The sequence below is a fragment of the Myotis myotis genome, unplaced genomic scaffold, assembly GCF_014108235.1.
Source record: "Myotis myotis isolate mMyoMyo1 unplaced genomic scaffold, mMyoMyo1.p scaffold_m19_p_4, whole genome shotgun sequence".
Lineage (NCBI taxonomy): Eukaryota > Metazoa > Chordata > Mammalia > Chiroptera > Vespertilionidae > Myotis > Myotis myotis.
In genome coordinates, this window is record NW_023416346.1 from 11,669,675 (window position 1) to 11,779,300 (window position 109,626).

General features: G+C 53.0%; 7 protein-coding genes across 28 annotated transcripts; 5 read left to right on the plus strand and 2 right to left on the minus strand.

The window, feature by feature from the left end:
• Positions 1–15,518: 15,518 nt before the first annotated feature.
• On the minus strand, positions 15,519–29,071 carry IKBKG (inhibitor of nuclear factor kappa B kinase regulatory subunit gamma). 4 transcript variants are annotated; one of them, XM_036304367.1, is made up of 10 exons: positions 28,934–29,071; positions 26,773–27,024; positions 25,126–25,337; positions 23,264–23,382; positions 20,554–20,706; positions 19,396–19,492; positions 17,045–17,188; positions 16,624–16,766; positions 16,379–16,431; positions 15,519–16,124 (listed from the first exon to the last, which is right to left on the minus strand). In XM_036304367.1, exons 2-10 carry the CDS (start codon positions 26,957–26,959, stop codon positions 15,988–15,990), a joined length of 1,245 nt encoding a protein of 414 aa, XP_036160260.1. In that variant the 5' UTR covers positions 26,960–27,024; positions 28,934–29,071; the 3' UTR covers positions 15,519–15,987. The 4 variants fall into 4 exon arrangements, with proteins under 4 accessions (XP_036160260.1, XP_036160263.1, XP_036160261.1 ...); XM_036304370.1 differs by having other exon boundaries at positions 26,773–26,951; positions 28,631–29,063; XM_036304368.1 differs by having other exon boundaries at positions 15,988–16,124; positions 23,264–23,379.
• Positions 29,072–29,074: 3 nt separating this feature from the next.
• On the plus strand, positions 29,075–50,427 carry G6PD (glucose-6-phosphate dehydrogenase). 7 transcript variants are annotated; one of them, XR_004966864.1, is made up of 15 exons: positions 29,745–29,918; positions 30,468–30,598; positions 38,470–38,507; positions 38,602–38,710; positions 40,120–40,337; positions 41,375–41,533; positions 41,674–41,799; positions 43,038–43,131; positions 43,617–43,803; positions 44,064–44,299; positions 44,401–44,477; positions 44,592–44,684; positions 44,773–44,838; positions 45,729–45,872; positions 49,804–50,427. XR_004966864.1 is itself a non-coding variant. In XM_036304363.1 (14 exons), the coding sequence occupies exons 1-14, from the start codon at positions 29,825–29,827 to the stop codon at positions 45,739–45,741; spliced, it is 1,641 nt and encodes a 546-aa protein (XP_036160256.1). In that variant the 5' UTR covers positions 29,745–29,824; the 3' UTR covers positions 45,742–47,169. The 7 variants fall into 7 exon arrangements, 6 of the variants coding, with proteins under 6 accessions (XP_036160258.1, XP_036160256.1, XP_036160253.1 ...); XM_036304363.1 differs by lacking the exon at positions 49,804–50,427 and having other exon boundaries at positions 45,729–47,169; XM_036304365.1 differs by lacking the exons at positions 29,745–29,918; positions 45,729–45,872; positions 49,804–50,427 and adding an exon at positions 29,075–29,576 and having other exon boundaries at positions 30,471–30,598; positions 44,773–45,478.
• A 1,573-nt stretch (positions 50,428–52,000) lies between these two features.
• FAM3A (FAM3 metabolism regulating signaling molecule A) lies at positions 52,001–61,028 on the plus strand. 6 transcript variants are annotated; one of them, XM_036305579.1, is made up of 10 exons: positions 52,001–52,391; positions 52,489–52,561; positions 54,760–54,873; positions 55,416–55,459; positions 57,034–57,195; positions 57,318–57,376; positions 58,314–58,364; positions 58,906–58,990; positions 59,067–59,193; positions 60,325–61,028. In XM_036305579.1, exons 5-10 carry the CDS (start codon positions 57,044–57,046, stop codon positions 60,418–60,420), a joined length of 570 nt encoding a protein of 189 aa, XP_036161472.1. In that variant the 5' UTR covers positions 52,001–52,391; positions 52,489–52,561; positions 54,760–54,873; positions 55,416–55,459; positions 57,034–57,043; the 3' UTR covers positions 60,421–61,028. The 6 variants fall into 6 exon arrangements, with proteins under 6 accessions (XP_036161472.1, XP_036161473.1, XP_036161469.1 ...); XM_036305580.1 differs by having other exon boundaries at positions 55,436–55,459; XM_036305574.1 differs by having other exon boundaries at positions 52,002–52,391; positions 55,436–55,459; positions 57,072–57,195.
• Positions 61,029–67,319: 6,291 nt separating this feature from the next.
• SLC10A3 (solute carrier family 10 member 3) lies at positions 67,320–71,650 on the plus strand. 7 transcript variants are annotated; one of them, XM_036305295.1, is made up of 4 exons: positions 67,320–67,422; positions 68,071–68,104; positions 68,673–68,735; positions 69,866–71,650. In XM_036305295.1, the coding sequence occupies exon 4, from the start codon at positions 69,989–69,991 to the stop codon at positions 71,414–71,416; it is 1,428 nt and encodes a 475-aa protein (XP_036161188.1). In that variant the 5' UTR covers positions 67,320–67,422; positions 68,071–68,104; positions 68,673–68,735; positions 69,866–69,988; the 3' UTR covers positions 71,417–71,650. The 7 variants fall into 7 exon arrangements, with proteins under 7 accessions (XP_036161188.1, XP_036161190.1, XP_036161189.1 ...); XM_036305297.1 differs by lacking the exon at positions 68,673–68,735 and having other exon boundaries at positions 67,324–67,422; XM_036305296.1 differs by lacking the exon at positions 68,071–68,104 and having other exon boundaries at positions 67,329–67,422.
• Positions 71,651–72,761: 1,111 nt separating this feature from the next.
• UBL4A (ubiquitin like 4A) lies at positions 72,762–75,420 on the plus strand. Its single transcript, XM_036305506.1, has 4 exons — positions 72,762–72,916; positions 73,073–73,178; positions 73,360–73,574; positions 73,686–75,420. The coding sequence occupies exons 1-4, from the start codon at positions 72,869–72,871 to the stop codon at positions 73,794–73,796; spliced, it is 480 nt and encodes a 159-aa protein (XP_036161399.1). The 5' UTR covers positions 72,762–72,868; the 3' UTR covers positions 73,797–75,420.
• A 4,148-nt stretch (positions 75,421–79,568) lies between these two features.
• Positions 79,569–80,985, plus strand: LAGE3 (L antigen family member 3). Its single transcript, XM_036304997.1, has 3 exons — positions 79,569–79,787; positions 80,089–80,217; positions 80,672–80,985. The coding sequence occupies exons 1-3, from the start codon at positions 79,618–79,620 to the stop codon at positions 80,784–80,786; spliced, it is 414 nt and encodes a 137-aa protein (XP_036160890.1). The 5' UTR covers positions 79,569–79,617; the 3' UTR covers positions 80,787–80,985.
• Positions 80,986–87,182: 6,197 nt separating this feature from the next.
• PLXNA3 (plexin A3) lies at positions 87,183–104,839 on the minus strand. Of its 2 annotated transcripts, none has more exons than XM_036305643.1 (33): positions 104,527–104,839; positions 102,006–102,630; positions 101,124–101,663; positions 99,658–99,840; positions 98,461–98,589; positions 98,290–98,390; positions 97,830–97,953; positions 97,579–97,735; positions 97,403–97,502; positions 97,108–97,222; positions 96,735–96,935; positions 96,451–96,547; positions 95,894–96,084; positions 95,671–95,816; positions 95,482–95,602; positions 95,242–95,378; positions 94,979–95,149; positions 94,437–94,530; positions 94,114–94,353; positions 93,899–94,042; positions 93,585–93,819; positions 93,335–93,477; positions 92,997–93,253; positions 92,835–92,901; positions 92,600–92,746; positions 92,354–92,513; positions 92,142–92,245; positions 91,827–91,923; positions 91,363–91,553; positions 91,067–91,236; positions 89,883–90,095; positions 89,511–89,661; positions 87,183–88,198 (listed from the first exon to the last, which is right to left on the minus strand). In XM_036305643.1, exons 2-33 carry the CDS (start codon positions 102,600–102,602, stop codon positions 88,103–88,105), a joined length of 5,619 nt encoding a protein of 1,872 aa, XP_036161536.1. In that variant the 5' UTR covers positions 102,603–102,630; positions 104,527–104,839; the 3' UTR covers positions 87,183–88,102. The 2 variants fall into 2 exon arrangements, with proteins under 2 accessions (XP_036161536.1, XP_036161537.1); XM_036305644.1 differs by lacking the exon at positions 104,527–104,839 and adding an exon at positions 103,253–104,455.
• Between the last annotated feature and the right edge of the window lie 4,787 nt (positions 104,840–109,626).

The window sequence follows — 109,626 nt, forward strand, 5'->3', positions numbered from 1 at the left end:
GGGAGATCACAGCAGGCACTAAACTGCTGCAGAAAACTCCACTTTATTTTTCTTTATTCTTTTCTTTTTTTATACTTTTCTATTTTTTTCTTTTAATCTGTTTTCCTTTATATTTTTTACTAGAGGCCTAGTGCACAAATTCGTGCATGGGTGGGGTCCCTCAGAGTGGCCTGTGGGGATCAGGCCCCAGCTTGCACCCCCCAGCCTCACAGCTCTGCAGCCCCACCTGGCACCCCGCCTTGGCCTGGCACCGCCCCCTCACCTGCTCCACCATCCCGCTTGTGGGGCGATCAATCGGGGGCTAGGCCCACCCCCCCACCCGGCTCCCTCATTGCCTGGGAGCTGGGAGGGTGGCCCCACCCCCCGCCACCGCCACTGCCACTGGTCACTGTCTGTCGGATGATCAGTGGGGCAATCAGGCCTCTGCTCAAACCCGACTTGGCCTGGCACTGCCGCTCACCTGCTCCACCATCCCACCAGGGTCCCACTCTTGTCGGGGCCCATTGGGGCCGGCAGCACCTCCACTGCCACCCACTGCCAGCGCTGTGTTGCCAACGCCCGCCATATTCCACGCCACCCCCTGGTGATCAGTGCACATCATAGCGAGCAATCGAACTCCTGAGGGAACAATTTGGATATTAGGCTTTTATTATATAGGATTTTTCTCTTTCCTTTTTTATTCTATTATTTCTTTTCTCATCCTTTCTTTTCTTTTCTTTTCTTTTTAATATATTTTATTGATTTTTTACAGAGAGGAAGGGAGAGAGATAGAGAGTTAGAAACATCGATGAGAGAGAAACATCAATCAGCTGCCTCCCGCACATCTCCTACGGGAGATGTGCCCGCAACCCAGGTACATGCCCTTGACCGGAATCGAACCTGGGACCTTTCAGTCCGCAAGCCGACGCTCTATCCACTGAGCCAAACCGGTTTCGGCCTCATCCTTTCTTTTCCATTTTTCTTTTCTATTCTTTATTTTTTTTCCTTTCATATTCTTTTCTTCTTGTATTATTTTTTTCATTTTCCTTTTATTATTTTTTTCTTTTATTTTTCTTTTTGGTTGTTGTTTTTTGTTGTTAGTGGTGGGGTCTTTTGTTTGTTTGTATTTGTTTGTTGTTTTGTCAGCACCTGTACAACAGCTTGCATGATGTGGTCAGTGTTAAGCCACACAGTCAGTCAGCCTGAGGGTCAATCTCACCCATGAACAGGTCAACAGCAATAAAGACCCAATTACAACAGGAGGGCCCACATAACCCACACAAGGGACATTCCTTGAGCATCCAGCTCAGGAGATCAATGAGACTGCACCACTGGGTCCCACAAGACACCTACTACATAAGGCTACACCACAAAGACTGGGAGTCCTAGCAGGTCCATCTAATACATAGAAACAAACAAAGAAACAGCTAAAATGGAGAGACAAAGAAACAAGCTCCATAAGAAAGAACAGGAGAAATCTCCAGAAAAGGAGCTAAATGTAATGGAGGCAAGCAATTTATCGGTTATAGAGTTCAAAGTAATGCTTATAAGGATACTCAAGAACTTAGTAAGAATTACAAGGAACTTAGTGGGAACTACAAAAACATGAAAAGATGCATAGAAGCTATGAATAAGATTCAATTAGAAAAAAAAGAGAATCAATTGGAAATAAAGAATACCACATCTGACATCCAGAATACACTGGAAGGGCACTGCTGGGTGGCTCAGTTGGTTGAAGCTTTGTCTCATAAACCAAAAATTTGTGGGTTCAATTCTTGGTCAGGGGCACATACCTAGGTTGTGGGTTCAGTCCCTAGTCAAAGCGGGTATGGGAGGCAACAGATCAATATTTCTTTCTCATATCAGATTAGTGTTTCTCTCTTTCTCTTTATTCCTCTCTCTCCAAAAATCAATAGAGTCATGTACTCAGGTGAGAATTTTTTTTAAAAAGAATATAATGGAAAAAATTAAAAGTAAGTTGAATGAAGCAGAGGATTGAATCAGCTATTTGAAAGACAAGGTAGAAAAAAAAAAACACCTAATCAGAACAGCTAAAAGAAAAAAAGGACTAAAAAAAATAAGGATAGTTTAAGGGAACTTTGGGGCAACATGAAACATAATAACATCTGCATCATAATGGTACCAGAGGAAGAAAAATGTGAGCAAGGAATAGAGAACCTATTTGAAGAAATAATGACAGAAAACTTCCCTAACTTGGTGAAGGAAAAAGTCACACAAATTCAGGAAGCACAGAGAGTCCCAATCAAAATGAATCCAAACAGACACGCAACAAGACACATCATAATTAAAATGGCAAAGGCTAAAGACAAAGAGAATCTTAAAGGCAGCAAGAGAGAAATAGTTACCTACAAGGGAGTTCCCATAGGGCTATCAGCTGATTTCTCAACAGAAACACTTCAGGCCAGAAGGGATTGCATGAAATATTCAAAGTAATGAAAAGCAAGGACCTGAAACTAAGACTACTCTATCCAGTAGTAGATAGAGACTAAAAACTAAAAATAAAGAATAGAAAAGAAAAATGGAAAAGAAAATCAATGATATAGAGACATAGAGACTAAAACAATACAAAAGATGAATGGAAAAGCAAGGCTAGAATTTAAAATAGAAGGTAAAATAATGAGATTCCCAGACAAAAAAGGGCTAAAAGAGTTCTATTACCACCAAACCAGCATTGCAAGAAATGTTAAAGGACTGCTTTAAGAAGATGAAAGAGAGAGAGAGAAGAACATAGGTATAAAGGAAAAAATGGCAATAAATAAGTACCTATCAATAATAACTTTAAATGTAAAAGGATTAAATGCTCCAATCAAAGGAAATAGGGTAGCTGAATGGATAGGAAAACATGACCCATATGCCCACCTCAGAACAAAAGATTCACGGAGGCTGAAAGTTGAGGGATAGAAAAATATATTCCATGCAAATGGAAACAAACAAACAAAAAAGCTAGGGTACCAATACTCATATCTGACAAAATATACTTCAAAACAAAGGCCATGAACAACAGCCAAAAAGGTCACTAGGGGATAACTCTAACAAGAAAATATAACCCTTGTAAACATATACACACCCAATGTATGAGCATCTAAATATATTTTTAAAACTCTTGGTAGACTGCAAGGGAAAGATCAATAGCAATACAGTCATAGTAGAGGACTTTAACACCCCATTGTCATCACTGAATAGATCTCCCAGACAAAAAATCAACAAGGCAATAGTGACTTTAAATGACAAACTAGATCAGATGGATTTAATTGATATTACAGAACATTTCATTCCAAAGCTCAGGATATACATTCTTCTCAAGTGCATATAGGGCATTCTGAAAGATAGACCACATGTTAGGACACAAAATAAGTCTTAACAAATTCAAGAAGATTGAAATCATATCTTCTTGGATCACAATAGCATGAAACTAGAAATCAACTATGATAAAAATAACTCAAAAACACTTAAACACGTGTAGGCTAAATCACATGTTATTAAACAATGAATGGGTTACCAGTGAGATCAAGGAAGAAATTTTAAAATGACCTGAAAACAAATGAAAATGAATACACAACAACCCAAAATCTATGGAGCACAGCGAAAGCAGTCTTGATAAGGAAGTTCATAGCATTACAGGCCTACCTCAAGAAGAAGCAAGAAAAATCTCAAATAAATAATCTAACCTTACAACAAAAAGAACTAAAAAGAGGACAAGAAAAGCCCAGAGAAAGCATAAGGAAGGAAATAATAAAGATCAAAAAGAAAATCAATGACATAGAGACATAGAGACTAAAAACAATACAAAAGATCAATGAAACCAAGAGCTGGCTCTTTGAAAAAATAAACAAGTTTGATGAACCTTTAGCCAGGCGCATCAAAAAAACAAAGAGAGCCCTGTCCAGGTAGCTCAGTTGATTAGAGCATTGTCCCCGAAATGCCAAGGTTGTGGGTTCAATCCTCAGTCAGGGTACATACAAGAAACAACCAATGAATGCATTAATAAATAGAACAACAAATTGATGTTTCTCTCTCTCCCTTCCACTCTCTTTAAAATCAATCTTTTTTTTTTTAAGAAAAAGGTACAGAGAGAGGAGCCAAATAAATAAAATCAGAAACGAAAGAAGTAAAATAACAACTGACACCATATAAATACAAATGATTGTAAGAAAATACTATGAACAACTATATGCCAACAAGCTGGACAACCTGGAAGAAATGGACAAATTCCTAGAAAAATATAATCTTCCAAAACTGAATCAGGAAGAATGAGAAAGCCTGAATAGGCCAATAACAACTGATGAAATTGAAGCAGTAATAAAAAAAACTCGCAGCAAACAAAAGCCCTGGCCCAGACAGCTTCACAGGGGAGTTTTAACAAATATTCAAAGAACTAACCCTTATCCTCCTCAAACTATTCCAATAAACTCAAGAAAAAGGAAGACTTCCAAGCTCTTTTTACAAGGCCAGCATTTTCCTAATTACAAAACCAGATGAAGACACTACAAAGAAAGAGAATTACAGGACAATATCCCTGATGAACATAGATGTTAAAATCCTCAACAAAATATTAGTAAATTGGATCCAGCAATATATTAAAAAGATCATACACCATGATCAAGTGGGATTTATTCCATGGATGCAAGGTTGGCACAATATTTGCAAATCAATAAATGTGATACATCATATAAACAAAATGAAAGATAAAAATCACATTATCATATCAATAGATGCAGAAAAAGTATTCAATAAAATTCAACACCCACTTATGATTAAAAAAAAAAACTCTCAGCAAAGTGGGATGGAGTGATCATACCTCAACATAACAAAGGCCATATATGAAAAACCTACAGCCAACATTATACTCAATGGACAAATACTAAAAACATTTCCCTTCAGCCCAGTTGGTGTGGCTCAGTGGTTGAGCATTGACCTATAAACCAAGAGGTCACGGTTCAATTCTCAGTCAGGCACAAGCGTGGGTTGCAGGCTCAATTCCCAGTGTGGGGGCATGCAGGAGGCAACCAAACAATGATTCTCTCTCAACATTTATGTTTTTATCCCTCTTCCTTCCCCCCCTGAAATCAATAATAAAAAAAAAATTTTTTTAAGCATTTCCTTCCAGATCAAGAATAAGATAGGGATATTCACTTTCTCCACTCTTATTCAATGTGGTACTGGAAGTCCTAGCCACAGCAATCAGACAAGAAGAAAAAATAAAAGGCATCTAAATTGGAAGGGGGAAGTAAAACTGTCATTATTCGTAGATGACATGATATTGTACATAGAAAACCCGAAAGACTCCGTTAAAAAACTACTAGCTCTAACAAATGAATTTGGCAAACTAGCAAGACACAAAATTAATATCCAGAAATTGGTGACATTTTTATATACCAACTAGAGGCCCAGTGCATGAAATTCATGCACTCAGCAGGGGGGGTCTCTCAGCCCGGCCTGTGCCTTCTTGCAGTCCAAGAGCTCTTGGGGGATGTCCAACTGATGGCTTAGGCCTAAGTCATCAGTCAGACATCCTTAGCGCTGCTGCAGAGGCAGGAGCCACCACTGCGCTCGCCAGTGTGAGCCCGGCTTCTGACTGAGCAGTGCTCCCCCTGTGGAAGTGCACTGACTACTAGGGGGAAGCTCCTACATTGAGCATTTGCCCCCTGGTGGTCAGTGCACATCATAGTGACCAGTCATTCTGCCATTCGGTTGATTTGCATATTAGCTTTTTATTATACAGGATAATAAGCTATCAGAAAGAGAAACTAAGAAAACAACCCTATTTACTATTGCAACAACAAAAAATAAGCTACCTAGGAATAAATTTAAACAAAGAAGAAAACTATAGGACATTGAAGAAAGAAATAGAGGAAGACACAAACAAGTGGTAGTATATACCCTGTTCATGGATTGGAAGAAGTGACATCATTATAATGTTCATGCTACCCAAAGCAATATATAGATTCAATGCAATTCCTATTAAAATACCAATGGCATATTTCACAGATCTAGAACAAATATTCCAAAAGTTTATATGGAACCAAAAAAAGACCCTGAATAGCCTCAGCAATCTTGAGAAAGAAAAACAAAGTTGGAGGTATCACAATACCACATATCAAACTATACTACAAAACCATTATAATCAAAATAGTCTGGTACTGGCACAAGAACAGGCACATAGATCAATAGAACAGAACAGAGAGCCAAGAAATTGACCCACATCTTTATGGTCAATTAATATTTGACAAAGGAGACAAGAGCATACAATGGAGTAAAAGCAGTTTCTTACATAAATGGTGTTGGGAAAATTGGACAGATACATGCAAAAAAATGAAACTATACCACCAACTTATACCATATACAAGAATAAATTCAAAATGGGTAAAAGACTTAAATATAAGTTGTGAAACCATAAAAATCCTAGAAGAAAACATAGGCAGCAAAATCTCAGATATCTGTCATAGGAATATGTTTACAGATATATATCCTAGGGCAAAGGAAACTAAGGAGAAAATAAATAAATGAGACTACTTCAAAATTAAAAGCTTCTGCACAGCAAAAGAAACCATTAACAAAATGAAAAGGGGACCCACTGTATGGGAGAACATATTTGCCAATGATACAGCTGATAAGAACTTATACAACTCAATACCAGGAAGACAAACAATCCAATTTTTAAAAATTGACAAAGGACCAGAATAGACACTTCTTCAGAGGACATATAGATGGATAATAGACATATAAAACAACGCTCAATGTCACTAATCATTGGAGAGATGCAAATTAAAACTACAATGATTAAAACTACAAATCACCTCACATCTGTGTGAATGGCTATCATCAATAAATCAACAAATGGAAAGTGCTGATGAGGATGTACAGAATAGGGAACCCTCTTGCACTGTTGGTGGGAATGCAAAATAGTGCAGCCACTGTGGAAAACAGTATGGAATATATCCCAAGAATTCTGAAGCATCAATTAGAAAGAACATATGGCCCAGCCAGTGTGGCACAGTGGTTGAGCATTGACCTATCAACTAGGAGGTCAGGGTTTGATTCCCGGTCAGGGCACATGCTGGGTTGTGGGCTCGATCCCCAGTCAGGGACGTGCATGAGGCAGCCAATCAATGATTCCCTCTCATCATTGATGTTTCTATCTCATTCTCTCTCCTTCTCCCTTCCTCTCTGAAATCAATAAAAATATTTTTTTTTAAAAAAGAAAGAAGCGCAGAGAACACCAAACAAAAGGAATCTAAAGAGGACCACACCAAGACACATCATAATTAAAATGCCAAGAGCAAAAGACAAAGAGAGAATCTTAAAAGCAGCAAGAGAAAAAAGTCAGTTACCTACAAGGGAGTACCCATACGACTGTCAGCTGATTTCTCAACAGAAACTTTGCAGGCCAGAAGGGAGTGGCAAGAAATATTCAAAGTGATGAATAGCAAGAACCTACAACCTAGATTACTTTACCCAGCAAAGCTATCATTCAGAATTGAAGGTCAGATAAAGAGCTTCACAGATAAGAAAAAGGCTAAAGGAGTTCATCACCACCAAACCAGTATTATATGAAATGCTGAAAGGTATCCTTTAAGAAGAGGAAGAAGAAGAAAAAGGTAAAGATACAAATTATGAACAACAAATACACATCTATCAACAAGTGAATCTAAAAATCAAGTGAATAAATAATCTGATGAACAGAATAAACCAGTGAATATAATAGAATCAGGGGCATAGAAAGGGAGTGGACCGACTATTCTCGGGGGGGAAAGGGGTGTGGAGGTGTGGGAAGAGACTGGACAAAAATTGTACACCTATGGATGAGGACAGAGGGTGGCGGGGGTAAGGGCAGAGGGTGGGGTGGGAACCGGGTGGAGGGGAGCTATGGGGGAAAAAAGAGGAACAACTGTAATAATCTGAACAATAAAGATTTAATTTAAAAAAAATAAAATAAAAAAGAAAGAATATATGCACCCCTGTGTTCATAGTAGTGTTATTTATAATAACCAAGATCTGGAAACAGCCCAAGTGACCTGTAAAAAAGGAAAGGAACTCTTACCCTTCATGAGAGCATGGATGGAACTGGAGATTATTATGCTAAGCAAAATAAACCAAAGAAAGACAAATATCTCATGATCTCATTTATATGTGGAATTTAATGAGCAAAAAAACCTGACAAATGAAATACAACCAGAGGCATGGATGCATGGAATGGTCTGACAAAAGTCAGAGGGGAGCCGGTTGGGAGATTGGATAAAAGAAGATGAAGGGATTAACCAAGAACATATATCCATAGCTCATGGATATAGACAAGAGAGTGGTGAAGGCCAGAGAAGGGGGGGGGTGCAAGGAAGGGTGAAGATGGGCAAAGAGGGGGAAAATGGAGGACATCTGCAACAGTGTCCACAATAAAGAAAATAGCCACCTGTTGTGCACACAGATCAGAGCCTGTGGGTCAGGACATGGGCTAGAGGGGAGTGGCGATGTGTTTGTTGTCTCTGATCCACTGTGTCTGGAGCCTCTGCTGGGAAGACTCAGGCAGCTGTGAGCTGAATCCTCTGAGGGCTCCCTCCCTCCCCTGTCCTGTGGCCCTGGGACAACTGGGAGGCTGGGGCTCTGTGGATAACAGCGCCTCCCCACGGCCTCTCCATGCAGCTTGGCTTCTTCACGGCATGGCAGCCTCAGGTGGCCCATCTTCTCTCAGGCAACTCAGGGTTCCCAGAGCACGTAGTCCAGGGAACAGTCCAGAAGCGGTACCACCTTCCACGACTCAGGTAAGCCTGTGGCCTGGGCAGTGTGTGGAGATGCCACGGTCCAGGCAGGAGTTTGAAGGGGCACCATCTCTTCCTCCACTTGGCTCACAAGCCTGAGGAGTGTGCCATGAAGTCATAACCCATGCATGTACAGCCACCTAGTGACAAGGGCCTCCAACTGCAGATTTGTTTCCTCTTTGAAGTCACAGGAGCCTCTTTAGTTCCACCCAACAAGTCATTCTTACACCAGCAGAAGGTGGGAATGCCATCCCTTCTTGATGACACGCTCCACCAAGCAACACACTCAGGAAATGCGCGGTGGTGTGTGTGATTAGCAGTTCCTTACTGGGTCCAGGTGGGGAAAGCCGAGAGACTCCATTCACATGGCAGCAGAGGGAAGCAGACAACCCAGCTGTCACCGTCACCAGTGGGCAACTGGGACCAAGTGCTCTGAAGGCCAGCTCTGTGTTTTGGGTAGAGGCTGCGAGAAAGCATTTTTAAAGGTGACGCCTGGGTAGACCGACACTCTGATGGTCTCCAGACCCGGAAGGAAACTTCTGGCCTCCCCCCCAACCTTGCTGATGGGGTCCCTTAGTGCATGTAGCTAAAGGGTTGAGATGCCAAGGAAACCCAACTGAAAACGTATTCTGAAAGTTATGAAAGTACAGTGGTAGTTGCATTCCCAACTCACCCTGTCTCTGTCGTGAATACAAGAGCACCAATTCCCTCCCAGTTCTCAAGGGGGGACCTGAGATTGTTTGCGAAGACTTGGAGGACCACAGATCCTCCAAAATGCCACCCAGCTGAGAGTTCTGTAAGCCTTGCTACCAGCATTCTCAAGAAACCAGTTTTTTCTGCTTGGATCTCTTCTCTTTTCCTCTCTCTCTCCTCACCCCATTCCCCACATCACCTACTGTATCCTTCCCATCACTCCCTCAGAGGTCATCCTGGAATCACCCAACCTAAATTAGCTGGAAGAACAAATATGCAAGAATTTGGTGCTGGGGATTTATAATTTGGTGAAGATGACATTTCAACTCAGTGGGGAAATATGGGTTATTCAATAAATGGTGTTGGGACCCCTGACTCAAACTTTGAAGAGAAAACGAAGTTAGATCCCGATGTCCTTTATCACTGACATTAGTTTCCCACAGATTAAAATGTTAAAGTACTAAAGGATCTTGTGAGTGGAGAGTTTTATAATTTTATCATCACTTTTTTGTAAGAGAAAACATCCAGGGAACATCATGAAAAAATTGATCTCGTTGAATACATTTACATTTTTTATTTATGCATGGAAAAGGACGGTGAACAAAGTTAAAATGCAGCAATGAGTAGGGAAAGTATTTTCCAATTAGGATAAAGATCTGATATTCTGAACATGTACAGAGCATTTCCCAATCAATATGAAAACCATGACTGTCCCAAATAGACAGTTCTCAGACGACGAGATGCCACTGGCCAAATGTCACACACATTATCATTCAATTACATTAAAATCAACAGGAAAGTGGAACAACACTGAGATGTGATTTGGGTTACTATATGTATTTAGTTTTACAAAAATGTAAAAGATTGAACATATTCTGTGTGAGGTGGGCGGTAGGAAAATGGCATCTTTCATACACAATTGGTTAGAGTTCTAATTGGTACAAACTTTGGGAGGCAATTTGATGATATGTATCAAATACCTTTTCATTTTGTTTTGTTTTGAATATTGTTGGAAGTATTACATATGTCCCCTCTTTTCCCCCATTGACCCCATCCAGCCTGCCCCACCACAGGTCTTCACCACCCTATAGTCTGTGTCCATGGGCTATGCATATATGCACACGTTTGTTTGTTTTTTTTTGAAGGGTATCCATTTTTTTTTTCTGTACAAACTATAAGAACATAGCTTTATTCACATTTTTAAAAATCATCTTTAATTTGATTTGACCTACACACCCCCATCTCATTTCACCAGTTTCTTAAATCTCTCGTCACATCACCCACACCTTCACCAGACTATGGAATCTACAAGTAATTAGACCTAACACCTAAACAGAGCTTAGATCAGTGATGGCGAACCTTTTGAGCTCAGCGTGTCAGCATTTTGAAAAACCCTAACTTAACTCTGGTGCCGTGTCACATATAGAAATTTTTTGATATTTGCAACCATAGGAAAACAAAGATTTATATTTTTGATATTTATTTTATATATTTAAATGCCATTTAACAAAGAAAAATCAACCAAAAAAATGAGTTCGCCTGTCACCTCTGACACGCATGTCATAGGTTCACCATCACTGGCTTAGATAGTTCTCTCTCTCAAAGGTTTTCTCACTTCCCTGATAATTCCTCAAAAAAGAAAATAAATGCTCTTCACTCGTTCCTTCCATGTCACTTTCACATTTCATCAGCACATCAGCACAACAGACTTTTCGTTTCAATTCAAACAAGGCTAGAAAGAAAGAGTTCCTCGCTGAGCATCTTGATGCTACAACCATGAGTATGGGGACCCTGGGTACTGTTCTGCTCTATAAGAAGGTCATTTAGTGGAATAAAAGTCTACATAATTTGTGGTCAATTTCAGTCCATACTGTGTTGTATAATCAATAGAAGCTGGAAAGTGAACTCGATCATCAAAATAAGGATCTTCATAGCTATGAGGAGACTGCAAATACAATCTGTATGCATCAAAGTTCTTTCTGTGGGAGTCATCTTGACTATAATACAGCTGTTGATGCTGTAGCCATCTATTTTTTTTAAGGGGAGAATGATTTTTATTTTTTTAATATATTTTATTGATTTTTTATAGAGAGGAAGGGAGAGGGATCGAGAAACATCGATCAGCTGCCTCTTGCACACCCCCTACTGGGGATGTGCCCGCAACCAAGGTACATGCCCTTGACCGGAATCGAACCTGGGACCCTTCAGTCCGCAGGCCGACGCTCTACCCACTGAGCCAAACCGGTTAGGGCTGTAGCCATCTATTTTGTTCTCTTGCTGGTGAGGAATAGGAACTGATGTACATTGGTGAGGTTTGCTGGAGCCTGACTGAATGATGGGTGACATCTGTTGGTTGGTGGTAGACAAGGAAGGGTGAATCGGTCTCGCTCTGACATCGACACAGGTGTAATAAAATGGTTCTGATTCCACCCATCCTTTTTATAAATGCCCGGAGGTCCTGATTTTGCCATAATGTATTCAAGACCTGGGCTGATGCCTTCACCACTTTCAGAGATGATCTGTCTCCTCTGCCCTTGGTTATGTTCAACAGCTTTTTGATGCCTCAGAGTCGGTCAGGGTACACAAGTTCTTTAGTTGATCACTTCCCACCCTCCCCCACCTTCCCTCTGAAATTCTGCAGTCTGTTCCATGCTTCCATGACTCTGGATCCACTCTGTTCATCAGTTTATTTTGTTAATTAGAGTCCACATATGAGTGAGATCATGTGATACTTGTCTTTCTCTGACTGGCTTATTTCACTTAGCATAATACTCTCCAGGTCCCTCCATGCTGTCTCAAAGGGTAAGAGATTCTTCCTTTTTACAGCTGCATAGTATTTTATGTACCAAATACTTTTAAAAGGGTTTATACTTCAACCCAACAATTCTCCTTCTAAATATCTATTGCACAAAAACAAATGTACCCGGATATTTATTTCAGCACTGTTTATAATACTAAAAAATGAGAACAGCATAAAGACCTATACATCAGGGACTGGCTAAAATAGCTATGGAATATACATTTGTGATTATATAGCCTACTGCCCAAACCCTGCCTCTTGTTTTGGGATAGAGAAACTTTAAAAGCACAAAAAGGTGCCCAGCCAGTGTGGCTCAGTGGGTGAGCGTTGACTTATGAATCAGGTCACGGTTCAATTCCTGGTCAGGGCACATGCCCGGATTTCGGGGTCAATCCCCAATGTGGGGTGAGCAGGAGGCAGCCAATCAATGATTCTCTCTCATCATTGATGTTTCTGTCTCTCTCGTCCTCTCCCTTCCTCTCTGAAAGCAATAAAAATATGTATTCTTTAAAAAGCACAAAAGGTGTGGGAGGAAGGGAGAGAGAAAGAGAAAAAAAAACATTCATGCAAGAGAGGAAACATTGATCAGTTGTCTCCCCTACACACCCTGACTGGGGATTGAACCTGAAACCCAGGTGTGTGCCCTGACCAGGAACTGACCTTTCTATGCACAGGACAATGCTCCAACCCACCGAGCAACACTGGCCAGGGCTGGAAACATTTTTTAAAGGATTCCCCAGACACCTTTGAAAGAGGAAAAAAAACTAGGCAAACATCTGGAAAGATTGATTTTTTTAAAGTTAGACATTATGAATAGAAATGTTAGGAGTAAAAAGTATATAATACAGTATAGCAGAGATTTTTAAATGATAGGATAAATTTATTGCAGTAAATCTGAAAAGTGATTAACTGAACATTGTGCTAAGAAAATATAACTTACTCAAGAAACAAAACACCTGAGTACAACTAAATTCAGTTTCGAGGACATTGAATCAGTGGTTTAAAAATCTACCCTCACCCACATGAAATCCATTAGATCTAAGCCGTTTTGCCAAGCATTCAAAGAGCAGCTATTCCTAATGTTATGCAAACATTTATATAGAAAAATTGTAATGTTCTCACAGCTCACTTAACAAAGCATCATATAGTTTCATGCATAAATACTGCAGTTTGTAGCCTTAAGAGAAAGGGTCTCATTCTTGTTCAAAAGACAATGACGCCAAAACCGGTTTGGCTCAGTGGATAGAGCGTCGGCCTGCGGACTGAAGGGTCCCGGGTTCGATTCCGGTCAAGGGCATGTACCTGGGTTGCGGGCACGTCCCCAGTGGGGGATGTGCAGGAGGCAGCTGGTCGATGTTTCTCTCTCATTGATGTTTCTAACTCTCTATCTCTCTCCCTTCCTCTCTGTGGAAAAATCAATAAAAAAAAAATATAAAAAAAAAAAAAAGAAAAGAAAAAAAGGAAATAAAAAAAACAAACAAAAAAAAACAAAACAAAAGACAATGACAATACCATTTTCCCACCCAAATGGTTGCAGGGTGTGCATCTGCAGCTTTTACTGTTTTATTGGGGTCACACCTTATACATAATTTTGTCTACTGGCCTTTTCACACCAACCTGCTGCAGAGCGGGTTCCACACTGCAAGATGGTCACAACCCCGGCTGTGTGGGCCCATGTGGTCCAGAGTGTAGCCTCCTCTTTCACCAAAACTTTTGGCAGCTACAAATGATGACGCAGCCCGGCCAGCGTGGCTCAGTGGTTGAGCGTCAACCTATGAACCAGGAGGTCAAGGTTTGATTCCCATTCAGGTTGCGGGCTCAACCCTCAGTGTGGGGCATGCAGGAGGCAGCCAATCAATGATTATCTCTCATCATTGAGGTTTCTATCTCTCTCCCTCTCCCTTCCTCTCTGAAACCAATATTTTTTTTAAATTTTCAATGATGGTGCAGTGAGCATGTCTACAATGTCAGAGTCACAGTACCTGACTATCTCTTAGAGTTAAACAGGCTGAGAATGTCCATTCTGCCAAACCGGTCCACCCAAGAGTGGCACCACAGGCCTGTCCCCTGTGCCTTGCCAGCAGGGCAGCAGACATCATTTGTTGCACTTTTGAAATTACTTTCTGTTCAGTTGGAGTCTGTGTTGTTTTAGTTACTGGTGAAAGAGAAACGCTTTCCTATTGTGCTAACTGGCCATCTGGATTTTTCTTAAAGCATCGAGCAGCAGGTGTGTGAGCAACAGGGAACATAGGTTCCGGCAGGATGTGCTTCTAGCTGTCTATCTACTTCCCAAAGCCAGGCTCATGAGAACCAAGGGGCCACAGCTAAGAAGGCAGGCAAGCTACTTCCCACACCGGAAGAATCCCACCACTTGTTCCGGAAGCTCAACCAGAGCAAAACCAGAAAGAAAGAAAGAAGAATCCCTCTTCTGTGCAAACAGCCTGGTTCAAAATCTCTGGTGTAGAAGGCAGAGTTGGCCCCTATAGAAGGAAGCAGGCAAAAGGGAAGGTTCAAAAGAGCAGTGGTTGCCTGGCCAATGTGGCTCAGTGGTTGAGCGTCAACCTATGAACCAAGAGGTCACAGTTCGATTCCAGATCAGGGCACATGCCCGGGTTGCAGGCTTAATCTCCAGTGTGGGGCATGCAGGAGGCAGCTGGTCGATGATTCTCTCTCATCATTGATGTTTCTCTCTCTCCCTCTCCCTTCCTCCGTAAAATCAATAAAAAAATATATATTTTTTAAAAAGTGTACTCGGGAGAAGCATCCCCCCCCCCGCACCCCATCAGACCATGAGGTGGCCACAACTCCAAACCCAAAGCAGTGGAGAAAGGACGGGTAAATGTCACTACACAAAGATAACAAACTTCAAGTCCAAACCACGCTAGTACCAAGTCACGGTGGGAAAAGATCACTGCAACTTCCACCACACGGAAGAGCTGACCCCACTAATGACCAAAGCGCTCCTACAAAGCGAGGAACAAAAGACTAACAACCCAAGAGCAAACTGGTCAACAGATACAAACAAGCCATTCACACCAGAATTGAAAAGGACCCCGAAGCTCTGAAAGACGCTCACGCTCACTCTTAATGAGAACTACATGATGGCAAAAGCCCACCGGTTGACACCCCTCACCAGGGCAAGGCTATGGGGAACGAGGGGAGAGCAGGAAACCACACTGGGGGGCACCGGCACCACCTACCCTGTTTGCAGATGCTCAGTGTGGCCGCTTCTAAGAATCTGACCCAAAGACACACAAGGTTGACCCAATGCATTTTCACTGTGGCATTATTTATGACAATAAAAAGACTGGCAACAAGGCAAATGCCGTGGTGCAGCCTCCCAGCGGAAGAGCACACAGCCCAGGACTGTGCCCGCAGTGCATGCGCAGGAGCTGGGCCAGAAGGAAGAGCTCCCTCCCATCTCAGGCTGGGAAGCAGTCCTCTCTGAGAGCCTTGACCTTGATTCCTGACTTCCCCAATGGAGGTGGAATAGGGAGCCCAAGAGGCAAGTGGTTCAAGCAGACAGAACGGACAAAAAGAGCAGAGCATCAGGACTGGCTGGGATACCGTGGGCCCTAAAAGAGGCAAACCAGCAGCCGGGGAAGCTGAAGCGGAAGTCCCTGCAGCTAGCTCGTGGCGCTCAAAGCAGCAGCCTGCTCTTTGTCACCTCGCCTGGAACGAGGCAGGCGGGAGAGGGAAGCGGAGATTGCACTGTCCTGGGCTGGTCGCCGGCAGGCGGCTCTACTGAATGCACTCCATGACGTGGATCTGCAGGGTGTCCATGTCAGGAGCCTGATACTGGCACTTGGGGCAACAGAAGTCAGGTGGCTCCTCGGGGGGGCTTCTCTGGATGAACGCGGGGTGAAAGGACTGGTGAGCTGCAGAAGGAGAAGAGGCGCTGGTTACAGCACAAACTGCAGGGGGGGAGGGGACAGAAAGTAATGAGACCTGATGGGACCATCAGATCCAATTACCAGGGTCACTGCCACTAGCACCTTCCCTTTAGCAACTCTCTGGGGGAGCGGGGGGGGAAGTGTACCAATGAGAAGCAGCCCATTCGAGCTCCCACCGCCCAGGCTCCCCAGGCTGCCAGCACCCTCCCCTCCCCAGCCCCTCCTCCTGCAGCTCTCACCTTGGGCAGGGGGCTGGGAGACCTCTACATGCCGCTTCCTCATATCTTCAATCCTTTGAGAAGAGAAACTATGCAATCAATACATGCAAGCCAAGCTCTGAGTGGCGTACAAAGCTGATGGAAGGACAGGGCGGCAGGAGGAGAGACAGAGGGCCAGGCACCCTCAGTCTCTTGCGCTCACAGCTGGAGCCCCCACAGCCCCCATCCTGCTCTGCTCTGCATGCACCACGTGCTCCAAGACCTACCTGGCCGACTCCTGGCAGCTGGCCTTCAACCTGCTGAACTCCCGCTGCAGCTGCTCCAGCTGCTCCTGCAGCAGCTCCTTCTTCTCGGCCAGCTTCTCCCGGGCCTGCCGCTCAGCCTGGAAATCAGCCTCGTAGATATCCGCCTGGCAAAGCCAAGAGAGAGGAATGTGCCCACCACCTGTCAGCCACTCCTTGGACACTGTGCCGGGCACAGGAGCGAAGGCAGAGCCCGCTTCCACCCTCCCACGGCCCATGGCACAGAGAGAGTCCCCAGGTGCACTGAGAGGCCAAGGAATAGTCAAGAGGTCAAGGGGCTCGAAGAGCTTCTGAGAAGCCACTGCAAAATGACACCAGAGACATGCCAGGTGCCAGTGCCAGCAGGCCTGGCCTGCTCACCCGCATGTAGGCCACAGACCCTCACCTGGGCCTTGAGCACCGGAACGGTCTCCATCACAATCTTGTGCTGCTCGGCCTCTTCCTTCAGCTTATCGATCAATTCCTGCTTAGCCACCAGGGCCTCCTCGGCCTGCTGGAGCTGCTGCTTGAGATCTTCCAGCTGCATTCCCTAGGGATGGGCGAGGGGAGCTGATGAAGCCCGAGTTGGCCCAGGCCTGGGGTCGTGCCACCCCCAGGCCGGCTGCTACTTTAGGCGAAAAGAACTAAGAGGAACAAAAGATCGGACCCAGGTGGCCCGCCAGCCACAAGATGTCAGTGTGTGCAGGGCTTGGGAAGGTGGAGGCTGAAGAGGACCTCTGAGGTCATCTGGCACAAGCTCCCACCCAGGCCAACACTCCCTTCCCAGAATCCCAGCTGGACAGTCCTCCTCCAACCCATCAAAGGCCCAGAGCCACACTCCCTCCTGAGGCTGCCTGCTCCACGCTGAGCTGTTCTCCCAAACTAACAGTCCACCACGCACCCACTACGCCAAAACGCATCGGTCCTTCCACTCTGCCACCTGATCAAAGGTCTGCTGGTCCCTCCCAGACACCCATATACACACACTCACACAGACACTCGCATTCAGACACACACATCCACACACTCACACACAGACACTCGCACTCAGACACACACATCCACACACTCACAGACACTTGCACTCAGACACACACATCCACACACTCACACACAGACACTCGCACTCAGACACACACATCCACACACTCACACACAGACACTCGCACTCAGACACACACATACACACACTCACACACAGACACTCGCACTCAGACACACACATCCACACACTCACACACAGACACTCGCACTCAGACACACCCATATACACACACTCACACAGACACTCGCACTCAGACACACACATCCACACACTCACACACAGACACTCGCACTCAGACACACACATCCACACACTCACAGACACTCGCACTCAGACACACACATCCACACACTCACACACAGACACTCGCACTCAGACACACACATACACACACACTCGCACTCAGACACACACATCCACACACTCACACACAGACACTCGCACTCAGACACACACATACACACACTCACACACAGACACTCGCACTCAGACACACACATATACACACACTCGCACTCAGACACACACATACACACACACTCGCACACAGACACTCCCACTCAAACACACACATACACACACTCGCACAGACACTCCCACTCAGACACACACATACACACACACTCGCACACAGACACTCCCACTCAGACACACACATACACACACACTCGCACACAGACACTCCCACTCAGACACACACATACACATTCACAGACACTCCCACTCAGACACACACATACACACACTCACACACAGACACTCGCAGACACACACATACACACACACAGACACTTGCACTCAGACACACACACATACACAGATGCACTCAGTCATAGCACAAATACACGGGCACACAAGCAACATACAGACACATACAGATAGACACATACACAGATACACAGACACAAGCCCACATGCATGCACACACACCACCCAACCATCCCTCTGGAGATCTAAGAGCCACAGTTTGGCAACTAACTCTTCCTGTGTAACTGGTTTCAGACTTTACCCTTATAAGTCTCTTCTGCGTATATTCGTGTTTGACCAGGCTTTACCCTTATAAGTCTCTTCTGCGAATATTCGTGTTTGAAGAGGACCTCTGAGGTCATCTGGCACAAGCTCCCACCCAGGCCAACACTCCCTTCCCAGAATCCTTAAAATGTGATCACTAAAAACTGTACTCAGCCCAGTCGGCATGGCCCAGTAGTTGAGCGTTGACCTATGAACCAGGAGGTCATGGTTCAATTCCTGGTCAGGGCACATGCCCAGGGTTGTGGGCTCCATCCCGGTGTTGGGTGTGCAGGAGGCAGCCGATCGATGATTCTCTCTCATCACTGATGTTTCTCTCTCCCTCCCTCTCCTATCCTCTCTGAAATCAATAAAAATATTTTTTAAAAAAACAAAAACTGAACCCAGTAGAGGTCTCATAAGGACAAACTAGAAAAGGGCTCTCCTCTGACTTCAACACTGGGATGGAAACATTCCCAGAGAAATCTGAGCCAGGAGCCAAACTGGTGACGGCTAGCAGGAGGACCCAGCCCAAGTGTCCCCATCTCCCTGTAGTCTACCCTGAGCCATCACACTGCAGCCCTGACAAAATTCTAAGATAAGTCGAGTATCCCTCCCTCGCATTTGGGAGAGCAGGCCCCATGGGAGAGGAGACGGGTCAGCTCAGTCCTAGGCAGTTCCTGGGGTGTGCCCGCCATACTCACTCGGTTTCGCTCATTGCTCGCTAGGCTGCTCTTCATGCGGTTGTCATAATCTTGGAAGAGCTGGTGATAGGCTGCCTGGAGCTGCGCCAGCTTCCGCCTAAGAAAAAGGAGCTTTCGCTGGAGGAACCACCTTGTCCTGGACCAGCCACAGCTTTTCCTGCTTCCAACTCCGCCCTCTTTTATCCTCCCACAAACCCGAATGGGGCTCCCAGGACACATACGTGCCTTAGAGGCCATCAGTTCCGAGGCACGCTTGGCTAAATAGTTAATATTATTTTCCTCATAACTAGCATATTTTGAAGTATGAAAAGAAATGTTTATAATAAAATGGAACTGTCTGCACTCTTTAAAAAAGTCAACTTCATACCCTAGCCAGTAAGGCTCAGTGGATAGAGTGTCAGCCTGTGGACTGAAGGGTCCTGGGTTTGATTCTGGTCAAGAGCATGTACCTCGGTTGCAGGCTCGAACCCTGACCCTGGTTGGGGCATGTGTGGGAGGCAACCAATGGATGTGTCTCTCTCACATCAATGTTTCTCTCTCTCTGTCTCTCCCCCTCCCTTCCACTCTCTCTAAAAATCAATGAGAAGCCCAGCCTGGTGTAGCTCAGCGGTTGAGCATTGACCCAGGAGCCAAGAGGTCACCAGTTCAATTCCTGGTCAGGGCACATGACTGGGTTGTGGGCTCAATCCCCTGTGAGGGGCATGCAGGAGACAGCCAATTGATGACGTTTCTCTCTCATCAATGTTTCCATCTCTCTATCCCTCTCCCTAGAAATATTAAAAATCAATAAAAACGTTTAAAGAATAAAGAAAGAAAGAATCAATGGGGAAAATATCCGTACATGGCGATTAACAACAAAAAAAGTCAACTTCATGAAAAACAGAAAGGCAGGACTAGTCAAAGGTATACCAACAAAAGGAATGAAGGATCCTGGACCAGATGCCGTTAACACGTGGGCCAAACAGTAGAGTCTGAATATGGCCTGGAGAATGTTGTCATTTAAAGTATGAATCACTTGGATGTGATAATGGTTAAGGAACTGAATCCGGCCCTCAGCCACAGGCAGTCCCTAGAAGGGCTCTCCCACAGGTAGAAAGCCACCGACATCCCTCCGACATCCCTCCGGTCTCCATCCCTCTCATGTCAGGCACCACTCACTTCTCCTCCGAGGCAACCTGGCGCTCCTTGCGCAGAGCAGCCTCCATGCTCTGGTTCTGCATGCGCAACTGGTCCACCTGCACGCTGTGCTGCTGCTGCAGTGCCTCCCGCTCGCTCTCCAGCTGCCGGGCCTGCTCACTGGCTGCCCGGGCCCTGCATGGGGGAACAGGGAGGTCACAGTGGGGCCCCAGCAGGAGTGAGGGTGCTCACAGGAGCCCTGCTGTGCTGAGAAGGACTGCCAGCGAAAGGCAGGTGGGAGCCAGAGAGCACTAGAAGCTATGCAGTCTGAGGAGAGAAGACGGGCCCTGGGAGCATGGAGAGGAGTCTTGGTTCAGAACATCTTGTCAATGCACAGCCAACACAGTGTGAGAAAGAGGGAGGTTGCCCTAGCCGGTTTGGCTCAGTGGATAGAACATCAGTCCTTGTACTGAAGGGTCCCAGGTTCGATTCCAGTTAAGGGCACCTAACTCAGTAGCAGGCTCGATCCCCAGCCTCAGTCAGGGAACATGCAGGAGGCAACCAATTGATGTCTCTCTCTCACATCGATGTTTCTCTCTCTGTCTCTCCCCTCCCTTCCACGCCCTCTAAAAATCAATGGGAAAATATCCTGGGGTGAGGATTAACAAAAACAAAAAAGAAGAAAGGAGGAGGCACTGTCACTGGAGACAGCGACAACTGCAGGGCACCAGGTTAGGGACAACGTGTTTGTGTCAATGTAGGGACCCAGCCAACAACCAAGTGCAGGTGCCAAGGAGACCTGGGGCTCAGGTTCAGGCTGATGCCATCCATTATAGAAGCCCCTTCAAAGGTGAAAGAGTGATCCCAGAAGAGGATGCTGCTGCGGCCAGGAGAGAGAAGCTCTCAGGAACCACCCCTTAGGGGCCAACAGGAGGGGGATGGGGGCCCAGCCAGAGCAGTCTCCATGGAGGGGCCAGGAGAGATTGGGAGGAGAGGAAGTGGAGGCAGCCAGAAAAAATAAGCCTTTCTAGAAGGTGGGGGGGGGAGCAAGGTAAGAAATAGGTTGGGGGTTGTCCGGCCAGCGTGGCTCAATGGTTGCGCATTGACCTATGGTCACGGTTCGATTCCCAGTCAGGGCACATGCCCGGGGTAGCAGGCTCCATCCCCAGTGACTGCATGTGCAGGCAATCAATGATTCTCTCTCATCATTGATGTTTCTCTCTCTCTCTCCTTCTCCCTTCCTCTCTGAAATCAATAAAAATATTTTTTTGAAAAGAAAAAAACGGGTGGGGCAACTGGAGGGGGAGGCAGGGTCAGTGTGCTCAGGCAACTCTTTCCCTCCCAGTGACTATTCTAGAAGTGGCAAGGAAGTGACTGGCCCACCTCAGTGGCTCATTTGGAGATCCAAACATCCACCCCTGTGAGGAGAGCCTCCCACTGGCCTGCCTGGGGGGGCAGCAGTAGCCTGGGCAGGAAATTCCTCTTTCCCTCTGTACTCCTGCTGTAGCAGCTCGTCTCTTCTCCCCTGGGTCCCCCCAAAGCCTCCAGTCTTCCGATTCAGGCCCCATATTACCCCATAGCCCCTGACCGCCCATCTCCACACTCATATCCCCCTAAATCTGCAGTTCCAGGTTCCGGCATGTCACCCTGCCGTCCTGAGGCCTTCCATAGGCCCCACTATGAGGGCAACAGTGAGTGTTTCTGGGTGGGGGCAGGTTACTGGGGTTTTTTTCCCACACCTGTCCAAATATATATATATATATATATATATATATATATATATTAATATATATATATTAGTACAGATATACATTTACATATACATATACATATACATATACATATACATATACATATACATATACATATACATATACACTGAGTGGCCAGATTATTATGACCACCCCATCAGTACTTCATTGGGCCACCTTTTGCCTTCAATACTGCGGCGATTCTTCTTGGCATTGACTCCACGAGATGTTGAAAGGTGATGCGAGGAATCTGACACCATGCCTGATGAATAGCACTGTCCAGTTCTGTGAGATTTGATGGTTGTGGAACCAGCTGCCTGATGGCTTTTAACTTCGTCCCACAAATGCTCAATTGGATTGAGATCTGGTGATTGTGGGGGCCACCTAAGCAAGGTAAAGTCTCCCTCATGTTCTTGAAACCACTCCTGCACAATGCGAGCACCGTGGCATGGCGCATTGTCTTGTTGGAAGAAGCCATCTCCATTGGGATACGCCATCAACATGATAGGATGAACTTGATCAGCAACGATACCTAGGTATGTTGTGCTATTCAGACGTTTATAATGGTCTAGCCCTCTAGCAACTTCAGCATGAAATAGCTAATTTGCCTACAAATGTCAGGTGATCATAATAATCTGGCCACTCAGTGTATATATACATGTGCATGTATAGGTATAGGTATAGGTATAGGTATAGGTATAGGTATAGGTATAGGTATAGGTATATGTAACACACATTTCCATCTGTTATCAGATAAAAGTTAGGTGCTGATACCCAGCCAACGTGGCTCGGTGGTTGAGCATCGACCTATGAACCAGGAGGTCACGGTTCGATTCCTGGTCAGGGCACAGCTCAGCTAAGCACCTGTCTCCATGCCCCTGTGCTGACTCACAGTCCTCCAGTTCCCCCTCACAGAGGAACCCACAGAGACACCTAAATGGCCTCAGTCTTCTCAGGTACCCTGACAGAGGCCTCCAGGTGGGCGTGCCCTCGCCACTCACCTGGCTTCCAAAGCCTGCCGATCCTTGGTGGCAGCCTCCAAGCGACTCTGGCTCTCCTGGAGCTCCCCCAGCAAGGACGTCACCTGGGCTTTCACCGAGGCCTTGTCCTCAGCCATCTGCTACATGAAAAAGAGCCACTTCCTGTCAGCAATGCTTTCTCACCAGCTGCCCACCCTTGGTGGCCCCAAACCCTGGGGCAGCCTGCAAGTGCTAAGATGCGTCACCCTGAGGGCTTCTCTCCCGCCTTTGGCACCCCTACTCATCTCACCTCTCGCCTTCAGAAGTTGCCAAACCCCAGCCAGGCAACTGATGCAATGGAGAGGGGTCGAGTCCCATGAGCCCCTCCTCATCTCTGCGGATGGGGTATGATGAGACCCAGCACAGAGCGGCCTCAAGTCTCCTAACACTGACGACCAGGCTGTGAGGACTGAGCCCTGCAGGAATCTCTCAGCCTCTCTGAGACTAGATGCCAAGGGAGGCGAGACACAAAGACAGTGACAAAAGTACACGCTCTATTCCACAGGCCCGGGGCCACTAGAAGGTAAGGTGTTAATGACACTATTCCCAGAAGACCTCTGCCAGCCACAAATTCAAAAGTTGTCTAGCCCAGCCGGTTTGGCTCAGAAGGTGAGCATCGACCTATGAACCAGGAGGTCACGGTTCAATTCCCAGTCAGGGCACATGCCTGGGTTGCAGGCTCAATCCCCAGTGTGGGGCGGGCAGGAGACAGCCGATCAATTATTCTCTCTCGTCATGGATGTTTCTATCTCTCCCTCCCTCTCTGAAATCAATAAAAATATTTTTAAAAAGAAAAAAAATATGTAGATCAAGTTTTCAGGCTAAATAGTAAAAAAAAAAAAAAAGAGCCCTTGCCGGTTTGGCTCAGTGGATAGAACATCAGCCTGCAGCCCAAAGGGTCCCGGGTTCCATTCCGGCCAAGGGCACATACCTGGTTGCAGGCTCCTCCCCATCCCGAGCCCTGGTCGGGGCTCATGCAGGAGGCAACCAATCGATGTGTTTCTCTCACATTGATATTTCTGTCTTTCCCTCTCTCTTCCACTCTCTCTCAAAATCAATGAAAAAATATCCTCGGGTGAGGATTAAAAAAAAAAAAGAGTTGCTTAGCCGGAGTGGCTCAGTGGTTGAGTGTCGGCCTAGGAACCAGGAGCTCACGGTTCCATTCCCAGTCAGGGCACATGCCTGGGCTGTGGGCTCAGTCCCTGGTAGGGGGCGTGCAGGAGGCAGCCATTCGGTGATTCTCCCTCATCATTGGTATTTCTATCTCTCTCTCTCTCTCTCTCTTCCTCTGTGAAATTAATTTTTAAAATAGGTTTCTATGCCGAAACCGGTTTGGCTCAGTGGATAGAGCGTCGGCCTGTGGACTGAAAGGTCCCGGGTTCGAATCCGGTCAAGGGCATGTACCTGGGTTGTGGGCACATCCCCAGTAGGAGGTGTCCAGGAGGCGGCTGATTGATGTTTCTCTCTCATTGATGTTTCTAACTATCTCTCTCCCTTCCTCTCTGAAAAAAATCAATAAAATATATTAAAATAAAATAAAATAGGTTTCTAAACAAAAGATGTCGAAACTCGCAATTGCCTGATCTCCCTCATCAAACAGTCCGGACCAGATCCCCGTAACCTCAAGCTGCTCTAGCCCAGGGTTGAGACTCAGTCCTCCCCATCACTGACCCCTGTGCAGTAACCCCTCCATAGTAGCCGCCACTCCTGAGGGTGCTCTGGGGGACCCCTCTGGAAACACTGACATCCCTGTGTTTGCAGAAAGCACGAGGCTGGTCGCACAGGTGGCCAGAGCCCCTAGCTTGGCCGCTCCTGGGAGAAGGCCTGCCTGCCCCCTGCGCTACCTGCTGGCATCTCTTCAGGTGCTCCACCTCCTGTAGGGCCTGCTCCCTCTGCCTCTTCAGGTCCAGCTTCTCCAGGTTCAGTCTCTCCACCAGTTTCCTGGCCTCCTGGAACTTCTGCATGAGGAACTCCTTCTCCTCCCTCTGGCTGCCCTGGAAACGCTGCAGCTCCTCGCAGCACTCCCGCAGCATCTGGTTGCTCTGCCGGATGGCATCTGGCAGCAGAAGAAACAGCCGAGGGGAGGTAAGCCCTGGCAGCCAGCCTGCCAGCCCCCTGGCCTGGCACAGTGCATTCCCCATAACACCGAGCCGCCTCTCACACAGAGTCTCATTGAATGAGAAGCTAGAGATGCCACCTGGGCACCTGGGGCTACACCTAAGTACCAAAGGAGCAGATTTGGAGCCCCGGAGGTATGATCAAGGGGTGAGGCCTTGTCACACAGAGGAGGGAGGATGCACCACACCCAGGGACAGCCATGGTGCCTGAGGGGCACAGTACAATGGCCACTGGGACCTGGAGAAACTGCCCCCGATTCAGGTGAGGATGTGGGGGGTGAGAGTGGGGGCTGTGGTGGAGACAGGGATGGGGTGGCCAGGAAAAAACTCAACCCCCATCCACATGTGGGGAGGAGGCAGCTGGAGGACAGCCTTCAGCTGAGGGCTCTTCACAGAGACACCTGGCCGGAGGTCAGGAGCCCAAGACTCCTCCCTTTCTTTCCCAAAGCAGCCCATAGGCCCTTCCCAGGGAAGGCCACGCCCCTTCCCACAAAAGGCCATGCCCCCTTCCCAGGATAGCCAGCGCTTAATGACTAATCAGTATGGAAGTATAAACACCTGGCCACATTGGCCCACCTTGGGACAACTCAGAAGGGTCATTCCAGCTCCAGAGCTTGGCCTGCACTGCAGCCCAGCTTCTCCTTCTGCCCACCCCTGCCTTTTCCCTGTCCTTCCCTTCCCTTCTCTTCCTCTTCTGGTCCTCAGAGCACTCTAAATAAACTTCCTACCCAGCCGGTGTGGCTCAGTGGTTGAGCATCTACCTATGGATCAGGAGATCATGGTTCGATTACTGGTCAGGGCACATGCCTGGATTGTGGGCTCGATCCCCAGTGGGGGGCATGCAGGAGGCAGCTGATCAATGCTTCTCTCTCATCATTGACGTTTCTGTCTCTCTCCCCCTTCCCTTCTGAAATCAATTTTTTTAAAAAAGAAACTTCCTGCACATTCATCTCTGTCTCACAGTATGCTTCCAGGGAACCCCACCTGAAACACTGAGGGAGGGTGACTGAGCTTGAATTGCTAGCTGGCTCTCAGACGTCCGCCTAGACCAGCGGTTCTCAACCTGTGGGTCGCGACCCCTTTGGGGGTCGAACGACCCTTTCACAGGGGTCGCCTAAGACCATCGGAAAACACATATATCATTACATATTGCTTTTGTGATTAATCCCTATGCTTTAATTATGTTCAATTTGTAACAATGAAATTGGGGGTCACCACAACATGAGGAACTGTATTAAAGGGTCGCGGCATTAGGAAGGTTGAGAACCACTGGCCTAGACTCAGCAGACACAGAGGCACAGGTGAGCAGAATAAGCCTTCCCCCAGCAGGCCTGGGTCCCCTGATTTTTACTCCACGCCCACTGTCCTCCTCACCTCGGAGCTCTTGATTCTCCTCCAGGCAGCGCTGGAAGGTCTCAGGAGCACCCTGCTCCGAAGGCAGGTGGAGCATGGCCGGCTTCCCCAGAGAAGACTCTTCACCCATCATGTCCTGGTCCCCAGCCGGGCCACCGCTGGGCTGCACCATCTCACACAGCAGACTCTTCCCGGGGGGCCTGCTCATTCAACAAGTCAAGGTTTGGAAGAGAAAGACAGCAGGAGCGTCACACGGGACCTGTGCAGATTCCCCTGCAGGACAAGGAGCGCAGATGTCAGCAGCTCTGGGGCCATCCCTATAAGCAGAATGCCAAGCATTCTGTCAAGTGTAACAGGATGTGAAAATGGATTTTTTGGTCTAAGAGGTGACCCATACTCCCATTCCAAAGGGAGGTGCAGGCCCATATGTGGGACTTGGAAAAGCCATGGTTCAGCACTGATTAGAAACTCTTGTCTAGCACCTGTCTCTGGGCTGTAAGCTGAAATGAAGAATTTCATGCCCTGGCCGGTAAGCTCAGTGGTTAGAGCGCCAGCCCACACACTGAAGGATTTCTGGTCAAGAGCACATACCTTGGTTGCAGGTTCTATTTCCAGCCTGGCCTACTAGAGGCAACCAATCACCAATTGATGTGTCTCTCTCACATTGATGTTTCTCTCTCTAGCTCTCCCCCTCCCTTCCATTCTGTCTAAAAATCAATGGAAAAATATCCTCAGGTGAGGATTAACAAAAAATAAAAAAAGAAACAAAAGACCACATATTGTATGATTCTGTTTATATGAAATGTACAGAATAAGCAAATATATAGACAGAAAGCTGCCCTGTCGGTGTGGCTCAGTGGTTGAACGTTGACCTATGAACCAGGAGGTCACTGTGTGATTCCCAGTCAAGGCACATGCCCAGATTGTGGCCTTGATCCCCAATAGGAAGCGTGCAGGAGGCAGCCAATCAATGATTCCTGCTCTCCCTTCCTCTCTCTGAAATAACTAAAAAACAAAAGTTAAAAAAAAAAAAAAGAGAGCTTAGTGGATGTTTAGAGGGACCGGAGATGGAGTGATGGAGGTGATAGCTAAAGGGCACAGGGCTTCTTTTTGAAGTGATGAAAATGTTTTGGAATCACTAGTGATGATTGTACAACTCTGAATATCCTAAAAACCAGTGAACTGTACACTTTAAATGGGGTGAATTCTGTGGTATGTGAATTACATCTCAATAAAGCTGTTCTTGATAAATAATAATAATGAGACAGGATTGTACGGGGTATAAATTAAACAAAATTAGCCATGAGTTGATAATTGTTCAAGCTGGGATGTGGGTACATGGGTTTACTATACTATTCTTCCTACTTTTGTACATCTTTTAAATTTTCATAATAAAATGCTCAAAGTACCATGTCTCTCCCTTGGATTACTGCAATAGCCTCCTAACAGGCCACCCTGTTCCTAACCTTGCTCCCTACAGTCAGCCAGAAAAATCAGCTTAAAAGAGTAATTCCAATCACGTCCCTGCTCTAATCAGACGCCTAATATGGCTCCTCATTGCCCTCCGTGTAAAAGCCAAAATTCCTACTAGAGCCTAAAGATCCTGTACCATCTGATTGCCCATTACTTCCTCTCCAAGGGCCTTACTCCGCTCCAGCTATAGTGGCCTCTTTGCTGTTTTTAAAACATGCCAGGATGGCCCATTCATTCTCGAGTCTCTCTCTCACACACACACACACACACACACACACACACACACACGCTCACATGCTATGAGGTGGGGTAGACATTAATCGTTTTGCAAAGTGAGCAAACGGAAGCACATGGAGGTAAGATAGCTGCCAAACTGTATTGGGACCTTATTAAAGAATTTAACAACCTCAAATGCAGTCAAGTTTGATGAACAGAAAATGTCTCCGAACTAGAAGAGTCATCCACGAACTAGGGGCGTGGTCAAACTCCGCGGCCGCGGAGGAGGGACAAGCGGAACAGTCAAGCTCGCCGCCAAAGTAATCTGGGTCCAGCATCGGCCCCGCCTGGGCCAGTGCCCTAGGAGCGGGCGGCAGAAACGGACCGGGGCCCAACAGGAGTAGGAAGCCTGGACGTCCGGGGGAATCTAGGAGGCGGCGGAACGCCCACCGATGGTACCCTGTCTTCCTGTCTTCGGGGAAGAGGGCCACACCTGTCAGCAGAATCGATCCGACGTGAGAAGGGCGGGAGCAGCGGGTCGCGAGCGCCCCTCGAGCCCGTCACTCCAAGCAAGTCCCCATTCCGCGGTAGCTCTTCCCCTCTCCGGCCGCTGAAATCCCCACTTCCGGCTTCCGGTGTCGTTGCTGTGGTACCGGGAAGTAAAACACGCAAGCCCCGCCCCACCCAGGAGGCCGGCAAGAGGTGTGAAGGAGGCTGTTTCCCAAGAAAGCCCGAGCCCGCCAGCCTCAGCCGGCCCGCAGTACGTTCCCTAGCGACGTGTACCACCCGCTGCTTTTCCCGGCATCAAGCCCACACTTCCCCTAGTCTCTCCAGCGGCGGCATCCAGCCCCCGGTCGCTCGGCCGTCCCGCCCCCGCAAGGGGAGGAGCCACGACGAGGCGATTTAATAGGGCTGGTTTGACCCCAGCCGGCGACCTGTCTGGACCAGGAGGCGGGGCCACGCCGTAAACGGGGGTCCAGGAGGCGTGGCCACGCCGCCGGCGGATGTGGAGCCCTTCGCGAGGGCGCAGGGCGACCGGGGTCGGAGGAGAAAGCCGGTTGCAGGGGCCGGGCCGAGCCTGTGATGGATGAGTGAGCGAACGGCGCAGAGCTGCGCCCGAACCTGCTAGGCATCAGGTACGCGGGACAGCGGCGGCGGGAACAGCAGCCTGACTGCGGCTCAAGAACCGGCGCAGGTGCCCAAGGGGCGGGGCGGGCAAAGGGAGGAGACCTCGCGCTGGAGGGGGCCCCTCCCTCGCGCAGCCTGGGATGCGCGCGCACCTGCCCGCGCCCCGCCCCCGCAAGGGAGGGGTCCGTGGAGGCCCCGCCCGCGCGCCTCGCCTGAGGCGGTCAGCTCAGCTCGGGCGCCCGCCTCCGCTAGTTAAATGGACCGGCGGGTCTCAGCCCCCGGAAACTGCCAGGAACTCCAGGGCTGCGAGCGCGACGGGCGGCGGCAACGAGGCACAGGTAACGAAGCGGGTGAGTGTCACGCCGTCCGAGGCGCGTGCTGCGCCGCGAGGCCCTCCGATGTGCCGCGCCGGGTAGCCGGGCAAAATCAAAGGGTCTCACATCCAATCGTCCCCATTGGACCCCTGAGGAGACAGACCCTGAGGGGGACAGGGACTTGCCGGAGTCTCCCAGCTTGGCCGGAAGAGGGCTGGAGCTGCAGGGTCTCACATGCTCCATCCAGCTCATTGGGGAGTTTCCACCTGGTTTCCTGGGTGAGATGCTCCAGCAGAGTTTTGCTCACTCCCCAGAATTGAGGCTCCAGTTGGAATCCACTGGTGCTTTGTGTAACTTTATAACGTCCACTGTGAAAGAAGGCTGCTCTGGGGAGTATGGCCAGAACCCACAGCCAGAAGTTTCTAACCCCGCCCCCCCCATCTTGCTCCTGCCCCCGCCATTCACAGCGAGTGGTTTCAATCATTAGACCTCAGCTGGGTGAGAGCCCAAAAGACCCCTTAAGAGAGGGACCAACTTCTCAAAGCTTTTCTGCTCTCCTGCCTTGCCAACAAGTCTTTCTCTCAGCAGAGAGCATCATGGCAGAGCAGGTGGACCTGAGCCGGACCCAGGTGTGCGGGATCCTGCGGGAAGAGCTGTTCCAGGGTGATGCCTTCCATCAGTCCGAAACACATATCTTCATCATCATGGGGGCATCGGTGAGTCTCCCCCAGGCCCTGCCTCTGAAAATCCAAAGTTAGAGCGCGATATTGCTTAAGATCCTTTCCTGCTGTGTGCGGAGCTTTCCCACCTGATTGTTGGGGGGCCACTTGGGCTCTCCCTCTTGTTCCTGCCTCTGTGCCATTATCACCCCAGCCCCACCTGGAATACACTCACTTCCAGGTGTATCTGAAATCTCTGCACAGCCCTTGACTGTAGACCTGTGTCCTAGAGCTGGGAGGTCCTTAGGGACAGTCTGATTGGGCTTCCTCCTCCCTGGGGAAAAGTGAGGTGCAAACAGGGGAGGCTATTCATGCCACGCCTGTCTTTTTCAAACCTGTTTGTGACTTGACAAATGTCACACAGCCAGTTAATTCCAGAGGCAGGATCTGAGGTCCTATCTGCACCTTTGTCTCTCGCTACCAAATCAAGTTCCCCGGGGACTAACACTCATCCTTTCTTTGAATGTTGTCTCCTTGCCTCAGCTTCCAAAGCCTGCTGAAGAGCCCCATTGCCTAGCCAGTGGCACCGTCATTTTGCTCTGAAAGGAAAGACCATGACTCCCACCCTAACCCCCCCCCACCCCCACCCAGTGTGAGGTGCAGAAGGGAGATCTGCCAGGCGGCAAGATGTGTCCATGGGCTGGTGAGATGAGCGGCCAGAGCTTCATCTGGAAGTCAAAGTGGCCTCTTCATTTTTAACCCTGCTCGTGACCAAGAATCTACTAAGCAGCGCATGACCATTTTTGCTTGTAACTTATTATATAATCTTGAGCCAGAATTCTACCAAAAGTCCTGGCCAGTGGTTAGAGTGTTGGCCTGACGACTGAAGGGTCATGGATTCAATTCCCAGTCAAGAGCACATACTTCAGTTGCAAGCTCGAACCCCAGCCCTGGTTAGGGTGCGTGCTGGAGGCAACCAATCAATGTGTGTCTCTCACATGGGTGTTTTCTCTCTCTCCCTTCCCTTCTGCTCTCTCTCGTCTCCATCCCTTCTACTCTCTCTATAAATCACTGGATGAGGATTTACAAACAAACAAAAAAAAAGAATTCTACCAAAACTAGTTAGCTCTTGACAGTGTAGGCATTGTCTCCCTGCGCCTTTCACGTCATGGTCCCCTCAGCTCTGGAGGACCTTGGTTCTTTGTTCATGTAGCATAGCGTGCTGCTGCCCTTCACAGAGCTTACTCCCTGCCAACTTGGTGATTCTGCTCACAGCTTGGAAAAGGAGAGCCAGAATACAGGGCTGGAGGCAGAGCCGGGGAGGAGGGTCTGCTGGTGGAGGGTAGGAAGGTCCCCCTTAAGCACCATCCTCTGCCTCCCCATAAGCTCAAGTCGGGGGAATGCACAGGAGGAGCACAGGGAGAAAGGCTTGGCCTCCACCCTTCGCCCAAGCCTGGCCCCCTTAGAGGAGCCGCCAACTTTAAGGCCTAGGACTCTGACCCTTTGGCCCTTTCTCCAGGAAATAGTTTGGAAGGGAAAGTAACTCAGGATTATGTCTCCTCCTTTCCCTTATCCCCATACCAGCCTGTCACAGGATGCTCCAACAGAGCATCCCAGGCCACAATAAATGGCTTATAGCTCCAGGCCCTCACATTTTAGATGTTTCATTGAGAGCATCCAACCTTGCTGTGTGACCTGGGGCAAGTGTCTCCCCTTCTCTGAACCTGTGTTTCCACATAGTAAATGAGGGCTTTTTTTTCATATCTTTTTATTGATTTCAGAGAGGGAGAGGGAGAGAGAGAAACATCCATGATGAGAGAGAATCATTGATCGGTTGCCTCCCACAGCCTGGGCATGTGCCCTGATGGGGAATTGAGCTGTGACCTCCTGGTTCATAGGTCAACATTCAACCACTGAGTCACACTGGCTGGGCGCAAATGAGAGTTTTTGAAGCAAATGCCAGGGGTCCTTGGACTCGCCGAGCTGATTCTGTGACTCCTCACTGCTTTCACCTGTGACCAGCTTGGGGTTGGGCAACTTTGTTTCTTTGCAATTGGTAGGGTTCCCCTTTGCTCTCCTCTGCCTGAGAGTGACAACCAGAAGCCTCCAGAGCAGAAATGGGAAGTGCCGCTCCAACAGGTGGAGTGGGGGAGCACAGGGTGTCTGTCCTCCATAGGAGGGCTCCTGTTCATTTCTCCACCTCCTGTTAGAGGGGCTGGAGCTGAGTGGGCCAGCCTCCCACACTCAGCACTTAGAACACCTCCCAGAGTCAGGCCTCCCATGCCTGCTCCTTCCATGTAGGAGGTAGGTAGGGTGGTACTGTGGGAAACCAGTGAGTTTTCTGTTCATTCATCCAACAAATGGCGATCAAGTGCCTCCTTGCAGCGCAGAGACAGGCCCCGCCCTCCCCCTGGGACCTGTGTGCTGGGGGCCCAGGACCCAAGGTGAGTTAGCAGCCCAGTAAGAATTCAGAGTGGCGCATGTGATAGGAGACACAAGCAGGCCCTTGTGTCACCTACCCCATCCCTCAGCAGCCAGATCTCAAAGGAGGGGCCTGCGGAGCCAGAGCTGGGGGAGCATTCCATGCAAAGGGAAGAGCAAACACAGACCCCCCCGGTGACTGGTGGGCCCCTCGGGGCAGCCCTCTGCCCCTTCCTCCTCCCCCACCCGCTTACCCAACCCTTGCCACACACCCAGCTTCCTTCCGGGGAGCATTGTAATGCTGGCTCATGGGGTTACCCAATGGGCTTGAAGCTGCTGTCTGTTCCCCCTTCTGTGTAGCCACTTCCCTCCGTCTCAGGATTCCCACCCCAAGTAGGAAGAGCATGTAGGTACTTACTGTCCCAGTCCAGAAAACTTTGGGATAAAAGAAACCAGTTTCTGCCTGGCCGGTGTGGCTCAGTGGTTGAGTGTCGACCTATAAACCAGGAGGTCATGGTTCCATTCCTGGTCAGGGCATATGCCTGGGTTGTGGGCTCAATCCCCAGGAGGGGGCATGCAGGAGGCAGCCAATCAATGATTCTCTCTTTTTTTTTAATATATATTTTATTGATTTTTTACAGAGAGGAAGGGAGAGGGATAGAGAGTTAGAAACATCAATGAGAGAGAAACATCGATCAGCTGCCTCCTGCGCACTCCCCACTGGGGACGTGCCCGCAACCAAGGTACATGCCCTTGACCGGAATCGAACCTGGGACCCCTCAGTCCGCAGGCCGACGCTCTATCCACTGAGCCAAACCGGTGCTGGCCAATGATTCTCTCTTATCATTGATGTTTCTCTCCCTCTCCCTTCCTCTCGGAAATCAATAATAAAAAGAAATTTTTAAAGAAAGAAACCAGTTTTTCTTTACAGACAAGCATGTGGGGAAGAATCTTGGGCCCAGCAGATCCTTTCCTTCCCCATCTGGTAGGGCCTCGGCCAGCCTGGAGTGACTCTTCCCTCCAAGGTCATAGAGAGGAATGGGAGTAAGAGAAAGAGATAAGACTGGGAATCGACTTGGACAGGATTGGCTTACTGCCTGGTTCTCAGCCCCTCGTCTCTCTGGGCCTCAATCTCCCCACCTGGACCACAGAGGCCATGGGCTCAATGGGTGCTCAGGACCCATCCCAGTGACGGGTACAAAGGATGACCTGGCAACCCGGCACCTCCCTTTCCTCGGAATTTTTCTGGACTGCCTTCCCCTTGGGCCGATAAAATTCTTGCTGTGTCATGATGATATTGGCAACACCCCCCCCCCCCAAAGTCCTGGTGATTCACCAGCCCCAGGGTGGAGTAGGGAGGCCCTTTTGTTGGCTTTGCAGCCAAACCTACCTCAGCAGCCCCCAGTTATCTCAGCCCAGTGGCCAAGAGCCAGCTGGTACCCAGCCAGGGCCCAGGCTCCACCCCAGGAGATGCAGCAGGTCCTTTTTAAAAAATGTGTTTTTATTGATTTCAGAGAGGAAAAGAAAGAGAACAAGAGAGAAAGAGATAGAAACAGCAATGATGAGAGAAAATCATTGATCGGCTGCCTCCTGCACACTCCCCACTGGGGATTGAACTTGCAACCCGGATGTGTGCCCTTACCAGGAATTGATCAGTGACCTCCTGGTTCATAAGTCAACTGAGCCACGCCGGTCGGGCACCCAGCAGATCCTTGACCTCAGTGACCCTAGAGGGATGGGATGGCCCACCCTTCAGGGCCTTGAGCTGGCAGCCAGTCCCTGGCGCTCTCTGTCACGCCTTCTGCCATAAAACCCTCACAAACTGACCGCAGCAGTGGTTTGGGCTTATAAGACAGGATACAGAAGTCAAACCTGGGTGGCAACAAGCAGGTGGCGGCCCGGGTTCCTTTGCCCCAGCCAAGCCAGATACTGGTGGCTGGAGATCCCAATAAGGTCCTGCTTCTCCAGCTAAGTCACCATGTCCCCAGGCAGCTCCTTCCCCGCTGTGGTCCTCCAGCAGAATGAAGGGTTTAGGGCCCGGCCAGTGAGGCTCAGTGGTTGACTGTCAACCTACGAACCAGGAAGTCACACTTTGATTCCTGGTCCGGGCACATGCCAGGGTTGTGGGCTCAATCCCCTGTGTGGGGCGTGCAGGAGGCAGCCAATCAATGATTCTGTCTTATCATTGATGTTTCTCTCTCCCTCTTCCTTCCTCTCTGAAATCAATGCAAATATTTTTTTAAATGAAGGGTAGAGGAAAGATTGCCGCATCTCACCAAAAGCCCCTGTAATTGCTCCACACCCACATGTGGCATGCTTAAATTTGATCAGTGTCTTCCCGCATGCCTTCTTGCAGAGGAGTCCAACCCAGGCCGGCCCAAAGAGAGCAGCTGCCAGGCCCCCCGCCCCCCACTGCCCTGGGTCCTGTGCCACCTCTTCCTTAGGTGACTTGGAGCCCAGCAGACCGCTGGTTGCAGGGGCTGAGCGGAACAAGACAAGCAGGTTCTATTGCTAATTAATCCCAGAGAGAATGGCAAGAACAAACAGTTGGGGTGTGGGGCACTGTGACTCAGCAGACAGGAAACTAGTCCCTTGCCACCACGCCATTGCCCACAGCCTGCTGGAATGCGATGGTAGGCAAACAGCTCCTGCCATGAGGTGTTTGCAGGCCAAGTTTCTGATTATTTTTCCTCCGGACTAGTCCCCAGCAAGCCCTCTCTTGAACAACAGGCCAACACTAAGCCAAGGTGACAGAAGCAGAGTCCTCATCCAGCCCCACTGATGGGAGAAGCCAGAGGCGGGCACTGCTATTCGCTATGGGTATTGCCGCTGTGGAGGCTCCTGGGCGCTGAAGGACAGAGAGGGGAAGCTCGGAGCCCAGACTGCGCTCAGAGCTGGACCTTAAAGGCCCGGTGAGGGCAGCCATCTGATGCCACTATGGCAGTGCTTCACGTGAAAGGTGGCAGTTAGGGACGCGCTCCCAACCATTTGGAGGTCAGTTGTGAGCAGTTGGTAGGCTTGGGCAGGGGCACCGGCACAGCATACCCTGGTTTGGGAACGGCCCACTTTGCAAGTTTGGGGTCCCGACTGGAGATGGCCAGTCCACACCTGCTTGTGTGAGCCTGGTGCTCAGCAAACTCTGGGCTGGAAGACACTTGGAGTTGTCTGCATGCAGGTCCCCACCTTAAGCCCTGGGTAGAGGTCAGGTCACCCAAGGACATTGGAGACAAAGCAAAGGACAGGAGGAACATGAACAGTCAAGGCACCAGGCCTTCCCCCACCTCCACCCACATAGGGATTCCTCCCCCAGGAGCACCCCCCCTAGGCCCCCAGTGCCTCCTAACTGCCTGTCTTTGGAGGGATTTTTTTTATTTATCCTAAGGTGCCACTAGACTTCTTTAAATACATATTTTTAATTGACTTCAGAGAGGAAGGGAGAGAGAAACATCAATGATGAGAGAAAATCATTGACCGGCTGCCTCCTGTACGCCCCACACTGGGGATCAAGCCCACCACAACCTGGGCATGTGCTCTGACTAGGAATCGAATCCTGACCTCCTGGTTCACAGGCCGATGCTCAACCACTGAGGCACACCGGCCGGCTGCAGAGGGGTTTTAACCAGGTTGGGATTGCGTTGGTCCCAGTCGCATGGCCTCCTTTTTTTCTGCCTGGGGCGAATTCAGATCCATCCCAGCCTAGCATGTTCTCCCCCTGCCACCCCCACCCCACTGATTGGCAACGCTGAGTGGAGCGTGGGACGTGCCCGGGCCCGTCCCGAGCTTCAATTACAGGGCAGGCAGATGAAAGGGCTCGCTGCTCTGTTCCCCTCCAGGAGCCTGTGACCGTCTCCCAGCTGGAGGGGAGGATTCCATCATCGGCTTACAAAGTGAAAGCTCGTGGGAATGCCCACAGCCACTGGACTGGAGCTTGGGGAGAAGGAACTTTGATTCTCTCTAATGAGTCTTCTGTCAAATTTGTGGGGTTCGTTCGCTATATCGTTGCTCACAGTTGCCGTGTATCACACCCTTGCTTTTCTTTTAGAAATTTTCACACGCACACAAAATCGACAGAATAGCTCTATGAACGGCCACTGTCCATGGCCCAGCTCCCTCAGTGCTCTGCCATCTTGCTTTACCCACTCTCTACCCTCTGCTCAATTCTTGTGTGTTTTGTTTTACTATATTTTAATTGATTTCAGAGAGCAAGGGAGAGGGGGAGAGAGAGAGAGAAACATCAATGATGAGAGAGACTCATTGATCGAACTGCCTCCTGCATGCCCCCCACTGGGGATCAGGCCTGCAACCCCAGCATGTGCCCTGACCGGGAATCGAACCCGGGACCATTCAGTCTGCAGGCCGATGCTCTAACCACTGAGCCAAACCAGGGAGGGTTTTATTAGTCTTTTTCAAGCACCAGCTTTTGGCTTTGTTCATTTTTTGCTTTGTTTTCCATTTTATTAATTCTTTATTTCCTGCCTTGTAATTTGTTTGGCTTGAAAATTCTACTGTGCTTGCCCTGGCTGGTGTGGCTCAGTTGGTTGGAGCATCATCTCATGCTCCAAAAGGTCGTGGGTTTGATTCCCGGTCAGGACATATATCCAGGTTTGCGGTTCGATCCCCAGCCCCAGTTGGGGGCATGTGCAGAAGGCAGCCAGCCGATCGATGTTTCTCACATCAATGTGTTTCTCTCTCTTTCTCTAAAAATCAATGAAAACGTCATCGGGTGAGAAATTTTTTTAAATTGTCCTATTTTCTAACTTCCTAAATTGAATGCTTAGCTCATTAGTTTCAAGCCATTTTTTTTTTTTTTTGCCAACATCAGCACTTAAGGCCACATCACACAAGTTTTGATATGTGCCACTTCCACCGCCATTTGGTTCCACTGAGTGGGAGTATTCAGGTTTTCTTCTTTAGCCTCAGAGCTGCCTGGACGTGGGCTCTCTGGTTGGGGTTTGGCTCCCCTTGCTTGCACTGAGGCCAGAGACCATGGCCTGTGTGATTGCAGGGTGGCCAGGCTGGTCGTGGTGCCTCCTGGCCAGCACAGGGTCCATCCACTTCAAGGTGGCTCCTGCGATACGTGGGTGCTACAGTAAAGGGCTAGCACAGGCTCTCATTCAAGCTCCTCTGACTACATTAAGGAGGAAGACAGGTATGCTTGTGGTTGAGTGCTGACCCTGAGTGAGTAACCGGGCTCAAAGTGGGGAGACACCCTAGGTCATGTCCCCAGCTTCTCCTTCTTTTAAAACATATATTTTTATTGATTTCAGAGAGGAAGGGAGAGGGAGAGAGAGAGAGAGAGAGAGAGAAACATCAGTGATGAGAGAGAATCATTGATCGGCTGCCTCCTGCACGCCCCTCCCACCTGGGATCGAGCCTACAACCCGGGCATGTGCTCTGACAGGGAATGGAACCTTGACCTCCTGGTTCATAGGTCAATGCTCAACCACTGAGCCATGCCAGCTGGGCTCCCCAGCTTCTCTTAACCATGCCTGTTCCCTCTGCCACAGGGTGACCTGGCCAAGAAGAAGATCTACCCCACCATCTGGTAAGCACCTCCTCCACTAATCCCACTGCCCTGAGCCTTCCTGGCCTTCCCCACCCCCCCCCCCACCCTGCCCACAGCCATGCTTTGCCCTCAGGTGGCTGTTCCGGGATGGCCTTCTGCCTGAAAACACCTTCATCGTGGGCTATGCCCGCTCTCGTCTCACGGTGGCTGACATCCGTAAGCAGAGCGAGCCCTTCTTCAAAGTGAGTAGCTTCTGAGATTTGTGAAGGGGTGCCCTTCCCTCCTCCCATTCCCGCTCTCTGCTTCTCCCCGGCCCCGAGGCCCAGCCCTCCTCTCCGTGTCCTGACAGGGTCAGGCCTTGTTAAGACAGTCACCTGGGGACCCTCATGCCCAAGCGTCCCATCCTTTCCCTCCTCAAAACCACCCACACCACTCTGCCAAGTTGGCACAGAAAACTCTGCCTTGCTGCTTCTGCCACTTCCTTGATGACAAGGAGGCGCGCTGGGTGGTGTGTAGGAACCCTACAAGCCTGAGACTTCTGTTTCCCAGCTCCCCCTCATGGGGACTCACTGTGCCCCAAGACCAGGAGCAGAAAAAGCCTCTAGACCAGGGGTGGGGAACGTGCGGGCTGAGGGCCGTATAAGGCCCACAAAATCCTTTGATCCAGCCCTGCCAAGGCATTAGGAGTGAATTAAATGTTTGACCAAATATAGCAAGCTAATTTTTTTAAAGGTCACTTATTTATTTATTTAGATGTTATTTCTCACCCAAGGATATTTTTTCCATTGATTTTTTTTTTATTTAACTTCTCTAGATTCCTTTTTATTTGTTTTATTGTTACTGATTTCAGAGAGGAAGAGAGAGAGAGAGAGAGAGAGAGAGAGAGAGAGAGAGAGAGAGAGAGAGAAACATCAATGATGAGAGTCATCGATTGGCTGCCTCCTGCACGCCCCCTAATGGGGATCAAGCCCACAACCCAGGCATGTGCCCTGTAGGGGAATCAAACCTGGGACCCTTCAGTCTGCAGGCAGACGCTCTATCCACTGAGCCAAACTGGCTAGGGCTCCATTGATTTTTAGAGAGAATGGATGGGAGTGGGAGAGACAGAGAGCGAGAACTTCAGTGTAAGAGAGACACATGGTTTGGTTGCCTTCTGCACGAGCCCCGACCAGGGCCAGGGATAGAGCCTAGCAGGCTAATTGTTAAGTGGATAATTTTGTATGGCCCTCAAATGATGTTGTAAGTATCCAAATGGCCCTTGGGAGAGGAAAGGTTCCCCACCCCTGCTCTAGACCGTGGAAATCCTAGATTTGCGTTTTCCCAACACACCCAAGTTTGGAGTAATGACTTTAGAAAGAGCGATCTTCCTCCAGTGTGTTTCTCCCAGGTCAAACTTTCCTGAAGTCTAACTTCTGTCTTAGAGCACAAGGTCCCCAGGGGTGACTGTCCCCATCCTGGCCCTTGCTTGGGACTGCGAAGCCCCATCTCCTGCAATGATCCATGCTGCCTTTGGCTCCCCTTCTGGTGTGCGAAGCTGACAAAATGGGGATGTGAACCTAGTGTGGGGTAGGCTGATTGACTCCCAGAGGAGCCTGCCCTGGCTGCGGGATGGGTGAGGAGGGGCTGACATCCCTGTGTCCGTCTCCCCCAGGCCACCCCCGAGGAGAAGGCCAGGCTGGAGGAGTTCTTTGCCCGCAACTCCTACGTGTCTGGCCAGTACGATCAAGCAGCCTCCTACGAGCACCTCAATGACCACATAAACACCCTCTGCCAGGGGTCACAGGCCAACCGCCTCTTCTACCTGGCCTTGCCCCCCACTGTCTATGAGGCCGTCACCAAGAACATCCGAGAGACCTGCATGAGCCAGACGTAAGGCTTGTCTTTTGCCCTTCCTTCCTGCCTTCTCCGTGTGCCCTACCTGGAACTGGCCTGCCCTGGCAGCTGTCCATAGACCCGGAGCACACTAGTCTAGGGCAGTGGTCGGCAAAATCACGAGCCACATGCGGCTCTTTGGCCCCTTGAGTGTGACTCTTCCACAAAATACCACATGCGGGCGCGCACGTACAGTGCGATTGAAACTTCGTGGCCCATGCGCAGAAGTCGGTTTTCGGAAAGGAGATAGACGAAACAAGTATACAAGTGTGGATGGGAGAGTTGGAAGGGGTCGATCTCAGTGAACGTACCTCAATCAGATTGCGGACGTTTTTAGCAAAGGCCAGCTTAGGAGTACCCTAATTAAGTTAATAACAATGTACCTACCTATATAGTTTAAGTTTAAAAAATTTGGCTCTCAAAAGAAATTTCAGTCGTTGTACTGTTGATATTTGACTCTGTTGACTGATGAGTTTGCCGACCACTGCTCTAGGGAGTCGCAAAAAGGCTCGACATGAATTAGCTCCACAAAGAATGGAATAGGCTGCAAACACGGTAGCTTTCCAACATTCTTACTGAAAATGCTACCACACGTATTTACATTCCAATGTCTCATGTGGACCCTCAAGGTTTATCTCACTAGAAATCCAACTTCCTGGACGCAATCCCCAATAGCACCACAAGGTGGCAGTATGGTTCCATGAAACTGCCCATTGCGGCTGCGTTGGTTTTTGGGCATTTCCCAAGGTTCCCTTCCCGATCACAAGGTGGCGGTGTTGCTCCACAAAATCCCGCTTCCTGGGCCTGGTCACTCCCTTGTTTTCCCAAAGCTACAGCCATCTCTTTCTTTGGCCTGGTTTTGAATACAGAATGCCATGTTAACTCTCAGTGGGGATTAACAAAGAAAGGGACTTTTTGCCATTTTAAAACCCACAGAGATAATTGTCCCCTCCCCCTGCCCCCCCACTAGCTGAGGTTCTGGCCACTGCTCCCCAGGGAGGGTGCGGGAGTCATGTGGCTCTGGGCTCCTGCAGGGGCTGGAACCGCATCATTGTAGAGAAGCCCTTTGGGAAGGACCTGCAGAGCTCCGACCGCCTGTCCAACCACATCTCCTCCCTGTTCTGTGAGGACCAGATCTACCGCATCGACCACTACCTGGGCAAGGAGATGGTCCAGAACCTGATGGTGCTGAGGTGCAGCTGGGGATAGGCCTGGGGGATGGGGTGAAGGGAGACTGGGTCCGGGACGGGCACTGGGGGGGGGGGGGTGCTTAGCCTGCCCTGTTGCTGCCCCATCGGATGCAGCACCAGCCTCTGCCCTGCCCCTCCTGCAGGTTTGCCAACAGGATCTTTGGCCCCATCTGGAACCGGGACAATGTCGCCTGCGTCATCCTCACCTTCAAGGAGCCCTTTGGTACTGAGGGCCGCGGGGGCTACTTCGATGAATTTGGGATCATCCGGTGAGAGCCCATCACCCCTTCCTAGGAGGCCTGAATGGGCATGGGGCTCAAGCCTGCCCCCCGGCAGGGTTCCTCTTCTCCACCCCAAAGTTCAAATTCTGCAGGAGTGATATCAGTCAGCAGTAGCTATGAACGGAGGGTCACTGCCTCCTTCCTTCCCTTGAGGGAACCAGGGAGACACTAAGGATTAGGAAAGGAACCTCGTAACTTGCGGCTCAGAGAAGGCCCACTTGAGCCCTGGCTGGTGTGACTCGGTTGGAGCATCGTCCCATATACCAAAAGGGCACGGGTTCAATTCCCAGTCAGGGTGCATACCCAGATTGTGGGTTTGATCGCCAGTCAGGGTGTGTACAGGAGGCAACCAATTGATGTTCCTCTCTCACATCTATGTTTCTCTCTCTCCTCTCTCCCTCCCTCCCTCCCTCTCTCTCTCTCTCAAAAAGAAAAAAAATCAGCCCTAGCTGGCTTGGCTCAGTGGATAGAGCGTCAGCCTGCGGACTGAAGGGTCCCAGGTTCGATTTCCGGCCAAGGGCACATGCCTGGGTTGCGGGCTCGATCCCCAGTTGGGGGTGTGCAGGAGGCAGCCAAACAATGATTCTCTCTCATCATTGATGTTTCTATTTCTCCTTCTCCCTTCCTCTCTGAAATCAATAAAGAAATATATTTTTTTAAAAAAAGAAAAGAAAAAAATCAGTAAAAACATATTCTCTGCCTAGCCGGTTTGGCTCAGTGGATAGAGCGTCAGCCTCCAGACTGAAGGATGTTGGGTTCAATTCCAGTCAAGGACACGTGCCTGGGTTTTGGTTTGCTCCCCAGTGTGGGGAGTGCAGGAGGCGGCCTATCAATGATTCTCTCTCATCATTGATGTTTCTTTCTCTCTCTCTCTCTCTCTCTCTCTCTCTCTCTCCCTCCCTCCCTCCCTCTCCCTCCCTCTCCCCCTCTCCCCCTCTCCCTTCCTCTCTGAAATCAATAAAAATATATTTTAAAATATATATGTGTGTGTGTAAAGATATATATATATATATATATATATATATATATATATATATATATATACATACATATATATATATATATCCATCCATGTCGTCTGGTGAGGATTAAAAACATAAAAATTCCCACTTGAAACTCCAGCCCCCAAAACCTGGCCCACAGGGAGGGGGCTGAGGCGGGCTCACTCCTCACACCTCCCTTCCCACCTGGAAGCCCTGACCAAGTTCCGCCTGCTTCCCTACCAGGGACGTGATGCAGAACCACCTGCTGCAGATGCTGTGTCTGGTGGCCATGGAGAAGCCAGCCTCCACGGACTCGGACGACGTCCGCAATGAGAAGGTGGGTGGAGGCACACCCTCCCGGTCCTCGCTGCCAGCTCTGATGAAGGCGTGCCCTGGGCTGGGAATCAGAAGACCAAGATGTCATGTTGCAGGACTAGCAGTGACTGCTGTGTGACCAAGGGCTGACCTATTGCCTAAGACTTAGCTTCTTCTTCAGAAAAAATGAGGGTTTTCTGGGGGCTCTGGGGTCATGTGGCTCATGCTATGCTCCATCTTTTTTTTTAAATACATTTTTATTGATTTCAGAGAGGAAGGGAGGGGAGAGAGAGATAGAAGCATCAACGATGAGACAGAATCATCGATTGGCTGCCTCCTGCATAGCCCACACTGGGGAGCAAGCCCATAACCCAGGCACATACCCTGACTGGGAATCAAACCATGACCTCCTGGTTCATAGGTCAACGCTCAACCACTGAGCCACACTGGCTGGGCTAGCTCCATCTTTTTACTCAAGGGACCCCTCTCTCCCTGCCTCTATCACAGGTCAAGGTGTTGAAATGCATCTCAGAGGCGCAGTTGAAAAATGTGGTGTTGGGCCAGTATGTGGGCAATCCCAAGGGAAAGGGCGAGGCCACCAAAGGGTACCTGGATGACCCCACGGTGCCCCGGGGATCCACCACTGCCACCTTCGCAGCTGTTGTCCTCTATGTGGAAAATGAGAGGTGGGATGGTGAGTAACATGTCCCCGCCTGGCGGGCAGGCTGGCAGCCCTCACAGAGCGCTTCTCCCCAGGGTCTGACCACTCAGGGACAGGGGACGCCAGAAGGGAAAGGGCCAACAGGGTGGGACCCGGCCGCCTCCCTACACAGGGCCACGCACACGCCTTTGCTCTGAGCACACACCCTGTCGCACACCCGCTCCCTGTCACACACACGGCACCGGCCTGGGCTGCGGCAGAGCCAGCCCTGAGGCAGCCTCGCACCCACCCAGGGGTGCCCTTCATCCTGCGCTGCGGCAAAGCCCTGAACGAGCGCAAGGCCGAGGTGCGCCTGCAGTTCCGCGACGTGGCCGGCGACATCTTCCAGCAGCAGTGCAAGCGCAACGAGCTGGTGATCCGCGTGCAGCCCAACGAGGCCGTGTACACCAAGATGATGACCAAGAAGCCCGGCATGTTCTTCAACCCTGAGGAGTCCGAGCTGGACCTCACCTACGGCAACAGATACAAGGTGGGCACACAGCCTGGCGGGGGTTGCCCAGCCCTGGGGGGCACCGAACCCTGGGGGGGCTGGGGGCACGTGGGTAGCCTCAGTGACACCCTCTCCTACAGAACGTGAAGCTCCCCGATGCCTATGAGCGCCTCATCCTGGACGTGTTCTGTGGGAGCCAGATGCACTTTGTGCGCAGGTGAGGGGGTTCCCGTGCTTCTGTGTGCCGGGGGTCTGGGCTCCAGGCGGTGGGCACAGCCTGCACCCGCCCTTTCCCCCACGTCCCCCCAAAGACACACGTGTATCCCCTCAGTGACGAGCTGCGGGAGGCCTGGCGGATCTTCACGCCGCTGCTGCACCAGATCGAGCGCGAGAAGCCGCAGCCCATCCCCTACGTTTACGGCAGGTGAGGAGCAGACAGGGCGGGGGCAACGGAAGAGGACCCTGGAGCTTGGGGGGGACACTCATGTCTCCCCTCTGCCCATCTCTCTCAGCCGAGGTCCAGCGGAAGCAGATGAGCTGATGAAGAGAGTGGGCTTCCAGTATGAGGGCACTTACAAGTGGGTGAACCCCCACAAGCTCTGAGCCCTGGGCCCCTCCCCACCCCCTGTTGGTTTCTGCCCTTCCCACCTCCCCACCGCCTGACCCCACATCGGGAGGACTTCGGGACCATAGGCCTCAGCTTCACATTCCCGGCCTCGGGCCCAGCTACATTCCTCAACCACCGACACTCGCGCTGTGACCATCCCTGGCCACCACTGGCCCCGCCTGAGCCAGCCTCTGTCTACAGGACTGAGCCCGAACGGAAGGAAGAAGAATGGCCCTTCCGTTTGTCCCAGGCTCCTCCTAGGACAGGAGTCAGTGACGAGGGGGAGGATCAGTGGGTGGGCCTCACTGGGCCAGTGGCCGGCCGACCCCTCCACTGCCTGTGGGCAGGCTCCTCAGAGCCCGGGGAAGGGCGCCAGCGTGGCCATACCAGCCTCAGGGCCACTCTACATTCCTCATCACCCGCTGGAGGGGACTCCATGCTGCCCAGCAGTCGCCCATGTTTTGGGCCCCCTGACCGTCCCTGTGCCCTGCCAGGCAAACTGCACTCCATGGCCCACCCCCATAGGTGCCCCTCTTGCTACTAGAAAAGCAGAAGCAGCAGGTGGGATGCCCCACCTCCGCCCTTCCCATTAAATCCACGAACACACCTGTCCCCTGGCTGTTTCCTTTCTGCCTCCTGTGACCACGAGGCCAGTCCACCTGGTGGGGGCCTCTGGCTCCCTGCCTTTCTCGGGACCCAGCCCTCACCCCCTCCCTGTCAGCCACTTCCCTCTACTGGCTGGTCCAGGAACCTGAGTGTCCTTCACCTCTGCCCCCTGTGTCCCTTCGTGACCCCTTCCTGCATCCCAGTACCCCCAGAGTCCCCCTCACCTCTGTGCCTTCACCCTGTCCCACTCCACAGGACACAAGGATAGAGCGAGTCCTTTCCACCTGAATGCTTCCGTGAGCGTGCTGCCCACACGGACCTGCACCCTGAGTGTTCCTGCCCGGCCAGGTCACTGCAGGGACTCCATGAGGGCCGTTGGCACATTGCCAGTCCATGGAAGTAAGAAGGATTTAGGAAGGAAAGGCAGCAAGGCTTGTGACTAACATTGGAGGCCAAGAGGGAGGAGGTAGTCCAGGGAGGCGCCACAGCCTGGCCACTCTGAGGCAGACAGCTGGGGTCCTGAGGTCATGGAGGCTCCGCTTGTGTTTGTTCCCCAGGGCCACCGTAACAAGCATGCACTGGGGGCTTATAACTTACTTATCCCGTCACAATCCTGGAGGCCAAAAGTCTGAAATCCAGGAGTGGGCAAGGCTGCACTGCCTCCAAGCTAGGGGAGGGACCTTCCTTGTCTCTTCCAACTTCTGCTGGTGGCGAGCATTCCTCGGCTTGTAGGCACATCCTCGTCTGCCTTCATCTTCATGTAGCCCTCTTGCTGTGTGTATCTCTCTCCTGTTTTCTTAAACTTACCTTGACTACCTCTGCAGACACACTATTTTCAAATAAGGTGGCATTCCAAAGTTCCAGGGAGACACGGATTTGGGGGGCACACTGTTCAACCCAGTATGCTCGAAACAAAGGCAGCACCCCTTGTGTGGCTGTCTCCCCTCCTCCCCAGCTCCTAAGCTGAGCACTGGAAAGATGGCAGGAACCAGCACTGTGGTCCCTGCATTCATAGGCCTGGGTTCCTTTAGGTGCAGCCAACCAGAAACAAAAGGAACAGATAAAATGATCAGATGGCCCTGGCCAGTGTGGCTCAATGGTTAGATCATTGGCTCTATTCCCAGTCAAGGGCACATACCTAGGTTGCAGGTTTGATCCTGTGTCTCACATCAATGTTTCTCTCCCTGCCCCCTCCCTTCCACCCTAAAAAAATCAATGGAAAAAATGTCCTCCAGTGAGGATTAGCAACGACAAAATGATCAGATGGTGGGTAGTACATTTTCTGGAGGGAAGAAACCAGCAACCCAGAAAATGACCAGGGGAGGAAAGCTCCAGTCCCAGGGAGGTAAGAACACATCCTGAGGCCCTGCCACTGACAGGGCTAGGGTTCCAGGATGGGGAAGGCCCTCAAGCTGTTAGCAAGAACATGACCACCACAAATCCTCCCTCCAGCTTGGCCTGTGCTCCCTCTGTCCCCCACCCCTGCTTGGGAAGCAATTGCCTGGGGCTCTTTCCTCCCACCATCCTTGGTCTGCCATTGAAAGCCAACTTCTTACTCCTGCACAGTCCCCCTGGGCTGGGATGGCAGCAGTTGGGAATCCCGTGCAGTTTGACAGGTGGAGCGCCAGGTAGGAGGGATGAGCTGAGGCTCTGCTTAGGTCTCTGCGGAAGCAATATATAGAGGAAGAAATTCAAATTGTGGATCAGCCTATTGCCATCCCATAAGCGAGGACGGCGCGTCACCCCACACGTACACAGCATATACAAACCATCTCTGGGCACCATTCATTCTCTCCCCATCTCCATCTCACCATGGGCGGCGGCACCTCCAGGACGTGGGAGCAGGGAGAGAAGTTCACCTGGACCCCATTGAATAGGGAAAGGAGCTTTATGGGACAGGGACAGGTCACAGACCCTTAAGTAAGGTGGCTTTTCAAAGCTGAGTGTGGATCGTCAGGTCCACGCAGAGCACCTGAGAAGGCTCCATGTGGACAGGATTGGGGGCCAGGCTTTGGCCAGGTGCCGTGGCCTTGGTCCTCACCCCTGCGCCCTGGAAAAGGGACAATGGGCCATCCTAGGGACTCAGGCTCCCTGTAACCCTTTGGCTCCGGTGTGGCTACAGAGGGTCTTACCCTTGACTCTGAGGTGCAGTCACGTGGCCACGATGGGGGTAGAGGAGGCTTTGCAAAAGGCCCAGGATGGCACAAAGAGCAATACACCCCCAGATGGTGACCTGAATGGTGCAGAGCCAATCCCTGAAGACGCAGCCACGCCTTCCCCCTGCTTACCACCAGAGGGCGCTGTCAGCCCTGCCGGCTCGCGGAAAATCCCCACCCGCCCTAGCCTGGACTCCTGAAACCCAAATCCTCAAAATACAGACCTGAGGACGTCAAAGCCTTGGGGGCAAAAGCAGATAAGCAAAGGTTCAGGGGCCCTTCCAAACCCCGCGGGGGTCTTCGTACTCAGAGCCCTTTCACAGAGCCCCCCCAAAAAACTTTACAGACTTTAAGGGGCCTAGCAGATCTGTGTGCTAGGGGTCGTCCTTCCCAGGGGAAGGTGCTGGCATGGCATCACCGAGGGGGCCCCTCCAAGAAGTGTGGGAGGATCCGAGTAGGGGCAGCAGCAGGGGCCATGGAGGGGCCCCCCAGCTCCTCCCAGGCCCCCAGCACATGGTGACCGTGTGTGAGCAGGGAGGAGGGGCTGGGGACCTCCCCGTCTGATCCTGCCCTGGGTGTATCTGCTATGGCATAGATCTGGGTGCTACACTGAGGCATAGATGTGAGGACCCTGGGGAGGACACCCAAGTGTCACCTGACCCCTGGGTGCCTATGAGGAAGAAATAGGTAAAAGTGCTGATGGGGACAGCCAGCTGTCATGTCAGCTCTGGGAGCCTGCAATGGGGAAGAGGCATGAGGTCCCCGGTAGAGACATTCAGCTGTTACCTCCGGTCCGGGTACCTACAATGAGGCACAAGCATGAGGGATCAGGTGATGGCAGTCACTTGTCACCTCATCTCTGGGTTAATACATTCCAACACAGACCTTAGGGCCTCACTGAACTGAGTCAAATGTCACCTCAGCTCTGGGGCCCTACAATGTAGAACAGAGGTGACAGACCTGGTGAGGAGAGGCGTCTGACATACCTGTGTGCTTACACTGGAACAGATGTGATAGCTCTTGGGTGAGGAAAGACACCTGTCACCTCAGCTCTGGGTGGCAACATTGGTGCTGAGGTACAAGGCTTGCAACTGGCACCGAATCTGTACACTGGGACCAAGCAGAAGGGCCATGTGAGGACAGCCAACAGCTCCCTCAGCTCTGGTACTGGGGTTGAGGCATGGCATTGATTGGGTCCAGGTTTTGACATTCAACTAACATTTAACTTCTAGATGCCTAGACTATAGCGGGGCTTAAGGGCTCATGAGTGGAGTCACCTTTCACATCAGGTTTTTGTGTGTGGGGGGGGGGGTCTTTAATTGAGAGAGAGGAAGGGAGGGAGGGGTGAGGAAACAGATTGTTATTCCACCCATTTAGGCACTCATTGGTTGCTTCTTGTATGTGGCCTAACTGAAGATTGAACCCACAGCATTGGCATACTGGGAGGGCCCTGTAACCAACCGAGCTACCCAGCCAGGGCTCACATCAGCTCTTTTTTTATGTGTTCTTAAAAACACACACACACACACAACATTTTTTATTTCAGAGAGGAAGGGAGAAGGAGAGAGCGATAGAAACATCAATGATGAGAGAGAATCACTGATCAGCTGCCTCCTGCATGCCCCCCACTGAGAATCCAGCCCCTAACCCAGGCATGTGCCCTGACCAGGAATGGAACCGTGACCCTCTGGTTCATGGGTAGATGCTCAACCACTGAGCCACACCAGCTGGGCTCACATCAGCTCTTGATGCCTAACCTGTGGTAGAGGTATGAGGGACAGATGAGGGTATTCAGTGTTACCTCAGATCTGAGTCCCTACCCTGAGGCACAGCATGAGGACCCAAGACACAACACAAGTCAGTGATGAGAGCTACACTGGGGCAGACATAAGGGCACTCAAATGTCACCTCAGCTCTATGTAGCTACACAAGTCAGAGATATGAGGGCCCAGGTGACAGCATCAACAGAAAGCCCAGATACGCATATTTACGGCAGAAAGGAGAATGGAGGGACTAGGTAGAGACATAAGGGCCCAATGGGACCCCCAACTATCAGTTCACACTGGGTGCTCACACATGAGGGCCCGGGTGGAGACAGTCAAAGTCAACAGAGGGACAGCCAACACAGCAGAGGGGAATGAGGGACCATTGAGGTGATTCGACTGTCACTTCAGCTTCGGGTGCCAAGTCTGGGGCAGAGGCAGTAGGTACCTGCACCGAGGCAGAAGCACACGAGCACACATGACTGTCATCAACTGACAACGGAACCATCGGTGTCCACACTGAGAGGGAAAGAGGGGTCTGTTGATGGTATCAACTGGCACATGAGGACCCAAGACAAAATAGTCAACTGGCACCTCAGCTATGGGAGCTACGCTGGGACCCAAGCAAGAGGGCCCAGAGGAGACATTCTCTGCCACCTCATGCGATTGCCTGTACCGGGTCACGGACATGAGTGCCTGTGACACGAGGGTCTATTCCTCTCTGCATTCCCATCGTAAAACAGTCACAGAGAAAAGTAAGGACGCACACAAAGCTGTGAGCAAGATGACAACAATGTCCCCTAAGAACGACCTTCCTGGCAGATGCCCCAAGCCTGGCTGGCAGCCCAGGAGTGTGAATGACTGAGAGCTCCCTCTAGGGGACATCACAACTATGAGCGTTGCAGGAGAGACCAGTGAGGAAGGCATGGTGCCCCAGGTTCAATGCCCACAAATATGGGAGGGTTTGGCACATGGTCACCATTATCTCCAAGACCAAACTCCACAACAAAATCCAAATACTAAAAAAAAAAAAAATCTAAATACTAACCCGCGACTGCAGCAGCAGGGTCCTGAAACTACCTTGATCTTTTTTTTTTTTTTTAAATACACCTTTATGATTTCAGAGAGGAAGGAAGAGAGATAGTGTGGGAAACTGATATAGGGTTAAGCCTCTGACTGACCTGCTGGCAAAGTCACAAACAAGTCCTAGCTTAGAGGGCACAGTCCTCTTAGCATAATTAGGCTTGACCTTATAACACTCCCTAGATCTTATCTGGGAATCTAATGGGCTGAGGAAGTGCAGGAAGTATAACCATGGTGTAAACAAGTGAAACTCACAAGAAAAGTGTAACTTTGGTAACCACTACCTTGTTTACCCCTCACTATAAAAAGCTTGGTGAGGCCTGAGCACAGTGGAAGTCCTTCCTCTTGAGTTGGACTTGCCTGCCTGGTCCCCCAATATTCCCAAATTACCTCCTGTCTTTTCTTTTTCATTTGTTGTGCGGCTCCTCTTCCAGACCCGAACCCTGAACCACGCAGGACGTGGAGGGAAACACTTACGACAGATAGAAACATCAATGATGAGAGAATCATTGATCGGCTGCCTCCTGCTGGGGATCCCTTACTGGGGATCAAGCCCACAACTCAGGCATGTGACCTTGACCTGAATTGAACCTGGGACCCTTCAGTCTGCAGGCTGACGCTCTATCCACTGAACCAAATCAGCTAGGGTTACCTTGATCTTGTTAGGGAGAAGAGAGAGGGTGATGTGTATGCTAGTGTAGAAGCTACTGGATTCTAACCAGAGATCTGGCACTGCCTAGCTGTATAAGCTTTCTCTGCATTTTGGAACGTCAGCTTCCCCGTAGTGAAGTCATGGGGTCAAAGAGCACGGATGTTTCTGTGGTTCCCATGCCACCCTGCTGCCCTCCAGAAGGAGTCCCGCTGACAGGGGTGGGCCCAGCTCTCCCAGTGCAGTGGGTGATCAGGTACACTGGGTGGTGTCAGGGACGCCCTCCTGAGAGAGGCTAGAGGAGCAGGTATTCTCCCCTCCCATCATCAGAACGACATGGAAGACGGGGTGAACGCGCTGCCATCTAGAAATCAGACTGCGAGGAAAGGCATCAAAAGGCTGAGCCTCCTAGTCTCTGGTTCGTCGCATTCTGGTGTTTTCTCCTGCATCTTCTTCTGTACCTCCGTGTTTCTAAAAGGCACATATATCCACTTTAAAACAATTTCTAATTACGCTCCCGGATCCATCCGCCTCTCTCTAGGCCTCAGAAATCCGACCGCAGGGCGCCGGCGTAACCCCAGCACTCTAAGCCTGGGAAGCTGGAATCTCCCCGCGAACTGGCCTCCCACCGGAGACTTCTGGGGCGGGGCATACGTGGACAGGGGCGGGGCCGGATAGGGATCCTCCCATTTGGCGACCAGTCAGCTCTTCCCAAGCACACGTCAGAGGCGGGCCGTTCTCACCCGGCGGCTGGAGCAAATGGAGGAGGAGGCCTGTGGGCGGGGCTTCTCCGGCCCGGGGCGGGGCCTCCGCTGCTTTCCACTCCCACCCCCCACCTGGCTGCGGAGCGGCAAAGCCCTCGCCCCAGGCGGGGGTGGTGCCTGCGGGCTGTGGCCCCGCCCCGGGCCGCCATTGCAAGGCCTTGTGGGGCTGTGTGTCCTCTGCTCTCGCTCTCTCCTTCCTTTGCCGAGCAAGGCGGTGCGGCCGGCCTGACAGGGTCACCCCCGACCGAGGTCGCATCTCCCCACAGCTAGGCAAGTCTCCGGCCGGCCCAGCCCCCATCGCAGGCTCCCGGGCCCGGAGGGGCGGCCTGAGCTCGGGGCCTCCCAGGGGAGGGGCCTGCGTCCGAGAGAACCACTTTCATTTCCCAGCCCCAGAGGGCTCCGCAGGCACGATCGACCTCGAGCCAACGCGTTTCCGAGACCCCCTCCTGTCCCGACAGGGCTTCTCTCCGCGTTCCCCGGAGCCTGGCCAGGTGGATGAACAAGTCCGTGCACCGATCGCGCCCGTCCCGCCGCAGGGGCCCAGCTCTGCCTCATCCCTGACCCCCACCCAAACCTGCTCTTCTGCTTTGTTGCCTCCAGAGCGCACGGTCCCCAAACAGTTCACCTGCCGGCGGCCCCAACCCAGCGGGAGACGTGGACATGAGGTTGGCAGGTGGGTGGCTTCCACAGTGAACAGGAGGAAGTTGGAAAGGAGACCCGGCTGGCCCAGGTGTCCAGGGGACTGCAGCCGGAGGGGCCCAGGTGGACCACGGGGTTTGCTTTTGCAAACGGAGGACTATGCACAAACATTCATTCCAGGACCTTGAACAAATCCTTTCACTTGCTAGCATTTCAGCTCCCCGAGCTGTGAGATGAGGATTAGGGTAGTGAATTTCTACCACCTCGGGCAACTGGTTGCTGTTCGGAAAACAAGTTGTGGGAGAGAGGCTCCAGGGAGCACGGAGACTGGGTGGAGAGGTAGTGGTCTTAAAGGAGAAACTGACCCAAGTGGCTGTGGGGTTGAATATGAATCTCTAGTGCTAGCCCTGCTGTCGGCTGGATAACGAAGGATGAACGTGGATTAGGGAGGGACAGCTTGGGGGATGGAAAGCAGAACTCAAGAATTAGAGTTCATACCTGGTAAGGTTGCAACATTATGAATGCATTCCGGTGGAGCGAGCCAGTGGGGAACTGGCTGGGAGGGTGTAGCCTCAAGGCTTGGGCAAAAGAAATAGGGTGCCACTGCCCCCTGGGGGGGTGATTCAAGGCGGGGAGTAGGTGAGAGCACCTATAAGGAGGGTAGAGGAAGAAGAGTAGAATAGGCAGAGAAGACAGCCTATCCCTTCCAGCAGGGAATTGTTTTCAGCAGGAGGGCCTGGGCAGTCAACTGAGAAGTCCAGAAAGATCAGGGCTGACAAGTGACCCGGGGAGTTGACACCAAGAATGTCATAGGTGGCCTTGGAAACAAGTTGGGTTTTGTTGTTGTTGTTGTGGGTGTTGTTTTTAATATATTTTTTATTGATTTCTGAGAGAGGAAGGGAGAGGGAGAGAGAGAAACATCGATGAGAGGGAGTCATTGATCAGCTGCCTCCTGCACGCCCCACACTGGGGATCGAGTCCACAACCCGAGCATGTGCCCTGATCGGGAATCAAACCGTGACCTCCTGGTTCATAGGTGGATGCTCAACCACTGAGCCACACCAGCTGAGCTTTTTTTTTGTTTGTTTTTGTTAATCCTCACCCAAGGATATTTTTTATAGTGGAAGGGAGGGATGGGGGGAGGGAGAGAGAGAGAGACATCAATTGGTTGCCTTTCTCCCCCACGCACCCCAACCAGGGCCAGGGATCAAGCCTGCAACCGAGGCACACACTCTTGATTGAAATCGAACCCAGGACCTTTCAGTCCGCGGGCTGATGCTCTAACTACTGAGAAAAACCGGCTAGGGCAGGAGGAGAGATGTTGAAAACAGAAGAGAAAGACAGAGATGGGATGATTGCTGTTACAAGAAACCTGAGCAGGGCCCTAGCCAGTGTGGCGCAGTGGATAGAGCGTCGGCCTGTGGACTGAAGGGTCCCGGGTTTGATTCTGGTCAAGGGCACATGCCTGGGTTGCAGGCTCAATCCCCAGTTGGGGGCGTGCAGGAGCCAGCCGATCTATGATTCTCTCTCATCATTGATGGTTCTATCTCTCTTTCCCCCTCCCTTCCTCTCTGAAATCAATTTTTTAAAATATATTTTACTGATTTTTTACAGAGAGGAAGGGAGAGGGATAGAGAGTTAGAAACATTGATGACAGAGAAACATCGATCAGCTGCCTCCTGCACACCCCCTACTGGAGATGTGCCCGAAACCAAGGTACATGCCCTTGACCGGAATCGAACCTGGGACCTTTCAGTCTGCAGGCCGACGCTCTATCCACTGAGCCAAACCGGTTAGGGCGAAATCAATTTTTAAAAAATTAAAAGAACAAAACAAGAAACCTGAACAGGGAGGAGAGCTAGGGATCCACGTCACAGCAGGTGAAGGGACTGGTCTTCAAAAGGACTAGGGACCTCCTCCTCCATCACAACAGGAGAAAAACAGGATGTGATGGGTGGATCACAAATACCCGCAGCCTCAGGCAGGAGGGTGGGTGCTCCTGGGGGAGTGTGAGAGCCCTCTTGAGCAGCGAGTTCTGGAAGGCCCCAGCACCTGCCCCGGGGGAAACCAAGCTGAGAGCGTTGGAGCTGCCGCCCTCCGGCCGGGGCCGGCCTCCTGTCCTCCAGTCACTTCATCCCAAGTGGATGGGGAGATCTGGTTGCGAGAGGCCCTGGGACCATTTGGAGCTCACTGGCATCTGAGGTGGCCTTGCCTTGTCTGTCCTGCCTCCAGGCCCCCTCCGCATCGTGGCCCTGATTGTGACCGTGGCTCTCACCTGGATCATAGTCAGCATCTTCCTGGGTGGGCCTGGTAGTGGCTTCTCTCGCATCCAGCAACTCTTCATCAGTGAGTGTGGGACTCTTCCTTGCCTGGCTACAGAGGTCCCCATGGTGGCCACCTGGGCCCGTGGGCTGAGGCTCAGGCTGGGGGCGGGAGGGCCCTGGATTTCCTTTCTCTTCCTCCGTCTGTCTCCTGGCATCCAGCACAGCCTTCTGGTTGGGAGGTTGCTTGGGCTGAGCAGCAAATCCCCGCTGATTAGTTCTGAGCCCAGTTGGAGTGGGCGGGGCTTGAGTAAGGGGCAGAGGGACTTCCGCTGAACATTGGGGATGACTCCCTGGTTGCTCCCTGCCGACCTTCTGCTGAGCTCTGAGATTAGGAGGGGACTCTACACCTTATCTCTAGTGACCTAAGTACTTTGTACAATTCCAACTTACCCTTTTCCTGGAGCAGGGAGCTTTGCATATGAACATCATTTAGACTTGAGCAAGAACATGCCAAGATCAGCCTGGCTTAGCCCTTGGCCTCTGAGCCTGTTACTCCACCACCTTGACTGCATGGTATGGGGCCAGGCTGCCCTGCTGCAGGCCAGGAGGCCTCCGCACTAACAGAAACAACTCCCTCCCCACAGGCCCAGAGAACTCAGTGACAGCAGGTAAGGCTCCTGTTACCTCCCTGCCCCTCTTCTGGGCCTGCCCCTCCTCCTACTTATGTGACACCCTGCCTGCCCCCAGCTCTCCAGGGTTTCTGGTTTCCACTTATCTCTCCCCAAACTGGCCAGTACAGCCCGCTGAGCCGCTTGCATGCCGTCAACCTAGGAAACAAGTTCCCTGCTTCCAGAATACACTGGTGGGACAGGAATAGGATAGAAATTTCCATTCCAGCCTGGCCAGTGTGGCTCAGTGGTTGAGCATCGACCTATGAACCAGGAGGTCACAGTTCGATTCCTGGTCAGGACTCCATCCCTAGTAGGCGACCTGCAGGAGGCAGCTGATCAATGATTCTCTCTCTCATCATTGATATTTCTTTTTTTTAAATATCTTTTTATTGATTTTTTTACAGAGAGGAATGGAGAGGGATAGAGAGTTAGAAACATCGATGAGCGAGAAACATCCATCAGCTGCCTCCTGCACACCCCCCACTGGGGATGTGCCTGCAACCAAGATACATGCCCTTGACCAGAATCAAACCTGGGACCCTTCAGTCCCCAGACCGACACTCTATCCAGTGAGCCAAACCAGCTAGGGCACGTCATTGATATTTCTATCTCTCACACTCTCCTTTCCTCTGTGAAATCAATAAAAAATCAATTTTTTTTGAGGGGGGGGACATAAATGTGTTTATTGGCAAGGTATAAAACCAATCCAGGAAAATAAAATTACCAGTTTAATAAAATGATTGCACACATTCTTTAAAAAATTATTCTTACTCATTGACTTGGAAATGATTTCAAATCTATAGAAAATTGGAAAAAATTAGGACAAAGAATATTGTACCCAGCTTCACCTTTTGTTAATATTCTGCTGCTTTATTAAAAATATATTTTTAAAATATCTCTTATGGGGACACAATACAGCCTGTGACAGAGGTTGTCCTTCTGTCCTTCCACCTCTGCCCCATGGGAATCAAGTGCTTTCTCTCTTTGTTCAAAAAACGTATTTTTGTTGATTTCAGAGAAGAAGGGAGAGGGAGAGAGAGATAGAAAATCAGATGAGAGACATCGATGTTTCTGACTCTCTATCTCTCTCCCTTCCTCTCTGTAAAAAATCAATAAAATATATTTAAAAAAAAAAAAAAAGAAAGAAAATCAGATGAGAGAATCATTGATAGGATGCCTCCTGCACGCCCCACACTGGGGATCGAGCCCGAAACCCGGGCATGGGCCCTGACCAGGAATCAAATCATGACCCCCTGGTTCATAGGTTGACGCTCAACCAGTGAGCCACGCCGCTCTCTCAGTTACTGCTCTCCTTCAGTCTGTTCTGGCCGTACGCGCATCTGTACATTTGCCCTCCCAGCTGCTGCTACTTTCTCTTCTCCGATCAGTGGCAGAAAAGCCGCCCTAGGGGTCCCTGTCACCTTGCCTGCGGCCCAGGGGATACAGAATGCCTGGAGGTGTTCCTGGCCTGAGCCATGTCCTCTCCCCGAACTGGCCCCCTGCTCAATCATCAGTCATTCCTCCCTATGGGCCGGTCCTGACCACCCTCCCTCAGACTTCGGATGACCCAGGGCCAGGCCCATGGGTCACCCCTACTGTCCCTGCCCAGAGCCGCGGGCCAGGAAGTACAAGTGCGGCCTGCCCCAGCCATGTCCTGAGGAGCACCTGGCCTTCCGCATGGTCAGCGGGGCTGCCAATGTCATCGGACCCAAGATCTGCCTGGAGGACAAGATGTGAGTTCCTTGGGGTGTAGGGGGGGGGCGGGGGCGGGGGAGGGAATGGGTGATCGGAAGCTGGGCCTGTAAGGTCAGGAGAGTGGAGCAGACGTGCCACTTGAGGGCTGTCCCCTTGCTAGGCTCATGAGCAGTGTGAAGGACAACGTGGGTCGAGGACTGAACATTGCCCTGGTGAATGGTAAGTTCCCTCGGATGTGGGGTCAGAGTTTGGTTGAGGAAAGGGGAACCCTGCTGTGCTGTGACCTTCCCCACCCCCTCCCCTTCCCGCCCTTCCCCTCCCCTCCGAATTCCCAAGGAGGCGGGGCAGGGGTTTGTGCTAGCTGAAGGGTCCACAGAAGTGACTCAATGAACAAAAGCATGGTGGCAGTAGAGCCCTGCCAGTGTGGCCCAGAGGTTGAGTAGTCAACCCATGAACCAGGAGATCACGGCTCAATTTCGATTCCCGGTCAGGGCATATGCCCTGGTTGCAGAATCGATCCCCAGTGGGGGGCATGCAGGAGGCAAGCTGATCATGGATTCTCATCATTGATGTTTCTATCTCTCTCTCCCTCTCTGAAATCAAGAAAAAATATATGTATTTATTTTTTAAAAGGATGATAGTAGGAAAGAATTAGGAGTTTCCAGGAATTTGAAGGGCACACCTGGAGGGCCTCAAATGCCAGGCAGAAGCTTTGCAGCCTTGGATGGGCCGCCGCTGTCTGAATAAGGGGCATAGTTGGCAGGAATATGGGGGCATATATATTTTTTGCTTTTTTAAAAAAGTGTTTCCCTCTATTGATTTTTGAGAGAGATAGAAAGGGAGAGGGATATATAGAGAGAAACATCATCAATCGACTGCCTCCTGCACGCCTCCTACTGGTGATCGAGCCCACAACCCGGGCATGTGCCCTGACCAAGAATCTAAATCAAACCATGACCTCCTGGTTCATGGGTCAACATTCAACCACTGAGCCACACCAGCCAGACTGATATGGGGGGATATTTGAAGAGGTTCTAGAAGGGTTGCACCCAGTGACCATGCCATGTGGTGAGCCTAGTCTGGGAGGACTGAGGTGGTAGGGTGGGTTTGCCCTGCTGGCTTGCCCAGGAAGACCCCATCCTCCCTGTTGATCCAGGGGTCAGCGGTGAGCTCATCGAGGCCCGGGCCTTCGACATGTGGGCAGGAGGTGAGTGGCCACCTGGCCCCCCAGTTTTGACTGTGCGGCAGAATGACTGGGTGTCCTTCCCCTAACCAGTGGTTCTCAACCTTCTGGCCCTTTAAATACAGTTCCTCATGTTGTGACCCAACCACAAAATTATTTTCCTGGCTACTTCATAACTGTCATGTTGCTACTGTTATGCATCATAATGTAAATATCTGATATGCAGGATGGTCTCAGGTGACCCCTGTGAAAGGGTCGTTCAGCCGCCAAAGGGGTCGCAACCCACAGGTTGAGAACCACTGCAAACACTGCCCTTCCTCTGGCCATTCGCTGGGGGCTTCTCGAGCACTTCCTTGGGTTCGGAAAAGGCAGGGGCAGGGACAGGTGTGTGGCCATGGGGAGTGCCCTGGCTTCGTATACCAGTTTGTTCCTGTCACCCTTAGTGGGGTGTGTCCCTGGCCTGATCCCTACTTTTAAGTGTCCTCATTCGGAGAATAGGGGTTAGTGGGGGAGGGAAGCCCAGTGGTGCCTGATGCTCCGTGTTCCATGGGATCTGTGCCCCCAGATGTCAACGATCTTCTGAAGTTTATTCGGCCACTGCATGAAGGCACCCTGGTGTTTGTGGCATCTTACGACGACCCCGCCACCAAGTAAGTGCTTGCCCGGGCCAGCCTCAGCCTTGCCCTCCTATGGCGACCACTCACACCTTCTCCTTCTGTGCGGCAGGATGAACGAAGAGACCAGGAAGCTTTTCAGCGATTTGGGCAGCAAGAATGTCAAGGACCTAGCCTTCCGGGACAGCTGGGTGTTTGTGGGGGCCAAGGGTGTGCAGAACAAGAGCCCCTTTGAGCAGGTACGGGGCGGTGGGGGAGGCTGGCAACTCCACTTCCCAGACCAGGGAGCTGGCCCGGGCTTTCTGCCTGCATCTCATGAGGTCCCCCTTTGTTCATGCTGTAGCCTTCCCTAAATCCTGTCCCTACACCCCTACCCGAGGCAACTCTGGCCCCCTCCTGTATGGATTTTACCCTAAAGGGTCTTTACTTTTATTTTTTCAAGTATTAATTTCTTGAAATTTTTTTATTTATTTCCGAGAGGAAGGGAGAGGGAGAGAGAGATAGAACCATCAATGAAGAGAATCACTGATGGGCTGCCTCCTGCATGCCCCCCACCTGGGACCGAGCCCGCAACCCGGGCATGTGCCCTGACCGGGAATTGCACCATGACCTCCTGGTTCATAGGTCGATGCCCAACCACTGAGCCCACCGGCCAGGCCCTAAAGGGTCTCCGAGTGTTACACACTGGCAACACTCACAAGTAAGAAACTCGCCTCCTAAACACTTCAAGATGCTTGGTCCTCCCATCCTCCCGAAACCCAATACCCAGATTCACGCTGCATGCCCTTCTGCACCAGCCTGGCTGCTGTCTGGCTCACGGCTCCTCTGGGGTCACCCGTGTCAGGCCCCATGCGAGGGGCTGGGAAGCCCCAGGTGCCATCCTCATTGCTGGGAAGCTCCCCGTTCTGTGAAAGCCATGGTGTCCCCAAGCCCTGCTCCCCACAGCAGGACTAAAGAAATAGCCTCCACTGATTTCTGGAAGCTTCTGGTTACCAAAAGAGCAGCTTAACAGCCCCCCCCCCCCCCCCGCGAGAAGAAACACTCCCTGTGAGCTTGCTCTTCCTATAACTTCCAGCAGCTCCTGTGGGCTGGGCAGAGACAGGCATACAGACAGACCCCTTCCTTCCCTCCCCAGCGTGTGCCAGGCCCACAGAGGCGCAGAGGAGTTGGCCTCTCACTGCACCTGTGGAGGTCACGCCGGGGCAGCCAGGGCTATTTCTCCATGAGAAAGATCAAGGTGCCGGGACAGACAGAGGGGGCGGGTGCCCTGAGAGTGCACGGTTGGCTGACACTGGCCCAGGGGCACTGCCAGTTCTTTCTCGGATGCGTGAGGAATGAGGCTGTGACGCCCCGCTCCTTTGACCCCGCAGCATGTGAAGAACAGCAGACACACCAACAAGTATGAAGGCTGGCCCGAGGCACTGGAGATGGAAGGCTGCATCCCAAGGAGAAGCACGGCCAGCTAGCCAGCCAAGCGACGACCAGGCTAAGGAGGCTGCGTGTGCCTGGCCCAGGAGGAGGCAGAAGTGGTGCCAGCGCAGGGCTGAGTCCCGACCCCACACCGGCCAGGAGCGCTCTCTTGTTCAACACATCAGGGCTCCGAGGCCGTGAGCGGTGACCTGTGTGTGACTGGTGGCGGGGACTGCGATGGCCAGTCTCATTGTACTCTGGCAGGGGAGCCCAGGTCCCCATCTCCTTTTCCTAAGGCTGCTTTCCCTAGTCAGCCCCCACCCACTTCCCAAGGCCCTGGGTGCTCGCCCCCTGGCAGCACAGCCACCTGGTTGGGCAACTTCCGGAACCTCTCTGCCCAGAGCCGCTCACTGCTCTGCAGACTAGTCCTGTTTCCCACAGGTTTCCTTCCGGTGAGCCACATCTGGCGGCCCATGGCAGGGACCTACCTGGCTGCCTCCTGCCCCGCTCTCTGTAGGAAGGGGCCGCCTTAGAGCCTGGCTGGCCAGGGCAGTAAGGCAGTGAGCCTGGTCACGGGCCCTGGTGCAGTGGGTGGCAGCTCCTGCAGTTTGTCACAGGACCCGGCTTCTAGATGACCTCTTAATAAATTGGTGCCCCAGTGGAATGTGTGCACTCAACATGGAGTCGGGTGGTGTTGTCCTTGGGAGAGGGATATGACCTAGAGGCCCAGCCAACCTACCCCCACGGCCTTAGCAGACAGCCTTTGTCTCCAGGACTCTGCCATGGACATGTCCTGCTGTCGCTGAGCTGGGACTCAGGTAGCAAGCAGAGCAGCTCGCCAGCTGGTAGCCCGTATCCTTGCCCAAAAGGGACAGTTCTGCTCTCTGGACAGGAAACCCACCAACTCCCTCACACACAGCACAGGCTTGTAGGAACACCTGATGGGGATTAAATCCTGCCCGGGCCTCCCACTACACCCAGCCTCCCTGGGAGCCAGTGTGTGTCCCCCCAGCACTCAGCTTTGGGTGCCTTTGAAATCAGGACTGCAAAAGGCAGAGTCATGTGGACTATTTATCATGTCTCACAGATTAGTTCTATTTCCCTTCATTGAACGAGAACCAGCAAGAAACTAGCAGAAGTTTTGCTGGAATACCACATTGCGGGGGTGGGGGGGTACGCAGGTACTACAGTATGGAGTCAGAAAAGGGAGAGAAGTCACTGCCCTAGCCAGTTTGGCTCAGTGGATAGAGTGTTGCCCAGGAGATGCTGATCACCCAGCCTGGCCCTCTATCAAGCACTGTACATGTATCTTTTTTTTCATAGACTTTTTTTTACTTTTTCTTTGCTAATCCTCACCTGAGGATATTTTTTCTTTTTAGAGATAGTAGAAAGGAGGGACGGAGTCGGGGAGAGAGAGAGAGAAAAAACATTGATGTGAGAGAAACACATCAACTGGTTATCTCCCAACTGGGGCTGGGGATCTAATCTGCAACCTAGGTACGTTCCCTTGACCAGCAACCAAACCCACGACCCTTCAGTCCATGGGCCAACGCTCTAACCACTGGACTAAACAAGCCAGGGCTAGACTTTCCTTTTTAGGGTTTTAGGTTCACAGCAAAGTTGAGCAGAAAGTACAGTGAGCCCTGGCTGGTGTGGCTCAGTGGAAGAGCACTGGCCCAGGCACCAAAGGGTCACGGGTTTGATTCCTGGTCAAGAGCACATACCTTGATTGCAGGTTCGATCCCCAGCCCTGGTTTGGGGTGGTGTGGGAGGAAATCACTGTGTCTCTCTCACATTGATGTTTCTCTCTTCCCCCTCCTTCCCACTCTCTGAAAAGCAATGGAAAAAATATACTCAGGTGAGGATTAACAACAGAAAAAGTACAGAGAGTTCCTACATACATCATCATCACCCGAAGCCCACAGTTGACATTAGGTTCCCTCTTGTGTGGTAGTCTGTGGATTTGACAAATATATAATGATGTGTAGCTACCATTATAGTATCATACATGTATTCATTTTTTTAAATACATTTTATTGATTTTTTACAGAGAGGAGAGGGATAGAGAGTTAGAAACATCAATGAGAAACATTGATCAGCTGCCTCCTGCACACCCCCCATCAGGGATGCGCCCGCAACCAAGGTACATGCCTTGACTGGAATTGAACCTGGGACCCTTCAGTCTGCAGGCTGACGCTCTATCAACTGAGCCAAACTGGTTAGGGCCATGTATTCATTTTTAAACCTTTAATTAGGGAAATTTCCAAAAGTCCCCCAAAGTAGATAGAATACTGTAAATAAACCTCAATATACCCTTTGGGGCTACCACAGTGATAAAATGAAAGGGAACCTCACTGAAGGTCTGTACTGCAAGGCTGGGTGTCTTGGAGGCCCCACCATGCCTCTCGAACAACTGCTGTGACTGCCAACCTTCCCCAAACATTCACCAAATGTCTGCGAGATTGAGCCCCAGTCACAGCTCCTAACTTCTCAGGGGTCTGTGCCCTCCCTGGGGGTCACCAGAGTCACACAGATGGAAGCAGCAGGCCAGCTTTGTCCCCCACTTGGCCTCATGCAGGCTAGAAGCTGATGACAGTGTGGAGTGCAGCTGCCTGCCTTTCCAAAGTGGAGGTCAAACTTTATCCTGCAGTCCTCCTCTGCCAAGATGTCCCCCACCCCACCCAGAGCCCTCCCCTTTAGGCGTTACAACATCCTCGGTTACAAGTACCAGAATCCCAACTCAAACTGGCATAAGCAAAAAATAAGTAATGAGCCTGGCTAGCATGGCTCAGTGGTTAAGCATCAACCCATGAACCAGGAGGTCACGATTCGATTCCCAGGACACATGACTGGGTTGCAGGCTCCATCGCCAGTGGAGCACGTGCAGGAGGGGGCCGATCGATGTTTCTATCTATATCACTCTCCCTTCCTCTCTTTCTAAAATCAATAAAAACATATTTTAAAAAAATAAGTAAATAGCCCTGGCTGGGTACTGACTTCTGCACATGGGCCACGAAGTTTCAATCGCACTGCACGTGCGTGCACGCACGTGGTATTTTGTGGAAGAGCCACAATCAAGGGGCCAAAGAGCCAAATGTGGCTTGCAAGCTGCAGTTTGCCGACCACTGGGTTAGAGCATCATCCTGATATGCCAAAGTTGCAGGTTCAATCCCCAGTCAGCACACATGAGAATCAACCAATCCTATATAATAAAAGGCCATTATGTAAATCGACCGAATGGTGGGACGACTGGTTGCTATGATGCACAATGACCACCATGGGGCAGATGGTCAAAGCAGGAGCTGTCCCCTGGTGGTCAGTGTGCTCCCACAGGGGGAGTACCACTCAGCCAGAAGCCCTGAGCCAGGCTCACAGCTGGCAAGCACAGCAGCCATGGTGGGAGCCTCTCCCGCCTCTGCAGCAGCACTAAGGATGTCCAACTGCTGGCTTAGGTCCGCTCCCTGTCAGTTGGACATCCCCCAAGGGCTCCTGGACTGCGAGAGGGCGCAGGCCAGTCTGAGGGACGCCCCCTCCACCAGTACACGAATTTCATGCACCGAGCCTCTAGTAAATACATAAATAAGTGGAACAACAAATATCTCTATCTCTCAATCAATAAAAAAAATTTTTTAAAGTAATAGCAGGAGGAGGACTTATTATTCCTGTAATGGACCCCAAAGCCCACAGGTGATACCAGCTCTAATAAAGTCACCAGGCCCTGGCAGGTTTGGCTCAGTGGATAGAGCATCTGCCTGAGGACTGAAGGGTCCCGGGTTTGATTCCAGTCAAGGGGACATGTCTGGGTTGCAGGCTGGATCAACCACTAGGGGGCGTGCAGGAGGTGGCTGATCCATGATTCTCATCAACGATGTTTCTATCTCCCTCTCCCTTCCTCTCTGAAATCAATAAAAATAAAAAATACATATTTTTTAAAAGTCACCAGGACATGGGCTCTCTCCATCTCTTGGCTTTGCTTTTCTCTGTATTTTATTCCTTTTCACACATGTGTTTCCCCCAGGTAGGGGGAGGCAACCCCAGCCAAAAAAGAGCTCTCACCTTCCCAATAGTTCCTCTCTTTGTCCCTGGAGACTGACTCTCATTGGTCCAGACTGGGATATGGGCTTACCTTGCATCAGTCTGTGTGGCTCTGTTTGGCTATACCTGGGCATATGCCTACCCCAGAGGTCAATGTTGGGGTCATCCACATGCAAGCCTTGTGTACTGAGAGTAAAGGAGAGATGGTTCCCCCAAAGGAAATTGAGGTACTGTGACCTGATGCTAGGTAGGCACTACACTTCCCTGTAAAGATCAAATACATCCAGCCCAGCCAGTGTGGCTCAGTGGTTGAGCATCAACCTATGAACCAGATCATGTTTTGATTCCCAATCATGGCACATGCCCAGGTTGCGGGCTCAATCCCCAGTATGGGGTGTGCAGGAGGCGGCTGATCAATGATTCTCTCTCATCATTGATGTTTCTATCTCTTCCTCTCTTCTCTCTGAAATCAATAACAATATATTTTTTAAAAAAGATCAAATACATCCCCTCCTTGTGCTTGTATAGAACATGACTTCCATGCATCCTTATTTATCTCAGAGCAGCAGAAGGTAGGAACTGCTCTCAGGATCACCACTGTGACCCTATTAATAAGGTGGCAGGTCTCCCATCTGAGGTGCATTTGTATTGGTTCAGCTGTTATAATTTGTTCTGTCTGTTCTCAGTCTAGATGACTTCTCTTTTGAAACTAGATTATCTTGACTGATCTGTAGAGCTTCCTCCTCTTCTGGAGTAAATTATTAATCCGTTAAAGTAACTGCAAACATTACCTTGCCTTTAATTTGGCCCCACCTTTTTCCTGCAGAGAAAGCCTCCAAATTGCCTCCTGTGAGACACCCCAGCAGCCCACTCTGGCTTTTCAGGGAAGGCTGACATCAATGACGATAATGGGGAGCAACCTTCTGACTGCATTTGCTCTCCTTGGCCCCTGGCACCAATTCCCATTCAGTTGGAATATAAAAACACAGGTTTCACCCGGCTGCTGGGGCTCAGTGACTGAGCGTCCATCCATGAACCAGGAGGTCACGGTTTGATTCTGGGTCAGGGCACATGCCTGTGTTGTGAGCTCAGTCCCCAGTAGGGGACATGCAGGAGGCAGCCAATCAATGATTCTTTCTCATCATTAATGTTTCTATCTCTCCCTCTCCCTTCCTCTCTGAAATCAATAATAATAAAAATAAAAAAACACAGGTTTTGCCCTGGTTCATGGCTCAGTTGGTTGGAGTGTCATCCCATACACCAACAGGTTGTGGGTTCGATTCCTGGTCAGGACACATACCTAGATTGGGAGTTCAATCCCTTGTCAGGGTTCTTATGGGAGGCAACTGATCAGTGTTTCTCTCTCACATCAATGTTTCTCTCTCTCCCTCTCTCTCACAAAATCAATAAACATATCCTCGGGCAAGGAAAAAAACACACACAAAAATAAACCAAAAACCGCAGGTTTCCTCCAGGAAGCACACATCTCTTACCCTGCTCTTGCACTGGACCCATTCCCCTTATCCCTCTGGCCAGCTTTACCCGGTCCTCAGACAGCCCGACCCGCACCACACTTTTGCAAGCTGCAGTCCTCAATGCCGCATGTGCCAAGCCAAGCCCTTTCACGTGTGCCAGCCTGCTTCCAGCAGGACCCCTGAACTCCACTTGAGACGGGCAGTAGCAACTGTTCCCAGACACCAAGTCCACATGCAAATGGCTTATGACTTACTGATCCCCTGGGACTAAAGAACAGCCTAGAACAGCAGTGGGCAAACTACGGCCCACGGGCCGGATGCGGCCCGTTTGAAATGAATAAAACTAAAAAAAAAAAGACGGTACCCTTTTATGTAATGATGTTTACTTTGAATTTATATGAGTTCACACAAACACTCCATCCATGCTTTTGTTCCGGCCCTCCGGTCCAGTTTAAGAGCCCATTGTGGCCCTCGAGTCAAAAAGTTTGCCCACCCCTGCCCTAGAGCTATGGCCTCTGAATATTTTTGATCACCCACATAAATCCAACCCTCTTGAGCATGCAACCCCACACTGTATATATACATGCCTATCATATGCACATACTAGTCTAAATTTTATAAATATGAAATTTTAAAATAAAATGTATTTAATACATTTTTATTAAAAGTATTATATTCATTTGAAAATGCAAATGAAAGTAGAGATGATGTGGGTTTTTTACACATTCTCAACGATGTCTTGTGTGCCTCTCAGGGCAAGTACCTGCAACTTTAGGGACCATGGCCTCCATCACAGCTGTGACAAGAGGTTCTTCCGGAGCAGTGGGTTGCTACTGACCCACTGGTCGACTGAACGCAATTGCCCTGCGTGCCGCCTTTGGGAACATGCAAATCCTCTTGACTCTAGGGTTGTTTACTGTCTTCCCGTGTCCACCCTCATCACCTTTTTGCCCATCCTTATGCCATCGATTTGCATTTCTTTTCTGTGAATCCTCTGGACCTTGCTAGTGGCGCCAAATAGTGTTGAAAGGTGGACAAGTCCACTGGTGCCAGGGGTCAAGGAGAGCAAATGCAGTCAGCAGGACGATGGAACTAGGTCGAGCCTCGGCCCTAAGACTACATGGCTGGGCGCCGGGAGAAGGAACATGGTCGGAACCCTGACCTGAGGCATCCCAGCTGTGCCCCAGAGGTCCCGGCGTGATTGGGAATGACTGGGGCCCAGTCCTGAAAGCGCGCCCCTGGCGACGATCACAGACGACTCACAGGCTCGCGCGCCGCCTGAGGCCGCACCCAGCAGCTCCCAACCGCGACCGGGGAGGTGGCCAGACCCACGCGCCGGCGCCAGTGCGTCGCTCCCAGATGCGTCACGTCCGGTGGGAACGGCCCCACCCTATAGAGGTGAGCGGGCGCAGCTGAGGGGGCGGGGCGTCGGCAAGCAGGGGCGGGGCCTCGGGGGCGGGGCTGCCCCCTGCGGGCCCGAGCTCGCCAGCGTCCGCCAGGCCCGGCAGGGTCTGGCGCCGGCGCCGAGCTGCTGGGTTGTGGCGGCAGGTGAGAGCCTCGGGCCGGAAAGGGCGGGAAGACCCCTTGTCCCGGCTCTGCGCTCGCTCTGTCTGGCCTGACGGGGAAAGGCCGCCGCTCCGCGTTCATGAGGCCTGGCGCGGCTGCGGGGCCTGGGAATGGCGTGAGGGCCCCCCTTCCTCCGCCGCGACTCTGGAACCCTCCGGCGGATCGCGGGCCTGTCAGTTGCGGGCGCGCCCCTCCTTCCGCCCCTCCCTCCCTCCCGGGTTCGCTCCTGAGCTCTGCCCGTGCCCAGTGCGACAACTTTCTAGACTCCCAGGTAGGGAGAACCCCCCGGGTCAGCACTGTCATCTGCTCTAATACCAAATACTCGGCCTGTGTGGGAAAAGCGGCCGGCCTCGGGGTTCCCTGCCCTGCCTTGGGGAGCCTCTGCACAAACTCTTCCGACCCTTCAAGCAGAAATGGCGTGGGACCTGGGCCAGACCCGTCTTGCAGTGACTCAGGGCCGCCCGCCCGTACTGGAAGGACAGGGTCAATGGCCCGTAGCCACCTCTCCCTTCTGAACTGATTCATGCCACCCCCGTGATTTCAGTCCCGGGTGTCTTCATCTCTTCCTTGTGACTCCCCTCCACTTTGCTCCTCACATACCCCCTCTGGTTTTCCTGCCTCTCTCTTCAGCGGTGGGACACAAGACTGGACCAAAGCCTCCAGGGTAAGTGACCCAAACTTCAGTGGAGGCCACGGCGTCCCAGGGCACTAGGGTAGAGACTTTTCCATGGATGAGCCTTGGCTTAACCTTCCTTCCACCCACTAATTCCCCTGCTCCCCAGTCTCACATGAGGGAGACCAGGGCCAAAGACTAATAGGACCTAGAGAGGCAGGTGCCTTTTCCAGGACTGGGACACTGCAGGGCATGGGGTAACCAACAGTAGTGATGAAAACCCACTGTGACCCCATCCTGGTTGCCCCAGTTCCAGCTGGTGATGTGACAATAGGGTGGGGCCACCCAGATAAAGAAATGGAAGGCAGTGTACCGCCTCCTTTCACCCTGAGGCACCCCACCTCCTAGAAGCACTCAAGTCCCACTGGGAGTTCCAGGCTCAGGTAGGATTGCATGTGGGCATGGGGAAGAGTCCGAGCAGAGCCCCTCAGACGTGATACAGAGGCTCTAGGAACTCAAATTCTAGGACTGCCAGACGAGTAGAAGCTCTGCTGGGAGGAACCCCCCACCCCCAGCGGCTGTGTGGCCCTCTCTGAGCCCCTCCTGCTTCTCCTTCCAGCAACTTCCATGGGGAGAGGGGACCTGCACCCTTCCAGACCCTCCATCACACCACTGTCAGCAGGTAGGATAGGCCAGATATCCATGGCAACACCTTTTACAACTGCATGTCGGTGGCGGACATCAGCTCTTGGGGCCTTTATCCTGATGGTCACCTGCTGCCCACACCACTTTGCTGATTGCCTTCTGCTTGCTAGTTGGCACTCAGACGCCCTAACCTGCTCTCCGATGGCCTCTCAGATCTGGCCTGAGCCACTAATTCCTATCAGCACCCTTTCTTTCCTCGGGCTTGTCTCCTTGTCACCCCTGGGCAGCCTTTCAGAGATTTCATCCTGGTTGTGGCACAGCTGCAGCCCGCTGTAGCTGTGTCTTTTTAAAAATACATATTTTGCCCTGACCAGTTTGGCTCAGTGGCTAGAGTATCGGCCTGTGGACTGAAGAGTCTCAGGTTCGATTCCAGTCAAGGGCATGTACCTTGGTTGCAGGCACATCCCCATAGGGGGTGTGCAGGAGGTAGCTGATCGATGTTTCTCTCTCATGGATGTTTCTTACTCCCTATCTCTCTCCCTTCCTCTCTGTAAAAAAACCAATAAAATATATTTTAAAAATATACATATTTTAATTGATTTTTAGAGAGAGAGAGGAAGGGAGAAGGAAAGAGAGATAGAAACATCACTGAGAGAGGAGAGCCCCCACTGGGGATCGAGCCCACAACCTGGACGTGTGCCCTGACCGGGAATACAACTGGCAATATCTTGGTTCCTGGGTCAAAGCTCAATCACTGAGCCATACCAGCTGGGCTATAAGCTGTGTCTCTAAGCTGGTGGATATCAGCCTAGTGGTGACAGGACTGGGAGTGACTTTCCCGAACCCCTTGATATCAGGACATCTCTGCAGGGTCACTGTGCTGGGGGCAAGCCCAGGGAAGTCAGCGGGTATGGCCAGGCTGACTGGGAACTCCCATCTGTAGGTGGCCCCTCTGGGTTAGGGATGGCAAGCTTGAGGCAGTTGTGCTAGGGGATGGGACAGCTGGATGGCAGTCAAGAGCCAGCGCTAGACCTTGCCTTTCTGTTCCAAGGTTTGGGGCAGGGGGCCCGCTGAGTCTCTCAGCAGTGGACTTCCAGGTCCCCATGCTCCTGGGAGCACCAGTGCTCGCCCTCACCAGCCACTTCCCTGTGTCCCTTCTCTCTTTAGGAAGAGCTCTCTCATCAAGGAAGGCCCCACCCATGGACCCTTCTCAGGACAACCCAAAGGCACCAGCGAGGCTGCTCTCCTAAGCCACAGAGGGCCTGGGCACACCATCCTCTGCGAGGAGTCATGGTGTTGCCGACAGGCAGCTCCCAGCTGAGGTCTGGCCCAGGAGGGGGCAGTGGCTGCAAAAGCCCCCGAGGCATGCTCAGGGCTGCCCTGCTGCTTGCCAGCCTGTTCTGGGGGGTACAGGGAACAGCCATTGCCAACCTCAGCTCAGCTCTGGGCCACCCTGGGCCACTGCCAGGGGGCCCCTACTTGAGCATTGGGGATGGCTCCGTGGTGGAGTTTGAGTTCCCAGAGGATAGCGAGGGCATCATCGTGATCTCGAGCCAGTACCCAGGCCGGGGCAATGGGCCAGGGCCCAGCCCCACACTGAGGGTTACCTCCTTGGCCACAGAGGTGCTGACCATCAAGAACGTGAGTGCGATAACCTGGGGCAGTGGGGGCGGCTTCGTGGTGGGCATCCACTCGGGCCTGGCTGGGCTAGCCCCCCTCCACATCCAGCTTCTGGACCCCAGTGAATCCCCACCCACGCTGATCGAGGAGCGGAAAGATTTCTGCATCAAGGTCTCACCTGCCGAGGATGCCCCCGCCACTGTTGGCACCGACCTAGTCCACTTCTCAGAGAACCCGATACTCTACTTGCTCCTGCCTCTCATCTTTGTCAACAAGTGTTCATTCGGGTGCAAAGTGGAACTGGAGGTCCTGAAGGGACTCCTGCACAGCCCCCAGCCAATGCTGCTCGGCCTGTTGGGCCAGTTCCTGGTCATGCCATTCTATGCTTTCCTCATGGCCAAGGTCTTCATGCTGCCACAGGCCCTGGCTCTGGGCCTCATCATCACCTGCTCGTCACCTGGTGGCGGGGGGAGCTACCTCTTCAGCCTCCTCCTTGGAGGGGATGTCACCTTGGCCATCTCCATGACCTTCATCTCCACAGTGGCTGCCACTGGTTTCCTGCCACTGTCCTCTGCTGTGTACAGCCGCCTGCTCAGCATCCACGAGACACTCCACGTGCCCATCTCCAAGATCCTGGGGAGCCTGCTGTTCATCGCCATCCCCATCGTTGTAGGTGTGCTGATCAAGTCCAAGCTCCCCAAGTTCTCGCAGCTGCTGTTGCAGGTCATCAAGCCGTTTAGCTTTGTGCTGCTCCTGGGCGGCCTCTTCCTGGCCTACCGCATGGGGGTCTTCATCCTGGCGGGCGTCAGGCTGCCCATCGTGTTGGTGGGCCTCACCGTGCCCCTGGTTGGCCTCCTGGTGGGCTACTGCCTGGCCATGTGCCTGAAACTGCCCGTGGCCCAGCGGCGGACAGTCAGCATCGAGGTAGGGGTGCAGAACAGTGTGCTGGCCTTGGCCATGCTGCAGCTGTCCCTCCGCCGCCTTCAAGCCGACTACGCCTCACAAGCCCCCTTCATTGTGGCGCTGAGCGGCACCTCAGAGATGCTGGCCTTGGTTATTGGGCACTTCATCTATAGCAGCATGTGCCCAGTTCAATGAGGCCCCTGGGTCAAGCTTTTGCCACCCCCCTGCCCCTACCCTACCCCCACCGCCCCTACAGTTCTTGTGTACCAAAGGCCTTTAGTTCTCATGCACTATGCACTCAGAAAAATCCAGGCTTATTTTTGTTACTGGTTTTTTTATTCTCCAGCTTTCAGTGCCAAAGAGGCCATGCTGAGTTACGTAGGCGGGCACTGCCCAGAAAATATATTTCAATAAAAGAGAGAAGCAAGCTTGGGTCTCTTCCAGTCTCTGCCCTTTGGGGCCTAAGGGTGGGGGCAGAAGGGTGTTGACTGAGTAGGTGTGGGCCAGGGTGGAGGACTGGCTCAGGTGCCACGGTGACCTCTGCACAGACTTTCTGAGCCTTTCTTGCCCACGCTTCCCTTCTCTGCTCTAGAATGAGCCGTGGGAGAATGAGAGCAGAGGCCTGGCTCTCCGCCTGCTGCCAAGCTCACTTGGCTTCCCGCTGCCACACTGGGAAGGAGGGGGCAGAAGGCCTGTGGCCAGTGTGGCAAGCTTGTCACGGCGGGGCCCTTTGTGGACCAGAGAGGGGAGGCAGAAGGCCTGTGGCCAGTGTGGCAAGCTTGTCACGGCGGGGCCCTTTGTGGACCAGAGAGGCAGACTAGGTGACGGCACCGACCAGCTATCAGGGGTGGGCAAACTTTTTTTTAAAAAATATATTTTATTGATTTTTTACAGAGAGGAAGGGAGAGAGATAGAGAGTGAGAAACATTGATGAGAGAGAAACATCGATCAGCTGCCTCCTGCACATCTCCTACTGGGGGTGTGCCCGCAACCCAGGTACATGCCCTTGACCGGAATCGAACCCGGGACCCTTCAGTCCGCAGGCCGACGCTCTATCCACTGAGCCAAACCGGTTTCGGCAGGGGTGGGCAAACTTTTTGACTCGAGGGCCACAATGGGTTCTTAACCTGGACCGGAGGGCCGGAACAAATGCATGGATGGAGTGTTTGTGTGAACTAATATAAATTCAAAGTAAACATCATTACATAAAAGGGTACGGTCTTTTTTTCTTTTAGTTTTATTCATTTCAAACTGGCCGGATCCGGCCCGCAGGCCGTAGTTTGCCCACGGTACTCCAGCTGCTGCCAATGCGGGGCGAGCCGGGCCGTTCGCGGGGCGGGGCAGGGCGAGCGGGCTCTGGCCCTCCCTCCTTCCCACCCCCAGCTCTCCACCGAGCCCACCTGGCCCGGCCGTGGTGGGTTTGTCCCCCGGGGCGGTCCCGGGGCGGGGAGGAAGCGGGACACCGAAGGGACTCCTCCTCCAGCAGCCACGAGGGCAGGGCGGGCGGGAGGCGGGGCCAGGGCGGCGGGCGCGCCCTCTCGCTGCTTCCGGTGGCGGCGGGCGGTTCCGGCGCGCGCCCAGGGCGGCGGCGCGCGGTAGGGGGCTGAGGGGTGCGTGTTGGCCTGGGTGGACGCCGCCGCGGCCGCCATGCAGCTGACGGTGAAGGCGCTCCAGGGCCGTGAGTGCAGCCTACAGGTAGCGTCCCCAGGCCCGCGACCCCCTCCGCGTCCGGGGCTGGGTTGAGGGTGGGGAGCGGGCGGGCGGGCGGGCAGCCGCGTCGGGGAGGCCTGGAGAGCCGCCTTCATCGGGGGCCGCGGGCTCAACCCCTGCTCCCGCCTTCGGCCTGGCCAGGTGTCGGAGGATGAGCTGGTGTCCACGCTGAAGCATCTGGTCTCCGAGAAGTTGAACGTCCCCGTGCGCCAGCAGCGGCTGCTGTTCAAGGGCAAGGCCCTGGCAGGTAAAGGGGAGAGGAGGCGGCCGGGGAGACCTGGTCGGGTGTCCAGGCCGAACTAGGGCTGGGGCATCGGCCACTTGACTCTCGAGGCGGTAGCTGACCCCTCCTCAGCCAGATGCCACAGCAATCCCTGAGGCCGCCCCCACCGCTGTGGGTCATGACCTCATTGATCTCTTTTTGGCAGATGGGAAAAAACTCTCCGATTACAGCATCGGGCCCAATTCCAAGCTCAACCTCGTGGTCAAACCTTTGGAGAAGGTATTACTGGAAGAAAGTGCCACACAGAAACTGGCCGAGGCCCCGCCCTTGCGCCCACCCGCCTGGCAGCTGATCGCCAAAGTCTTGGCCCGCCACTTCAGTGCCGCAGATGCCAACAGGGTCCTAGATCAACTACAGAGGGTGAGAAGGGTAGCCCCAGACGCCCACTCCTGTCCCAGCTACTCCCACCTGCCTCTGGCCTGGTGTACCCCCTTTGCCACCCCCTGAATCCTCCTGGCCTTCTCTCCTCAGGATTATGAGAAGTCCCTGAGCCGCCTGACCCTGGATGACATCGAACGTTTAGCCAACCGCTTCCTGAACCCCGAAGTCACTGAAGTGAAGGAGAAGGGGTTCTCTAAATAAGATTCACGGAGTGTGGGGATGAGCCTGGCCAGGCTGCAAGCTGCATGTAGCATTAAATGTGTCCTCATGTTGCAATTTGGCTTATAATACTAGCTGGTGGGTACCCAGGAACCTGTACCCAGCTCTTGCGAGGTGCCAGGCACCGCTGAAAGCACTTGACCTGGGTTGGCTCCTCCACCTCAAAAGGTCGGACGGCTGACACTCCTTGCAATGAAGTGAGGGAGCCTGAACCCAAGTCCAGCCAACTTCTCTAAGTGCCTCAGGATGAGACCTCTGGCAGGTCCAACCTGGGTGGGAGGCCAAGTGCCAGCCAGTCCTGGGCCCCCCAGCTGCTGCAGCCAGTGTGCATGCAATGAAGGAAAAGCAGCTTGGGGAGTCGGGGTGAACATCGCCCAGCTCTGTGGTGTGACCTCAGGCAAGTCCCTGTGCCACGTTGGTCCCCGCCATTGACTGCCCAGTGAAGGGCACTCCTTAAACCTCACTCAGTTTCCTTCATCCTGACTCCAGACCGGGGGCGGGCGGGGCGGGTGTCTGCAGCTGTCCTCTCCTTTATGTTCCATAAACTGAGGCCAGCAGCGAAGCAATAGCCAAGCATGGCCCAGAGAGGGGGTGTCCTGGCCCTTCCTGTCAAGCTCTTCCCTGGGCACCCTCTGTACTTGACTCCCGCTGGACACGGGTAGTTCCTGCTCCTTAAGGATGACAGGTGACTGGCTTCAGGTCACTCATCAAGGCAGTGCCAGAGCCAGGCCTCAGCCGGGCCCCCATGCCATGTGCTCACCCATAGAATGGAAGCAGACCCTCCCCCTACCACGTGTGCACAAGGGCTTTCACTTTGCACACCCCTCGCTGCCCAAAAGGAAACCTCGGAGTGCCAGGGAGCGGGCAGAAGCACAGCCTGGTGGCACTGGTCCTCCCACTTGCCTGGTATGCGGGCACTAGAGTTCACCCAGGCACCTGCTCCTTGGAGGAGGTCACCAGGGCAGTTGAGGCGGGAAGGAAGCCGTGTGCACAGGAGGATGGATACCCGAGCCCTGCCACCCTTCCTGCCTGAGGCCCTGGGCTGGGAAGAAGGACAGAGGCCTTATGGGCGATGGATTTGAAGAGCAGACGGAAGCCCTGGCCCCACCTGAGAGCTGGGAATATCAAACAGCAGGGCCTGCGGGGGAGCCCGTGTGATCAGCAGCTCACGTGACAGACCTGCCAACGCCCTCCTTTATTCTGAGTCAGGAATTTTATGTTGAAGTTTTCAATAGCACTAAAGGTGAATGTGAGACTTTGATCCAAAAAGAACTATTTCAGCCAGGCTGCTTTTGGTTTCCCATCATTGGTTTAACCATAAAAGAAATTGGTTTAAACAATAAAGGAAACTTACCGGTTTACAAAACTGAGAAGTCCAGGGGTATTGGCAGCAGATGAACAATTTTACCAAATACCCAGTTTCTTCCTACCTCCCCTCTGTGCTCTGCACTGTCTGCTTCACCCCAGGCTGCCGCCTCAGGAGCAAAGATGGCTGCCTGCAGCTTCCACTGAACCCCTTGTTCATAGCCAGCACCTTCTCGCCCTGTAGCATAGCTTCTTTCTCACATGCCTCCAGCAAATAAACTCTCATTTTTATTGCTCAGAACTGGCTTGTGCCTCCAATCATTTTGTCCAGGGGCGGGTAGCGGTGGGTAGTGGGGGGCCAGCCACCCTGGGCACGCATGTGCTGTGGATGGGAGAGGGAATTCTCAACAAAAGCCAGGTCCTTGGGGAGGGGAAATGGCCCCAAGTGACAACTGTCACTGCAGGGGGAGCGACACGCAGATGCACGTTTCAGACAGACCCTAGAGGCAGTTGGTGAGTTCCTTGTGCCAGTGCCTCCTGGCTTGGGGGTGACAGCCATCTGGTAGTTAGGAGACATCTGGCCAGTTGGACACGGGGGTCAGGAAGTCAGCAGGGTGATCAGGCAGGATGTAGAGACAGGAGTGGAGTCCAGGGTGTGTGATGGGAGCCTCAGTAAAGGAAGAGCTGATGGAGCCAGGCCCAGTCTGATTCCAGAGCCGTCTGCAGCCTTCTGTGATCGGGGTTACCTGTGGACAGAACGTCCTAGAACCTGTGAAGACAGATGAGGTGGCTTCCCAGAGAGTGTGGCGTGAGAAGGGGAGAGGACTGGGCCTTGAACTTCACCAACTGGAGATAAAATAGAGGCCAGGAACAACCCCGATGTAAGGCCACAGGGAGAGCTAGCTCAGTGTCAGGCGCCAAGAATGCCCTTCCACAGGGCTGCCAAGAGGCAAAGTGAGGGCAGGCCAGAGCCTCCTGCATTAGTAACCAGAAGGTCATTGGCGCCCTGGCCACTGTGGCTCAGTGGTTAGTGTCAGCCTGTGCACCAGAGGGTCCCGGGTTCTATTCTTGTCAAGGGCACATGCCTGGATTTCAGGGGCACATGTGGGAGGCAACTGATTGATGTGTCTCTGTCATATCGAAGTTTCTCCCTCTCTCTCTTCCTCCTCCTCTTCCTCCACCTCCCCCCTCCTTTCCACTCTCTAAAATCAATGGAAAAAATGTCCTAGCTTCTCGGATAAGGTTTTCTTAAAAAAAGGTCATTAGCTGCCCGGCCGGCGTGGCTCAGTGGCTGAGCATCAACCTAGGAACCAGGAGGTCAGGGTTTGATTCCCGGTCAGGGCACATGCCCGGGCTGCGGGCTCCATCCCCAGTGTGGGGCGTGCAGGAGGCGGCTGGTCCATGATTCTCTCTCAGCATGGATGTTCCTCTCTCTCTCTCTCTCTCTCTCTCTCGCTCTCTCCTGCTCTGAAACCAATAAAATATATATATTTTTTAAAAAAAGGTCATTAGCGATGTTGGGGGGAGGGGAGAAAGATGCAACTACTATATGGGGAAGGGAGGAGGTGGTGACAGTAACTGGGGACCCCTCATTTTAGAAGCTTGTATGTGGCAAGACAGAGATGGGCAGGTTGGGGAAGGGCAGGCAGGAAAGGGAGGAAATGCTACAGGGATGAGTGATGGGAGGCCCGGCTGGGAAGAGACCAGGAGGCTCTGGTCCAGGCCCTCTGCTGTCATGAGAAGAGAATGGGGACTCCACGTGAGGATGGAGCAGCCACAGGCTGCACTCTGCCTTTGCCCCTAGCCCAGTGATGGCGAACCTTTTGAGCTCGGCGTGTCAGCATTTTGAAAAACCCTAACTTAACTCTGGTGCCGTGTCACATATAGAAATTTTTTGATATTTGCAAGCATAGGAAAACAAAGACTTATATTTTTGATATTTATTTTATATATTTAAATGCCATTTAACAAAGAAAAATCAACCAAAAAAATGAGCTCGCGTGTCACCTCTGACACGCGTGTCATATGTTCGCCATCACTGCCCTAGAGTCTGGGGATGGCTCCATGGACACCTGCAGGCCCCAATGCTGAGATCCTTCAATAGGTGTCAGAATGTTTACTGCAGCCCGGCCGGCGTGGCTCAGTGGTTGAGCGTTGACCTATGACCCAGGAGGTCACGGTTCAATTCCCAATCAGGGTAACATGCCCAGGTTGCGGGCTTGATCTCCAGTGTGGGGTGTGTACGAGGCAGCCGATCAATGCTTCTTTCTTATCATTGATGTTGCTATCTCTCTCTCTCTCTCTCTCCCTTCCTCTCTGAAATCAATTTTTTTTTAAAATATATATTTTATTGATTTTTTTACAGAGAGGAAGGGAGAGAGACAGAGAGTCAGAAACATCGATGGGAGAGAAACATCGATCAGCCGCCTCCTGCACATCTCCTACTGGGGATGTGCCCGCAACCCAGGCACATGCCCTTGACCGGAATCGAACCTGGGACCTTTCAGTCTGCAGGCCGACGCTCTATCCACTGAGCCAAACCGGTTTCGGCTGAAATCAATTTTTTAAAAAAGTTTATACTGCAATCCCCAATTTTAGTCCAGCATCACAGTTCTTTGCCACCTTCCCTTATTCCAAAGTGAGAATTTTCATTCCCGGAAACACGGATATATTTACTCATTGGCTCTGCCAGAGAGAATCTGTCTTAAAGCACACCCAAAATAGCTTCACAGTCACCTCATTGCTGCCATTGCCGACAACAAACACCCTAAGAGTGAAACCAGTGCCTTTTGTCCTGAGAATATATCCCATGAAGGGAGCACAGTCAGACAGCTGAGTTTAAAAGGCACTTGAATCCTTGTCTCTGTGCGGTTTTGTTATAAATTGGATAAGCAGTTACACTCATTTGTTTTTATTCAACTTTAGCATTTGATTTTCTCACTCTTTCAAATGTAGTTTTGGGCATTTAAAATATTTACAGCCCAGCCAGCGTGGCTCAGTGGTTGAGCGTCAACCTATGAACCAGGAGGTCACGGTTTGATTCCCAGTCAGGGCACATGCCGGGTTGTTCCCATGTACCTTTTTTGGTAAATTATATATATATATGATTGATTTTAGAGAGGAAGAGAGAGAGGGGGAGAGAGAGAGAGAGAGAAACATCAATGATGAGAATCATTGATGGTCTGCCTCCTGCATGCCGCACACCGGGGATAGAGCCTACAACCTGGGCATGTGCCCTGACTGGGAATCGAACTGTGACCTCCTGGTTCATAGTTTGAGGCACAACTACTGAGCCATGCCTGGCTGGGCAATAAAAAATATATTTTTTAAAAGGGATTTTAAGCAGAGATTTGACATGATGTGGTTTATATTAAAAATGAAGACCTAGCCCTAGCCGGTTTAGCTCAGTAGATGGAGCATTGGCCTGCAGACTGAAGGTCCCGGGTTCAATCCCGGCCAGGGCACATGCTGGGGTTGCAGGCTGGATCCCCAGTGTGGGGCGTGCAGGAGGCGGCCGATCAATGATTCTCTCATCATTGATGTTTCTATCTCTCTCTCTCCCTCTCCTTTCCTCTCTGAAATCAATAATATATATATATATTTTTTTATTGACTTTTTACAGAGAGGAAGGGAGAGAGATAGAGAGTTAGAAACATTGATGAGAGAGAAGCATCGATCAGCCGCCTCCTGCACACCCCCCACTGGGGATGTGCCCGCAACCAAGGTACATGCCCTTGACCGGAATCGAACCTGACACCCTTCAGTCCGCAGGCCGACGCTCTATCCACCGAGCCAAACCGGCTAGGGCAAAAATATGTATTTTTTAAAAAGCCACTTTGGTTTCTCCATCTACATCGGAGATGGGGCAGGGTGCAGAGCAGTAGCCCTGTGGGCTATCCGACCCCACCTCCCTCCACAAATCACTACAAGAACTTTGAGCCACATTTCTTAGGAACATTGGGCCCAAAGAAGGGACTGGGTGGGAACTAGCCCACGGGTCTGTTGGCCTCACACGAGGTTGGGGGGTGGGGGGGACGGTTTGCACAGGGGCACTGAAGTCACACGTCGCTCTAAGGGGCGGAGCATCATGAGGGAGCGCGCGCCGGCTAGGCAGCCGCTAGATGTCTCCGGGCAGTGGCAGGGCTGGGCTGGGTGGGAACCAATCTCCCGCCCAACCGAACTGCGGGCGGGCGGCGGCGGGGGGGCGGGGAGCGGGGGGACCTATGCTGCAGCTCTGGGGAGCTCCGGTTTAACGGCGCGCTTAGGGGCGGAGCTTCGTGAGGGAGTCCGCTACGGGGTCTCCCGGACCCGCGGGTGGCAGGGCCAGCTTAGTGGAATTGACCCCACAACTGGGGGGCTCACTAGGGCCTGGTGACGCAGGCCTGAGGGGCGGAGTCAGCGCGAGGGGCGGGGCCAACGCGGAGGGGCGGGGCCTGTGGCGAAAGCCGGGGGTTAGAGCCACGCTCCAGGGGCGGGATCGAAGGCGGAGCAAGGCGACATGCAGGCCACAGCTCCAAGCCTCACCCGTGCCCAGGTCCGGGAAGGTGCGGGCGCCGCGGGCGATACAACCAGCGCAGATCCACGTGTTGCTCGAGCACAGCATGCCTCAGGGCGCGGGGAAGACGCCGCACTCACGGCCGGAAGGCCGGGAAATCGACTTCATACGTTGTATCCTACCCCGGGGGCACAGCGGAAATACGCTGCGGGCTGTCTCCGGGACGGCTGTGTGGGGTGCAGAGGGACAGACCGAGCGGGGCCGAAAGGGGAGCAGAGAGAACGAGGCGCAGCTTGGGTGTGTACCGGCCAGGGGTAGTCTGGAGGCGAATAAATGACAGCAGGGGAGTAACGGGGTGGCTGGTGGGAATTAGGCCCAGGGGTGGTCTGGAGGGGGTGAGACTAGCCCAGGTGGCCTGGGAGGGGACCTGAGACACAAAGTCGGTGTGGATGGTGCCTTAACAATCTCCACCAGCGCCCTCAATGTGCCTTTCCCGTCGCCCTTGGAGGCAGATATCGCCCGTGGATCCCTGGACCCCGATGTGGAACCTCACCGAGAAGTGGTTCGGAAGGAATTCACAGTGAATGGCAGCGTTCTAGCGGTGTAAGCTCTACAAGGGGGGCGGGGAGGAGGCGGGGCAGCAGGTGGCAGTGCCAGTCTCCACCAAGGGGTGCTTTGCTGGAGACCCGGAAACACTCAAGGATTAGGTTTGGTGCGGTCTAAGGGGTGTTGTCATGGGGACAGCAAAAGATTCAGTGTAATGCCTGAGGGGCAGAGCAAGGAAGGGAGGAGTCATCACCTCTAACTTGAATTTATTTTTTTTAAATATATTCCCATTGTTTTCAGAGAGGAAGGGAGAGAGAGAGATAGAAACATCAATGATGAGAGAGAATCATGGATCGGCTGCCTCCTGCACGCCCCACACTGGGAATCTACCTGGCAACCTGGGCATGTGCCCTGACCAGGAATCAAGCCGTGACCTCCTGGTTCATAGGTCAATGCTCAACCACTGAGCCACACCAGCCGGGCTGATTTTCTTTTCTCCCCTCCCTTTTAGCCACTGGAGAGCTGAAGATTCTCGTCTCCTCCGAACTTCCATCATCAACTTTCTTGACCAGCTTTCCCTAGTGATGCGGACCATGCAGCGCTTCGGGCCCCCTGTTCCCCGCTGAGCCTGGGCTAGGAAAAGGGGGCTGAAGTCCAACCTTGTATCCGGTCCTTCCTACGGCAGTGATTCCTGCAGTAGTTGCCACTTTATTACAAGGCCCTCATCTTTAGCCTGTACTGGCCCTTGGACACTTGTGGTCCACTTGTTTCGTTTGGTGCTTAAGTGTTTGTCACTACAGCAAATAAAACTGAGCTTCTATTCCATGTCTGAGTTTCTCTTCAACGACAGCACCTCCTCATAGTCTTGTCTTTGTCCCAGGGTTGGAGGGGAGGTCTGGGAATCAGATATTCCAACACTACAAGGAAGCTGAAGACAATTTAGGAAATGGAAAATGGGTCCTGCCATTCAGTATGAACTACTGTGAACATTTTGGAATCCTTCCTTAGTTTCATAGTTGTATTTATATAGTAAACGCATAAGAATAACAAAATGTATCCTAACTGGTTTGGCTCAGTGGCTAGAGCGTCGGCCTGAGGACTAAAAGGTCCCGGGTTCGATTCCAGTCAAGGGCATGTACCTTGGTTTCGGGCACATCCCCGGTAGGGGGTGGTGTGCAGGAGGCAGCTAATCGATGTTTCTCTCTCATTGATGTTTCTAACTCTCTATCCCTCTCCCTTCCTCTCTGTAAAAAATCAATAAAATATATTTTTTAAAAAGAATAACATAATGTATAATATTTTGCAAGGTTAGCATTTTTACTAATATTTTTCTTTTTTGTTATTTATTGTTTCATGTGCTAGAGAAACATCCATTTGTTGTTCCACTTATTTATGCATTCATTGGTTGCTTTTTTAAAAATATGTGTTAGTGATTTTTTACAGAGAGGAAGGGAGAGGGATGGAGAGTTAGAAACATCAATGAGAGAGAAACATCGATCAGCTGCCTTCTGCACACCCCCTACTGGGGATGTGCCCACAACCAAGGTACATGCCCTTGACCGGAATCGAACCAGGGACCCTTTTCTGCAAGCTGACTATCCGCTGAGCCAAACTGACCAGGGCTATTGGTTGCTTCTTCTTCTTCTTCTTCTTCTTCTTCTTCTTCTTCTTCTTCTTCTTCTTCTTCTTCTTCTTCTTCTTCTGGTTGCTTCTTCTTCTTCTTCTTCTTCTTCTTCTTCTTCTTCTTCTGGTTGCTTCTTCTTCTTCTTCTTCTTCTTCTTCTTTTTTTAAATATATTTTATTGATTTTTTTACAGAGAGGAAGGGAGAGAGATAGAGAGTTAGAAACATCGATGAGAGAGAAACATCGATCAGCTGCCTCCTGCACATCCCCCAATGGGGAAGTGCCCGCAACCCAGGTACATGCCCTTGACCGGAATCGAACCTGGGACCTTTCAGTCCGCAGGCCAACGCTCTATCCACTGAGCCAAACCGGTTTCGGCTTGGTTGCTTCTTGTATGTGCTCTGACCAGGGATCAAACCCACAACCTTGGCATAGTGGCACAATGCTCTAACCAACAGCTACCTGGCCAGGGCTTTACTAATATTTTTCATCTAACATGAATTTTTCCTCTTTTTTTTTTAAATCCTCACCCTAGGATATTTTTCCATTGGTTTTTAGAGAGAGTGGAGGAGAGAGGGAAAGACAGAGAGAAATATTGATGTGAGAGAAACACATCAATTGGTTGCCTCCTGCAGGTGCCCCAACCAGGGCCTGGGCTGGAGAGGAGCCTGCAACAGAGTTACATGCCCAGAACCCTTTGGTCCATAGGCCGATGCTCTATCCACTGAGCAAACCGGCTAGGGCTGAACTTTTCCTCTTTCTAAAAATTCTTGCCAAAACCAGTTTGGCTCAGTGGATAGAGCGTCGGCCTGCGCACTGAGAGGTCCCGGGTTCGATTCCGGTCAAGGGCATGTACCTGGGTTGGGGGCACATCCCCAATAGGAGATGTGCAGGAGGCAGCTGATTGATGTTTCTCTCTCATTGATGTTTCTAACTCTCTCTCTCCCTTCCTCTCTGTAAAAACTCAATAAAATATATTTTTAAAAAATAATAAATAAATAAAAATTCTTCAAAAGCATTACTGAATGGAGACATAACAGATACATTATAATGTAATTATTGACTAAATTATTTTCAGTTTTTGTCCTATTATAGGTAATGATTCAATGGAATTTTTATTTTATTTTTAAATATATTTTTATTGATTTCAGAGAGGAAGGGAGAGGGAGAGAGAGACAGAAACATTAACGATGAGACAGAATCATTGATCAGCTGCCTCCAGAAATCAAAATGTGGCCTCCTGGTTCATAGGTCAACACTCTACCATTGAGCCACGCCATCCAGGTGCAATGGAATCTTTTAAAAAATGTTGTTGTTGGTTTTAGAGAGAGGAAGGGCGAGGGAAAGAGGGATAGAAACATCCATGATGAGAGAGAATCATTGATCGGCTGCCTCCTGAAGGCCCCCCACGGGGGATTGAGCCTGCAATCTGGGCATGTCCCTGACCCGGAATAGAACCAGTGCCCTCCTGGTACACGGGACAACACTCAAGCAACTAAGCCATACTGGCCAGGCTGGAATTCTTGTATATAAATCTTTGCATGAATGATTTTTTCTTTAAGATAGATTCCAAGAGGTGGACTTACTGAGTTAAATACGATTTATTGTATAAAGCTCTCATTCTACAGTGCAAAATTGCATTGCAGAAGCCCTAGCCGGTTTGGCCCAATAGATAGAGCGTTGGCCCTCAGATCGACGGGTCCCAGGTTTGATTCTGGTCAACGGCATGTACCTCAGTTGCAGGCTTGATCCCTGGCCCAGGTCAAGGCACGTGCAGGAGGCAACCAATTGATGTGTCTCTCTCACATCAATGTTTCTCTCTCTGTCTCTCCCGCTCCCTTGCACTGTCTCTGAAAGTCAATGGAGAAAATTTCCTCGGATGAGGATTAACCATAAAAAAAGGGCACCATAAAAAACGTACCCCCTCACGAGAATGCTGATTTCCCACATCCTTGTCACGATTGAGTCTCCTGGGCAAAAATGTGTTTTATTTTTATTTTTTAAATATATTTTATTGATTTTTTTTTACAGAGAGGAAGGGAGAGAGTTAGAAACATCGATGAAAGAGAAACATCGATCAGCTGCCTCCTGCACATCTCCCACTGGGGATGTGCCCGCAACCCAGGTACATGCCCTTGACCGGAATCGAACCTGGGACCTTTCAGTCCACAGGCCGACGCTCTATCCACTGAGCCAAACCGGTTTCGGCTTTTTTTTTTTTTAAATACAAAAATGTGTTTTAAATCTAGTTCGCATGAGAAGAGCAAGCAACCTCAAAATACTAAAAGCATAGCTTTGTGGGCTGACTGGCCTTGACCCAGGTCAGTGAAGAAAAGTGCTGGGACAATTGGTTTAAGCCTTTCATTGGAAAGAATGAGCTCCTTGTAAATTATATTGCAGCTCTTGCTAAACTTACTTATTATAGCAGCTCTTTTTATAGATGCCATCAGATTGTCTGCAAGATGATCATGTTTTCTTAGAATAAAGGCGGTTTTGCTTCGTTTTCAAATTGGAGGCCTTTCCATTGGTTAATATCCTCCCTGGTTAGGAGGTTGTATTTTGGTGCTTCTCTGCATGCCTGGTAATTTTAGTTTGGATGCCAGACATGATTTTCCCTTGAGTGCTGGATATCTCTTTTTAAAATATATTTTTATTGATGTCAGAGAGGAAGGGAGAGGGAGAGAGAGAGGGAAACATCAATGCTGAGAGAGAATCCTTGCTAGGCTGCCTCCTGCACGCCCCCTACTGGGGAACAAGCCTGCAACACAGGCATGTGTCCTTCACTGGAATCGAACCCAGGACCCTTCAGTCTGCAGACCAACGCTCTATCCCTGGCCCAGGTCAAGGCACGTGAGGGAGGCAAGCAATTGATGTGTCTCTCTCACACCAATGTTTCTCTCTCTGTCCAAACCGGCTAGGGCAGTGCTGGATATGTATATAGTCCTAGACATATTTTTTAAAATATGTTTTATTGATTTTTTACAGAGAGGAAGGGAGAGGGATAGAGAGTTAGAAACATCGGTGAGAGAGAAACATCGATCAGCTGCCTTCTGCACGTCACTCCCTACCGGGGATGTGCCTGCAACCAAGGTACATACCCTTGACCGGAATCGAACCTGGGACCCTTCAGTCTCTTTCTCTTTATGTTTTTTTTCCATAAAGAAATTCCTCTTCTTCCTCTTCCTCTTCCCCCTCCCCCTCCCCCTCCCCCTCCCCCTCCCCTCCTCCTCCTCCTCCTCCTCTTCTTCTTCTTCGAAATCATTCTTAAGACCTTAACTATTTATGGACAGATGAGAATTTAGCTCTTTTACACCACTATCTCCTCTATCTTTTCCCCAAATGATTTTGTTCACTTCTTGGGGTTTCTTTTTCCCCTGAGGTTAAAAATCACCTCATTGGCTTAGTTCCTGCAATTTCACAATGGTGATTTAAAAAATATATACATTTTTATTGATTTTAGAGAGGAAGGGGAGAGAAATAGAAACATTGATGATGAGAGAGTCATCAATCAGCTGCCTCTTGCATGCCCCCCACTTGGGATTGAGCCCACAACCCAGGCACATGCCCTGACCTGGAATCAAACCGTGATCTCCTGGTTCATAGGTCAACGCTCAACCACTGAGCCACGCTGGCCAGGCCCTGCTGCTCTATTTAAAATTGCATCCTGCCCTGGCCTGTTTGGCTCGGTGGATGGAGCATCGGCCTGCAAACTGAAAGGTCCCAGGTTTGATTCCGGTCAAGGGCACATGCCTGGGTTGTGGGCTCGATCACTAGTGGGGGACTTGCAGGAGGCAGCTGATCAATGATTCTCTCTCATCATGGATGTTTCTATCTCTCCCTCTTCCTTCCTCTCTGAAATCAATTATATATATATATATATATATATATATATTCACATATATATGTATATACATATGTATGTATATATATATGTAAATTTTTAAAAATAAAATTGCATCCCACTTTCTCTGCACCTGCATCACTGTAACAGGTGTGTGTGGGGCGGATAAGAGGTAGGTAGGCGTATCGTGAAGGAGATACAGCTGGGACAGTAAGGAGTTGTCGGATATGAAGGAGTTTAAGTGCAATGAAGCCACTGAAGGGTTCTGAACAGAGCGGGACAAGATCCACCGTATATCTGAACAGGATGCCAGTGCCTCCCAGGTTGAGACTAGGCCGAGGGTGGGCAAGGCAGGCGCGGGGATAGACGGGCATCCAGAGACAGGGTGCTCAGACCAGGCTGGGGGCAGTAGAGGTGGAAGGAAGGGAGCAGATTCTGAATGGATCTTGAAGGTAGAGCCACCAGCACTTGCTGATAAGCTGGATATGGATGGCCCTGACCTCCTTAAATCCCCAGGAACCCTGCAATGCATTACCCTCCTCCCACAAAGGGGTCCGAAATCCCCCGCCTGCTCCGTGTGCCCCGCCTGCTCCCCATGTTCCCGGTCTGCTCCCCATGTTCCCGGTCTGCTCCCCATGTTCCCGGCCTGCTCCCCATATTCCCGGTCTGCTCCCCATGTTCCCGGTCTGCTCCCCATGTTCCCTGCCCTCTCCCTATGTGCCCAGCCTGCTCCCCATGTTCCTGGCCTGCTCCCCATGTTCCCTGCCCTCTCCCTATTTGCCCTGCCTGCTCCCCATGTTCCCTGCCCTCTCCCTATGTGCCCCGCCTGCTCCCCATGTGCCCCGCCTGCTCCCTATGTGCCCCGCCTGCTCCCCATGTGCCCCGCCTGCTCCCCATGTTCCCTGCCTGCTCCCCATGTTCCCTGCCTGCTCCCCATGTGCCCCGCCAGCTCCCCATGTTCCCCGCCTGCTCCCCATGTTCCCTGCCCTCTCCCTATGTGCCCCGCCTGCTCCCCATGTTCCCTGCCCTCTCCCTATGTGCCCCGCCTGCTCCCCATGTGCCCCGCCCGCTCCCTATGTGCCCCGCCTGCTCCCCATGTGCCCCGCCTGCTCCCCATGTGCCCCGCCTGCTCCCCATGTTCCCCGCCTGCTCCCCATGTGCCCCGCCCGCTCCCTATGTGCCCCGCCTGCTCCCCATGTGCCCCGCCTGCTCCCCATGTGCCCCGCCCGCTCCCCATGTGCCCCGCCTGCTCCCCATGTGCCCCGCCCGCTCCCTATGTGCCCCGCCTGCTCCCCATGTGCCCCGCCTGCTCCCCATGTGCCCCGCCCGCTCCCCATGTGCCCCGCCTGCTCCCCATGTGCGCCTGCTCCCCATGTTCCCTGCCCTCTCCCTATGTGCCCCGCCTGCTCCCCATGTGCCCCGCCTGCTCCCCATGTTCCCTGCCCTCTCCCCATGTGCCCCGCCTGCTCCCCATGTGCCCCGCCTGCTCCCCATGTGCCCCGCCTGCTCCCCATGTTCCCCAACCACCCATCTGTCCCAAGAGAAAAACCACACAGACTCCATTTTCCCAATGTTTAATTAGGAAAAAATGTACATGAACAAAGGAAAACTCATGCAACAAAAGAGGAGAGAGTGGGGTTTCCGGGACCTCGAGATGGGGCCAGATTCCTCGAAAGAGGCAGAAACACAAAGGAGTAAGGCACTGCCGCCTCAGCCCCTCGGGCGGGCGCAGGACAGGGCAGCTGAGGATGAGGGTCCAAAGGCAAGTCAGACACCACTGAGGAGGTTTGGCAGTAGGGCCGGGAGAAAGTTCTGGAGCCCCAGGCCCAGGTCAGGCCCCGGAATGAACGTCTAGTTACAGCTCTCAGGTGCTTGGAGAGAGCGGGGCCCCTTGAGGATGCGCAGTCCAAGTCCCAAGAGGTTTGGAGGGGGACGCTGTGGTCCCGCTGCAGGGGACCCCTTGGCACAGCCACAGTCCGAAGGCAGCTTAGGGTGCATCACCCCAAGCGCTGCTGGTGCCGAGGCCATGGCGAGGGCAAGGTGCCAAGGCTGATGGTGTCACAGGATCAGGACAACTCAAGGAAGAGAATGAGGTTGGCAACATCCCGGGGGGGGGGGCGGGGGGGGGGAGGCGGTATTTACAGATGGAGGCAGTGAGGCAGAGATAAATTAAATAAATAGGTGGTTGGGGGTATAAATAGTAAGGGGGGCAGGGGCTGTCACACACCTGGGCACAAGGGCAGGAGGCTGGGGGTATTGCTGCTGCTGGGGTGGGGGGCTAGGTCCTGTCACCCCCTCCCCGCCTGCAGGGCCCAAAGCAAGGCACTAATGAAGGGGGTTCGGGGGCATAGTGGCCCGCTGACCTGGCCTGCGCCACCCCATCCCGGGCTCAGCCCTGAGCCCCAGGCGTGAGCCCCCCCTCTCGACAGGACGACAACCCAGGACTGGGAAGCCCCCTCCTCACCGGCTTCGCCACCCTTAGCTGTTGCTGGACATGAGGCTGATGATCTGCTCCAGCTTCTGGCGCAGCTTATGCTTCCGACATGAGGCATCTCTGTCCAGGGCGGTGAGAACCTGCGGGAGGCCCGGAGCTGGGTTCGCTGTGGGAGGTGGTTTCCTCCCAGGCAAGGCCTCTGCCCAGGAGGTCTTGAGCTCTTCCCTCTCTCCAGCCTCAGCGCATCCCTCCTCCCCCTGCGGCCCTCAGGGCCCTAGGCGCCTGGGAAAGGCTCCAATCTCTCACCTCTGAACACACCTCCCGTCTCTTCCACCCCAGATCCACCTCCAGCTGCAGAACTTTCTTTTCTCTCTCCACAGCCAGAATGCGGCCCTCCCACGAGTGGTCTGGACTCACCGTCCCCGATCTCCCTTTCTCATCTCCTCCCAATTCCTCCCCCCCCCCAAAAAAACCTCTCTTGTCCAGGTCTCTACCATCTTGTCACCAAACCCAGCCAGCGTTCTCAGGCTCCTTGACCATCAGCACCTGACAGCTGAGTGCTCTCTCCTCCCTGACCCTCCTCCATGGGGCCGGGGTTCCTCACACATGTTCCAGGATCAGCTCTCTACTCTTGGGGTCCGTCCCACCTGCTGGCCACCCCCTCTTCTGTCTCTGCTACCGGCTCCCTTTCTTCTCTGCCACCTCTGAGTGTCCCAGGGCCCCAGGGCTCAATGCTCGGGCCACCGGTCCCTCTGCACCCACTCCCGGCCGCCCTGGCTGAGCTCATCCAGGCTCAGGGCCTTCAGGGCCATGTCCTGGCTCACAAATCCATATCTTCAGCCAACAATACATCCTGAGGTCCACACCTCTGTCCCTTGCCTCCTGCCACCTTGTCACAAATCCCACAAGCCCTAGAAAGGGCTGTCCATGCCCACCTTCTGGCCCCACCCTCCTCAGCCTGTCCCTCCCAATGCCCCTAAGCCCTCAACTCTTGCCCAACCAGAACTGTGTACTCTAGCCAGTGGCTTCTTTTCTGGGTCCTTTAAATCCCAGCATTGAGGCGAGTGTCATGTGTGCTGGCCTAGCGGCCTGCTTGGGGGAGTGATCACGAGCAATCTAACAGATGGGCTCCTGCCTGGCCGGTGTGGCTCAGTGGTTGAGCATCCACCTATGAACCAGGAGCTCCTGGGTTCGATTCCTGGTCAGGGCACATGCCTGGGTTGCAGGCTCCATCCCCAGTGGGGGGCGTGCAGGAGGCAGCCGATCAGTGATTCTCTCTCATCTTTGAAGTTTCTGTTTCTCCCTTTCCCTTCCTGTCTGAAATCAATAAAAATATATTAAAATAAATAAATAAAAGATGGGCTCCCTATCCCCTCTGTCCCCTCCACGTCCTGTGGCATTCCTCGACTCCCACCCAGACCCCTGCTTTGTCACTCCGGGAGCAGCACACACCTCCTGGTGGTACTTGGTGACATAGAAGTAGAGCTCACTGAGCGCGCTTAGGACACTGAAGTCGCTGGCATGGAGGCGGGACTGCTCCACCAGGTAGGCGTCCATGTCCTGGTCACTGATGGATGCCATCTTTGCAATGTCCCGGTAGTACCTGTTGGGACCCTGAGGTCACACACATGGGCAGGTGGCACAAAAGTCCAAGTCCCTGCCCTGGCTGCCAGGCCAGCCTCGGGGCCTTTGTCCTATAGTTGGCCCACCTCAGAGAAGCCAGCCCACAGAGGGGCAGCTCCTGCCCCCCTCCACCCACGGCAGCTCCCCCGGGACTGCCTGGTTCCACCTCCCCACAACCTGGGGCCACAGGGCAGGGCCCACCTCTCCACCCAACTCTTGTAGTTTGGGATGTCCTTGGCATAGAGCAGCTTATTGGAGGGTGAGTCCTTGCCCAGGCGGTGCTCGGACGTGGAGCAGGAGTCCATGAAGGTCTGGGCCACCACCGACAGGCAGGCGTCCGTGATGCTGCTCTTGTGGATGTCGAACACAAACTGCGGATTCTTGATCACATTCACCCAGAAGCGCAGGGGCAGGCTGCATGGACGGACACACACCCGCAGCTCCCTCGTCTCCCAGAAGCACCCTCCTAGTGCCCTTCCCTTCCATGGTTCCTGACTGGCCAGCCCACGTCTTACCCAGAGCAGCAAGAGTGACATGTTTAGGGTTAACAGCCTTTTCTTTAAGTTTCTGCCAGAGACATAAAGAACTACCACATGGGGGCCGGCAGGCATGGCTCAGTGGTTGAGCGTCAACCTATGAACCTGGAGGTCATGGATCGATTCCAGGTCAGGGCACATGCCCAGGTTGCGGGTTCGATCTCCAGTAGGGGGCGTGCAGGAGGCGGCTGATCAATGATTCTCTCCCATCATTGATGTTTCTATCTCGCCCTCCCTTTGCCTTCTTCTCTGAAATCAATAAAAATATATTTCTTGCCCTGGCTGGTTTGGCTCAGTGGATAGAGCATCGGCCTGCGGACTGAAGGGTCCTGGGTTCGATTCCAGGTCAGGGCACATGCCTGGGTTGCGGGCTTGATCCCCAGTGAGGGGCGTGCAGGAGGCAGCCGATCAATGATTCTCTCTCATCATTGATGTTTCTCTCTCTTCTCTCTCTCCCTCTCCCTTCATCACTGAAGTCAATAAAAAATATATATTTAAAAAAATTATATAATATATATATATATATTTCTTAAAAAAAGAGCTACCACATGAGCCGAGCTACCAGCATCTGTGCCCCATGCAAGGCCCTGAGGGCTAAGGGCCACTGCTGGGTACTGGCCCCACTAACCCCAGGCAAAAGCCCTACAGAGCCCACCTCCGAATGGCGCTCACTCGCCCTCTTTGCTTGCTGCCACCTTGGATGCTGGTCCTCTCCTGCCTGGACAGCCACTCCAGCTCCCATCAGTTGCCCCGACTAACTCTGTGGTCCCTGAGTCTTGGCAAAGCCAGCAGCCTCTTCTGACCATCCACCCCTAGAGGGGCCGGCAGCAGGAGGGCGCAGGGCAGTACCAGTTGCTCTTCCAGGTGTGGCGCACGTCAGGGTCACTGATCTGGCGCTGGTCGGCCTGCTCATCGAGGAAGTCGAACATGTACTTGATGGCCAGGGGCAGGGCCGAGCCCCGGTGCGCCGTGCTGAACACTGTCTCAAAGAGGTCATCCACAAACTTCTGCAGCGTGCCCTGCGGGGGACAGCAAACATACAGGCCGTGAGGCAGCTGGGTCGCGATGTCCCTGCAGCAGGACAGAGGGGGACAAAGGGGGACAGAGGCTTGGCAGTGAGAAGGTGGCACGGGGCCGGCCCGCACCTTGGTGGCCAGTAGCCGCGTCAGGTAGATCTCGGAGACCATCTTGCTGCCACGGTCCCCCTCGCGGTGGTCGGCGTGGTCGTGGTTCTTCACCAGGTGCCACAGCTTGGTGCCCGTCTCCTGGTCAGGCGTGATCATGGGCGCCCGAGAGCGGAGGCTGTCGGGGCTGCTGGCCGTGCGAAGCAGGCTCTCTGGGGCAGAGGACCAGTTGGCTCCTTAGGCAGCGGGGCCCCACCAGCCACCGCGGGGGCGCTTGCCGTACTCTGTCCTGGGGGCCGAGCAGGCTGAGGGGACCTGTATGCTCTTGCCGACCCACCCACTACTAATCTCTAAGGAACTGGAGATCTTCCAAGGCCAAAGCCCAGGGAGGCCACCAGAGTCAGCTGGCTGCTCCGACAGGGGCTCCCCGTGACCGCGGTCACAGCCTCATAGGGCACATGGAGGCCCCCACACAGGACACCTACCGTAGCGGCTGAGGGAGCGGGTGAAGGTGAAGGAGTTGGCCATGTTATAGGCGGACACTTGTTTGGGCACCAGGGCCACCAAGGAACCATCTGTCACCTGGAGAACCCCAGAGACAAAGGGGGCAGTGCAGGTGGCTGAGGAGCCCAGGGGCCTGGGTCATGCTCCCCCTCCCCCGTCCAGACCCTGCAGTGTGCACAGAATAGCTCCCAAGGCTCCCTGAGGAGGAAGGGAGCCAGAACCCTGCTCCTGTGTCATCAGGGCAGGGCCATAGCTCCCAGGTGGCCCCGGGGGTGAGCGGGGCCCCGGCCCCTCACCTGGTAGTGGGCCAGTGAGTTGACCCTCTTCCAGTCACACTCGATCTTGGTGGTGACATCTTCATCCTGGAGGATGATGCGGGCCATGCGGCCCTGGCGCCACTCTGTGGGCCACAGACAGCCCTTGAGGTCCTGCCCAGTGCCCCCCGAGACCCCGGGCCCACTCCACTCAGAGGACAGAGTCCAGGGACGGAGGAGAGGGGAGGCCTCACCCAGGTCCATGTCCTCAGCCTTGGGACGCTGGGAGTAGGGGATGCCCTTGTACACGGCATCCAGCAGCTTATCTTTGGCCTGGGTGATGCTGTCACAGTTGAGAACCTTCACGGGGACCTGAGCGCTGCCCTCACTCTCCGGGCACACGCAGTACAGGGTCTGCGGCCGAGGAGAAGCGCAGGGTGGGTCCTGGGCGAGGCTTCCCCCCCACACCCAGAGCCCTGCCCGCCAGGCCCCCCATTCACCAGCATCTTGTAGTCAATCTGCTGCCGAATGAGTTTATCCTCACTCAGGGAGTAGCGCGCCTCGCCCGTGATGGCGTCGATGGGGCCCTTCTCCATCTGCTGCTTGATGGCGCAGTAGAGCAGGAAGAGCGGCTCCCCCGCGCACTCCTGCAGCGAGAGGCGGGCGCATGGCTGCCTGCCCCATGGCCAGCTGCCTCCCCACCTCCCCGGCCCGCAGCCCTCCCGCCCAGTGCACCTTCAGAAACTTATGCAGCAGGAACGTGAACCAGTTGGTAAGCATCTTCTCAGCCACTGACTCCGTCCTAGGGCGCAAAGGTTACTGGGGCCCTAGCCGGGCAGGGGAGGGGGCGGTTCAGGGGGCAGGCTGGCGGAGGGTAGGGCTGGGGTTGGGACGTACCTGCGCAGCAACAGCTTTGGATGGTTCTTGCTCTCAAGGTTTTTCTCGATGAGGTCTGCCAGCAGTTGCTTGAGCAGCCCCGTGGCGTAATCGAGGCGGCTCTGGAGGGCCACCATGGTGAGCGAAGCCACGGTGCCGCGGTCCCGCATGGAGAAGCTACTCTGGGCCTCCAACGTGTGAATGAACGTGAGCACAAAGGCGCGGCTGTGCAGCAGCTGCCCGAACAGGCGCAGAGCCTTCTCGACATTAGGGGGCGTCTGTAAGGGACAGGGGGCGTCAGATGGTGGCACAGTGGCCCTGGGGACGGCAGGGCGCAGGCAGGCCAGGTAGGGGCTCACATCCAGCTCCTTGAGCACCGGGTGGGCCTCGATGCCTGGGAAGAGCACGCGCACGGCATAGGTCCGGTAGTCCAGGAAAGGGATCTGCACCACGTCCATGTGGTTCGTCAGCTCGTTGATGTCTGTCTGCAGCTCAGCAAAGGCTGGGAGGGGCAGGGAGGAAGAGTGAGCAGAGCAAGAGGAGGCCGGCGCCCCGCACCCCCACCCCGCACTGCACCCCCACTCTGCACTGCACCCCCACTCCAGGCACCTTCCTTGCATTCCAGAGCCACGCGGGACTCCAAGTTGTCCATCTGGAGCTGGAGCCGCTTGAGCGTGCGGTCTGCATCCTGAGTCTTGCGCTTGTAGGCGACCAGCACAGCGGTGATGGCCAGCAGCAAGAGCCCGCCCCCGGCCGCCAGCCCCACCATGGCCGGCAGGGTCAGCGCCCGCTCGGCCGTGATGTGTAGGGTGCCCAGCCAGAACTCCAGGCCGCCCACCAGCACCTACGGGGAGAGGCTTACCATGAGCTGACCCCCACACCTGCCCCACCGGCCCCTGGGGGCCTTCCCACCCCCTACCCACCATGACAGGCTGCCGGCCCGTCTGGCTGGGTGAGTCACACAGGAGTTGCGTGTCCGAGACGGTGAGTGCACATGGCTGGCCCCCAATCAGCACGGTGTAGTTGAGGCGAGAGCTGCCCGCTGCTGCGGGGATCAGATTCTTGCCCTGTGCATGGAGGGCACGGTCAGCCAGGGCTCCCCCCCCCGCCCCTCCCAGCCCTTGTGCCCCACCAGCACCTTCAACACCACGTGGGAGCCAGGTTTGACATCCAGGACGCCAGAGGGCCCAAGTGGCTCAAAGCTGGGGTCAGGGTAGTAGGTGAAGGAGGACCGGTTGAGGGAGCGGGCTGTCTGCACATGGTCCAGCAGGAAACCAAACTCATCAGGGTGCTCGCCTTGGGCCCGTGGCTGGGGCCGCCCCGGGAAGATGCCAGGGGCCTTACACAGCATGGCAGTGTCGTTGATAACCTGGCACGTCTGTGTGGACAAAGGCGGGCAGTCCAGCACATGAGACCATGCATTGCAGGGGCAGGGGTGGGGCGAGGGCAGCTGGCACTCACATTGGTGGTCTCGATGCCTCGGTACTTGGCCCGGACCCGGGGTTCTTGGACTGTCAGCAGGTGGGTCCCACTGACAGTGATGGCAGTGCTTCCGCTGGGGACAGGGAGGAGGGGCCTCAGACTCTGTCCCCCAATGCCCCCAGCCCAGCCCTGGAGAGCTATGAAGGCTGCAGTGGGAGCCTAGGGCCTCCTACAACTCAGGTCGCTGGGCCCAGGTTTAATATATTTTTATTATTTATTTCGGAGAGGGAGGGAGAGGGAGAAAGAGATAGAAACATCAATGATGAGAGAGGATCATTGATTGGCTGCCTCCTGCGTGTCCCTTACTTGGGGACCGAGCCCACAATCCAGACATGTGCCCTGACCGGGAATCAAACCGTGACCTCCTGGTTCATAGGTCGATGCTCAACCACTGAGCCACACTGGCCTGGCTAAGGGCTCAGGCTTAGAGGAGGTATAATTTGATGCCCAAGGGCCCAGCCATCAGGCAAGGCCCCAGGACAGGAGCTTGGGGACCCATTCTCTCTTCTCTAGAGTCTTACTTGATTATACTCCAGGTGGGCTCAAGGCGAGTGACAGTAGGGTCCTGGGTGTAGGTATAGAGAACTCCGGGGCTGGAGATGTTAGCACGGTCAATGGCCAGGGTGATGGGGGCCTGGCTGGGGCCCAGGGTGGAAACGGGCGAGATACACACGATTGCTTCGGCATCCCTCCTACATGGAAAGTGGAGAGCTTTGAGTAGGTGGCCCAGGGCCCTCACCGGGCAACCAAATGCCCATCCCAAGACTGGCAGGGCCCTACCCACCTCACAAACTGGCACTCGCCATCTCTCACGATCACTGTGACCGTGCTGCCGGCATCTAGAGAACTTCCAGAGATGGTGAGCCTCGTGCCCCCAGAAGCTGGGCCCCGACTGGGACGCACACGGTCGAATGTCGGGGTCTGTGGGAGAAGCAGCCCTGAGGGGAGGGAGGAGGCAGCCCAGTGCGGGTCGCGCGCGCCCTCACAAGGGGTGGGTGTGGGAAGGGCCGGGCGGCTCACACACCACAAAGCTGTAGAGCTGCTCTGATTGCGTGCGGAAGTCGGCAGAACAGTCGCCTACACACAGCTCCACGGGCCCCGGTGGTGGGCTGGGCACCAGCGACTCCTCCATCTCACACACGATCCTAGGGGTCAGAGAAGGTCAGGGCCAGCCTCGGAGCAGCAGCCTGGGTGCCCGCCCAGCCACACTCACCTCTCGGCGCTGATGTACTCAGCGGGAATGGAATTGCAACGCACGCCGGCCACCCGAAGGCCTACCTCTCGGTAGGTGAGGCCTAGGTTCTCACCCTCGATGGTGACTCGGGTGCCTCCCTCCTTGGGCCCCATGAGTGGGTGAATCTGCAGAGCAGGACAAGAGGTGAGAGGGTGAGCCAGACCGCTGGGTGTCTCGTATGCGGAAGGTGTGAGAGGCTCACCTGGGTGATGCGGGGGTGGCTACAGCGGGTGCCCTTCTGGCTCGGGTGCATCCAGTTGGTCTTGGGGGCCAGACAGTGGGCACGCAGCTGGCACCTGTGCTCCGAGATGCACCAGCCACAGTTGAAGCGGGGGTCGGCCTTGAGGCAGAGGCCGCAGCTGGGTCGCTGTGCCCAGCATTTATACAGGATAGCTGCGGACACAGGGGTCACTGCTGGGGGTGGCTATGGGGAGCCAGGGCCACTCAGGGTCCCCGTTAGACCTGGCCCCAGTTCATGCCAACTCTGCCCCAGGAGGCAAGCTCCTCCACCCTATCTTTTTTTTAAATACATTTTTATTGATTTCAGAGAGGAAGGGAGAGGGAGAGAGAGAAATATCAATGATGAGAGAATCATTGATTGGCTGCCTCCTGCATGCCCCCCACCCCCCTGGGGACAGAGCTCGCAACCTGGGCATCTGCCTTTGACCGGGAATTGAAGCATGACTTCCTGGTTCATAGGCTGACACTCAACCAATGAGCCATGTTGGTCGGGAACCTACGCCCCATCTAGCCCCTCACCTCGGAATGTGGCAGGCTTGTCGATAGGGAAATCTCCATCCCAGACCACAGAGAAGTCCAGCTCAGTGTCACCATACTCGTCACCTTCATAGGAGTACTGGGGGAGAGGGACCACACGACCCCTCAGAAGGTGCCCTGCCACAGCTACTTGAGGCTCCCAGGCCAGTCAGTGAGCTGGGCACAGGCCAGGGAGAGGAGGTGTACAGGCCGGGAGAGTGGGGCACAGGTGGGGGAGCGGGGTACAGGCCGGGGGGTGGGGGGAGAGGCGAGGCACGGGGCCTCACCGAGGCGTTCTGGCACTGCACGCTGCTGCTGTTGAAGCGCACAGCAGGCACACGCTGCTGCCGCCCCTGGACCCGGACCACGCACTCGTAGTTCTTCTGGCCTGACTGCGGCTGCGGCAGGTTCTTGGCCCGCAGGGTAAGGGGTTGCATGACACCCACTGGGATCAGGAGGTCCCCGCTGGGCAGGATCTCAGGGCAGCCCTTGGGGAGGATGGAGAATGCCCATCAGCCACACACCAACTGCTGCCATCCTGGCCCAGCAGGGCGCCAGCCCCACATTGAGGAGGCTCCAAGGAACTGAGAATCAAAGGCAGAGAAGCCAGAGGCCAGCCCACCCGGAGCCCGACCCCCTCGCGCGCGGCACCCGCCTCACCTCGGGGCTGTGGACCCTGCCCTCCTGGAAGGAGCACTCGTGGGGGTGGCTGGTACACACGTGGCGGTACTTACACCAGTGGCAGGGGTAAGGGCTGCCAACGCAGGACATGCACCTGGTGGGGGTGGGGAAGGCTTCAGAAACAACAGAGAAGGCCAGGCTGCCCCCTCGCCACCCCTCCTAGGGGACATAGGGGGAACCGAAGGAAGAAGGCGCCAGGGCACATCTGAGGCCTGCACAATGCAGCAAGGGATGAAGTGGCGTGGGGGCAGAGCTCAGCAAGGCCAGTACTCACGACTGATGGAAGCTGCAGTTGTAAAAGACAAAGTCGGTCCCGGCGAACCGCACACCTGTCTCCTTGGAGAGCAGCTGCAGCCGCACAGTGCGCGTGGCCCCTGCAGCAAGCCCAAGGATGGCTGTGAGCCAGCTGGGGACAGACAGTGCCCCCTCCCGAGCGGCCCAGCCACTGACCATGTCCCCTGGTGAGAGCCCGGAGCTCCTGGAGAGAGGGCGAAGGGCAGCGCAACTCCCCGGAGGGCAGCAGGACGGCCTCGTTCTCCGCCACCTCCTCGAAGGCACAGCTCACGCCTGCGCTGAGGTCTGGCACATTGCGCATGGCCACGGTCAGCTGCGAAAGGCAGGGGACTCAGCAGGGTGCACCCCTCAACACGCACCTGCATTGGCCCCCACGCCCCACCCCACTCACTCGCCACTCCACTTACCTGCACCCCGGGCGATGTCACTGACACATTGTTGGGCCGGACCCGCACCTGGACACACTTGCTCAGCTCTTCCGCAAAGCCATACGGGGCTGAGGCGCCCGGACAGGCCCCTTCTCGACAGCATCTGTGTGGGGTCAGCCACAGCCCATCCCGCATCTGCCCTGGGAGGGCTCTGTCCAAGGCTCACTGGGAGCCTGGGGGGAAAGGGGACAGCCGGCCCCAGCCCACAGCGCCTTGGCCCATGGGGTCCTAGTGACGTCACTTGGGGTGGAGCTTCTGCTCATTAGCTGGAGAAAGTGGAAGGGGGGGAGGGGGAGGCCACAAGGGCCTGGCTGGGAGATGTGAACATGTGGGCAAGGGCAGGTACCACCCTCCCCAACCAACATGCCTGGTGGCTTCTCCCAGGAGCAGAGCCTCCCTGAGCCATCGTCACCACCCAGCCCCACACCGCCTCCCTCACCTGTGCTGCAGCACACACCAGCCACAGTGCGGGTCCCTGGAGCCCAGGCAGGCTGCGCAGCTTGAGTACTGCTCGCATGTCTCCACTGGGAGCTGGCTCACCTGGGGACAACCTTGTCAGCACCCGCCCCGCCCCCACACAGCCGCCCGCCGCCACCGCCTCGGGGCCCACCTGCTTCTCACTCAGGAGGTAGATGTGCTGGTGGTCGGGGCTGAAGAGCAGGTCTCGTAGTATGGGGCTGCCGTCCACCACGGGCACTGTCTCATACAGGTGGGCGTCCTGGGAGCCATCAACTCGGACCTGGGGCCACAAGACCGGGGAAGAGGGACAACAAGCCAGTCTGAGGCCACAGCAGCACCCCATGCGCCCCCGGGCATCCTCCTCTAGGGCCAGGGACTTCCCAAGTTGTGGCTGAGCTGAAGCCAGGGCGTGGCTCAGCACTTGAACTTTCCCTGACCCCGGGATCCCCAGGGCCAGGGGACGGAGGGCTCAAAGGCCAGCCCCTGGATGTCCTTGGGGGTGACTCAGCCAGCCAGAAGGCACTCCCAGGAGATAGAGACAGAGATATTATTGATGTCCAGGGATGGGGGACAGGGATGATATCCAAAGGGGAAGAGGTTTTTAGGGTGATGACAATGTCCTGGAATGAGACGGTGGTGGTGGGGTGGTTAGGGTTGCGCAACTCTGCGAACTTACTAGAAGCCCTGGAATGTATGCTTGAAGCAGGGGAAGTGTATGGGATGGGAATTATACCCCAAGGGAGCAGGCTCAGCCCAAGACCTCAGCAGCTCCTTTCAAAAGCCTTCCCCCAGCCACTGACACCGCCCCCGCCCCCCTGGGGATAGCTCTGCAATTGCCTGGCAAACAGGATGAGGAGCGGAAGCCGCCCTGACTCCTGTCCCTTTAGGACACGCCAGAGGTCCCAGGGGCTCATCTCCCCATTTCCCACCAGCCCCGGTCCCAGAACAGCAGCAACTGAGGTCCCCACTGCACAGGAACAGGCAGGAGGGCAAAGATGATTATGTCCGCATTCATTTGACTAAGGATCTAGCAACGATGGCTAAACCACGGCCACCTGCTCTCCTGGCAGGGACGCCCCAAGATAGGTCTGGTCTCTGTTCCCACAGCCCTAGCAAGCAGGCGATTCAGGCCAAAGTGAGCCTGGGTGCTGGTAGGGGTGGATGGCTGTGGGGGCTGCCCATGGATCCTGGCCAGGCTCCTGGGGCCCAGCCTGGGAAGTCCCCCTTCCCCTACGGGCTGTGTACTGTTCAGGGTCTTACAGGGTGCGTCTGCACATTCTTGTCCCTACCCCTCATCCCGGATCTCAGTCTGCCCCCATGTCTACATGCCAAGGGGGCCAGGGCGTACCTTCTTCAGACTGCCGCTGCGCGTGCCAATGAAGACCACGGAGTGCTGGTGGTAGGTGTAGGCGGCCACACTAGCCATGCCATCAGTGCTGTCCGCCAGCAGGGGCAGCCCCTCGATCACGTGCAGGCCGCCCAGCGGCTGGTTCAACACCAGCCCGCAGAAGTTCCCATTTATCTGCATGGGCTGGGGAAACAGCAGGAATGCATGTGAGACTTGAAGCTTGGGGGCCACTGGACAGAGGCCAAAAGACCCCACATTAGGGAAGGGAGCAGGATCTGCAAGTTGTTCCTCACCAGCTAAGACTAACCCCTTGCCCTGGACTCCACAGGAAATTGGGGAACGAGGAGGTAGATGCAGGAAGGAGATGGAGGAGGGAGACGGATGGTGGAGGGAGAGGATGCAGGAGCAGAAAAGGAGAGCGAGGCCTGGGCCTGCAAGTGGTTGAGTGTTGACCTATGAACCAGGAGGTCATGGTTCAATTCCCAGTTAGAACATGTGCCCAGGGTTGCAGGCTTGATCCTCAAGGTAGGGTATACAGGAGGCAGCTGATCAATGATTCTCTCTCATCATTGATGTTTCTGTCTCTCTCTCCCTCTCCCTTCCTCTCGGAAATCAATAAAAATCCTATCTAATAAAGAGGGAATATGCTAATTGACCCTTATGCTGTTGCAAAGATGGCAGCGCCCACAGACAATAAGGAGGGAATATGCTAATTGACTGTCCTGCCCTCAAATATGGCGGCACCCACAGCCAATAAGGAGGGAATATGCTAATTGACTGCAGGGGAGGGAAGTTGGGGGTGACCAGGCCTGCAGGGAGGGCAGTCAGGGGGGACCAGGCCAGCAGGGGAGGGCAGTTGGAGGGTACCAGGCCTGCAGGGGAGGGCAGTTAGGGGTGACCGGGCTGGCAGGGGAGGGCAGTTGTGGGCAAACAGGCCTGAAGGGGAGGGCAGTTAGGGGTGACCAGGCTGGCAGGGGAGGGCAGTTGGGGGTGATCGGGCCTGCAGGGGAGCAGTCGGGCGTCAACCGGGCTGGCAGGGGAGTGGTTAGGGGGTGATCAGGCTGGCAGGCAGAAGCGGTTAGGGGCAATCAGGCAGGCAGGCGAGCGGTTGGGAGCCAGCAGTCTTGGATTGTGAGAGGGATGTCCGACCGCCAGTTTAGGCCTGATCCCTGTGGGACATCCCCCGAGGGGTCCCAGATTGGAGAGGGTGCACTGGGCCTCTAGTGTATATATAAAAAAGAGATGGGACAGGCTGGCAGACTGTCACTAACTCAGTGAGGGACACCCAGGAGATGGAGCAAGAAGCAGGAAAAGGGAGGCGTGGTCCGCAAGTATAGAGTGGCCGCCAAGAGAGCTGGTGAGAAGGCAGGCAAGGGGAGCAGCAGATGCAGGGAGAGAACGAGAGAGGACAAGCGTCCCTGAGAGTGAGAAGCGGATGTGCCAGGGCTGAAGCCCGCTGTGCTCACAGTGTTGATGCAGGGCAGCTCCTTGTTGAGCAGCCAGGGCAGGGCCAGTGTGCCCTCCCCCCGATAGCATGACTGGATGCGGCGCCGGATGTGAGCATTGATGGTGCTGAGGGTGAAGAGGCAGAGCACGGTCTGCCGGGGCGGGCTGGCCCGGTTCTTCTGGCCCTGTGAGAAGATGGTGAAGAGAACGTCCTCGTCAGCCGGCACACCCAGGGCCTGGGCCAGCAGCAGGCCGGGCTTGGCCAGGTGCGCACTCTGCACCAAGCGGTACTCCACGCCGCGCCAGGAGCAGCCGATGGGAAACTCCACGTAGGAGTAGAACTCCGAGTCCCCGGCGCACATGCGCACGATCTTGGACGTGAAGAATTTCTCGCCCGCTGTGTCCAGCAGCGTCTGCTGGGTGTCCAGCTGCAGCGTCAGGAAGTACACGAAGGAGGCGCTCACGAAGCCATAGATGTAATAGATGTCAAAGGCGGGGTACAAGGACAGGGTGTCCGAGGGGATCTTGATCTGCGAGGAGACAAACTCATCCTGGTATACCTGGAGAGCAGGTCGAGGAGAGAGCATGGGGTGAGGCCTGGCTCTGTCACCTACCTCCCAAACTCTGGCCCCTCAGCCCCTAAACATGGTTCCCCCAGGGCTTCCCTCATGACCTCCTCCCGCCTCCCCTCCCCAAACACACAGTCACAGGAGCCCAGAGCAGCCCCATCCTGTGCCTCAGCCCATCCTTCTATCTTCGGGAGCTTGTCCCCTCTAGGACCTGGGCTCTCCCGGAGGTGGAGCCAGGACAGAGTGAAGGCAGGAGGGACACAGGTGCTGGCTCTCGAGGGGCAGGAGGAGAGGCGAGGGGAGGAGGGTGAACAGACAGGCAGGCTCACCCACCAGACTAAACATGTCGGCACTGTCCTCGTCACTGATGAGCTTGCGGGAGCTCAGGGTGGGGAAGTACTCAGACTTGCCGTCCACGGCGGTGCCCACAAACAGCTTGCTGGGCCCCTGACCCTGCTCCACGATGACCCCAGCCATGGAGTCGGGCTCCTGGGCCCCCGAGAGGTAGTGCTCTTTGCGGTGGTGGGGCTCGCCCAGCTTGAAGAGGTCATCCAGGCGCAGAAACTGGCAGATGCCTTGCCAGATGCTGCCGCAGGCCACCAAGCGGCGGGCAGCGTAGTCTATGAGAAGCAGCTTGTTCACGTTGTCCACGGGTGCCAGGCGGTGGGTGCACACACGCATACTGGGCGGTGGGTAGCAGCGAGCATTGTCCTCCACGGGCCCCGTGACGTGGGCCCGCAGCTCAGTCAGGTTGGGGGCCAGCTTGAAGACTCGGTTCACTGCCCCCACAAATACCTCCCCGGTCACCCGGTGCACAGCCAGGTGGGTGAGTGTGGTGTCTGTCACTGAGAAGGCAGTGAAGGGCCTGCTGCCACCCAAGGCCCCCCCCATGGCAAGGAGGAGCAGCGGGAGGAGGCAGACAGTGGGCATGGCCGGCGGCTGTGCTCCGGGAAAGAGCCTGAGGAGAGATGGGGAGTGCCGAGTAAGAGGCCCCTGGCCCAGGCTGCAAGCTCTTTTTCTGCCCCGGGACCCCCAGCAGGGTAAGCTCCATGCCACAGTCGGTGGGAGTCACTCATTCACCCACCACCATGCCAGAGCCAGAGCCCCAGATGGTGAACTCGGCTGGGAGAGGAGGGGCCTCCAGCAGGGCGCGTGAGTGAGCAGTAAGCACAGGCAGGCTTGGGGGCCATCAATCATCCCCCACCCCCACCAACCCCCCACCCCTGGAAAGGAGCCAGGAGGCCTCGCCTCAACTGGGCCACACCCAAGGGGGCAGCAGAGCCAGATGCTGGGAAAGGCAGGGCGGGAGGCCCTCCTGGAATGAGACCCGAACACCAGATCCCAGAGCTGAGGGCGGCTAGCCACACACAAGAGCCACAGTAGGCAAACCCCAGGCCACAGAGACGCCCCACGCCCAAGTTGGGGGAAGGGGAAAGGCAGGGAGAGAACAATCACAAGCGGGGGGGGGGGGGGGGGTGGAGGAGGGGGGAGGGGAACACCATTCCAGAGTGGCATTGCCACCAGGGGCCTCAGGACAGAGGTCTGGGGCATCACCACACTCCCAGTCCTGGCCTCCTCACCCTGAGGGCCTCCCTCAGCCGGCTGTCCAGGAACCTGCTGTCTGGCCTACGGAGATCGCAACACAAAGCCAAGTCTCGCCTGCTCTCCCCTCCTCCCCAACCAGGCACCACCGAGACAGACATAAGTCAGGCTCTGCTCAGGCACAGCCAGATGGCCCGGGCAGCCCTGTGCAGCTCTCCTTACAGACCCAGAGGTTAGCTGGATAAGGAGAGGTGCCAGGGGGCCCAAGGAACCCCATGAAAGGGGATCATAATCCCCAAATAGAGACTTTGGGGGAAAGGGAGTAGGGGCTGTAAGGACCCAGCTTGCCTGAGTCTTCACCCCCAGGCCACACCCAGCTCCCCTGCCAAATCCAGGTGGCAAAGATAGCACAGCAGTGTCATAGCAGCCAACGGGGGCAGCCAACACGGCAGGGCTCAGTGCTACCCTCTCAGTGCCCAAGCCCCAAGGGAGATGCAAGGTACCCAGCTTCGGGGAGAGGGAGGGCCAGGGGTGTGTGTGCCAGGAACCAAACCAAGGAGGTGCAGAAGAGAGAACAGAAAAAAAGCATTTGCTGGAACAAGAAGCAGGCCCAGCTTGAAACTGCAAAGTTTCAGCTCAGACTGATCACCTTTCCAGGACTCTTTTGTCAGGTCCGCATCCTAGACCCCTAATGCAACAAACAGCCAGAGAAGAAAGAAAGGCGAGAGAGAAGAGAGGCCGCCGCGCACCCTCACCTCCTCCACACCCCGCAGGAACACAAGCATAGGAATGGGGGCCGGGACAGGTCGGGAGGAAGACCTGGAGAGGCAGGATTTGCATCCCAAGCACCCCATTCCAACTTCCACCTGTAAGTGGGAGCCCGCGGCGTCACACGCACGCACACCCCTCTGCTACAGCCCAGGCAGCAGAGCCCGAGGAGGAGACCGCCCCTCGCAGAGACATGGCTCCAGCGCCCGTTCCCCACCGTCCCCAATGCCCCTACCGTGCTGTTCGCCAGGCTCGCCCTGCCCCCCAACCAGGGGCACCCCTCGGCCGACCCACGGGGACCCTAGTGGATGGAGGCGCCACAGCAGTCCTTGGAGAGGCCGCTCCTCCGCCACAAAGGGTCCCCATTGGGCAGGGGGGCTGGGCTCGTGCGGGGCACGGAGGACCAGTCAGGCCTGCGCCCAAGGAGCAGGAGGAAAGGCAGGGCCCCACCCCCTCAAGGCCGACGGAACCCTCGGGCTGCCCGAACCCCCGGCCGCGGAGCAGGCTGGCCCCGCACGGGCGGCGGGGGACGGCGGCCACCTACCTGCCCCTCCGCCGCCGCCTCTGGCTCCGGGTGGCCGCCCACCAGCCACGTGGACGCGTCCCTGAGCCCCACACCGGCTCCGATGGCGCGCCCCCGCCGCCGCGCCCCGCGCCGTGCGCCCTCTGCCCGGATCCCGACCGCCGCTGCCGCCGCCGCCGCCGCCCACACACTGGGCAGGCCCCCGGCCGCCGGGGCCTTTTAAACCCGGACCGTACCACCGCGCTGGGCGGGGGCGCCCAGGGAGGGCCGGGTGGCGGGGCGCATAGACCGGGGCCGCTCCTTTCCGGGGTCGGGGGAAGGCTCAGCGAACAACCTGGGCCCCGTGAGCTGCAGGGATCCCCGCTCGACGAGCTGACCCCCCCAACACTCACACAATGGCCGCGTCCGCAGCGCGCGCCTCTCCCCCCCCTCTCCTCCCCACCCGCTGCCTCGGGCAACCCTGGGACCCGCGCGCGCCCACGCCACACCCCCTCGGGCCCGGGGCGTGCGCACGGCTGACTCGGGGGCGCGCCGGCCCCGCCTCGCCCCGCCCCTGCGCCCGGAGACGCACGGGGGTCACCTGCTGCCTCACCTGCTCCCTGACCCCTCAGGTGCACACCAGCCAAAGACTCCAGGTCGGGGCTTAGGACACGCTTCCCGCGACGGTCCATAACCTGGAGGGCCCGTGACTAATAATATGCAAAGGGCCAGCACAAGGACTCGAGGGCTGTCACCATTTATACTTGGCCCCTTCCCCAGCAGGAGACAAGGGAGTGGGCGGGATCTGGGGATTTCATCTCCTTGTCTCCCCCCCCCCCCCCCCCCCCGCAATGAATGGTAGATAAAGCCACACCGAATCCACAGGAGATCAATTGAAAATTCTCAACAAAGCCCCTGGGGCGTGGCTCCGCGGACCAGGAGGTCACTGTTCGATTCCCAGTCAAGGCACATGCTGGGGCTGCGGGCTGGATCTCCAGTGTGGGGCGTGCAGGAGGCGGCCTATCAGTGATTCCCTCTCATCATTGATGTTCCTCTCTCCTTCTCCCATCCCCTCTGGAATGAATAAAAATCCTCTATATATTTTTTAAATCCTCATCAAAGCGTTCAACCAAAAACCTTACCCAGCTTGCTTTAGAAATCACTGAAGCGTCTAGAATCCAGATTTGGTTTTAGAGTCGAGCGAGGCACCGAGTCCAGAGAAGATCACAACGTGAGGAGGACTTAGAAGCAAGCCAGGGCAAAGGTCACCTTGTAGAGAAGACTCAAAGTAGAGAAGGTAGACAGTGCCGTACCAGCTGCACTTCCTCCCAATCACACACTCTCAGCGCGGCGCTGCCAACAACCTGTGTCCCGGGATTGATTCCGGAGAACAACTTGCTAAGGAAGTTGGGGATCCAGAGTCAAGAGTCCAAATTTGGTTTCAAAATCGAAGATCTAGGTTAGGGAAAAAAAAATCCTGAGGATGACTCATAAAGACCCACATGATCTAACCCAGCCGTGGGCAAACTACGGCCCGCGGGCCGGATCCGGCCCATTTGAAATGAATAAAACTAAAAAAAAAAAAAAAAAAAGACCGTACCCTTTTATGTAATGATGTTTACTTTGAATTTATATTAGTTCACACAAACACTCCATCCATGCTTTTGTTCCGGCCCTCCGGTCCAGTTTAAGAACCCATTGTGGCCCTCGAGTCAAAAAGTTTGCCCACCCCTGAATTCTAACCCCTAGCTCTCTATCTTCATCTCGTGCTATACGTCCCTTATTATCTATACTCCAGCCACATTGCTAGTTCTGTTCATTTGCCCTATTCCTTCTTATCACAGGGCTTTTGCACAGGCAGTTTCTCTACCATACATTTGTACGTAGGTAATGGCTCTTCATTTGTAAAGTTTCAATTTAAGCATAATTTCCTCTAGAAGGCTTCCCTGGCATCTCTAAACAAGAAAAAAAAAATTTCCTCTTCCCTACATATTCCCAAGTACATCTCCTTTGTAATTTCACATAAAGCAACCACTTATTTATATGATGGTGTGTTTTTTTAAATGTATCTTTATTTATTTCAAAGAGGAAGGAAGAAAGAGAGAGAGAGAGAAACATCAATGATGAGAGAGAATCATTGATCGGCTGCCTCCTGCACACCCACACTGGGGATCAAGACCCCAACCCAGGCATGTGCCCTGACATGGAATCGAACCGTGACCTCCAGGTTCATAGGTCGATGTTCTACCACTGAGACACCGAGGCAGGGTTATATGATTTTTTTAATATATATATATATATCTTTTATTGATTTCAGAGAGGAAGAGAGAGATAGAAACATCAATGATGAGAGAGAATCGTTGATCAGCTGGCTCCTGCACGTCCCCCACTGGGGATCAAGCCCACAACCTAGGCACGTGCCCTTGACTGGAATTGAACCCAGGACCCTTCAGTCTGCAGGCCAACACTCTATCGGATAGGCTATCCACTGAGCCACACCAGCTCCATATGTCTGATTTGGTTCCATTGTATCAGACAAACTGTCTGGCACACCAGGAGACCCTCAGCATACATTTGCTTTTGCTGCATAATTGTTCACCAGATGAACTCAGCTTTTTACCAGCTCTGCATCAGGTCTGTACAACTATTAATAAAGTGTTTTGACTCCTAATTATCTAGTGTTTCCTATATTGCTTCCACAGGAAGCTAATAGGAAGGAGTATCGGTGACATGGAAATGTGAGCATTTCTGGGATGAAAACGAAAAAAAAAAAAAATTGAAGAACTGGATTCCATGTCCAGAGGGGGGAAAAAAGAACTGGATGAGCCTTTAGAACAGAAACAAGACCAGGAACAAGATCTCTGAAATGAGAGAGCTCAAGGCACAGAAACTACACACCATGGCACCAATCTCATTAGCAACTGTCTTATTTCTCTGAAGCCAGAATAGAATGGACCAAGAGACAAATCAGTGCATTTGATGTCATCGGCCTTGGCTCCGAATCTCTCTCACTCTTCCTGGGGACATACCCTTCTAAACATACGTCCAGCTTCTCCAGAAGCTGAGCCTTCTGGAGATGGTCAACAGGACGCCAGGAGGCAGATAAAAGGCACCACACAGCCCTACCAATGAAGCCTGGCTCCACAGTTCAGCAGATGTCAGGGACCATGAAGACAAACTTATTCATATAATTTTTAAAATAAAAGTGTAGCCTGGTCAGTGTGGCTCAGTGGTTGAGCATCAACCTATGAACCAGGAGATCAGGGTTCGATTCCCAGTCAGAGTATATGCCTGGGTTGCGGGCTGGATCCTCAGTGTGGGCCATGCAGGAGGCAGTCGATCAACGACTCTCTCTTCATTGATGTTTCTATTTCTCCCTCTCCCTTCCTCTCTGAAATCAATAAAAAACATATGTTAAAAATCAATTGACAATAGATTTATGGGTTTATTGCTGGACTCTCAATTCTTCTTTTTTAAAATACTAGGGGCCTGCCGAAGCCGGTTTGGCTCAGTGGATAGAGCGTCGGCCTGCGGACTGAAGGGTCTCAGGTTCGATTCCAGTCAAGGGCATGTGCCTTGGTTGCGGGCACATCCCCAGTGGGAGATGTGCAGGAGGCAGCTGATCGATGTTTCTCTCTCATAAATGTTTCTAACTCTCTATCCCTCTCCCTTCCTCTCTGTAAAAAATCAATAAAATATATTTAAAAAATAAAAAATAAAAAAAATAAAAATACTAGGGGCCTGATGCACAAAATTCGTGCAAGAGAAGGCCTTTCTTCCCCCAGCTGTTGGCACCAGCTTCCCTCTGGCACCCGGAACCCAGGCTTCCCTCGTAGCCCTGGTTTTGTCCAGAGGGTCATCAGGAAGGACGTCCAGAAGGACGTCCAGTCTATTTAGCATATTATGTTTTTATTATTATGGATATTTTTATTGATTTCAGAGAGGAAGGGAGAGGGAGAGATAGAAATATCAATGATGAGAGAGAATCATTGATCGGCTGCCTCCTGCATGCCCCACACTGGGGATTGAGCTCACAACTCAGGCATATGCTCTGACCAGGGAATGAACCCTGACCTCCTGGTTCATAGGTCAGCACTCAATCACTGAGCCACACTGAACTGGCTGGACTCTCAATTCTGTTCCATTGATATATATGTTCATCTTTATGCCCATCCTACACTGTCTTTTTTTTTTAATCCTCACTCAAGGATATTTTTCCATTGATTTTTAGAGAGAATGGAAGGGGCGGGGGAGAGACAGAGAGAGAGAGACAGGAATTGAACCTGTTACCCTTCAGTCTGGGGCCCGAGGCTCTATTTACTGAGCCAAACCAGCTAGGACCATCCCACAGTGTCTTCATCACTGTAGCTTTGTAGTAAGTTTTGAAATCATGAAGGGTGAGTCCTCCAAATTTGTTCTTTTTCAAGAGCGTTTTGGCTATTCAGGGTCCCTAGCAGTTCCATGTGAATTTTAGGATAAGCTTGTCAGTTTCTGCAAAAAAAAAAAAAAAAAAAGCCAGTGGGAGTTTAATATGCATTGAATTGAATCTCTAGTCAGGGGTGGGCAAACTTTTTGACTCGAGGGCCACAATGGGTTCTTAAACTGGACCGGAGGGCCGGAACAAAAGCATGGATGGAGTGTTTGTGTGAACTAATATACATTCAAAGTAAACATCATTACATACAAGGGTACGGTCTTTTTTTTTTTTAGTTTTATTCATTTCAAACAGGCAGGATCGGGCCAGCGGGCCGTAGTTTGCCCACGGCTGTTCTAGATCAATGTGGGGAAGGCTGCTATCTTAACAAGATTAAGTCTTTCCATCCATGAACATGAGATGTTCTGATGATTAATGTTGTGTTTATTAATTTCAATTTGGCTCATCTGTAGTCCCTGGTGATTTAATCAAACAATTACCTTGGTGTTGCTGTGAAGGCATTTTGTAGATATGATCAACATCAACAATTGGTTGACTTTAAGTAAAGATTACCCTCCATGACATGGGTGGGTCTCATCCACTCAGTTGAAGCCCTTAACAACAAAAATTGAAGAAGTAGAAATTCTATCTCAAGACTGACGTGGAAATCTTGCCTGAGTCTCCAGCCTGCTGGCCCGCCCTACAAATTTGAGACTTCCCAACTCGTC

What these genes read in the sequence shown, in the direction of transcription:
- SLC10A3 (XM_036305291.1), top strand. Translation starts at nt 67,520, where the DNA reads ATGAGGCCTGGCGCGGCTGCGGGGCCTGGGAATGGCGTGAGGGCCCCC. An exon ending in ACAACTTTCTAGACTCCCAG is followed by an intron (nt 67,712 to 68,672) that starts GTAGGGAGAACC and finishes TTCTCCTTCCAG; the next exon opens with CAACTTCCATGGGGAGAGGG. An exon ending in CATCACACCACTGTCAGCAG is followed by an intron (nt 68,736 to 69,865) that starts GTAGGATAGGCC and finishes TTCTCTCTTTAG; the next exon opens with GAAGAGCTCTCTCATCAAGG.
- FAM3A (XM_036305574.1), top strand. An exon ending in TACGACGACCCCGCCACCAA is followed by an intron (nt 58,991 to 59,066) that starts GTAAGTGCTTGC and finishes TCTGTGCGGCAG; the next exon opens with GATGAACGAAGAGACCAGGA. An exon ending in ACAAGAGCCCCTTTGAGCAG is followed by an intron (nt 59,194 to 60,324) that starts GTACGGGGCGGT and finishes TTGACCCCGCAG; the next exon opens with CATGTGAAGAACAGCAGACA.
- G6PD (XM_036304360.1), top strand. Translation starts at nt 29,825, where the DNA reads ATGGACCGGCGGGTCTCAGCCCCCGGAAACTGCCAGGAACTCCAGGGC. An exon ending in AGAGCGAGCCCTTCTTCAAA is followed by an intron (nt 38,711 to 40,119) that starts GTGAGTAGCTTC and finishes CGTCTCCCCCAG; the next exon opens with GCCACCCCCGAGGAGAAGGC. An exon ending in GGAAAATGAGAGGTGGGATG is followed by an intron (nt 43,804 to 44,063) that starts GTGAGTAACATG and finishes GCACCCACCCAG; the next exon opens with GGGTGCCCTTCATCCTGCGC.
- IKBKG (XM_036304367.1), bottom strand. Translation starts at nt 26,959, where the DNA reads ATGAGCAGGCCCCCCGGGAAGAGTCTGCTGTGTGAGATGGTGCAGCCC. An exon ending in CGAGCAATGAGCGAAACCGA is followed by an intron (nt 17,189 to 19,395) that starts GTGAGTATGGCG and finishes GCCCATCCCTAG; the next exon opens with GGAATGCAGCTGGAAGATCT. An exon ending in AGCTGCCAGGAGTCGGCCAG is followed by an intron (nt 16,432 to 16,623) that starts GTAGGTCTTGGA and finishes CTCTTCTCAAAG; the next exon opens with GATTGAAGATATGAGGAAGC.
- PLXNA3 (XM_036305643.1), bottom strand. Translation starts at nt 102,602, where the DNA reads ATGCCCACTGTCTGCCTCCTCCCGCTGCTCCTCCTTGCCATGGGGGGG. An exon ending in AGCAGCTCTACAGCTTTGTG is followed by an intron (nt 95,379 to 95,481) that starts GTGTGTGAGCCG and finishes CTTCTCCCACAG; the next exon opens with ACCCCGACATTCGACCGTGT. An exon ending in TACAAGAGTTGGGTGGAGAG is followed by an intron (nt 89,662 to 89,882) that starts GTGGGCCCTGCC and finishes GGGTCCCAACAG; the next exon opens with GTACTACCGGGACATTGCAA.
- LAGE3 (XM_036304997.1), top strand. Translation starts at nt 79,618, where the DNA reads ATGCAGGCCACAGCTCCAAGCCTCACCCGTGCCCAGGTCCGGGAAGGT. An exon ending in GGAAATCGACTTCATACGTT is followed by an intron (nt 79,788 to 80,088) that starts GTATCCTACCCC and finishes AATCTCCACCAG; the next exon opens with CGCCCTCAATGTGCCTTTCC. An exon ending in AATGGCAGCGTTCTAGCGGT is followed by an intron (nt 80,218 to 80,671) that starts GTAAGCTCTACA and finishes CCTCCCTTTTAG; the next exon opens with CCACTGGAGAGCTGAAGATT.
- UBL4A (XM_036305506.1), top strand. Translation starts at nt 72,869, where the DNA reads ATGCAGCTGACGGTGAAGGCGCTCCAGGGCCGTGAGTGCAGCCTACAG. An exon ending in CAAGGGCAAGGCCCTGGCAG is followed by an intron (nt 73,179 to 73,359) that starts GTAAAGGGGAGA and finishes TCTTTTTGGCAG; the next exon opens with ATGGGAAAAAACTCTCCGAT. An exon ending in TCCTAGATCAACTACAGAGG is followed by an intron (nt 73,575 to 73,685) that starts GTGAGAAGGGTA and finishes TTCTCTCCTCAG; the next exon opens with GATTATGAGAAGTCCCTGAG.